The 128,518-nt window shown below is 33.2% G+C and overlaps 6 protein-coding genes and 1 long non-coding RNA gene across 50 annotated transcripts; 2 read left to right on the forward strand and 5 right to left on the reverse strand.

Annotated features, from left to right (window-relative positions):
• Positions 1-5,764: 5,764 nt before the first annotated feature.
• Positions 5,765-9,723, forward strand: LOC123885841 (transcription factor bHLH57-like). Its single transcript, XM_045935170.1, has 4 exons — positions 5,765-6,347; positions 6,973-7,578; positions 7,916-8,290; positions 9,284-9,723. Exons 1-4 carry the CDS (start codon positions 6,315-6,317, stop codon positions 9,365-9,367), a joined length of 1,098 nt encoding a protein of 365 aa, XP_045791126.1. The 5' UTR covers positions 5,765-6,314; the 3' UTR covers positions 9,368-9,723.
• Positions 9,724-35,966: 26,243 nt separating this feature from the next.
• On the forward strand, positions 35,967-37,960 carry LOC123883615 (protein CURVATURE THYLAKOID 1B, chloroplastic-like). The gene is made up of 6 exons (XM_045932510.1): positions 35,967-36,368; positions 36,553-36,647; positions 36,755-36,841; positions 36,963-37,025; positions 37,511-37,548; positions 37,676-37,960. Exons 1-6 carry the CDS (start codon positions 36,206-36,208, stop codon positions 37,731-37,733), a joined length of 504 nt encoding a protein of 167 aa, XP_045788466.1. The 5' UTR covers positions 35,967-36,205; the 3' UTR covers positions 37,734-37,960.
• A 527-nt stretch (positions 37,961-38,487) lies between these two features.
• LOC123883607 lies at positions 38,488-55,628 on the reverse strand. 22 transcript variants are annotated; one of them, XM_045932486.1, is made up of 20 exons: positions 55,046-55,537; positions 54,865-54,928; positions 44,261-46,951; positions 43,556-44,035; positions 42,499-43,051; positions 42,004-42,324; positions 41,700-41,864; positions 41,364-41,416; positions 41,147-41,230; positions 41,002-41,058; positions 40,759-40,860; positions 40,618-40,660; positions 40,401-40,529; positions 40,284-40,336; positions 40,089-40,172; positions 39,941-40,006; positions 39,746-39,847; positions 39,603-39,660; positions 39,388-39,513; positions 38,488-39,309 (listed from the first exon to the last, which is right to left on the reverse strand). In XM_045932486.1, exons 3-20 carry the CDS (start codon positions 46,949-46,951, stop codon positions 38,804-38,806), a joined length of 5,673 nt encoding a protein of 1,890 aa, XP_045788442.1. In that variant the 5' UTR covers positions 54,865-54,928; positions 55,046-55,537; the 3' UTR covers positions 38,488-38,803. The 22 variants fall into 22 exon arrangements, 21 of the variants coding, with proteins under 21 accessions (XP_045788442.1, XP_045788428.1, XP_045788430.1 ...); XM_045932472.1 differs by having other exon boundaries at positions 42,004-43,051; positions 55,046-55,628; XM_045932474.1 differs by having other exon boundaries at positions 39,950-40,006; positions 42,004-43,051; positions 55,046-55,624.
• A 1,955-nt stretch (positions 55,629-57,583) lies between these two features.
• LOC123883614 (phosphoenolpyruvate carboxylase 4-like) lies at positions 57,584-58,709 on the reverse strand. The gene is made up of 2 exons (XM_045932509.1): positions 58,686-58,709; positions 57,584-58,600 (listed from the first exon to the last, which is right to left on the reverse strand). The coding sequence occupies exon 2, from the start codon at positions 58,568-58,570 to the stop codon at positions 57,776-57,778; it is 795 nt and encodes a 264-aa protein (XP_045788465.1). The 5' UTR covers positions 58,571-58,600; positions 58,686-58,709; the 3' UTR covers positions 57,584-57,775.
• A 172-nt stretch (positions 58,710-58,881) lies between these two features.
• Positions 58,882-63,406, reverse strand: LOC123883618. 11 transcript variants are annotated; one of them, XR_006800328.1, is made up of 11 exons: positions 62,499-63,401; positions 62,357-62,409; positions 61,473-61,865; positions 61,174-61,218; positions 60,968-60,992; positions 60,780-60,844; positions 60,084-60,352; positions 59,911-59,974; positions 59,451-59,514; positions 59,247-59,308; positions 58,904-59,074 (listed from the first exon to the last, which is right to left on the reverse strand). XR_006800328.1 is itself a non-coding variant. In XM_045932516.1 (10 exons), exons 3-9 carry the CDS (start codon positions 61,487-61,489, stop codon positions 59,249-59,251), a joined length of 315 nt encoding a protein of 104 aa, XP_045788472.1. In that variant the 5' UTR covers positions 61,490-61,865; positions 62,357-62,409; positions 62,499-63,403; the 3' UTR covers positions 58,882-59,023; positions 59,247-59,248. The 11 variants fall into 11 exon arrangements, 3 of the variants coding, with proteins under 3 accessions (XP_045788472.1, XP_045788474.1, XP_045788471.1); XR_006800327.1 differs by having other exon boundaries at positions 60,084-60,123; positions 61,174-61,309; positions 61,407-61,865; XR_006800324.1 differs by having other exon boundaries at positions 60,084-60,348; positions 61,174-61,309; positions 61,407-61,865.
• A 6,809-nt stretch (positions 63,407-70,215) lies between these two features.
• LOC123883609 lies at positions 70,216-107,872 on the reverse strand. 13 transcript variants are annotated; one of them, XM_045932499.1, is made up of 17 exons: positions 107,300-107,871; positions 107,119-107,182; positions 87,442-87,504; positions 79,050-81,731; positions 74,504-74,983; positions 73,671-74,370; positions 73,251-73,427; positions 72,910-72,953; positions 72,709-72,780; positions 72,375-72,476; positions 72,234-72,276; positions 72,017-72,145; positions 71,906-71,952; positions 71,766-71,789; positions 71,558-71,623; positions 71,278-71,464; positions 70,216-71,199 (listed from the first exon to the last, which is right to left on the reverse strand). In XM_045932499.1, the coding sequence occupies exons 4-17, from the start codon at positions 81,729-81,731 to the stop codon at positions 70,679-70,681; spliced, it is 5,274 nt and encodes a 1,757-aa protein (XP_045788455.1). In that variant the 5' UTR covers positions 87,442-87,504; positions 107,119-107,182; positions 107,300-107,871; the 3' UTR covers positions 70,216-70,678. The 13 variants fall into 13 exon arrangements, with proteins under 13 accessions (XP_045788455.1, XP_045788451.1, XP_045788457.1 ...); XM_045932495.1 differs by having other exon boundaries at positions 71,706-71,789; XM_045932501.1 differs by lacking the exon at positions 87,442-87,504 and having other exon boundaries at positions 71,344-71,464; positions 71,706-71,789; positions 107,300-107,872.
• A 938-nt stretch (positions 107,873-108,810) lies between these two features.
• LOC123883622 lies at positions 108,811-110,884 on the reverse strand. Its single transcript, XR_006800334.1, has 4 exons — positions 110,742-110,884; positions 110,246-110,385; positions 109,972-110,128; positions 108,811-108,865 (listed from the first exon to the last, which is right to left on the reverse strand). It is a non-coding gene; the product is annotated as an uncharacterized LOC123883622 (long non-coding RNA).
• Between the last annotated feature and the right edge of the window lie 17,634 nt (positions 110,885-128,518).

Here is a 128,518-nt window from a genome sequence, read left to right on the forward strand (position 1 = left end):
CAGGATGACTATAAGGTTGGTTGATGGGTATTCCACGAATCATGCTGAGGGACATGAGTGACCTAGATGGAATTTACCCCTCCTACATAACGGGAGATATGTCTATGGGCCCAATATTGAACTTAACAAGGGTGACGTACTATGCCTTGTGTTCAATATAGACATAAGGGTAAAAGGGTAATTATACACACGAGTTTTATCACGGAAAGGTTTGTCAGATCACGTGACATTCTTGTGACTTGGGTAGCAGTGATGTGTTGCTAGATACCGCTCACTGTTTATAATATTGAGATTAATATTATTGCCAACGTCATAGGAACCTACAGGGTCACACACATAAGGACAGTTAATGACGGGAGAAATAAGTATGACTTATTAGTGGGGTGCGATTAGTTACAGTAGGTTATTGGGCTTATGAAGTCCAATAACCACTTTGGCCTGAAGACAACATAATAAGCTCTATAAATAGAGCCTTATGTAATTCAGTCAAGTGTTACACACATAATCTGAATTTTAGAGTAACCTTAAAATTCTCTAAAACCCTAACCGCACTAAATCTCCCTCTACCGTCGTCTTGAAGCTAGCACTAAGAGGTGAACGGAAACTGTTCGTGTGGACCGGCTAGAGGTACTGCGATCGTGCGGTTCTTGTGATCAATTCAGAATCGAGGAATTGTTCTTCAAAGGTAATAATCGAAACCCTGATCATGTCCATTCGCAAGGATCCACCGAAGGAAAATCTTAAATTTCCGCTGCGTTTTACTCTGTTTTAAATGCAATTTTCCTTCATCATGTTCATTAACTCTTAACTCAACAAACTTAATTAGTTGAGCTACCAACAAGTTAATATATTTGATTTTATACACATTTAATTATATTTTAATTTATTAATTAAAGTGAATCCAAATATTTTAACAGTTTCATATCCCTCAATCTGAAATTTTTTAGGTATAAATTTCTAATGAGAATACTAAAAGTCTAAAATACAATTTATTTCATAATCAACGACAATATTTTACATTTCAATATGGTTTGAAAATACATGACACTTTAAATTAGGGGTACAATAAAATAGCTTTATAAGTTTTCACGAGCTTATTATTTATTTTAATAAGCTACTTGAAGTAATTTAACGCTTAAAAATTATAGTTTATTATTTTTCTCTTAGTTTTTACCGTTATTATTTAAATTGAAAAATAAATAATATTAGTTATATATATATATATATATATATATATATATATATATATATATATTAATTTATTATAACTTATAAGCTACCTAGTTGATTATTCATTATTTTTTTTTCAAGTAATTTAATTGTCAGAAATTCCACTCATAAATAAAACGAATAAGTGGCACATTTAGAATTCAAACTTCAACTTATATAATATATAATATATATAATATTTCTACCAACTTAAAAGTTTACGTATCGGTCATTTTTTACTGAAGTGGAAATCTAAGTAAATTATCCAAATAAGGCCCATGAGACTAAAAAACGCCTTATACGACAGAAGATGTTTGCAGAACATGGACCGCGTGAATGGGGGGTTGACAAAAATCCAAGAAAAAAACATAACACAATTGGATTCATGGTATCTTGCACATGGTTGTCTTTGTTACTCCTCTACACAATTTGAAACTAAAATGAGTTAAAGATTTTGTGAAAGATCTTGATCGTGCCTTGACATTTAATGTTATTCAGAGAATTGGATAAATGTGTTTGGTTCTTGAGGCTAGTTTATATTAACGTGCCATTTTCAATATTTCATATAGATACGTGGTTATAATTAAATCCATTACCTAGTTATCCAAATATATCTAAATCATCTAGCGTCCACACTTTATCTTATCATGAGTGTCAACTCTAATTTTGAAGATGAACCTTCAAAAGGGTAACTCATTGTGATCATCGGTGTAAGATTCTTGACATAATGTTGATAAGGTAGTCCTACATGTTTTTGTGTATACGATATATTATCCAAAGTTTCTTAATGGCCGGTTTTATGTTAGGGCATTTTTCACGTTATCACAAAAATATTTCTGTTTTTTTTTAATTTCAAGTACATCACATTACATTTTGAGGCCGTGTATAAGTTCTTATTGTTTTTTTTTTTTTTTGTTAAAGGTGTCTCGATGCATTGAGTAGTTGTATATAAATTATTTGTAATCTCGATTTTTTTAAACGATATGCAAAACTTTTAGATGTATCGAAATAGTTACCCTTTTGTCATAGTTATATATATGCACCCTCTAGCTTCTTAATTAGCCTCAACTGGAAAAAATGATCTGTTCTACACTTCTACTTCAAGTATGTCACACTATGTTCTGCGGTATTGTTCGTTTTGGGCCATGTGTGAGACCTCCTAGTTATGTTCTTTATAAAAGGCACATATCGCGGTGGGTTGAATAATGTGGGATTTATATATAAACTATTTTTAACTTTGATTCTCAAACGATGTAAATTTTTTAGAATAAGTACATGGATTAAGTACAAGTAGTACTCAACCCAAAATAGGACAAATTTACTAAGCGAATACAAAATTCACTTAGTGAATTTAGACGACATTGAAAGACAATTCTTGAACCAGCAATTACTTTATAAAGAGAACGAAGAATAAATATGAACATATCATCATCATATCATAATTTATAAACATGTTGTAAGTTATCAACGAAATACACAAAATAAACATTTTTGTTAGATCATTAAAACTCAAAATTAATTCAAGTTGTCGTGCAATCTCCAAAATTGTTTTATGTCTACACCACCCAAACAAATTTATAAGAGCCATAACAAACATTTTAGTAGAAAACTCATGTCGAAGCCATTTCAATGTACATTCAAATCAGTGTTTTAAAAATCGGACCGATTGGTCGGACCGGTCGAACCACGAATTGAAGGAGTCGTCGGTCTAGTCCAAATGTTGGACCGTACCTGTAGTTAGACCGGAATGAACCGCTAAAAATTGACAAATTGTGCGTGTTTTTTTTCCTTTCCCAATAAAAAAAACTAAAACAAACGGTGTCTAATAAACCATAGAATTATTATTTTCTTCAACTCTGTGAGTTTATGTTTGTTATTATGTTTCATCCTTTCATGTTATTTATGCTTTGTGTATTTATGCTCCGTTGATCATAATATGTTTCTTCTAATTTCTATTTATATGATTTGTTACTTACTTTCTTATTATTTCATTGTGCATGATGACAATGCTAATGTATTGAATTTAAGAACTTGTGAGTTGTGACACTATGACATTTTCAACTTTTCGAATTTTTTAGGTGTCATGAACTTTTTAAGAGGCCGAGTCATCCGATTCGACCAGTTTAATAACTATATAACTTTATTATAGAGATCGGTTCAATTCCACCGGTTTATCCAGTTTGATTCGGTTTAGTCATGCGGTTCGATCAGTGACCCGATGGTTCGACCAATGAACCAGTGACCCAGTACTCTAACCGATTCAATGACCGGTCCGGTTTTTTAAAAATTGATTCAAACAAAGGCTTAGAATCATATTCTAGAAGTAAGATCAATTATACTAAAAGTAACCAAATATGTCAAATAAATTCTACATCTCTAAAAGTGAAACAAAATGTTGTAATCTATTAAATGTGACTTAAAGTCCTAAATTATATGAAAGAATTGATGTTGAACAACATATAATTGAGATGACTCATTAACTCGATGTCTTATAAAGTTTTGAGTGAAGATGTGTGTCTACCATCACATGTGTGGTTACTCTTATCCTAATGTGTTGATTCAACCCAACGAGGCTCCCCTTTATCATCAAACAATGGTGTTAGAGTCCTATTTGACTTGATAGAGGAGCGGAATATATTATAGTTGTTGGATCATAAATTCGGAGAGCCTCCCACATAATAGATGATGTGATGTGATATGTCAAGTGTGAGTTAAAATCAAACACTGAATGAAAGATTGAGTATAAGTGAGAAGACTCATAAATTCGATGGTTTAAGGTTTAGGGTGAAGATGTGGTGTCTAACCTCACATTTGTGTAGTCCCTCTTGATCCAATGTGTTAATCCTACTCAAGTGAGGCTCCCCCTCATGGTCAACAATTATGGGTTCTCTCATTAATAGGTTGTTCACCCTTAACTCTTTCTCTAATACGAGACTTTAACTCATAATTGACATATCACACCATCTCTCCCTCAAGTGTGAGACTCTTTGTTCATGATCCAACACCAGGAATCTTTCCAACTCCACTATCAAGTCGAACCTAACTATTTTACCATAGTTGAACAATGAAGGGAGGGGAGTCTCACTTGTTGGACCGACACATTAGACTATAGGAGTAATCCACACCAGGAAGATTGAACATCACATCTTCATTTATCACCATAAGACATTGAGTTTATCAGTCTGTTCACTTGTGTGATTGCTCTCAGTTCAATATAACGATATATCCAACTTAGTAAGACTCCCGCGCACTCATAGCCAAATAGTGATAACACATTCTAGTTTGACTTAATAGGGGCACAAAATGCTCTTTATTTTGGTATGTAAAATGTGAATTAAAGTCCACATTAAAAGAAAAACTAAAGTTGAACAACATAAAAATGAGAAATCTTTAAATTTCAATGTCTTGTGATATTTGATAAAAATGTGATAACCAAACAAAAATGTGAGAAATCTATAAATTCAAGGCTAATGCTACGGTGGACCACCTTCACATAAATTCAATATTTTGTTCTTCATATATGATTGTTGATTCAACCAAACAAAACTCCTCCTCATAACCAAGCAAAAAAAAATATTTGACCGTGGAATACAAGAGATACACTTGCAATAAGAGATTTTACCTTTACCTTTGTACTTGCAAGGCTGCCCCCCATGTGCAGTATAAATCGACTAGTAGAACTAGAGGATAAACAAGTGATGCATATGCACAAATCTTAGCTCTGAACTTTTAGCAGAGCTTTTTTTACAGCTCTTAATTTCATATCCTAATTAATTAATTAATGCTCTGTTTATTATTAGTATAATTTATAGGTTTTGATTCATTGTTGTGACATACTACTATTAAATAATGAGTATGCTAATTTGTGCTCTAAAAATACATATTTAAAAATTTAAATATAAAAAAAATATATTAAATAATATAAAAATTTAATATATAAATAGTTAAATGTACAAATTCTAGCTTGAATAGATGTTTTTAGGTTACATAGTAATTAGTAATATTTTTCTTATATTTAGGCCAACAAAATTATTATAATATTAGTCTGGTCTATATCAACTCTATACATATCCATCATAATGTGTAACTAAATATAACTAAAAAAATGTTACAACAACAGAACAACTTACAAGTTCTATAATTTGGACTTATGTAGAACTTTAATAAAAAGTCTTCATAGAAAAAATTGAAGTGACTGATCCATCATCATCCCAACAAACTACACAATCCACATAAAACCTTTCCATTGAAATTATTATAACTTAATAAAAGTTCTCTCTCTCTTTTTTATTTACATATAAGAAAAAAAATATTAAACACAAACACTTCTTAGATTAAGCATATTTCGAAGTACTATATATATGTTAGTGTTCGAAATCAACACAACAATAATACTACTTACATTAAATTATGTTAATTTTTTAAATTATTATCAATATTTATATTATAATATCTGTGTCGTGTTCGGTATCTGGTGTCAAATGTTCTACTTCATAGATAGAGAGATGGTGAAGAGTCCCACAACTATCTGTCCCTGCTGATAGACAACAAAACTGCCACACACATCGCCAATAATGTTTGGGACCTTACACAAGTCAGACAACCTTTCTCTCTCTCTCTCTCTCTCTCTCTCTCTCTCTCTCTCACCAACTCTCTTATCTTTCACACCTTCAAATGTATCTCCTAGGCACATTATAGCATATCTCTTGCAACCCCATTAAAAAAGTTTCCACCTTTCATTTCTTACCACAATCCCTCTACTGTTTTCAGATCAACACTGTTCTTATTGCAACACATTCTCTCTCTCTTTCTCTCTCAAAACTACTATTCCCTTTCTTGTTGGTTCCTAAACAAAGCATTTATTGTTATATTCCTCTATAAAAGAGAGAGTATACCAAATACATTACAAAAACAAAAGAGTATATTATTTTTAGGTATTACTTATATTCATATGGGGTCTTATTCTGCTTCTTCTTATGGTTTAACATTTATTACATTTCTTTTGTTAGTATAAATCATTACTATAAAGAATGTTGGTCACCCTCATTGATATCAATACCATTAATTAAATTTTAAGTGTCACATATAATATTCACACTTTGATCATGGAGAGGCTTCAAGGACCCATCAATTCTTATGTATGTTTTTCTTTCTCTTAATTTTTCATTTCTTCATATTATTATTTTTCTTTATGATCCTATTTGTAGAATCAAGAAAAGTACTGCATTTACTCTTCAACAAAATTGCATTAAATACATTATGTTACCTTTTTCCTAAAAATTACATTTTTTTTTCTTTCTCTGCTCCATTTTCTTGACACTCTACTTTAGTTCTTATTTTTATTATTCATTTTTCTGCATATACTTTACTTATAGTTATATCCTTTTCTCAATTCTTACCAAACTCCAAAACCATCCTCATTAATAGAAGCATATATTCCTTGCTTCTTTTGAATAATTAAGTTGGGTTTGATAGTGAAATATAACCAAATATTTTTTCATTGTTTTTTTCTTTTTTTCATTATTATTTATTATAATATATAAGAAGATACTTCATTCGGTCACTATTATAAGCAAAAAATCAATTTTTAAGTTCATTGAAAAATTAATGTATCTGGAAAAAAAAATAATTTTTTACTTATAATAATGATATACCTAAAAGATAAGGGTGAAGCCTGTTTTATTCCTTGATCTCTTTGCTTAATTTTTTATTATTTATTAAAAAAGTTAACTTTTTTCTCTTTGCTTAATTAATTTCTTGCAGCTTTTTGGTGAAGTAAATTGTTTAGACCAAACATTACTAGATGAAGAAAATCTGAGATTTGAAGAGGAAGAACAATTTCTCATGTCAAGTTTAGAAGATAACATACCATTTCTTCAAATGCTTCAAAATGTTGAAACCCCACAATTTTTTCCTTTGAAAGAACCAAACTTTCAAACACTTTTAAGGTTACAACATATGAAAAAACCATGGGAAGATTTATCTTTTGTTCCTAGAATAGATTCACAACAAGTTCAAACAACATTGGAATTTGAAAGTTGTGTAACACAAGACATATTAGAGATGCAATCACCAGTGAAATCAGAAAGCAATGAACTTCTTCAACACAAAGTTTCTACTTCATGCATTGAAAAATTCAGCTTTGAATGTAACCAAGAACAAAGAAAAATAGTACAATCTTGTTCTAAATCTCAAGTTGGAACAACTAAGGAAAAGAGAAAGAGAAAAAGAACAAGACCAGTTAAGAATAAGGAAGATGTTGAGAGTCAAAGAATGACACACATTGCTGTTGAAAGAAATAGAAGACGCCAAATGAATGACCATCTCAGTGTTCTTAGGTCACTTATGCCTTCTTCATATATTCAAAGGGTATGACACTTTTCAATTATTTTTCTTATACCCTTTTCTTCAAATTTCTTTCTTTTGCTTTATTCATGTTAAAAATCCAATCTTTTTTTGTCTAGAATAAAAGGGCATGTTTGAATCGACAGTGAGTTTGCAAAAATTACGATGATTGTGTAATTTTGTGAATCGGCGTGAGTTTGTCGGAATCAATTTATGTTACTTTGATTTTAGTTTTTTACATTTTGGAGTCTCTTGCAATATGATTTTGTTGCAAATTAGAACATACACTAAAAATTTAGTTTTTTTTTTATTTGTTTTATAATTTCACTAATTTAATGAAAAAAAATTATTTATGTGATAGGGTGACCAAGCATCAATAATTGGAGGAGCAATAGATTTTGTGAAAGAGTTAGAACAATTGCTTGAATCTCTTGAAGCACAAAAAAGGATAAAAAAGAATGAAGAATTTGGTTCATCATCATCATCATCACCAACTAGTTATGGAATGAAATTATCATCTTGTGAAGAAAATGAGGTAAAGGCAGAAAATAAATCAGAAGCAGCAGATATAAAAGTAACATTGATTCAAACTCATGTGAACTTGAAAATTGAGTGCAAAAAAAGACATGGCCAATTGATAAAGGTTATTGTTGCTTTAGAGAATCTTAGGCTATCTATTCTTCACCTTAACATCACATCCTTTGATTCTTCTGTACTCTACTCCCTCAATCTCAAGGTATTACTCTGTCTTTTCACACATCTTCTTAGTATTTTTTTTAATTTTTAATTTTAATTGAAATTTAAATTTGGTCAACTACTATACATGAATGTGGAATCAAGTCAGAGTACTGTTCTTTTCTGACTTGTTATCTAAGCAAAACCTGGCTTCCCTGTTTCCAACATTGTACATCATAAAATAATAAGGGTCTTGTTAACATGTGCCCTTAGGGCACATGTTAAGATATACCAAAATAGAAATTCAACATTTAATGATATAAGAAATTTAATGCTTCAAAAGTCAAAATGCACAAATTAGCATTTAATAATTTCTATTTTTGTTTCCTTAACATGTGCCTTAAGGGCACAAGTTAACATTCTCCAAATAATAATAATAATAAATATTATTTTCTTGAATTACCATAATTAAAATTAGTATATTATATAGACTCTCAAAATAGTGTTATGTTCTACTGATATCAACTCAGTGGTAAGAGTTTAACGTTCAGAGTCTGACTAATTTTTTTAAGCAATATGGTTTAAATTTCGTTAAAGACAGTTGTAAAATATTTGCTAATTTTATTTCAATTAATAATAATTTATTTATTCCCCAATTTTGTTAATGAGTATTTTGTGAAATTATTATTACTATCACTATGTTTTACATACTCTAATTACATTGATTTTACTTTTAAAATTATCAAGTAACTTTTATGTATTTCTTAGTGCTAATTTGTTACTCGCCTTGTTTTATAAGAGAAAATAAATAATGTATCTGACTTATAATATATAAGTTAGATATATTAGCCAACTATATTTAAAAAAGTAATATTTTTTTTATATTAAGTATTGATGGTTGTACCATTATTTTATATTTTACAAACTCTAATTGCACTGTTTTTACTTTTAAAAGTGTAACTTTTATTCCATAAATTTTTTTATTTTATTTTATTATTATTTGATAAATAAATAAATAAGGGAGTGTATAAATATATGGTGGGGTGTGATGCAGATTGAAGAAGATTGTAAGCTAGGCACAGCAAATGACATAGCTGAAGCAGTTCATCAAATATTCAGCTACATTAATGGAAGCTAAAGGCAAGTAGCTTTAAACTTAGGGGCAAAAGAATAAAGGACAAGGAATCATTGAAGGGAAGATGGTAAAGTGGCTAGGGTAAGGGTAACGGGGAACATAGGGCACTAATCTCTTGTCTACATATCAATGTGAGATGTATCATGTTAATTAGCTAGGTAGCTTACAAAATAGAGATAGGGCATATGATGTTAATGTTTTGATGTTGAAATAGTTTCACTATGTTTATTTAATTGGCAGAATGTTAGTTAGTAGTATTGTATACTATAGTGTGTGTTGCTTTTAATTTTTTTTTTAGTATTATGAGAGTTTTTTGATAATATATCATTTGGGCGAAATATCACCGACTTTGTCGATTATTGATGTTTTTTTCGAAAAACTTGACTTGTAGCGAAGTCAATTTCTCTGATGAGTATTTTTTTATTTACAAAGCCTAAACTCGAGATTTTACTTAAAGGATCTGAGTTCAATTTCTATTCGGAACAATATAATAATATTTGTAGTAATTTTATAAATTGATAATTTGGGTTGTTTATATAGTATTTATAATATACTTCATTCGATCTTAATTATAAGCAAATTTTCACGTTTAATATTTATTGGAAATCTAATATATCTAGTTTATAATTAAGATCAAATACATTAATTATCAATGAATCAAAAAAGTTAAAATTTACTTATAATTATTGTCGGAATAGATATAATATATGCGGCACAAGGTGGTGGTGGACTTGTGGGGAACATAAGGTCAATATGTGTACAAGAGAAGGAGGGACCATTTTGAAAATTTTGGAGAAGTCATCATTATAATCTATAGTATGGAGCATATTTTTTTTTTGATAAGCAATATATATTATAAAGGAGTACAAGGGGTACTCGAACCCTTACAATTCAAAGTCAGAAATTAAAAGCTTTGAATACAACCCAAAGGGTCGTGACACCATTCTTGAAAAGATAAACTAGAGTTTCGGCCATACCGACTACTAAACCAAACCCAAGAACTGAATTTAATGTCATCCAAAAGAAGAAGAGCATTTGGTAGAGCTCCCTTGAAAATAACACTATTTCTAAGCTTCCATATGTTCCAAGAAGTTGCCAGCCAAATCAAATGTCTAACCCGTTCACCCTTCTTTGATTTTACCATATCACCAAATAGCACAAAATGGTTCCAGCCTTTATTATTCGGTGGAAATCTCTTTCCTATCCACTTAAAAATCGCTTCCCAGATTCGTTTACTAAACGGGCAAAGGAAAAAGAGATGGTTGCAATCCTCATTATCAAGAAAACAAAATACACAAGATAACTCATGCACGTTATTAAGAATACCTATGTGATGTAGTGCCATATTATTATAGGTATGGAGCATATGATATGATGCATCTCTTTTTACATTGACTTTATGTGATGGGCCTACCAGTATTAAAGAATGAAGTTTCGCAATTATTATAGGTAGATAATGCTTCACTAATATGTGCAATAAGAGTACATATTAAAAGATTCACGATGATTTATTACAATTACAACCAATGCATTTTATCGCAATTTTTGTAAAGGCTGAGTGCTTCTTGCACTCCTTTTAATTTATTCTTTTTGCTTATAAAAAAATAAACATTTTATTTTGGTTATGGTTGAACTTTGAGGTATCGTTCATGGTTTAAGAATGACATAGATTGAGTTTCTCTTCCATATTCTCCTCTTCTTTCAAGAAGTTTTATATCTGATGGTAGAGAATTTGATAGAATTGTATCGAACATACAGAGGTGTCTCCAAGTTTTAGGAGACTCTGTGCAAAATATAAAAATGGCCCCTTAATTAAAAAAAATTTTAAAAAAATTGTTGATTTAAATTGCATATAATATAAAAAAAATCAATCTTATAAACATATAAATTATCAATATTAAATCAATTGCATTAAATTAAATGGAACAAGAAATACAAAATAATTATTTTTGTATATAACATCAAAAAAGAACCTCCTAATCTAAGATCAAATTGTATGCAAAGATTAAAATGGACTAGAACTATATTTACGATTATACATAACTAATCTATTGATACATATGATATTTTATGAACATTAACAATATATAACTATTATTTTAGGGCCTAAAAATTAATCTATTAATAGACATTTGATATTGTATAGGTATAAATAATATATAAGTAATATTATAGGACCTCAAAATTTTGAGTTGAGGCCCTCAAAATTTTGAGGCCCGATACCATCGCACACATCGCACATGTGTGCGAGACGCCTCTGCGAACATATAATATAGTTAATATTTTCTGACAAATACCAATATTGTCTATCTTAAAACATATATTAAGAAATTTAATATAAAAAAATTTGTCTACCCAAAAGTCATATTTTATTTTTCTTAATAAATACTCTAAAAAACTTATTCTCTCGGTCCATTTTATAAGAGTTATTTTGACTAAATGATATTATTCATTTATCTTGCTTTGAGTATTTTTTTTTTAATAATATATAAATATTAACATATAAGATCTTGTTTGATTTGTTTAGATTAGTATTTTAAAAATATCAAGTTTTTATAATTTTTACTAGTTCTTATATTTTAAGACGGAAAAAGTATAATTTTTTTAGTTCTTTAACTATGTCATAAGTTATAACCCTTATCCTATTTTATTTTCATAGAACCAAACCGACTCAGGAATACGACTTAACAAGACCCACAAATTTAATATTTTATTATATTTGTACTAAAATGATAATAAAAAAGGTAAAAGAAATTAAAAGGTGACTAGGTGGAAATTTTCTTTGAGAAAGGAGTTTGACAAGCAACTATAGTAAAAGGTTTAGGGGAAAGTCAAAATAATGATGAATGGGCAACCCTAATCCCATAGCCCCGCAAATATCCCCTATAGCCTTTAAAAATAATACATTTGTCTCTCCCCATATATTCTCACTATAAAGATAAATTATTACTACAATATATTTGTCTCTCTCACAAATAGAGAAAAAAAAATATAAATTTATTTATTATTATTGAGAGAAAGGAACAAAAGCAAACAACACCCATCCCCATGCATGTGCAAATGTGTCAGAAGGACAAAACCACCCTCTCCTTTTTCAGGTCCAACCCTCAGCCTTAAGTCCTATTCAGTTTTGGTCCTCGAGTTTTTGTTACTAGTGCTATTTCCTAGTGGTGTGATGTGCCCTCTTTTACAATTGTTGATAGATCCTTCCTTAGCTTTTTTCTTCTATATCTCCCTTTTTCCTTTGTGTTTCCAAGAGCTGTACAAACTACAAACTACAAGGTTTGTATTAGGTTAGATTTTTTTAATTGTAAATTGTTAGTATATTAATTTTTAATTGTTATGTTAGTTTTTTTTTTTTTTTTATATGTTATTAGAATTGAATATCAATTTTTTATAACTCATCATGTGTCGTAAAGGTCATTAACTTATCTTTACATTTTTTTTTATAGTTTTTACATTTTCTATTCGGTCTCATATATATAAGTAAAAATTTATTTTTAAGTGCATATAATAACTATCATGAAACGTTTCGTGTGTTCGGAGAAAACAAGATCGACGCCTATGTGAAATGGAATTTGATTATCATAGTAAAGAATATATGACTTCCTATGCAAGTAACATATAAATTATGCAATAAGCATAATAGTCATTGAACTTCACAAGTTGCAATTGTAAGAGTTCGGTACTCAAAATCACTTAAAGATCTAGAGACTATAGTTTGTTTTTTTTTGTGCACCAAGGCACAAGTGATGAGACTAAGAAAAAACAAATGTATAAAACTGATCTTCTATACTGTAATATCTAGATAGTATGCCCAATCAACAAGAAGCCTAGAATTTGAATGGAAGTGGAAGAAAAGAATAATCTATGAGCTGATGAACTCCTCAAGGTATCTATGCACATAATCGGTAGCTTGGAAGTGAATTTTTGAGTAGAATCTCGAATGAAATAAAAAGTCAATGTTTCATAAGGATAAAAAAGAGAGGCGTTAGATCTCCGCCAAAATTTTAAAATAATAGTTATACCGATCCTTTTTCTTATATTCCTTCCGATTCTTATTATAAGAAAAAATTTACTTTTTAGATTCATAAAATATTTGATGTATTTAGTTCATAAAATGATCTAAATACATCAAACATTTCATGAATTTAAAAAACAAATTTTTTCTTATAATACGGATAGGAGAGAGTATATTTAACATTTTTTTCATTCTTAATAAAGTAGAACATAATTACTTATACTTAAAATCCAACAATATTCCGCAATTATAAATTCCTATGCATCCTATACTATCATATGATTCATATCCATACTCTTGGCAATGGCAAGATGATGGAATCAATCTCCGTGGGCATGCAAGAAACATCGATGAACCCCCAAAAGGAACTTTGGTCAGAAGTGTTCTTGGATTAAGCGATGTTTTATTGGAAAAGAAGAAACATCCTTCGAATTTACCGCTTAGTCCACTTGCACTCTTTCATCAGCTCAATGACTTGTATTTAGCTGGCCTACTCTATGAAGTACCGATACACGACAAGATATCGATACGATACGACACAGATACAGCGATATAGAAAATTTTTCAAAATTCTCGATATGTTACGATCGAGATATGTTATTTAAAAATTAAATTTAAAATTAAATATATATAAATGCACAATATATAAATATAACTAAAATTGATAATTATAAAAAATTAACATTCAAATTACTCAAATTGAGCAAACAAGTGACAATTACATATATTAAATTAAGTACTACCCAAAAAGAGGAGTGAAATGAGTAACTCAACTGGTTAAGCTAGTTGAGCTACGGGTCAAGAAGTTGGAGATTCAGGGTTCAAGTCGAAGAAAAACTAACATCATACTCTAAAAAGACATAGTTGGTAACATCATACTCTAACATTTAATAGTTAAAAGGAAACACGAATTGTATCGGTTTCCTTTCCTACGTTTCCATCATCAAAGAGCATTAATTGCCCGATACATTTCCGATACGCGTATCGGAGAAGTATCTGACACGTATCGATTATATTTTTTTTTAAAAAAATAATATTAGTTTCCGACACTTCTCTGATACGTGTATCGGAGAGTATCAAACATGTATCAGTATTGAGTACATATCGAACACGATATTTCGCCATTTTTGGAGTATCAGGGCTTCACAGGCCTACTCTAATGCGTTTCGTCCATTTTTCATTTTTTTTTCTTGTCATTTAGTAATAATATAATAATTTTTCTTGTCTTTTAGTAATATATCATAATTTCTGAAATTTCATATCTATTAGTAATAATTTATTTATTTACTAAAATTAATGTTTTGTTCGATTAATAAGTGAAACAATTTTTTAGACATACTTTACTTATCTCGCGGTTTAACTCCAAATTACTATGGATCTCTTCCTCTACGAATCAAAGGGTTAACACACACAAAATATTTGTATTGTCCCCATGAACATATCTTAGTTGGTATGTAGAGACTAGTGTTCAAACTTGATACTCCCACTTATTCATCTTAAATTGTGAAATATTAGTCACGTAATAATATTTAGTATTAAGAAACGTAAACATATTTTCTGTCTATGTTACTTTACTCCCTTCGTCTCACAATGAGTTTATCTTCTAATTTTTTTACATTTTTCAAAGAAATAATTAATTATGTTGATTTCAATAAAATGTGTTTGTTTAATAAAATGTCCTTATTATATAATTGTAGATAATTGAAAAATTCAAAGTTCAAACTTTGATCCCTTCAATAATTATATAATTGAATATGTAAAAATGACAAATATTTAATTAAGATAAATTTATTACTTCAAACTTTTTTAAATAACTGTTATTTTTATTAGTGGTTTATATAAAAAGAGACATTAAGACTACTTCATTTGCACCCAAATATTCCATGTTCCAAATTATAAGAGAGTTTGTTTTTCTCAAATTATAAGAGAAAAAAATTCATAAAACGTGTTTATTTATATTCATGAAATTGAATCCAAAATTCATTTTATTATAGTTATCTCTCATCTTTTCTTCATAACCAATTAAAATTATTTCTACATGGAGGAGATGGGTATCTCAGTGAATGGTGAGTGAGTGTGGAATCTCAAGTGGAGAAAGGGAGCTCTTTGTTTGGGAGATTGTGTGTTTGGATACTCTCTTGGGGCTTCTGAGTCATTACTATAAAATAGGTCTACGTAGGTACATACATTATCTTGCATATGAATAAAATTATGTAAGAAGAGGAGAACCCATTATAATAGAAAATGAGTCTTATATAAAGTATACTTCATCCGTTCCAAATTATAAGAAGAAAAAATTTACATTGTGTGTTTTTGATAATTTACTTGAAATAAGTTTAATGGAAAGATGTAACCTACTTTCACGCTGCTCAAAGACTTGAAAAGTCGCTGATACCGTATCCTCAAGGGCATTGCTCCAAGCCACAGATCATACCAAAAAAAGGTCAAACGACCATTATCGACTTTCATCTCAATCCCCTCAAAGAACCAACTGAACATTGCTATTATCAAGGTTATGAGTTGAAGAGAAGAGAGAAAATAGAAAATCCATATATGTATTTATCTTTGCTAAATTTTCTTTCAAACGCAACTCAACATTGCTAATATCAAGATTATTAGCTTATTAGTCTCTTCAATTTTTGTTAATACATCACATTGTCTTCTATTTTTACGTTGTTAATGCAACTTATTGATTATAATATTATGAATCCGTTTGGATTGATTGATTTTTGAACTTATGTAAAATAGTTTATGCAAATAAATAAGTTTTATGTATTATCATAAACTTTTTAAAGTAGTTTATGATAAAAACAACTTATAATAATACAATTTTTGTCATTAAAACTGATGATCGGGTTAATAAGAAAGTATACTTATTCGCCTAAGCTATTTTCATAAGCTTAAAAATTAGTTAAATCCAAAGCAATCTTATATGTGATCACTTAGATGAATTTTGACTAAATGCTATTTCTATTTTTCTTCCCAAGACTAACATGATAATTTTACTTAATTTGCATAAGCATAATATTGCTCGATCGAATTTATATTGTCGGCCAACACAAAATGTGGTGAAGTTGGACAAAAATCAGAAGCAAAAAGCAAAGAGATTTGCTTTTGTGATGAGGGGCCGCACGACTATCATTTTATGATAACAAGAATCTCAACATTATTGTTGGCCTACGCCACGCTTGGCTTAATTAGCCAAAGGTTAGGTCACTATGCACAAGCAAGAACAATTGATGGGTATGGGACAATTGCATAAACATATCCTCCCTCCGTCCCAAAATATAAGAATTAGTTGACCACTGCATGTACACCAATGCATAATTTTGATTACGAATATCTTTAATTGTGTATTAGTAAAAATTATAGAAATTTGATAAATTAAAAGAGCTGCTATCATAATCCCAAAAAAAAAATGCTATCCGAATATTTTTTTCCAAATACGATATAGATATCGTACATCTCATCAGTCTGTGCATTCAATTCAGGGTGTTAGGTTGGGTCTCGATGAATCAAGGGGATCAAAGTCTTCTTGTTGTTTTGTCCTACATGTGGTTGATCATTGTCTCTCTTATCTCGTGGTGGTGCCTTTGAGGGGTCATAGTTTGCGAAGGGTGTGCATTCTTGTTTCCTTGTTGTTTCCTTGTTGGGTTCTAGTGGAGATGAAATGACTGGCTATCCAATATATCAGCCAATAGTTCTGTTACAATCTCATAAAGTATTCTGATGCAGTTTGACCATACTGGTGACTTATTTTGCTATCTTGGCGGGTACCTCTTTGTTTTTTTAATCTCCTCTTGTATTTTTTTAAAAAAATTTATATTAAGATATAATATATTTGCCACTCAATATTCATAATTTTTTATTTAGTTATTATACCGATATTTAGTAATTATAATTTAATTTTACACATTTTATTTGTCTCATGCAATATTTATTACAAGATTTACTTCGTCTTAGTGGACAATTTTTTTTTAGCTAGGTTTCAACAATATTTTACAGTCACAAATTTATTTTCACGTCAAGTTCACAATATTTTGGAATTAAAAATCCCTTTTTATTTGAGGAATTGTTTGCATTTGCACCTTTGAGGAATTGTTTACACCACATCCGATAAAAAAGCCTTGTTATGATCTTGGATCATAGAGGGAGCATAGTTGAACCTTGAACGTGAAAGAAAGCAATTTTGGTGAAGAAAGCGCCATAGAATTCAATGTGAATATGCCGGAAATTTCATGTTTACCGATTGGTGGATTTATGTTTGTTAATCCAATTTGTGGTTGTCATTTTAGATTTTTGTTACTCTGATTGTTTTCAACTCTACAAGTTTCAAAGTTTGAGGATTGCTTCCATTGTGCTAATGTTGTTTTAATATATGTATTAGTTCTTGTGATTGGTTTCAGACGACTCAAAAGAGTAGTTTTTTTTATAAGCAAAATAATGAATTATAAGGAGTATAAGGGGTACTCAATCCCTTACAATTCAAGAAAAGTATCCCTTAGCTATGATGCAAACAGACTAAGGGATTACTACACCAGTTTGAATATACATAAGAAAAATTACAACCGGCTCTCCCTATAAACCAAAGTCATGAAATAAATTTAATTTGTTCTACTAAAATTGATACATTTGCTATCTCGCCCTTGAATAAAATGTTGTTACTGAGACGCCAAATGCACCAAGTAGTGGCCAACCAAATTAAATGCTTAACTCTCATGCTTTTATTTGATTTTATCAAGTTACCAAAGTACATGAAATGCCTCCATAACAAGCTGCCAGAAGTGAAATCAAGGTCGCAGTCAAGTCTCAGCCAAGTAAAAATGCTATGCCAAACCTGTTGAGCAAAACTGCAGCTAAGAAAAATATGAGAAGCATCCTCCATTGATCTGAAACATAGATCATGAGGGTTTGAAATAATCCTTTTGCGTTGGAGTGCCGCACGAGTTGGTAATTTATCAAGCAATAATCTTCACCCGAAAATAGACACCTTCGATGGTAAGTCATTCTTCCACAATTTTTTTAATGCCGCTATAGTATTAGGGCAAAAGTCCTCCATCACTGTTCCTTGTTGCAAGAACTGATAAGTGGATCTAACCGAAAATTGTCCTGAGACTTCCGGAATCCATCTCCAATTATCTTTCCTATCAAATGGATGATAATCATTCAACAAAGATAGCAATTCAGCAGCATCATACGCATCATTGCCTGTCAAATACCCTTCTTGAAACAAAATCCAAGACCACCCCTCTGCCTCCCAAAACCCCTTGTCGGCGACAACAACATTTTTAACAGACTCCTTTTCATATAAATTCGGAAATAACTCTTTTAGAGAAACATTACCAATCCACTTTTCCTTCCAAAATCCGATTGATTTTCCATCTCCTAAAATACTGCTAACATTTGACGAGAACCAAAGGTCTCCATCCAACCCTCCTACTTTGAGAATATCCAGCCACCACAATGAATCGGTTCTTTTTACGTTAACTTTGGAACGACAAAAAATTATCGGAAAAAGACTCGTATCTAATCCTTAAAAGCTCCGACCAAATAGAATCTGGTTCTGATAAACATCTCCACTTCCACTTACTCAACAATGCTAAATTGAAAATTTCTAAGTTCTTTACCCCCAGCCCTCCTCTGTCTTTTGGCAAATAGATTGTGTCCCATTTAACCCAACATATTTTTTTACCTTCTAGACCACCACCCCAAAAAAAATTCCGCTGTATACTAATCGTGTCTTTTAAAACATAGATTGGGATTTTAAAGAAAGAAAAGTAATACAGAGGCCAACTGGACAAGATAGAGTTAATGAGAGTGACTCTACCTCCAATAGATAAATGGCGACCTCCCCAGCTTGAAAGTCTTTTCTTCATATTATCAACTATTGGTTTCCATTTAATTTGTCTACGAGGATATTAGCTCCTACTGGCAATCCCAAGAAACGGAATGGTATACGATCAATACTACAAGAAAGAAAAGCTGAAGTTGCCTCAAGGTATCTGTCCTCCAAATTAATGTCATACAGTTTGCTTTTAAAAAAATTTATCTTTAGTCCCGACACCATTTCAAAACTTCTCATGACTATTTTGATAGTCCATAAATTGTTCCAGTCACCTTCAAGTATAGTATCGTCTGCAAACTGAAGAATATGAAAATTTAAATTATCATTAACTTTGAAACCTTTAAATTTTCCCAACTCTACCGCTTTATGCATCAGCCCCGTTAACCCTTCTGCAGCGATAAAAAATAAAAAGGGTGACAACGGGTCTCCTTGTCGCAGTCCTTTACCGACTTGAAAATCTTCCGTTGGACTCCCGTTCAACAAAACTGACATTGAGCTATTAAAAATGCAAGCTTCCATCCACTTTGAATTATTTTAAGTACTTCCAATTGACAGTATCATACGCACGTTCAAAATCTACTTTCAATAACAAGCACTTGTTTTTACGACGTTTTGCCAGATCAATAATCTCATCAATAACCACAAAACGATCTAGAATTTGTCTATTGGGTAAAAATGTCGTTTGACATTCTGATATAATTTTCCCCATTACATTCTTTAATCGAGAAGCCAACACTTTAGCTAGAATTTTATACAGACACCCAATTAAACATATAGGCCTATAATCGGAGAGTACCTGTGGATGGTCCTTCTTGGGAATAAGAGCCAAAAAAGATGCTATGATTGCTTTGGTAGAATAGCATTCCTATGAAACTCAAAAGAGTAGTTGATATTTTATGGTACGTGGACTTATTTCTGTGTTGAGAGTCAGTTTTTCAGAAACTTTTAATACGCATTAATAAACGTGACACGTCGTGTGTTTTAAAACACATTACACAATATATTAATATATTATTGAATGCATGTATAAAATTTAAATTAAATTCTTAAAGAATAGTTTTTTATTACCTAATTTGGGGTAACTTTTGGGATTCTTTCCTGGTCGACTTCACCATTTCTCTTCCTAATTTTTGAGGTTTTATTTTTCTTTTGTTTTGTTGAGTACTTCTGGTACAATTGGTTTGTACTCTCACTTGTAATTTCCTTTTTTATTATATTATATTTATCATTCGAAAAAAAAAAATTAGATTACCTAATTTTAAATTCCTCGGGGTTTTTCTTTTTCTTCTTTTTGTTTGCTTTTCTTTCTTGAACGTTAGGTTTGATCCTCCCCTTGGATATATATTTTTTAATATATATTTATCAGTGTCTAAATTTTCCCTTAACATTTAACACACTCTTAATTCATTAAAAAACGATCACAAAAAATACGACCACAAAATATATATTTCATTATATGAATATACTCTTTCTATCTTATTTGGATACTACGTAACTAATTAAGTATATGAATACTTCTTCTATTTTGTTTTTATCAAGCCGACATTATCAAATCATTGTTTCAGCATAGTTATAAGAGATTTTTTATTTCTGAAAACAACATCCATTGTCATTGAAACAATTTGTATGCATTGGAGTAGTCTCTAGACAACACTACGAATTTGTCAAAAATTTTATGTATCGTCACATTCAAAATGTTGTCATTGACTTGTGTCTGAAATAATTTAGAATTGTACTATCATGTTTTCGGTGAATTTGGTATTATGTGCTTTTATTTTGGTAGCATGGAAATATATGCTCCGGTCTTATATATAAGAAAACTTCTACTTTTTAGATTTATTGGAGATATCTATACTACTATAATATAGTCTAGATACATGCATTTTACAATGAATCTAAAAAGTAGAAAGTTTTCTTATATACGACCCGAGGGAGCACTAATAATGATAAGATCTCTGCATCTGCACAATCTTTTCTTGATATGTTTTTTGACAGTGTTACAAAATCTTACTAATAAGTTCCAAAGCTGAACTTGGATGGAATTGGAAATCAGGTAAATAATTACCATTGCCAACAAATTCCAGAACTAGTTTGTGCCTCAAATTCCAAAGAGAACTTTTCTAGCCCTTCAACTTTTTGACTGCTTAACTTTCCTGCATCATGGTTGAAATGTTGAATGGGTTAAATAATAGAAAAATGTTATTTGAACACTTTTTTTTTTTTTTTGAGCAGCATGTTATTTGAACACTAATTTTCAAACATAAATACGACAACCTACGCTCTGTATAACTTTTTAATTTTTTTAATATTTTTTGCATGTTTCAGGAACCGTGCATAAAGAGAAGTAGAATAAGGCTTTCGTATTTTTTTCCTAGAAAGATGTTCATATAACATAGATCTAAAAAAATACTTCGATCTATTTATCTAATACGCAAAAGGGAGCCACACACTTTTGCATTTATCATCGACTAATTTGTTTTAGAATCGTCTAACAATAAATTGATTTAAATAGTAAGAGATTTGAAATCTTTAAGTAAGTGATTACAAGTTTGATCTCTAAATTATGCGTATAAAGAAAATGCAGTTGAAAAGGGATCTACTTTGTATGCTATGTTATGATTTGAGAGAAAAGGAGTAATTGAAAGATAGATTCATAATTATTGAACTGAATGAATGAAAAGTTACACGATTTGATCCTTTTATATACAAAGGAAGGATCAAAGAGTGAAAATAGCAAAGTAAAACTAACTAGCAATTACTTAAACTAAAGTTACTTATTTACTCTACGCTTTCTATCTCCTTTATCATTATTACTTGAATCATTGATACTTAACATGCTACACATGTGTATTAATAGTCACTGTTATAATAAAAGCATTTAAATTTCTTCTAATTAAGCAAGATTGTAGCACTCGTGATTCTATTTAGACTCGTGTCTATGAAAAATAAAAAATAACTTCAATTAAACACAGTGACTTCTAAGGTAAATGACACGTATATATAATAAAACAATAATTAATATAAAAACTTCGTATAAATAGCAAGCAAAGTACAACATTTAATAAAAATTAGCTATATAATTAAATTTCTGTTAGACAGTCTTACTGGGCTGAATCGTTAAATTGAGATAAAATCAAGGCTTAATTAGTTTTTTGGTCCCTTAAAGATATTTTAGGTTTCACAATGGTCCCTTAAAAGAAAAAAAGGTCAGGATTGGTCTCTTAAAGACACATGTGTTTCTCAATTGGTCCTTTCCGTCAATTTTTTACAAAAAAACGTTAGCTTTAGTAGACTGAATTGTGGATGTCATTAAGTGTAAGTGGTCCACCAAAAACCTTATTAATTTTTAAAAACCATTGGAATTTTTTGTTATATTTGAAGTTAAAATTTAATGGAAAGGACCAATATAACAAAAATATATGTCTTTAAGGGACCAATCCGGACCTTTTTTTCTTTAAGAGACCAATCTAGACCTTTTTTCTTTAAGGGACCATTGTAAAACCTAAAATGTCTTTGTTGGCGTTGTATGGTTGGCCTCATTTTGCTAAAACATGTGATTCTTCTTGATGTGGAACTACATGCTTCCACCATCCAGTATAAGCAAGATGTTGGGTACAATGCTTCAACATTGGATACCACATCCAGTAGGCCGGACTTGTGTATGTTGAGATCTCACGCCTAAAATCTAAATATGGAATCCACAATAAATGTTCGTTTGTGATAAGGAGCGTTGTCACGTATAATTAATAATGGATCTCGTGATCAAGTTTTGTTTGCTAATCAGATCTTCAAGTTAAGGAAACAAAACATTTTAATTGAAGATTATTCCTTGAAGGAACCTTTAATCAAGTTGTGCTATTGAAGCCTAATTGAAGACCTAGCCTGAGCTAGTGAAGGTTATTTAAAGAATGTTGACACCATTGTTCAAGTGACCAAAAAAACCAGATTTGAGTCTTACAAAGCGTGAGTTTAGGTTTTAGTATTGTGTCTATTGTGTTCTAAGTCTTGTGTTGATTTTCCACTAGACTAGGAACTGTGTGTTTGTGCATTGTAATATCTCTGGAGCTTCTAAGCAAGGAGATAGTGTGTGTATACCATTCCAAAGCTTTTAAGCACGGAAGTGGTGTGAGTGTTTTATAAAGTGTGTCTTCACCTATTAAATCTAGAATTGTACGATCACAGTGGCTGTGGTCAAGAGGAGGTGAGCGGAGGTTCTCATACCTAGGTGTGTCTTAGGTAGAATATAGCACGGGTGGTGATTAGGTGAGAAGTCATAAACGGGAAGTTTATTGAGGGCTTCAAACTAATACTATCATAGTGGATTCACTCCTGGATTGGTATCCCCCAGAGTAGGCTTATGCTGAACTGGGTTAACAAATTACTGTGTTAATTTACTTTCAGTTTGTTTAGTTTATTATTCCTTGTGTATGCGCGGTTGGATGTTGGATCATTGATTCACGCATTAAAAGTGTATTATAGTGGTGAAGCGTTGAGTACAACATCTTAATACTAGTGTGCCAGAATTACAGTCTTTAAGGGACCAATAGACTAATTAAGCCTAAAATCAATCATACAAGATTGTTTGCTCAACCTCAAGTTGTCAACTCTATCCAACGTAAATTTTAACTCATATCTCAACATAGATCAAGCGTGAGATTCTCCACGTCTGCGACCCATCCCAATATTAGAAATCTCTCTCGCCCAATCAAGTGAACTATACTCTTGATACCACAAGTGATCGATTTACCACATCTTCATCAAAAATCTTAAAACATTGAGTTTATAAATTGTGTTACTTATATGTTATTCAATCCCAACTCTTTTATCCATTGTACATGAGACTTCAACTCACACTTAATTTGTCTCAACAATTTACAAGTGAAGTGAAAATTAGTTCTTAAATATAGTACAAATTTTCTCATGTAGCTAATTTTTATAGCTGTTCAATAAATTATCCATAATTCTTTAAATGCAATTTAGACATTTCATTCTTTAAGATCAAGTATGAAGTTCTCTAACCTTTTGAATTTGATGTATAAATGCTATAAATGATTTATTTTATTGAAGTTAGTAAGTTCTATCTGATTTTGCATGTACATCATAAGAAATGTCTCTTAACACATATTGTGTGACTTTATGTACCATGCATAATCAATTGATTACAAATGCATGTTACAACGTGGCCCAAACCAAAAAAGACATGTATATACGGTCGTTGTAAGAGGAAGCTCTCAATTAGTAGTACCGACATAGGTTTGGGCCTAGCATAGCATAGCATAGCATAGCATAGCAATAATGAGAGTAATGCATATGCTTGAGACTGGTGCAAAGGAGTGCACAAAGAAATGAAGGAGATCATATAGAGCAATCTAACATTGTAAGAAAACATGACATGGAAGGAGAAGAGAGAAAAGTAGTAGTAGGCCAGATCATCAGTTGGTTTCGGTTGATTTCATCATCAAATTGATAAAAATCGTAATCACTTAATTTGAACCCAATTTCGACCGTCTACATCTTCGGTTTATACGGATGTCGGGTTGCACGGGTGGCGGGTAGAACGAATCAATTGTTACGGATTATGTTGAAACTTTGTTGCTACATCTAAAACTCCATTGATCCGAAAATTCATATTTTTCTAATAGCTTAATACACCGTACACAAGTCAACAAATGATAGAACAACTAAATAAACAACAAAGAGAGTGAGGTGCAATTATTTTGTTTCAAATATATAGATCTAAAGAGAATAACAGATAAAATAGAAGAGAATAGTAGAAATTTAAATATATCTAAAATATTAAAATATTTTTCACTTGTTTTTCATCAACATATTACAAGCTTGTAAAAATATAACATTTTTCTTGTATATCAAAAAGGTGAACACTCTCGTACACATCTTATCTAGATATGTATCAAAAGCTGATTTGGACAATTATAGGTCACAAATAGTGTTGAATTAATATAGAAAAATTAATAAACACTATTTGTGAACCTATCAAAATTGTACACATCATGATGTACCGATACATATTTAAATAAGACGTGTATTGAAGAATTCACCTATAAAAATAGATAAAAACAACGAAGCAAGTAGTTTAAGCGAATTCACCTATAGGTTGATTTTGGTTACTAAAAGATAGTTTTTATGAGACACACAACTACCCGTATGCAATCGTTCATGACCAATTTTTTATAAAAATTACGGAGATTAAGCAAATTCACCTATAGGTCGGTTGTGGTTACTAAAATTACGGAGATTAGAAAGTTGATTGTGGCATTAAATTTAATGGCAAATTGGCAACATTTAGGTGCAATTATAGGGTTTAGATCAGAGCATCAGAAGTATTCAAAAACAAGAAGAAAAATAGTAAATGCTTTTTAACTTTCGTTCAAACTCAGAATCCATTAGTATATAAGTTTTAGCAGTATTTATTACTTTATCTTCAAATGAAGAAAAAAATAATAGAGGCTAACGTACAAGACAGCCAAAAAATCAAAGGCAAACCCCGAGTTAAGATCCTCTCCATTTCTCATTCTTTCCATTTCCTTCATTATTATATAATTTTGGTAATGGAAGAAATTGAAATGATAGAAAATGGAGAAGATCTCAACTCGCAAACCACGTAGAAACTCAAACAAAAAATTGAGCAAAAAGAATAGAAGATAACCAAATGCTACAAACCAAAAGGGGAACCATGAATGAATCAGACAACCCTGAGGTTATTTTAAATAAAAAACATTTAGGCACACACATAAATATAAAAATAATTTTACCAAAAAAATAAAATAATAAAAATAATTAAGGAAAATTCTAAATAGTGCCCGGGACACTAGTTAAGATTATTAATATAAAAATTTTATATTGTAATCCGTGTATTTAAAGCTTTAAAGATGTAAAAAGTTATGCTTCCCATTATTATTTGTCTTTTTTTTTGTATATTTAACTAATACCTCAAGGCACTATTTAGCACACCCAATAATTAATAGAAAATATTTTACATTTGAGTTTATGCCTATTTAAGAATTACTCAATAATAACCGTAATACTTTAGAGTTTCTGTGAATATAATACTAAAATCTAATTAATAATTTAATTTTTGTTTTGTCTAATTAATAATTTAATTAAGCTACATATTCTATAAAAAAAATTAATTAAACTACATAATAGTTTGACATCAAATGTTACACCTCTCAATAATATTTTAGCCGATATAAATTTTATAAAATCCACCGTTGGATTGAAAGTTTATATCATATAGATCATTTGTGTAAAATTTCAAACAAATTCAAAATCATTTAATATGCTATTGAGATACATCAAAATTAACGGTTTGAGAATGTCTTTTTTATATGAGAATGGTGAGAATACTTGTCAACCATTTGATCAAAATTTATTGGCTGAGATTGAAATAACTATGGTGAGTCATGTCACATTCGACCAAGCATTCTCTTTTCAGTTCCTGTTGCTCGTTCCTGTCTGTTCTTCTCATCATCGTTCCACCATTAGTTCCGGTTTGTGCATAGGGTCTTCGTTGAAATATAATCTAATGGTTGATAGTTTTTGCTATTAAATGATAGAAGAAACATGATTCTTCTATCAATTTATTCTAACCTAAACTTCTATGATACCAATTGATGGGAAAAACAGGCATAGAGAAAATAAAGGAACACAATCAACAACACAATGTGGAAACTCCAAAATCGGAGAAAAAATCACGGTCGTTGTGAAAACCGACAACCAGAGAATAAATACTATGTGAAAATTGTTACAACACATAGACTCGCGAATATAAACTTAAAGTGTTTACAAGTGCTACTGTTTGGTATGTTGAAACAAGAAACTTGAGGTCTCTTTATATAACATTGAGCTCCTTCACTCTTTACTATTCTAAGCAATGTGAGACTTCTCAAATATAATTTCCTTGATATTTTTTTTTGTCCTTCATTATCAATGTGAGACTTACATTACAATCAACCCCAACACGTTCTATGAGCATATCTCGGTTGGCAATGAAATTGCATTATATATATGCACGGGGTTGAAGTTCGAACCTGATCATCCCACTAATTCATCTTAAATAGTGGAATTTTTAGACTACTTAAAAAAAGGCTTAACTATACATTTGGTCCCTTACGTTTATTTTAGGTTTCAATTTGGTCTCTTACGTTTAAAAAGTATCAATTTGATCCCTTACGTTTATTTTAGGTTTCAAGTTAGTCATTTCCGTCAATTTTGTCACATGTGACTGTCAATTTGCATATGTGGACTGACACGTGACACTTGGACACGCTGACACGTGTATTGTTCAAACGGTGTTAGTGACAAAACTATCAGAAATGACTAACTTGAAACCTAAAATAAACGTAAGGGACCAAATTGATACTTTTTAAACGTAAGGAACCAAATTGAAACCTAAAATAAACGTAAGGGATCAAATGTATAGTTAAGCCTTAAAAAAAACAAATACAGATACTCATCATATTTTTAGTGATGTAATTTAAATCCCACTGGGTGTAGGACCTCAATTCTGTCTTTTGTTTTATATTGTGCCTGTGTCTGTGTGTATTTGGTGTTTTTTAACAATGTATTTGGTGGGTTAGGAGGGATCAGTGGGGGGAAATAATGGGAAGGTGGTCAGAGATGGGAATCGTGAGGTATGCAGATCAATGACAGATCATAGATTACTCATGGTCATACTATGTGGAAATATGGTTTTCAGAAAACTATGGTCACAAAATACCTTAGCATAAAAAACCTCACCATTGTACTTTTCCTAATTTTCTAATTTTGATTTAGGTCCTCTCTAATTCAAGCTAAAACCAGTCCCAACTTTCTGCCTAAATCTTGAATTTTACTCGATTAAGTTTTCATATGCAAAGAATAATATATAGTCTAGTAGCATCTTGGGTCAGGTAAGGTTAATAGGTGGTCTAGAAGCTGAGAAGTGTCTTTCTAAGAATGAGATTAAAAGTAGACATGGCAGTGTATGTTTTGGTATGTTCATTGGTGTTCCGCTTATATACGGCGTCTTTGTCTTGTAGCTCATTCTTTTAGTGGTCTCTGTTCGTCTTGTGTAGAGACCTAACTATTAATAATAATATATTTGCCGTCCAAAAAAAATTAAAAATGGAGAGCGCTGTCGATATAAGTTGATTCCGTAAACAGTTTGTTCAAACTTTACAAGAATGTGAATTTAACCCATGTTGTCAATGTATGTAAGCCTTCGATTTGCTCCTGCCTTAGTTGGAAATAGATCCCTTCATCATGTGCAAATTACACATGAAAAAATAAAATGTAATCTCTCACCGTTACAAGAAGAGAGCACACGTAAAACATTTAGATTAAAGATGAAAATGTTGGCCGATCCGTTTCATTTAGGCCCGCTCCACTTTTAAACCTTTAAAATTAGGACGGGACGAACCAACTTAAGTGCCGATTCAAAAATGTCATTCTGCCTCACCCCTTAGAGAGTTGGCGGATCGGCTCAACACCAAACAATTTTATTTTATTCTTTTCATTCACTGAATTATAAAATTCTCTAAATTTTGTTTTGTTATTACCAATAAATATTTTTTTGAGTTATTCACATTTGTTGATTTTATTACAAAAAAACTCTCCAACAATAGAATTAACAACAACAAACTAATGATTTAGTGTTGTAATTCTTATGATTAATTCTTCGTAAAAATAAGGAAATGATTTTTTAAAAAAACTAACTCATCGATACACCCCTACCTCATCCGCCTTTTTCAGCGAGTTAAACAAAGTGGGGAAACTAAGGGCTGAGTTCAAAACATCAACCCGTTTAAAATAACGAGTTAAACGGACCAGCCTAGCGGATTCAACTCGTTTTGTCATCCCTAATTTAAATAACATGATTTTTTTTAACTAATTAAATGAAGTGAAATTTAATGGTAGATTATCACACTTTACTCTCTCATATGTAATTTAAAGCTCAGAAGATTCATTCATATACCCTGAAACTTATTTCACTTAAGTCTTTTTTACGAGAAAGAAATAAATATGGAGAGTTGAGTGTACTATTATTTTTATATCACTACTAGTGCAAGTGATGAATGTAAGGATGGTCTGTATATCTTAGGATAATATATAGAGGGTGGTTATAACTAGTACTGAACATATATTGTAAGTCGTGACTCGTGAGAAAATGGGTAAGTGTAACGGATGCTTGAGACCAATGAGCTCATAAACATTATGTGGAGGATTATAAGTTTTATTTATTATTTTTGCAAGCAAGAATATGATGCCATTTGGATAGTTGTGCTTATGTTTTGTACAACAAGAATCATGGACAAATTCACTGCAGGATGAAGCAATAAACCAAAAGAGAAGACAAAACATATTTGTACATACAATGGTACTCATGAAAGGGTAGTGGGAAAGTGGCCAAAAAACAGTAGGGAGGAGGATGGGTGGGGGGAGAGGGGTCCTTCTTATGTAATCTAAGTTAGGGATGGCAACGGGCGCCCATGAGTGCGGGTTTGACACTTACTAAACCCACACTTGAAATCATCATCCTAACCCAAACCCAAAGGCTGTTCGGGTGGCAAAACAACACCCACGCCCACACCCATTGGGTTCGGGTTTTTTCCACCCAAACCCGCAGCACATTTGAAAATAATTTGCAAATTTAAGAAATTAAAATTTGCAACATAGACTTTGAATTAAATTACAACTAAAGTTAAGGTCTTTCAAGGAAATTCAAACATAGACTTTCAAGAAATTACAACATAGATTTTCAAAAAATTAAATTACAACTAAAATTAAGGTCTTCCAAGGAAATTGAGGGAGACTAAGGGGATAATTAGGTAATTATAAAATATTTCGGGTGGGTGTATGAGTTTCGGGTGTGGGTTTGACTGATACCAAACCCACACCCATATTATCGGGTGTCACCAAAACCCAAACCCAATCCCAGTTAAATCGAGTTTCGTCCGTTGACTTGCATTTGGGTTCGGGTGGGTCTCTCGAGTTTGGGTTTTTTTGTCAACCCTAATCTAAGTAAAATGACAATATATATGGTTCTTCCTTAAAGCTTTTTCTAATTATTTCTCAATCATAATTCTCCACGTATCAAACAGTGTTGATGTCAATTTAACTATCATTAACTACCTTGTTGCTCTCTCCATCTTTAAACTATTATTATTCGAGACAATTAATCAAGTTCGATCCCCGAATGAAACTTGATTTATGCACCAACCCCTACTTACATCCAACCATCTTTGGCATTCACGCAAGCATCACCATCACCTCTTCAACCCTTGAAATTTCTTCCCTTCTCTCGAAGATTGATCTATCGGGAGCAACCTGTTTTCCGTGTAAGAATAAAAAAATTGTAATATCTTGAAAATATTTTTTGAACAGTTGCTTGTTAAGGGCATATGAAATCAGGAATCTTAAAGAAACTTTCTTGTTTTTATTTTGATCAAATCAAACAAGGTATTTGAAGAGAGAATTACTTCTGCCCTTGTTATCTCGAATTTTTGACCATATGCATTTAATGCTAAATTGGTGCGTCCTCTTAAATGCGTGACTAAATAAAAGGGATGAAAATAATAAATGGAATGTATCCATGAAGATTCAAAATGAACGCATTAATTAAGTTAATAAGAGATATGAAAAGGTGATTAAATTGCCTAATTAAGCATATTTAAGGACTTGATTTCATAAAATGTTTTATTAACAAAAAGGCAATTGCCTTCGAATCGAATGGGTTTTCGAATCATAGCATTCGAATGTGTGAATTTATGGACTTAGAATTTTTTTCATTTCTAGCAGAAAACAACAAGGGATTTGATGACTGGATTCGAGCGACAGTTTGAGCCAAAGAAGCGGTTACTCTTTTCAAGCTTGACCAAGAGATTGTGGGTTCATGGGCTTGGAGAGCCGGCGAAGCACGTTTTCATAGGCAGTTGTTCATTCTCATGTCTATAAATAGTAGTTCCTTTATTTGGAATAAAGGTCACAATTCAGATACATAAAATTCACAAAACCTAAAGTATCGATGCGTTCGAGAGAAAAGGGAGTAGTGAAGAAAATGTATGAATTCGTGAATCATTTCTTTTATTTGTAAAACTTTTACATTTTAATGCAATTTTTATCATTCCATTGCGATTTATCTTTTGAAGTTCTGAAATAGTTCTTTCATTCGAGTGAATCTTTTGTTTAATTTACATTTTCTTTTGTAAGTTATTCGTTCAAATCCTTTTAAAACTGGTTTACTAAATGTTTATTTCAATGATGAACATTCAAATCAATGGACAAAACATGTCCTAGGATTTAATAGTTGGTCCTGCAAGTAATTAATCCCCCCCCCCCCCCACCCGACATATATGAGCACCCCCTGAAAATGCCATTTTACCTCTCTCGCTACTTAGGATGCGAGTGTGTAAATAGCAAAAATGGGGGGGGGGGGGGGGTTGCTTTCTAGAATGCAAACTGCAGTTGAGTTCGCTTTCTAGATAGAAAACTGTAGTCGGTTTGCTTTCTAGAATGCAAACTGCAGCCGAATTCGCTTTCTAGATAGCAAACTGCAGCTAAGTTCGCTTTCTAGAATGCGAACTCCTTTTTTCATGATTTTATTTTCATTCTAGGGGGTGAATTTGACCTAATATATTGACACTCGCTAATTAGAGTGCGAAAAAATGCTCGCATCCTAGAAATCGAGAGGGTTAGTTTGGTAATTTCAGGAGATGACCGAGGATATTCATGGGGTGCGAAAAGTTGCCTTCATTTGAAGAAGGATTCCCTGGATGGGTCTGTTAGATGTTGAGAGGAAGGCCCATTATGCGTGCAATAATATATATTTTTTAAAATGCTGCATACACTCTTTGATTTTACTATACAAACCCTTCATTAATAAAAGAAGAATTTAACATATGGGACAGAGTTAGAAGGACGACGGCTGTGACCACCCCTAAACTTCTTTAAATTGTTTTTATATTATTATATTACTAATTTAATTTCACTTTCGGTCTTTCTATTTTATTAAACTCAGAAAATGATCTCCATTTTTTAATTTAACTTTTTGGGCTCTATTATTACATTTGTTGTAAATTTTATACTTTTTTCCCTCTAAAATGGTATTTTTTTTTTTACAAAAAAAAGATGACAAAGTATCTCTTTTGAAATTAGAATTCACATTTTTTTGACACAAAAATTGTAATTTTTATGGCAAAAATATGGATTGAGACCAAAATTATAATAAATGTAAAAATAGAGAGGGTCACAAAGTTTGAATTTAAAAAGGTAGTATTCTTTTTTAAATAAGTTAAGAGAATAACGGATATCAAAGGAACTTTAGAGGTACCAATTAAGGCACATTCAAAGACCCTTATCGTCTACCATAGTCATAAAATTAAAAAAATAGTACATAAAAATCCATTCATAATATTAACTTTGAATTTAATAATTTCTTATATTTATTATACTTTCCAAATTTAATTTTTTATTTACTAAATTATTCAGTTAAACCCGGTCTTCCCTAAGAGTTAAACCTAAAATCGACTAAAAGCCCTAAAATCGACTATAAACTCTAAAATCGGCTGAAAACCCAAAAAATTAATCGAAAACCCAAAAATCGACCGTAAACCCAAAAAATCGGCCGAAAAACCTAAAATCAGCAAAAAACGCAAAAATCGACTATAAACCCTAAAATCGACTGAAAAAACCCAAAAAGCGACTATAAACCCTAATATCGGCCGAAAAATGGGTTTATAATCGATTTTAGGTTTTTCGGCCGATTTTGGGGTTTATAGCCGATTTCAGGATTTTGGGTCGATTTTAGGTTTTCGGCCGAGTATTTTGGGTTTAGGGACGATTTTAGATTCTTGGGCCGATTTTGGGTTTTCGGCCGATTTTAGGGTTTATAGTCGATTTTTGGAATTTTGGCCGATTTTTGGTTTTTCAACCGATTTTTTCGATTTTCAGTCGATTTTTTGGGTTTTCAGCCGATTTTTTAGTTTATAGTCGATTTTTGGAGTTTTGGCCGATTTAAGGTTTTTCTGCCGATTTTAGGATTTATAGTCGATTTTTCGGCTTTTGACCGATTTTAGGTTTTTTCTGCCGATTTTTTGGATTTTCTGCCGATTTAGCGTTTATCGTCGATTTTAGGTTTTTCGGCTAATTTTAGGTTTTACGATCAATTAGTACTTTTTAAAAGTCTATAGAGAAGAAGTAATTTCAAATTCTTTGGTTTTAGGTGTCATTTTGAAATTCTGTAAATTTAACTTGAACAAAATACTTCATAAATTTCCATTATTTTGAAAATTCTTCAAATTTTCATCCAAACAATGAAATTCACCTCAAATCATTTGAATTCCCTCAAAACATTATTTTACCTCAAAAAATTCCCCCATCCAAACACACTCTAAGCTTAATTTCGGCCTCTTCCCTGATCTAAAATATATATTTTATTTTGGTTTGCATGAAGATAATCCTATTTAATGTTATGTTGGAAATAAATGTGCAGGATATCTTCTCCATTCAAGGATATTTTCGTAAATATTTTATTCCATAAATTTATTGATAGATTTTATTATAAAATAGTAGATCTTTACGTTAGCTCAAAATTTTGTTAAATCTAAGCACATGTATGATTAATGCACGTTGTAGAGAGGACTGCTTAGAGAGGAAACAATGGAGAGTGGATTTGTGGCTTTCATTTTATAGATATTCTTTTGTCGGTCCTATCTATATTTTCTGCTGGTTTTCATTTTTATCCTATCGCTATTTAGGAAATTTTTGTAAATGTCGTTCGCTATTTAAATAGTGGATGTTATAATGGTAGTGTGTTTCTAGAGTATTTGCTACCTAAATAACGGAGGAAATATTTTAGTAAATTCATACGGCGCCCAAGAAATATGGGGTTCTGCATTAAAATTTTTGTTCAGATCATACATATTTCCTTTTTGGTGATTCTACTAAATGTCTTGATAATATTCTTAATTCAACTTTTAGTTTCGGACATCAAGCATTTAGCTTCAGTTTTTTTAGGTTATTATGATATTGATATGAAGTTTTCACCGCCATTAACGATGGCTAATTCTATTCGAGAACATATGGGATAAACAATGTGGGTTTTCCCCCTCCAACTGAATTTTCAGCATACGTATGAGCCATAAATCGAACATCTGACCACATGCTTAAGGGGGCCAAGATTGTTACCACTTGGACTAATTCATTGTTGGTTCATATCAATATATTTATAAATAAGTAAAAATAAATAAATATATTTAAATCAAATTTAAGTCTCTAAAGAGGTCTTTTGGACCAAATTTTTGTTGTTTTTCTTTTTGTTTTTATTTAAGAAGATGGGAAGTAATTATTTTTTTTGGTTAATCCTCTAATTTTTAGGAGAAGCGAACTCGTGTTCATCCGAATGATTCGTACTAGAGAAAATTCATTAACCACCTGAGTTCAATGTCTTAGAAATAATTTTTTTTTGTTACACAAATAGAAAAAAAGATAAATTAATCAATGTTAAAAGTAGTAAATGTAAAGAGACAAATTCTAAAATTTACAAAGAAAAATAAAATTAATTTATTTAATGAAAATTCATTTTAATAACTTAAAATTAGATCTGAATACAAATATTGGGTCAAAAATATAATTTAACCTTGAAGAATTTTTGTCACCCATGTGCTGATATTTAATTTAAGGGTTATGATACTACTTGTATCCTTGTACCGACAATGAGTTTAATATATCACTGTAATTTTTTTAATAAAAACTACTCTTTTGAGTTCAACAAAATCACCTAATAAATTTGGTAAAAAAAACCCTAATAAATCGTCTTGTTTATCTAAAAATGTATTACATATCACATATTTGAGTTCTTCTTTTTCCGTTCCACGAGTCTTTCACGCATCTTCGGTCTTCAAATTATATCCCCCTCGTAACGTATGATGTGAGTGTGCAGCAGCGGACCTAGGGGTGGGCTGAGGTGGGCCACGGCCCATCCCACCCACAAAAAATAATTTTTTTTATTTGTAGTATATTAATTTAAATGTATTATTAATGATTTTAAGTCACTCAGTAATATTAATGTAAATATTAATTTAAAGTTTATTATTGATGATTATAAGTAACTCGGTTAGCAGTTGAACTAATATATTTGTATCCCTCACCCTTCTTTCGCCCTTATTTTATAAGTTTTGCAACTTAATAACGACCTCAGTTCGCATTCTAGGATTCAAATTGTGTTTTTTTATAAATATTCATTAATTCAAATTGAATATATAAAAAAAAGTGGGTCCCATGAAAAGAATATTTTAATGAAAAATAAGATGGGTCCAAGAGGAAAGAGAGAGTTCTTATTTTAGAAGTGGTACCTAATAGGTACTCAAATTGGTGGTACTCCAATGGTAGTACCTAATAAGTACCATAAGTACCTAATAGGTACTACACCATTGGAGATGATCTAAATTCGCTACTTAAATAAAGAGAGAAATATTTTTAAAATTTTCTAGGGCACGCAAAAACAACCGAGGTATGAAAAGAGCTTCACATATTTTGTGCGGTTGTTTATTTATCATTGAAAGTTCTTTCCTTGGTCAATTAAATAATCCACTATAAAAAAAAGTTTCTTTTGTCTTATTCGACCTTGCAAAAAATGCCAACATTTTGTATTAGTTTTGATTTAAAAAATCCGACTAGGATCCTCCTATCCCATGAAATACCATAAAAGCCCTATCCTTGAGCAAAATTAATATCATTACATTATCATCACATTATCTAGATGCAAAAGAAATGAGTGGTTATTATGCTTCACTTCAATTTGTGGGATTAGGATCTCCACATTCATAACCAAATTATCAAAAACAAATTGGAACTAATACACAAAGAAAAATTAGAAACATATCAATAACTTTAGATATATTCTCTCCTTAGTGGACACAATCTTTCATAGGGAAAAAAATATTATATCTTGAAAAGTGTTTATTAATTAATAAAAATGGCCTTAATCACTTCTTCTTCACTCACTATATCCTCTTCATCTTTTGAATGCAAGACTCCTTTTCAATCATTAGCTTCTTCTCCACAATGTGTGAGCCTTTCCACTCTTCCATCACTCCCTTTGTTGTCTCAAAATCATGCATTGAAGACCAATTCTCATTGTAAGTTGGTCATAATTTCACACGTTCACGTAGTCAGTTAATCAGAACTATTGAATGAATATTAGACGGTTCATATTTTAAGCCGCCTTTAAATTTAGTTAATCGAGCTTAGAATATGAACCGTCTAATCTTTATTCAATTTACTTAGGAAGAAAGTAAATATTTATGGTTGATGTTTTTCTAGATCGAAAGATTGGTCGCGAAGTTATGGTAATGGCAACAGGTGATGCACCAGCAGAAACTGATGTGCCTGAGTTTGTTAAGTCTCTTCAAGATGCTGTAAGAATCTCCAATTCTTTTGTTATTTTTTTAGTTATTAAAATGTAGTTTTTTTTTTTTTGTCAATTAGTTACTGACTTCAAATTATTATATGATTTTATATATAGTGGGACAAAGTTGATGATAAATATGCAGTGGGCTCATTGGTTGTAGCTAGTGTGATTGCACTATGGGGTTCAACTGGTTTGATCTCAGTAAGTTATTAAATGCTAATTTTATTATCAATTTATTAGATACATCTAATCTAATAATCCCTTATGATAATGTGTATTTGCTGATAAATGTCCTAAAAAAGTTTACTTTCACTTGTAACAGGCAATTGACAGGCTTCCCTTAATTCCTGGGGTTCTTGAGTTAATAGGAATTGGTTACACTGGGGTAAGTCAAATCAATACACTTAACTGGTTGCATATGTCACACAATTGTATACTTCATGAGAATCATAATAATTGGATGAGAACTAAGTGTTTTTCTCGTGTCTGGATGAATAAATCCGGACAAAACTGTATTTTTCTCTGTCCGGATGACTAAATCTGGACATGGGAAGTTTTTAAGAATCATGGGTTGGAAAAAAGAAACTCGCAATCCGAATTTTAAGTGACGGGTGTATCTCTTTATAATCTTGTTGCACGCCCAATACACTCGTTGATGCCTCAACGACTCAATGTGGGAATTAAATTTTCTCAATATAGCACCTCATGACAAATACTATCGGGTTTGATGCGTGATGCGTTGATATAAATAGTGGATGGTTTTTGGACTCTATTCAATATGATACAATTTTGGAGACATAGCATAGCCTTGCAATGTATACCATCTCTAAGTAAGGCTATTATTCATATCTTGTATGTTTCTCATTGCAGTGGTTTGCATACAAGAACCTAGTTTTCAAACCAGAAAGGTATGAGCCATTTGTTTTGAACAACTTACTACAAATTATCACAATGCAGTATCTTGTTTTTGTTGTTTTACAAAAAGTTTCGTATGAATAATACTTATGTCTCTAAACATGTTCAATTAAATTACAGGGAAGAACTTGTACAAAAAGTAAAGGAAACAGTTACTGAAATAATTGGGAACAAATAAAAGAGTTGGGAAGTGCTAAGATGTTGTTGACATGAACATGATAGAGTTGTATCTTGCAGTTGAAGATTTCATCATGATTCATTTTGTAGCCATAAGTTTTTTGACAAAACCTTATCCCCTGTAATTTAATATTTTCTGAAGAAAAAAAAATTGTATCTTATTATAAATATCAATCCGCTTTATGATTATCTTATATATGTATGTAGTGCATGAGTTATATTTTTCACAATATATGTTGAGCGTGCTCGGTTAATGCAAGTTGCGAATTTCGTGTTGATTTATTGAGATGCATTTGAACCAAGTGAGGATCAAAGACAAGAGTATTGAAAAACTTGTTAACGCACCTGAGTCGCATAACATATTTCACCGGAAGCCAGGATACAATTTCTACCATAAGTTCGTCGAGGAAGATCGCTCCTGCCGATGCTTCTTCCGTTGAATTCTTTTTTTCCTTTGAATTCTTTTTTTCTTTGTTTACAATCAAACTGAAAATTGAGTAGAGTAGAATAGAGTAGTAGCCAAACTCTAATATTCTACCAAAACTCTTCATCATTAGGTCAAACCTAATAACTTCTTTTTCAATTGAATTTGAACCCTAGTAGGGTAGAACAGAGTAGCAGCCACCTATCTAATAAATTTGAATACTAAAGTAGTGCACAATCTTCTGAAAGTAAAAAAATAAAAAATAAAAAAACACGATAAACTTATACTCCCTCATATATCTTGTTTTTATCGTATTTTTTTACAAGTATATAAATGAAAATATTATCATATAAGATTCTCCACTATGAATAATAAGTACACAATAGTCATCCTAGTAAACACTAGGGAACAACAATACTCACCAACAAAGATTTTTTTTTTTTTTGAAGGAACTCACCAACAAAGATAGAAACCAATTAACAACACAAATTCCACACATGGCCTATTAAAACACAAACATAATAAGACGGTTCATAAGTTCATCTCATATGAGAAATGAGGAAACCATACACTCAAAGAATAAACAATACTGAAGGACAATAACACACACAATGAAAAGCATAGAAAATTAGCAATGAAAATATAGTCTAATAACCAATAGGGGCACTTAAAATTGCCTCTTGTTGAATGATACTCTCCAAATCAGCTTCAGAGGATGTCAATTGATGCTTAAGATCTTCCACATTCTTGGTAATCTTTTTCTTAGAATCCAATAACTTTTCCATGGCATCTGGAAATACTTGTATTTCAGGAAATAAAGCGCGCCTCTCAACACCATCCAACCATTCCTTATCAAAAGCAAAGCTGCGCGCATCTTGTAATAGCTCCACAAATTCAGAGTGGCTTGAGCCTGATACTTCTAGCAAACTATGGGTTTTGAGGAATTTCAATAGCTTAGCTAGTGATTTGTAGGCACATCCCTTGTATCTATTACTAAGTGAAGTGTCCTTTAAACAAACAGATGGATTGGCAACAAGAAAATCAGATAACAAAGACAAGTTCTTATACTTCAAATGATTCTTGGAGACCAGCTCATCAAGCTCCCTCTTAACAAGCAAAGAAGAACTTAATTCTACTTTTTGAGAAGGGTTGCCTGAAAGTATGCGAAAGAATTATTATGCAAATTTGAGCAGAATAAGTTAATTAAAAATAAAACAAAGCAGTAAGATACCTTTAGAAGGCATTGAAGGCATTGGAGATGAGGGTTTAGATTTGGAAACTATTAGTTCATCATCCTTAGAAAACTGTTCCTCAACATTTGAGTTTACTTTCATCAAAGCATCGCCATTTGGAGAAACTGAACAACATGTAGAGAAGAAGAGAGTTCAAAATTAAAACGGTGATGAGGTAGCATAAGAAAATAAAATTGATACAAAAATTATTTACCTTGATCATTATTAGTCTTAGAAACTCCTTCTATCTCAACCTCAATACCCTGCAGTCCCTGCTCATAAATTAAAAAGGATGTTTATGTTTATAGTATATAGTTAACTTTCCTACATTGGAAAGAGAGTTGAATGAATAATTGCCTTTTGTTTAGAAGCAACCACTTGTATAGGTGGCTCATTCTTTGTTCCTGAAATGGTGGACATAGTTGCAACTGCTGTTTTTTCTGATGTTGATCCATCCAACTAATTCCATAGCAAGAAAATGTAAATTAGTGGCAGCATATAATATTTAAATAAAATTATTTCTTCAAATATTTCTTGTTAGCTTTATATTACATTATTTACTTGAGAAGGTTTGATGATAGTATCAGTTTCCCCAAGTGATTTTTCATTCAGCAACTCCTGTAATGAGATCGAAATTATTAATTACAAGCATTACTATATAAGAGCTTAGACTATAAATTTGACATGGCATTCAAATTACTTCAGAATTTGTTGGTAGTATTGCTAAATCCATAACATTTTTAACAAACTCATGCTCTGCCTTTGGTGTTTGTTTCATTTGTATCTGCACAAAAAATAGAATGTTTGATTCAAAGACATTTCCATGGTGATTATGATCAAAATTATTAACTACATGCTTAGTCTATAAATTTGACATGGCCTGCAAATTACTTACTTTTGAATTTGTTGGTAGTATTGCTAAATCTTCTAATTTTTGAGAAGGATCCCCTGAAAGTATACGGAAGAATCATTATGCCAATTTGAATAAAAATAAAACAAAGCAATAGAATACCTTTAGATGCAACAGAAGATGTGATGCTCGGAGAGGGTTCAGATTTGGAAACTATTATTTCATCATCCTTAGAAAATTGTTCCTCAACATATGAGTTTACTTTCATCAAAGCATCGCCATTTAGAGAAGCTAAACAACATGTGGAAAAGAAGATAGTTCAAAATTAAAAGGCTGGTGAGATAATATAAGAAAATAAAATTGACCAAAAAATGTTTACCTTGATCATTATTAGTCTTAGAAGTTCCTTCTATCTCAATACCCTGCTTAAAATTTAAAAGGATGTTTATGTTTAAAGTATAATTCAATTCGTACATTCAAAATAGAGTCAAAAGAATACAAGGAAAATAAGAGGAATTGCCTTTTGTTTAGACGTAACTACTTGCATTGGTGGCTCATTCTTTGTTCTTGAAATGGAAGACACAGTTGCAACTGCTGTTTTTTCTGATGTTGATCCCTCCAACTAATTTTATAGCGCGTAAAATGTAAATTAGTTGCAGCATATAATATTTAAGTAGTATTTTAAATAAAATTGTTTTTTCAATAGTTATTCTTAGCTTTATATGCAAAATGAGGTGGTGTGGTACTATATTATATTATTTACTTGAGAAGATTGGACTGTAGTATCAGTTTCTCCAAGTGATTGTTCATTCTGCAACTTCTGTAATAAGATCAAAATTATTAAATACATGTATCACTAAGTAAGGGCTTAGACTATAAATTTGACATGGCGCCTGCAAATTACTTACTCCTGATTTTGTTGGTAGTATTGCTAAATCTGGAACATTTTCAACAAATTCATGCTCTGTCTTTGGTGTTTGTTTCATTTGAATCTGTACAATAAATAGCATGTTTGATTCAAAGACATAGTCATGGATGGTGATTATTATTAAAATTATTAATTTCATGTATTACTATAAGTATGGGTTTAGACTATAAATCTGTCATGGCCTGCAAATTACTTACTTTTGAGTTTGTTGGTAGTATTGCTAAATCTTCTACTTTTTGAGAAGGATCCCCTGAAAGTATATGAAAGAATTATTATGCCAATTTGAGCACAACAAATTAAATAAAAATAAAACATAGATGCAATAAGAGATGTGATGTTAGGACAAGGTTTAGATTTGGAAACAATTATTTCATCACCCTTAGAAAATTGTTCCACAGCATTTGAGTTTATTTTCATGAAAACATTATCATTTATTTAGAGAATCTGAACAACATTTGGAAAAGAAGGGAGTTCAAAATTCAAAGAATGATGAGGTAACATTTGAAAATAAAATCGATCCAAAAAATATATACCTTGATCAACTGGTAGTTCAAAATCTTCAGTGATTTTTGCACTTGGCAGTTGTTCAATCCCAGCATTTTCAACAATTTCAACACTTGCTAACTTCGACTCGGTATCAAAATCTTTGGTGGTTCCCTGTTTAAATAGATCTACCACTTTCTCCTGCAAATCATAATCTATAGAAAAATACATTATGAACATCATTAGATAGATAAGCATTAATATTATAAAATCAAAGATTCAAAATATCTACTTTTTTCAATCGTAAATTAAAATTTAAAGAAGTCCAGGTGTGACATTGGATATATTGTGTACCTATGATGTAACATAACTTTTCAATTTCTATGAAGGTGTTGGTTGTTGATGCTGAAGTCAGTTTGAGTTGATGACAATCCCGCACGAAGCGATTTTTTACAGCCTGGAATTGATTTCCCTGAGCACAACAGAGGCTTGGCAGCATATCAAATACTAAAACATTTAGATTTGGAATATCAACTTTCTGATCATCTTCACTTTTGAATATTTTCTCTAACTCATTTGCTTCTGTTATCATCAGAAAAGTTAGCTCGGGAACCTCTTTACATACAGAGAATGGAAAGACAAATTTCAACTTGTTGCACTTTATAATAAGAAGTGCTTGTAGCTTTGGGAAGCATGTAGTTGAATTGTTTTTATTCTCCAAATCATCTTCAATAATATGTTCCAACTCTTTGCAATCTTCTATTGTTAAATCACGCAACTGTGGTAGAACTCTTAACACGGAAGTGGAGAAAACAAATTTCAACTTGTTGCAATTTCTAACAGCAAGACTTTTTAGCTTTGGGAAGCATGTTGTTGAATTGTTTTTATTCTCCAAATCATCTTCAATAATATGTTCCAACTCTTTGCATTCTTCTATTGTTAAATAAAGCAACATTGGTAGAACTCTTAACATGGAAGAGGAGAAAACAAATTTCAACTTGTTGCACTTTCTAACAGTAAGAAGTTCTAGCTTTGGGAAGCATGTTGTTGAATTGTTTTTATTCTCCAAATCATCTTCAATAATATGTTCCAACTCGTTGCATTCTTCTATTCTTAAAATACGCAACTGTGGTAGAAATCTTAAAATGGAAGTGGAGAATGCAATTTTCAATTTGTCACATCGCATGATTGTTATGCGTGTAAGGTTTTTGAGGGAAAATGAATTTTTGGGACCCACAAAAAGACAAGTCATCATAGGCAGATCAATCAAGGTAATGTATCGCAAAGCTAAGTCCAGTTGCTGTTCATCAATTTCATTCAGGGAAAATATACTTTCTACATTGGAATTGAATACGTCGAGTGTTTCCAAAGTGAGAAAAAGATCAATGTTCCCACTCAATTCCTACATGTACGTACATCAAATAAATTACCAGTAAGATAATAGAATTTCTAGAATTCAATGGAAAAACATTTATAAAATTAAATGTGATCTCCTTTTAAAATTAGGTGTAAAAAGAAATTGCATTTTAGATTTCCTTCTTTGAATTAGTTTTATTCTCCAAATCATCATGATCTTCAATAATATGTTCCAACTCTTTGCATTCTTCTATCCATAAATAAATTAATTGGGGTAGAAATCTTAAAATGGAAGTGGAGAATGCAATTTTCAATTTTTCACATCGCATAATTATAGGCAGTTAAAAGATCATTGGAATTTATTCAGTATACTTTGGCCATGATTAACTTAGTTTCATATTTTCTTGGCTATTTCAAAAATTTCATCTCTAGGATTTATGGATATATCTATTTCATGATATTTTAAATGTTTTGTCTAGAAATTAAGTATTTTTATTTATAAATTTAAAGAGGGATACCAAATAACAAAGATATATGGAAAGAGGGATACCTTAATGATTGTATTATCCTGGGAACATTTCCAGATACAAAGATATTTCAAACAAGGATATGTTATTCGATATTGTTTGGGACACATGGCGATCAAACTTGGCAGACTGGCAAGATGGAGATATCTCAATTCCGGAAGATGAAGCTGAATCCCCATATCGTTTTGATGATCACTAGTGTCATGTCCAAATATGTATTCCAATTGAGCACAATCTTCAACATAGAGCTTTTTCAATTTTGGGAAGACATTGACACAGATGTTGCCACCAATGTTATGATATCCAGTATCTATTATTATGTGCTTCAGTTCATCACATTTCTCAATTCTCAAAGTTTCCAACTGCATTATTAGATCAATAGATAGGATAAATACTGATTTCATCTTCGGAAAATGAGTCAGCACAATCTCTTTAATATTGCAGAGGATCTTTGATTGTATTCCAAGACGTTCCCATATGTTAAGGCCATATGAATTTGATTCCTGCAATGTAGTTATGTAATCCCAATGAAAAAGGATCGAATTCAATCAAAGCAAACATTGTTGTAAAGTGCACAAAAATTAAGGAAAAGTTACTATTCAAATTTTAGCTATTATAATCGATGATTTTCTAATATATTAACAGTAGTCTTCAATTATGGGGTGTTTTATGCCAAACTCTATGTATAAATAAATATAAGATTCAACCTACTAGAAAGAAAGGCTTACCGATGCCACTGAGCAGTCATGCGGTTGATCCCTATCACGCATAGGATCCAATTGTATTTGTGCTTTGGAAGTGGAAGATGATCCCTTCACACATTCTTCAAAAATACCAATGAAGTTTGGTAATTCAGAGAGCTCCAATTCAGTTAGTGAAACCAGTTCAACATGTTGAGATTGACCAAACACATATTGCAATCCATCACATTTTCTTATTCTGATAGCTTCTAGTGCTGGAAGGTCTTTAGCAGAGAGGAAAGGTAGTATAGAAATTAACATAGGGCAATTCTTAAGTGTGATTCTCTTTAGATTGCAGAGGTTTAGCTTACCATTGAATAGTTGTTCCAAATTTTCCATGTTTTCCAGTTCTAGTACAACCAAGTTGGACAAGATCGGTACATGAGAACCAATGGTGTCAATGAGGCACCGTAGTTGTGAAATCCGATCCAAATGAAGTTCAACAAGATCATTCATACCGTGTTCTAAAGGAAAAATCTCAGGCATGAGATTTCTCCATTCCCCCTTAATTCCTTCTAGAAAAAGAGCCTCTGCTGTTTGCATGCAGTACTTGAGTGTTCCTTTTGAAAATTGACACTTTTCATCACCACGAAACACAACATATTTGGAAAACCTGGATTGTCCTTCCGAATAAAAGGAACTTCTACCATGGATATGATATCTTTTCAACTCAGGTAAGGCTATTTCCTTACAAAATTCATTGAAACTATATTTGAAATACAACTCTTCAAGTGATGAGCATCTTTCAATAACTTCAAATGGATTATTCATTCTTATTTCACAATCTTCCAATTTCAACAATTTAAACTTCTTCAGTTCTGTAATTTGGTTTGGCAATTCATTGACTTTGCATGTATCCAAATCAAGAGTCTCAAGTCTCTGTAGTTTTCCCAAAATAGAGATATCACCTAAATCAACATGATCAAACGACATAGATCGAATATTTGTCAATAACTGAATTGCAGGTGGTAATGATAAAGATTGGCTGAAATGAATGCCTGAAAAATTCAAAACACGGAGCCTGATAACATTTTCAAAGAAAGAATCTGGTACTTTTATACATTTATCCTCTTCTTCTCTATCCACCTTGACAATTAAAGTCTCAAGTTTCAATCTATCAAATTCCAAGGAAAATAAATCCTTGCACTTCCCTTCACATAATAAATATTTGATATTTGTCTGCTTTTCAACCAATGACTTTTGCTTTTCATCAAACAATTTTACACATTGAATCTCTTTGTTCGCTATCCATTGAGCTGCTTCTCGGACCAAATCATGCAGTTTTAGACATTTTTCACCGCCCTCCAACAACAAACAAGAATCTACGAGCTTGTCTTTGGCTAGAACTACTAGGTTTCGAGCATCATCGTAGCTACCATAATCTTCCCCCAAAAGGCCCACACCTATGCAAAGTCTTGTTATAACTTCAATAGAATTTTCTTCATCTTCTCGGAAAACCGAACATAAGAGAAACAACCCCTTGGCTTTTTCATCCTTCAAATTATCATAGCTAATCTTCAACAAGTTATAAATTCCAACCTTATCATCATCAACACCATGCATGGATACAGGCTTCTTCAAGGATTTCAATGTCACATCCCATTTGTGCTCTCGATGTTGGTGGCCCTTTAAGCTACTGGCGATAACTGAAATTGCAACAGGTAATCGTTTGCATTCCTTTGCAATTTTACGTCCCTTATCGATCAATTTTTGAGAGGTGCTATCACTTATCTTGGCATACATTTTGAACATGATCCACGCTTCTTCTTCTGATAAAAGACCCAATTCAATTATCTTATCACAGTCCATGTTGTTGAAAGTTTCTTGATTACGCGAGGTTACAAGAACTCTACAACCTTTGTGTGTGTCTTGTTTTGGAATTCCTATTGCATCAAAATCAAGAGGCAGGCCTCGATCCCACACATCATCCAGTATCACAAGAATTTTGTCACCATTTGTTAATCTACTCCATAGTTTTTTGGGTCGGTCTGGTTCATTACAACCCCCCCATTCCAGTCTTAAAGATCCAGCAATATCATCTTGAATTTTTTTTATATCAGGAGTAAATGACACGGTCGTATCAACGACATAAGCAAATATTTCAGATTGCTTTAACTCTTTACCCACTTCTTTGGCCATTGTTGTCTTTCCGGTGCCCCCCATCCCTTGCAATCCGGTTATATAGTTATTGTCATCTTTTAATGCATCCAACAGTTCTTTGTATTTTGACTCTCTACTTTCAAAAGAAATGTAATCTTTGGATGAATAGCGTTCAACACCTGGAACAGGGCGAGGAAGTTCAATATTTTCAAATTTCTCTCCCTTTAGTTGTTTGATCTTCTCCAAGTTATTTGATAACTCCTTTCCCTTTTTATATCGCCAGATACAATTAGGACAAAATCCAAAAAAACATGTTTGTTTTGTTTTTGTGTCCACTTGATTGAGCTCATCAATATCTTTTTCCCAAGAACCAACTATAGCTTTAATATCTTTATCTCTTTCTCTTGCATCTTTGACACGTTGCTCGATAGTTATCCTTTGTGGTTCCAACGTAGTTCTTTCTTCTTCAAATTTCTTAACAATGCATGTAAAGCAAAATACATAACGTGCTTCTGCTATTGCGCCATCAATCAATTTGTCCACATATTTCTTCACCAAATCACAGAGGATACTTGCCATCTAAATCAATTTCAAGAAAACAAAGTCAGGCATATATAGAATGAAAGGTATTAGGATCAATATAAATAATGATTCACTACAACAGTACTAGTATTAGTCTTGATTTGAAATTGAAACGGTTCAAATTGCATATATAACACATGGGAGGAGTTATATCGAACACTTAGGTGAAATATACTCAATGTGGAACTTATTCGTTCATACATGAAATCGAACACTAAAAAAATAGTAAGTTTTATGAACAGACTTCTTCTTTCAATGCATAAGTTTTATGAACAGACTTCTTCTTTCACCAATCTACACAAAGAATCATGTAATGTTCAATGCAATTGAAGTTATGCAGTAAAAAAAAGCAGTAGATACCATAATATGTGTATCAGTGTATGTTCAAAAAATAGCAAAAAATCTAAATATATATTGGGACGAGTCTCGGAGAGGGAGTAGAACATAGTCCATTCTTATGATGCACGAGACCGACTATGGAGAAAGATATCAAATTTGCTCCTATTATAATTTTACTTGCTCTGTTTTAAATTAATAAAATATAAATAAAAATCACATCTATTACTAATATATTAAAATCAATTACCACCAATGTTACTAATTTATCCCTATTAGTTTTAACCACGTTGCAAGTTTTATACGCTTCATTGTAATTTCACTAAAATAAAAATAAATAAAAAATATAGAAAGATAATATGCTTAAAAATAGGAATAAAATAGATTATAGATAGAAACAAAACATAACAATCTATACATAAAAATAGGAAGGAAAAAAAACAATTATTAATAATAATAATATAATAAAGTTAATTAGTATCAAACTTAAATTATCCGAAATATTCCTTATAAAATTTCTAATTTTTGATTAAAAATATACACGGGACAATTATTTGTCACTAAATCATAAAAAATTGGATAAATAAGTTTAAGAGAAATAATTAACACAATAATTTCAGTTATATTTTAACAATATTATATTATATAACATCTATAAAAAAATATTATATAACAAATTTTTAAATATTTAATTTAATATTTTTTTACATTAATATAGTGACACACTCAAATATTGTATAAAAATCAGTGGACCCGTGCCCGATCGAATGCACTTGTCTTTAAACTAGTTTATTAAGAAAATAAAAACCTAATAATTTGGAGTATATTTTTATGTGTTTTTTTTTAAATAGGTTTTATAGAAAGATAAAAAAAGATAAGAAAGAGAGTAAATTAAATCAGTGGACCCGTGCCCGAGCGAATGCACGGGTCTTTAAACTAGTTTATTAAGAAAATAAAAACCTAATAATTTGGAGTATATTTTTATGTGTTTTTTTTTAAAATAGGTTTTATAAAAAGATAAGAAAGAGAGTAAATTAAATGCCCGAGCGAATGCACGGGTCTTTAAACTAGTTTATTAAGAAAATAAAAACCTAATAATTTGGAGTATATAGTTAGAAGTATAAATAAATAAATAAACAAAAAATTTCTTAAAAAAGATTAATATTTTTTTCCTCTTATAATTTGGAACAAAAAAGTTGATTTTTTTTCTCTTATATTTTAGGACGGAGTGGGTGCTATTTTAAACCAACATTGTCTTCAAAATAAAAAAAAAAAAAAATCAACATTAACTAACAGGGCTTTTGTTTCACGGTTGAAAATTTCACTATCGGGAATAACTTTCCCAAGAAATAATAATAGCCATTTTATTCTCAGGTATTTTAAAGAAAATGTGTTTGGTTAGTAAAAATCATATTCCTTTGAGTTATGTAAGAGCGGGTATGTGGGTAGTTATTTTAATTTTATTCCCATTTTTATGGGAACCTTTTATTCCTATCCATTTTTTTGGGATTAAAGTGTAAATTACTTTATTCCTGAGAATGTTTTATTCGTTGGAGTTAATTTCCTAACTTTGTAACAAACTTAGTAGTTTATATTTAAAAGTTTTATATTCCTGAAAATAAAAGTTTTAACCATAAACAAACACTCCCTATAAAGGTTAATTTTGTAAATTTGATCCTAAACATACATAACTAATTTTGTTTTTTAACGGAAACACACTAATCTTATTTTTTTATTTTTGTTAACTCCGCTAAACTTTGATCTATCATGGGAGTTATTAGTTTATAAAAAAACCTGTTTGGAGTAGCTTATTTTTGAGTTTATGCAAACAGCTTATGTAATTTTTATGTATAATTATAAGTTTGTCAAAATAGTTTAAAATAAAATAGATTATAAAAATACAATTTTCACTAACGTGAACTTATAAAATATATAGCCTAAAACCTTGCATAAGGTAATCCAAACGGCAGAGACACAGTTAAAAATTAAATATAATTAATACATATTAAAATTTGTACATTTTACATAATAAAATATAAATGATATTTTATTAATAATGGCCATTAAAGTTGTTTCTCTTTTTTTGACAAATAATGGCCATTAAGCTTGTCGTCGTTTTCTAGTTTTTTTATTTTACGAAGTTTGATTTCTAATAATGGCCATTAAAGTTGTTTCCCTTTGTCTTCAAAAAGAACCAGATATGTTTATAAACTCTTTTTAAAAGGCAATTATCAAATAAGTGAGAAAATAAGCTATAAACTAATAAATAAATCTTTTTTTAGTCATAAGTTATAGGGTGCATTTGATTCGTTAAAAAATAAAGGATTGAACAGGATAACTTCAGTTGTACTGTGTTTGATATCAAAACTATTCCCGCAACAGGATAAACTGAGGGTCAAGTGACTGGACAAAATCCTAAATTCTTGTCCCCATTGAACCATGGGACAACTTTTTGTTTACATAAGGTAATCCATAATTACTATTGGGATTATTTTGGCATATTTTAGGAAATCTTGACAGACCCTAAATTAATAATTTGAAATTATTCTATAATAACTCTTATGGTTATGACATTTTAAAATACTTTATTCCTTTTATTTACGTGTCATATTAACAAATTGATGTTTATTTTGTTTGGAATAAAATTATGATTTAATTTGTGCCCAAAATTAATTTATAAATTCAATTAAAAAAATATTTGTTTGATTTCAATATCACATTCTTGATTTTTTTTGGGTTGAAAATTTATTCCTTAAATATGTAAATATTTGGTGTTTATCAAATTTGAGAATTGTGCACTATTTTACATAATAAATTCTCAATATATGAGTCTAAAATATTCGGTGTAAAATTTCTAAATTAGTAACATCGATGCAAATTTTATTTTAAGTGTTACAACTGTAAAATAATTTTAGACTCAATTTTATTAATTCAGACGTCTAATATGTTATATTCTTGAACTTAAAAATCAATATCAATTCTATGTTGCCTTATTGTTATGCCCACTTGTAAATTTTAAGGCAAATTAAATTGTAACATCCTTGTATTGATTTATTAAAATAGAGTTTTATAATCTGATATAACGGTTTTCTCTTTATTTGTTTTATGAACCGCTTGAGATGAGGTCGTGAAAAACTTCCTGGAATCTGGCTAAAATCATTAAAGCTTAGTGACTCTACATACAAGGATGAAAGTCACACTCTCCGAGATATTCTGAGATGATGTTATCAAATGGTATTCTCGCCAAATCATCAAAAGCCAATGACTCTAAAGACAAGGATGAATGTCACACTTTATGAGGTTAGTCACAGTTTTATCAAATTCTTTAACCTCTTGTGACCCATTACTTGTTATTGCATATATGAAGAAATTTATTTCTTCTTCTCTTGTTGTGCAATTATATAAATATAAAAGTGGAATCCTTTTCCAGAAAATTCTAAATAGAACTCTATAATGATTGTATATATATATATATTTTTTCTCACAATAAAACTTCATTTTCAATTTATATTTAAGTTATAGTGGGAGTATTTAAAACCTTACTCTAAGAGTTCTATTCTGGATAAAATACAAAACTATTTTACACACTTTTATTTTAAATAATAACTCTTGCTATCATACTCTTTCGTATATAAATTCTAAAGTCATATTTATGATGTGCTAATTTAAAATACTTTTAAGCATGTCTTTCTATTATTTTAATATGACTAATATTGAATAAAATTAAATAGATTGTTTATGCATGATATTATTTTATCATATTCTTTTAAGCATAAACATTAATGATTTGTATAATTGTAATCTCACCTATCGTGGATACAATTATGCAAAGTATACTGACAACAATCATACCCTATCGGTGTGTTGTTGTTAATATAATATTCGTTATTACTCAATGTACTTTAATTTTATATACTTATATTTCAAATACTCTGTCACTATTAAAATATTGTGACATAAAAACCGTACATTGAAATGTTATAGTTCTTACTTACTATCCTTAATACCCTTGAATGATATTACAATAAGTAAGAAATTTTACTAAATATATTATAGCGCATGTAGCTACTATCTTAATTTTGCAATCCAATATTATCCTAATTTTAATCAATGAATTATTTAAACTTTATTTAAAAAAAATAAATAAATAAAATTGGATTGCCATCTATCCCTAGATTTTGTTAAGTGGCGGACATAACCCTATCGGTGTGACGTTACTCAACACGATCTTCATGTGATAGAGAAATAGTTGAATATTCACTTAAAATATTTTCAAACTTTTAATTCAACTATCATTCTCTATCAAGTGGGAGAATCCTCACTATGTATTGTGTGACGTAATGGACATACCCTATCGGTATGACATTGCTTAACATGATCATCCTTTCCTTGGTGTAAGAAAAATATCTAACCATTTTAAATACCATTCTTTGCCAAGTGAGGAAAATTCTACATGCAAATTAACTATAACTAAGAAACAAGTATATTTATTTGTTTCATAATTCTAGACATAAAACTACTGTAGAGACTTATATTGAGGATATTAATTATAGTTTTTTCTCATAAATTATTATATACTTCCATATCATTCTATATTTTTGTAAACTCATTTTGTAAAAGCAATATGTCAAAATCTCAAATGCTTAACAACTCTATCAACAAAAATTCTATTTATTTTATGTCATTATTTTAAATGGTTTTAAATTGTACATTTGAGATATTCAATTTTTTCTATTTTCACTATATTTGACATATTTCAAACTATTGTTATTTTTCAACACTTATGGAAGTTAATGACTATTTTCTCATATACCCTCAATAATAATAAAATGTAAGTCTCATGTATTTCCGCTGCGTGTAACCAAACTATTTCTCAAATGTGTGTCTATAATTGTAGCATTTGAGTTTTATGAGTGAGTTATTAATTTTTTAATATATATAGTCTCATACCCTATTTTACAATACTAGAGACTTAATCTCACTCATATGATGATAAACCTTTTATATATGATCATTATACTCTTTATATGATAGCTACTTTATATATAAAAATTCTTTTGAGAATTTTATTTGTTATAAGGAGATTTATATTATAAATTGTTAAGTAAAATTTAGCAATCTCCTTAATTCTAAATGCAGAATATGTGGTTAACCATGAAATCCAACACTTATAAAAATCTGCCATTGAAAAGTTTTGTATATATTGGATTTTATATTATTATTGAGTTACCACTTGTGTTAGCAATTCTGCTATATTCATGTGCAAAAATGTGGTTGAGTTTGTGACACTCTAGTATTGAAATAAAATAAAATTATATAACCACATATATATAGAAAATTTTGCACTAGCAAATAAGTATCCCACTGTTAAATATTACTTATCATAATATTTGTATATTAGTGATCACTAATGAAAACACTAAAGAAAATTTCACTCATTCTTGTTTATATATGTGGGATCAGTGGGAGTGTGTACATAATATTATATACTATGAGCTCAAATAAAAATTTCACTCTTGTTCATATATGTGAGATCAATGAAAATATGTACACAATGATATAAACACAAAACTTAAAGTTATAATCTCACTCTTGCCATATACTTTTGAGCGCTTAATAAAATATGGCATATCTTAAGAGACTTTAAATTTCAGTCTCATTCTACTATACTGAGATATATATCAACTCTTTAATCTCGGTAAGCATCATAATTAGATGCTTAAGTCAATTTGTTGGAAAATGCACAATTACCTCTTAGCATTCAAATATATTGTGCTTCTCCTTTACCAACACTACACATTCTATAAGGTCATAAATAGTAAGTACTACGTATAATATCAATACTCCTATCGAGTATGATATTGTGTTCTTAAAGTACTTATGAATTGCATAATCATAATTTGTTCACTATTGACATTCTTTGTGGCCACATTAATCCATATCTTATTTTTCTTTGAACTAAGTGTTTGTGTTAATCCAAATTGGAGATTCTCCGGTCTCCTATTTCTTTATGGATTTTCATAGTCACAATTTTTTGCTTAAATTTGGATTAATTGAATGTCAGACATTGTAGAACATTTATTGATTTTGACTAAAAGTAATTATTCTCTTAATAGGCTATCCCTATAAGCTAGTAATTACTTGACCTATGTGGATATTTTATAACTTTTATAAAATCAAAAACTCATTGGCAGAACCACTAACGACAGACTTATATATATTTGATTAAGTCTTCTATATTTTGGGTTAGTGGGAGTTTGTTGTAGCATTTTAGATGAATGGACCTTTATTGGATTACAAATTCTTAATTTTATAATGTTAATCCATACTATTCTATGTGAAATTTGAGGTTTAGCATGTATGATTTTGTTTGCCCTATCGGATTCAATTTCTGCACTGTTTAAATCTTATGTTTCTTATACTTTAGATTATTATATGTGAAATTCAAGGTGTATGGTGTATGATTTTGTTTGCTCTATCGGATTCAATTTCTGCACTGTTTATATCTTGTGTTTCTTATACTTTAGATGACATGTTTTATTATATTTGATAAATTTCTACCACTATTCTTATGTTATATTTTAAAGATTAATTAAAGTAATCCAAGTGGGAGATTGTTGAATATTTTGGATTTACTTTAATTATTTATTTAAAATATAATTAAAAGTGTATAATATCAAATACAATTACTTGTCATATTATATTTAATTATTTAAATATATATCATTGGGCTTTATGTTGAACGGGTCGTGATGGGTTGGGTCGTTCTTTATTCTGCCTATTGAGAAGGTCCCTACCTCCACTGATGAGTATATATTCTAGCCATCCCATTAAGCTAGAGAACACTGTACAAACATAACACGCATTAGGACTCATCAGTGAGAGGTAGAAGCATCGTCTCAACCCTCTCTTAGTTTCAGTCAAAGAAGGATTCATCCGCTGCCATTCAAGGTACACAATTCCTTTCTTTGATCTATTTAATTAAAGTAGATATGCTATAATCATGTATCTGTGATCTAAAGCTAATTTCAAATCCTTCATTACCCCCCAACACTGCTTGTTCAAATGGTTTCCCCTTTGTGACTTCTACCCCTTCCTTCCTCCTATCTTGAGACTCCATCAATAGCATATGACCTTTTGTATGATTCGCACCCTTAACCCTTTCGAACCTAGCAATTTTGCCCTTGACTTGTAAGTTCCAAACCATATTTCTTCAATCTTCCTTAGCAATTTCTATGAATCCACAACTTCAACAAAATGAACACTTCCCCTACTCTCTAGTATTTGGCAAACGTTTTCCACAAAATTAATATTTTGATATGTTATGGAAAATTTGAGAAGTATAGCATGTCGGTTTTACAGTTTTGGTAGTTTTGTGGTTAGTTAAGTGGTTAGCTACTTTACTATGTAATCTAAATTAAAATGGTTGATAACAAATCTTATCATCACATTGCATAAGTTATTTCTCATAAGCTCAAAAATAAGTCAATCCAAACGGCTCCTAAAACTATTATTTTTTACTTATAAAAAAAAATCTGCAGAAAGAAAAGCTAAAAGAGTGAATATTTGTATACCTTGTTTTGCGTAGTTTCAGTGGATATGATCAAGTTTTATGAACAATCTTCTTCTTTCTCCAATCTACACAAAGAATCATGTAATGTTTAATGAAATTGAAGTTATGCAATAGACACTATTTGATCATATCATTTGTATTCTTCTTGTTCTTTCTTTTTCACACACACAAAGAAAACTCACATTGCATGAAGCCTTCAACTCACTTCTCCTCTTCTAACTCCTGCTGCTGCTGCTGCTGCTGCTGCTGCGAGCGAAGAAGTTGGGGGCTATTTCAGCATTTGATTTGGATTTGAACCAATACGATTGCGAGAGAATGAGAGTTAGTGAGAGTACTGTGAATGTTTAAGTGACACCAATCGCTACATCAACCTTTGGTGTTCTGATTTTAACCTCCATGAAAGCGTCGTTTTGATTTTGGCTCAACCACCAGTCGATTACCTTCTTCCGAAGCGTTGAGGTTTCAACGGTGGCTATGGATTTGTGAGCTAGGCTGCGATGGACACGTGTGAAGAAGAAATTGGTTGCGGCAATGGGTTTCAACTATGGGGTTTGGTAGTTGCAGTGGCGGGAGGGAGGGAGGGAGGGAGGGAGAGTGATAGGAAGTTGGCAACGATGGACGGTGATGATTGATGGAGAGGTGATTGTTGAGGAATGATTGAACGATATGGAAAGGAACGTCGGTGGTCCACAAATAAGAAGAAATGGATAACTTTCGGATATTAAATGGATGGACAGCTATTAACTGATTTTCTTAGTTGTGGATAAATGAATAATTTTGACACTCCTATCTACAATAGTTTAAAGACCTATCTATTCGCACGAGTCTATGAACTTTTAATCGATATTTGAGTTTTTTATTGTATAAAATTTATATAAAATTAAATATTTAAAAATTCTTTATATAATATTGTTAAAATATAATTGGAATTATTCTGTTAATTATTATTTATTTTTTTGACTTAGTTTTAATTATTTCTTGTTAACTTATTTATTTAATTTTTTCTGCTTCAGTGACAAATATAATTTTTTCTGTTTCGGTGACAAAATTGTGACTTTTAAGTTTAGTTTTTACTTAACTAGATGGCCGCCCGTGCGTTGCACGGGTTCGGCGGAGCATGATTTATATACCAACCATGGTTGTTATGAGTCAAGAAAGCTAGTCATAAGCATATGGAAATTTCTTAGGGGGAGTATCATTTATATATCAATCATGGATGCTATGAGCCGAGGAAGCTAGTCATAAGCATATGGAAATCAATTAGGGGGAGCATCATTTATATATCAATCATGGATGTTATGAGCCAAGGAAGCTAGTCATAAGCATATGGAAATCAATTAGGGGGAGCATCATTTACATATCAATCATCGATACTATGAGCAAAGGAACGTAGTCATAAGCATATGGAAATTAAGCAATTTAATTACAATATCATTACCAAAACCGTATAGTGGAAAGAAAACATAAGTGATCTCACCTTGCCATTGAAATTAAAACAAATTAAAACTGGATCACCAGAATTAGAACTAACCCGGATATTCTTTTTGTTGTTGACTATTTTGTCTTTCATGAGTTTATCAAATTTGGCCTGCCGAACAACAAAAGATGACTCCCAAACAACAGCTTCCGCAGAACAATGGTTCTTCCACTGAATGTACGTCAGATGTATCGGACAACCATCTTTCAACTTGACATAGACATAATGACCGGGAATAGCTCCAAGACAAATAATCAGTGAAGAAAGGTCGAATGATGGGATGCCACGCAATGGGAAAGACCAGACATATATATTAGAAAGATACAAAACCTCTATATTACAATGAAAAAAAATTACAAATATATATTGATAATCGGAGAACAATAAAAAAAAATTGTGAATCTCCATCAATACCCAAATGTTTATAAATCGTGCAATAAAGTAAGACATCAAATTGTGAGACCTCCATCCATGATTAGAATTAGGAACCTGGATAAGAAACTATCTATTAAAAGTTGGCCTTAAGCGGAGATAATTTTTTTAACTCTATATGCAGCGCGCATAAATTATAGAAAGCGCCCATAAATTACATGCATATATGTTAGAAAGATACAAAATCTCTATATTAGAATGAAAAAAAAAAATTACAAATATATATTGATAATCGGAGAATAATAAAAAAAAATTTCAAATCTCGATCGACATCCGAAAGTTTATAAATCGGGTAATAAAGTAAGACATCAAATTGTGAGACCAAAGTGATACATATAGAGGTTAATATACGGTGTGTAGACTAAGAAACTCTATTAAATTTTGGTCTTAAGCGGAGTGAAATTTAAAAACTCTATACGCAAGGCGCATAAATCATAGACATCTATATTAGTAAGACACAAAAATTACGAATATATGCAGCGCACAAAAGTTGTATATCGATAATCAGAATTACAATCATTTGTTGATACTCAGAGATGGAATTACGAAGAATCTATAAATCTTTATATTAGGAACGAATAGAAAGCAAGAGTAAAAGTTTACCGAGTAAAAGTTATTCTCTCAAGTCTCAAGAGTTGAAATAGCTATTTAATTACTTAAGAGTTGAAATAGCTACTTAATTACTAACTGTAGTAACTGATGCTGGCACAATTTCCATTTGAATTTTATTGTCCACACAATATATCATATGTCCACCCAAATGAAGAAAAAGTTCATGAGATATTAATTAAGAACTTAGTAGGTTCCATAATGCAGGAAAAGCTTAATCATACATCACATTCTAACATTATAATGCATCTTCTGTTTACATAACAAACCATTCACCATTATGGTTATACACTTATACCAATCTTTACTAAACAAACCTAACATAAAAACAAACTATTCATCATTCATTAGTGCTGAAAGTTGTGTACATTGTTATAGTTATTGAGAAGCAAGGTTAACCGGTATTCCTCATACCAGCAGCGATCCCATTTACAGTGATAAGCAAAGCATCTCTGAGTTTAAGGTTGTCATCATCGCGCCTTAACCTCTTGAGAATCTCCACTTGTAACAGGTTCATTGGATTGAGAAATGGAAGTCTGTTCTCAACCAACCTCCTCAAGCTCCTATTATTCTGCTGAAGTTTCTCATGGCCACTAATCACCAGCACAAACTTTTCAGCTGTCAAGAGCTCGTTTCTTAGCTCGCGGCCGAGTTCTTGCCTCTCCTCTGACACAAGGGCTTCATCATAGTACTTTGCTATAGTAGTGTCTGCTTTCCCTAAAACCATCTCAATAAGGTCTATTGTGCTTTGAAAGAAAGGCCATTCTTTGTACATTGCTTTTAGTTCTTCACTGTGACCTTTCTCACAGGCACCTTTCAAACCTGCTCCGACTCCGAGCCAAGCTGGAAGAACAAATCTAGTTTGAGTCCATGCAAACACCCAGGGAATAGCACGTAGGTGTCCAATTCCTCTCGTGTTCTTCCTCCTTGCAGGACGGCTACCTATGTTGAGGAAGCCGAGTTCTGCTTCAGGCGTGGCTTCGGCGAAGTAGGTAAGGAATTCTGGATTTTCGTAGACTACGTTGCGGTAACACTGGCAACTGATCTCTGAGATTTCTTCCATGAGATTACGCCAATTTTCATCTCGAGGTGGGAGTGGTGGACGAAGAGTTGCAAGTAGTACTGCGGTTGTGTATATTTCAAGTTGTCGAACAGCTATTTGTGGTAACCCAAACTTGGCCTCTACCATTTCTCCCTGCTCAGTAGACCGAAGTGTTCCCTGCGATGCACCATCGGAAAAATAAATTTGTATTTTCAAATGTTTATATTTAGATACTTGAGGACTACATAAATCACTACACTACCGGTCCAATAGTCCAAATGTTACTTCCTTACGATCCAAGGAATCAAGTCCTTGAAGTTGAAACCATACAACCACCATCACCTCATGCAATTAGTTTTAAGAAGAAAAAATATATTGAGAAAAATAATAACAAAGTTAAATGTATAACCTACCATCACAGACCCTGGTGGTTGAGACTGAATAGCCAGATATGTAGGGCCACCACCTCGGCCAATTCTGCCTCCACGGCCATGAAACAGTGTAACTTTAATACCGTAATCATTGCAAGCAGCTACAACATCCTCCTGAGCTTTGTAAAGTTCCCAAGCAGCAGTGAAGCGGCCAGCATCTTTACCATGGCTGCCATGACATATTCTTAAAGATTAGTTTCAACTTTCAACTTAGTACTACCTGCAAGCAACAACGACAACATTACAAACCTGTTGCAACTCATAATCAGCACAAATGACACTAAAATCATTTAAGACAAAGCTTGTTATGTTTTTTCCCTTTCAAATAAATTAATCATAAATAATTCTAAACCGTCATCGTAAAAAATAGCAGTCCGACAAAGAACACTTACAGCTACCCGTTGTTGGTTGATCCCACCATTTGCACTAACCAAATGGTATCCATTACTTCCCTCTAATGAAGTAGTACAATAGAAGAGAGCAAACTGTGAGTACTCATAATGGACCAATAAGCCTTTCTTTATTTGTAATTGTAGTTATGCAAAGACATGAATCATGATAATAATCGTCAAATTTCAAAGTTCAGACACACATACCATTAGGTTCCCAAATTCGCTGATCAGAACATGGTGTCCAAGAAGAAGCAGGGACCAAAGGTTCCTGCCAAAAATCTTTTGGTTCACATTTGTTCTCCACCATTACACAAAACACAGTTACTGAAAATCGAAAATTGTGCAATGGCAAACAATTGAAAATGGTTTGGATTTCGCGAACTTGGTGAGTTGGAATTGAACAATAGAATACAAATTTTCAATTTCTAAAGCCCCCAAATAAGATACATTGTATCATTAAAGAACCAATCATAGTGCTGCATATAGTATAACATGTTAAAATTGAAAACAATTTAAAGTGAAATAGAAAGGAGTAATCACTATCCCATCTAACAGTTCCTTTCCAATTTTCATGAGTGGCAAATCTAACAATCTATCAAACTCCACAATAAAAAAAAAGAAAAATCTAAATATCGATCTATATCTACAGGCCATTTATTCATACCATTCGACCCGCCAACAAATAAGTCCCCGAGTCAGCAATGGTCGCACATCCATCAACACAATATCTTGAATGACAATAAGAAAACGTCAAACCAATAAAATTAAAGCTAAGATCAATTTATGAAATATTAGGAAAATGAAGTGGAATCTATGCTTATAGCAATCTACACATACCAGTGGATTTACCATCAATAATTACATCTCCAATATCAAACTGAAAAGAAAAACAAAAAAAAAAGGTTACGAAAAAGAATACTATACATGAAAAAAAATTATATGTAGTAATTAACATGCCAATATCCTTTTCTTGTCACAGGCACATAAAAGTGATTTCCCTTATAATGAGCAAATTCCGGCGCCAAGTGAAGATACAGTCTCAGATCCTTAGAACTAAGTATCATTGTTGGACCACCAATCCAGTTCCTCTCCATATCACTTTCTTTCTTATGTGGAATAACAAATAAAACAAATTAAAATTGAAACAAATCAAATAAAAAAAAAAAAAAAGATACAAAATCTAAAAAAAGAAAATCTAAAATTTAACAAAAACAAATCAATTATATTGTATTTGAGAAAACCATCTAAATCCCACTAACAACTCCTAAAAGGTAGTGATTATTATTAACTAAAACATAGAAACAAATCCTAATAAATATGACAACTAAGCATCTAAATCCCACTAACAACTCCTAAAAGGTAGTGATTATTATTAAGTATTAACTAAAACATAGAAACAAATCCTAATAAATATGACAACTAAGCAACAATAATTTCAAAACAAAAAAAATAAAAATAGAGAGAGGATTATAAAATCAGATATAAGAAACACAATTGAAGAAAAATAGGGAATTCAAATAAAAAAAGACATACTTTTTTTTCAAATTCATGAACAACAATCTCTGATAATTGATTTCTGAAACTCTATATTCCATTTTCTGGTAATCAAAACAAACCCAAGTTTTCTGATAAAATTGAATTCTGAAACGAAAACTTACTCAAATCCCAAACATCAGCTAAATATTACTCAAATACAATCAAATAAAGTTTAGAAAACTTACACAATCAAACCATAATTTTGTGAACCTGAACAAACAATAAAATTCGCAAAAAAAGAAATCAGAATATGAAATGAAATATATGAAATAAGTAGGTCCAAAAACATAATAACCTTGAATCATCAAAAATAAATAATTAGGTCCAAAATAACCAATTTTCTTGTTAAATCTAATCTAAATCAACAAAAATAGAATAGCAAAACATTCACCTCTTCCCATTAGAAAGGTTGTGGTCGTGAGTTTTCATCATTTTCCTAGCCGCAAAACAGAGACAAATCTGAATATGAAAGAAAACTAAAAAAGCGAAAGATTAAGCAAGTTTATGAGCACATTGACATGAGGAACCTGTTGTAACAACAAACAAACACACATTAGTTAATCAATTAATTAAAAATATAATCCAAACCCAAAAGATAATCTCATATTAAAATGAAAATCATACATCACAGTTATGAGAAGAAGGAACAATATTTTCAAGTTTTTGGCCAGTGAAGATGTCAATACCTACAAAGCAACACTTAACATGATGTTTTTCCAGTTTTGGAAGTTGAAACTTCAACTACCTGTGTCCAACACAAACAAACAGACCCCACAAAACGTAAATCATTAAAAATCAAAACTTAACTTTGTTTTGAACAAAATAACACAAAATTCATATCTTAGAAGAATCAGCAGTGACTCGGCTAAGGGCAATGGCGGTCTTTGAGCCAGAGGGTCGCCCCAAATGCTTGCCGATGAAGTCGCCGGCTGACATGAGCTTTTCAATATCGACGTTGGTTTTCACACCAAGACCATTAAGCATGTACACAACATCTTCGGTAGCTACATTTCCCGAAGCCCCCTTAGCATATGGACAGCCACCAAGACCAGCAACTGAAGAATCAACTGCGCTTATTCCCATCTGTTTATATGAATACAAACCAATGATGTCAATTAATAACTGTGACTACCAAATCATAAAAAGCAGACCCAGTTTAAACCTATATTCTTGAAAAAATATGCTTCTGATTTGTTACAGCTGGAAAATCCTGAATTTGCCAGTCATGTATCTCAGGCTGTCCGATCTAAAGATAGGATTGCTCATGTTTCAACTCAGTCAAACACATTCAAAGTATGCAGTTGCAACATGATCTGTTTGATCTTAATAAGGCAGCCCTGAGAAAAATGGCTGCGGCAAATTCAAAATTTTCCAACTGCCAAAAATCCAAGTGAATTTCCATTAATTATAGTCGTTTGAAGGTTGATAACCTAGTTTTGAGAGGTGAAAGGTGAAACAACAATCTATCAAAGCCAAATACTTATACCAAATTAAAAATCCAGAATATTCACAATTCACAATCACAAAGTCAATTATGAGTATTTAATTTATGCAATTGAAACCTATATTCTTACCGGCGGTGCGATCATAAATTCCGACTTGATTGCAACCTTAATGCCCAACCCTACTGCAAAAATCAACAAACAAAGTTAAAAAAAAAAAAAAGTAATTGAAATAGAGGAAGTAAAATCGAAGAATGATAAGAGAGAAAGAGACCACAAACCGCCACAAGAACTCTCTCGGCCGGAACTCCTCCTCCTCGCCGGAACTTCTCTCCCGCCGGCAAATATTTTCTCACTCGGCCATATTTCCCTTTCCTCCCTTTCTTTTCTTCCCAAACTCTTTCTTCCCAATTTCCCTCAGATATTCATCTTCTTCGTGAATGGTAGAAACCCTTTTCCTCTTCGATTTCATGCGCTCCCTTTCACCTTCAACAACGGCGAGCGCTCTTCTTTTCTCCTTCGCTTCTTGCATGCAAGGTTGGCACTATCGCTGCCTTGGTCTTGATCCCTAAATCAACCAAACCCTAATCCATCAATTTTCAACATTTTTTCATAAAAATTCAAAATTGTTTCCCGATTTCATCATTTCATTGCCTCAATTTCATAGATGGTGGTGGAGGTTGTTGTGTGGATGTTATGGTGAAGGATGAGATGGAGAGTGCAGAGAGAAAGAGAGATGAAAGTGTGAGAGGAAGGTGAGAAAGAACAGAGCGTACGAGAGAGAGAGGGGGAAGAGAGAGAAAAAAAACTTCACAAATGAGAAAAATTGGGAAATCATAAAACCACAATTGTTTCCATAAACCATTTGTGCCAGTTGTTTGCATAAACCAGCAATACCTGTTGTTTGCATAAACCAGCAATTATAGGAGAGGTCCATATGAGACATCTGGCAAAAAATTATTTGAATGAATGCAAACCTAGAGGATGGAGATAGATGTCAAAGGCTAATTGGGTAAGGATTAGGGTTTCAAATAAGCAAAGATTTAGGGCTTCCAAGACAGCCTTGTAACCTAGGTGTGTCAAAATCTTATTGGATGATAGAGAAATATGGCAAAGCACAATTGGGTGAAGATTAGGGCTTCAGATTTCCATTGATTTAGGGCTGGCAACACTGCCTTGCCTTTAGTATAATAAGATTTTTATTATACTTTTAATCCTTTAAAAATTATCGTACACTTAATTTTGGTCTTTACTAATAATAAGTCAACGTTTATTTTTAAATTTTTTTTTCCAGTTATATTTAGAATATCATAAAAAGTTCCCCACCAAAAACAAGTTCAAAATTCAATTTCTAGGTCATGAACTTTATATGATATTTTAATTATGTCTACAAAAAATCATTCAAAATTTAAAATTTTAATGATAATTAAACAAATTTAATTTTAATAGAGACTAAAATTATGTCCAAGAAAAATTTATAAGAACTAAAAATATAATAAAAATTAAGTAAAAGTCCTGATTTTATAATAACTAAAAATATATTTAACTCTTATTTAAAAAAACAAAATCGTCCAAGTTATGGATTAATGCAAGGAATCTCTACTCAAAAACAAATAAAAAATATAAGAATATCAATACAAAAAAATATGATAATATACCCATGAAAAAATGCATTTTAAAAAATGGAGGTAACAACAACAGAATAAAAAAAAATGATCTGAATGAAATGCTTGATTACCTCTCATGAGTCATTTCCGTTCGGTGCACAAAGTATCTTCCTTCCCCCTTTCTCAAATTGCAAGCAGAAACATGAAAGAAGCAATAAATCTTCTATCTAAAAAAAATGAAAGAAGCAATAACAGCTAAGAGAGACTATAACAATTGTAACCACAATAATGTAGGGCTTCACAACAACCTATACCTTTTAGTGCTTATGCAAGTGCATGACATCGATTCATGCAAAGGCATGACTCGAGACATGACATTTCAAATTCAGTTTTATGCATTTGTCTTTATTAAAACATGCCTAAAACATACCCATTCAATCCTAGTTAATCACACTTTATAAAAAGACAACTTCTAATCATGATTTTAACACAATAGTTAGCTTTGGGTAAGGGGAAGCTCATCATACACCATCCTTACATAAATTGAATTATTGTTGAAAACTTACATGATAGATTGGGGAAAAACTAAGAACTATCATGCATGTTTCATGTTCATCAAAATCATCATTATAACGAACATTAGGAGTATACCGGGTACTTAATACTCCAATTTACCATTTGTTTCTAACCTAAGGTTTACAATTAGTTCTTAATTTGGCCAAACTTAAAAGGTAGGCTAACCTAAAGGAACCCACCTGTGAATTTCCAGCAGCTCCGAGCTATTCTTTACACCTTTATGCATCCGTTTGAGCGGCTCAAGCATGCCAAACCCGCTGCCAAAAATTCTGTAATTCTACAGCATCAGGACCCTATCTTAAAACACATCTCCATGCCTCATTACTAACCCAAAACCTATGAAGGAGGTACTCAAACTTTAGGGAGTTTCGTCTGAATTCTGAAACTTTAACCATTGTTCAAATTTGGGTCACAGAGTGAATGTTATGACAGAAATACTAGTGATAGGTCCATACGAATTTATGCAGAATTTCTTTACCATGTACCTTGGTTATCAATCCCTTCACTTTGGTTGTTTCTTGCTCTTAAGCTTCCATTTTTGTATCCAACAATCCTTCATTTGATAATTACACATACAAGCCCCAAAATTGAAGGAACCAAAACCTAGCCAAAGTAAAAAGGGTTGGTTCGGCAGAGGGAAAAGAAAAGAGGAACAAAGACTGAAATTAATTCTTTGTGGGTTCACTATAGGTGATTTAGAACAAGCAAAACACACATGCAAGGCTCCAAGGTACATAAATGATAAAAACCTTATTTTAAATGTCCTAATTGATTACCAACAAGTTTAGAAAATGTTTGTAATTACTAATCATGATTCTAACATTATGTACACCTAAAATCCTTAATATAAGTATCTAGAACTTAGAGTTTTGTGATTAGGCATGGCAATGGGGCGGGGCGGAGACGGGTTTTGCCCTCCCCAAACCCAAACCCATAAAGTTCGGGTTTTCCCAAACCCATCCCAAATTTGAGCGGGGATAAAAATGATAACCTCAAACTCATACCCAACGGGGATCGGGTATCCCCATCGGGTTTCGGGTATTCCCCATTACGCCTCTTTCCACATGAATTTAGATTATATTTTAGTATTTTTTTATTAAAAAAAAGTTAAATGTCCAAAATTATTTTTTTTCAACAATATTTTTTTAAATAAAGAAAAAAAAATAGAGAAAATTGTTTGTTTAATACTCAAATTAAAATAAAAAATAAATATATGAACCTAATTTAAGAGATTGTTTAAGCGTTTCTAATTTAAAAGAGGCAAAATCTAATTTTTAGTATAAGCGGGGCGGGTTCGGGGATGGGTTCGGGGTGAGTATCAATGTACCCATTACCCGCCCCAAACCCATCTTTTGAAATCGGGAAAAATCCAAACCTGAACCCAAACCTAGTCAACTCGGGTATTCCCCGTCAAAACGGATATGGTTTGGGTGGGTACCCACGGGTATGGGTTTTATTGCCATGCCTATTTGTGATCTTCAACCCTTTAGCTATGTGTATCAATAGATATGGTACTCACATGGGAATTGTAGATAGTTTTCCTAGCGATCAACGGATAAGTATAGAATTAGAAACCCACTTAGGGTTAGTCGAGTGGTGTTGGCTTGGGCCCTTGGAGTATGCTCCTCTCAAGGTCTCAGGTTCGATTCCCACTGGTGCCAATTTCGGTGGGCTAAGTCCATACAGAGCAAAAAAAACTCTGGCTTTAAATGGGCCCCCCGCAAGTGGGCGGTGGGATTGGTCCCCTTGAATTAGTCGGCCCTAAGGCCGGATACCAAGTTTTAAAAAAAAAAGTATAGAATTAGAAGGGACTTATAAGTATAATTAGTTTCATGATTGCTATGAAACTAAGAAAAGTTAAATAACAATAGACAGTTGATCATATGAAATAAGTTATGGGCCTTGTGCCATATATCATGTATGAAATTATTAGTGGGCTTTGGACCACATATATGAATAAAATGCTTAAGTTACGATCCTAGTGATATCAGAGACTACCTGATATAGGAGTTGGATAATCTGGTTGGGTTCTCAGAGGGAATTCCACATCACGACAAGATGAGTCGAGGAGTCGTGTCCTAGCCCTCAATAGGGAATTTGATCGACTAGCTAGGTAGACCTCTTGAGCCTAACTCACCTCATGTTGTCTATATAAAATGAACTTAAATAATTATTGTGTGATACACTTTATTATATGTTATGGAATGATATATGAATGTGATAATGCTTACAAGATGATCAACCAACAGACAAGATTCCCCTATGACTACTGACACCCTAGGTGTAGTAGGAACTCACTGAGGCTTAGAGTCTCAACCCACTCCCTTTATTTTTTCAATTAATAATTTTTCTTACAATTCCAGAAAAATCAAATAGGGAAAACTAGAAAAATCCCTCCCGTCATCAACTTCCGGTCACTCAACCTCCACCTTGAATCCTCCTGAGGGACAATAATTTTGATGAATTTTTCTTGAAAAAACAAGAGAGACAATAACCATTGTTGGTGTAAACGTCGGCTTAAAATTTATAATAAATATAAAGTTTGCAACAGATATAGGAATGTTGAATATATTCAGATCTCAAAGAATCCAAATCTAAATGCGGATCTCAAAAACAAAAATGTCGATTAGGTGTTAGATCTGAAATTTGTTAATTTTATTTAGTTTTTGTTGTTGTCCTTTTTCATGATTTGGGTGGTGTTAATCATAGTGATGGACCATTGACATGGAGTATTGAATTGGGTAATTTTCTTATCAAGTGTTCACTTCACTGGTTATGCAATCTACTGTAGGAGGATCATGATAAGCTTGACTGAAACTGCAAAATCCAACCGTTGATCTAGTTTTGTGTTGGTGCACAACTTTAATATTTGTGCATGCTAAATGCCACCATTAAGTAGTAGTAATAACTTGTGGGGACTACAATGAATCAAGCAAATTCAATAAACTAAATAGTAGAATTTGAGTTGAAAATTAAGTTTATTAATTAAATGAGTTGAATTTGAATTATACATAGTTCGATTCGTTTGATTCACAAGCTAACTTGATTATATATATACGAGTTATAATCAATTGGCATCAAGGTGTTAAATTAAATTTGACACCAAATCATATCCCTTATTTCATTTAATCTAATGGCCATAATTATTCAATTATATGTAACACTTCAAAAATAAATTTTATACATTTATATTATCGATTATTTATACTAAATAATTAAGCCAACCATTTAACGATAATACGATACAAATGAGCCCTAATAAAATTTATCAACAATGCCATAGACAACGTAATGCACATTGTTGTAGTTTTTAAGGGTTTCAAAAATAAATAATCTTACATTAATCTATATATATATATATATATATATATATATATATATATATATATAAAATTTTGACACCAAATTTTAACTCTCTACTTATTTTGATCTAAAGACTTAGAGTGTGTTTGGATGAGAGAATTTTTTGAGGTAAAGTAATGTTTTGAGGGAATTCAAATGATTTGAGATGAATTCCATTGTTTGGATGAAAATTTGAAGAATTTTCAAAATGATGGAAATTTATGAAGTATTTTGTTCAAGTTTAATTTAGAGAATTTCAAAATGACACCTAAAACCAAAGAATTTGAAATTTCTTCTTCGCTATAAACTTTTAAAAATTACTAATCGATCGTAAAACCTAAAATTAGCCGAAAAACCTAAAATCGACGATAAACGCTAAATCGGGCGAAAATCCAAAAAATCGGCAGAAAAAACCTAAAATCGGTCAAAAGCCCAAAAATCGACAGAAAAACCTAAAATCGGCAAAAATTCCAAAAATCGACTATAAACCCTAAAATCGGCTGAAAACCCAAAAAATCGGCCGAAAAACAAAAAATCGACCAAAAACCCAAAAAATGGCCGAAAATCTAAAATCGGCCAAAATCCAAAAAATCGATTATAAACCCTAAAATCGGCCGGCAACTCGAAAAATCGGCCAAAATTCCAAAAATCGACTATAAACCCAAAAATCGGCTGAAAACCCAAAAAATCGGCCGAAAACCTAAAATCGGTCAAAATCCAAAAAATCGACTATAAACCCTAAAATCGGCCGGCAACTCGAAAAATTGGCAGAAAAACCTAAAATCGGCCAAAATTCCAAAAATCGACTATAAACCCTAAAATCGGCCGAAAACCCAAAAAATTGGCCGAAAAACCAAAAATCGACCGAAAACCCAAAATCGGACAACATCCAAAAAATCGTCCGAAGAATCTAGAATCATCCCTAAACCCAAAAAACTCGTCCGAAAACCTAAAATCAACCCAAAATCCTGAAATCGGCTATAAACCCCAAAATCGGCCGAAAAACCTAAAATCGACTATAAACCCATTTTTCAGCCGATATTAGGGCTTATAGTCGATTTTTGGGTTTTTCGGTCGATTTTTCGTTTTTCGGTCGATTTTAGGGTTTATAGTCGATTTTTGGGTTTTTTGCCGATTTTAGGTTTTTCTGCCGATTTTTTGGGTTTTCGGCCGATTTTAGGGTTTATAGTCGATTTTTGAGTTTTTGGCCGATTTTAGGTTTTTGCTGTCGATTTTTTGGATTTTCGGCCACTGCGTGAATGTCTCCACAAACTAAGAGCCAATACTGCCAGCCCGGCAATCCCAGCTAAAATCTGCCATAGGGGAAAAAAGCAGCAAGCGATTAAGGTTACTCTATATAAACTCGTTTCGAGGCTTATCTATTTTAATGTGAGATTTGAGTTTTTCCCAATAGTATGCCTCTTTTTTTTTTTTTTGATAAGCCAATAGTATGCCTCTTAATGTATACCATCTCTAAGAAAGGCTATTATTAACTTTTTGTTGTTTTTCAACAAGTTTCACATTAATAGTACTTATGTCTCTAAATATGTTGAATTCAATTACAGGGAGGAACTTGTGCAGAAACTAAAGGAAACAGTTACTGTTATAAAAAAAAAAAATAAAAAAATAAAGGAAACAGTTACTGAAATAATTGGGAACAAACAAAAGAGTTTGGAAATGCTAAGATGTTGTTGACATGAACATGATAGAGTTGTATCTTGCAGCTGAAGATTTCATCATGATTCATTTTGTAGCCATAAGCTTTTTGACAAAACTTTATCCCCTGTAATTTAATATTTTCTGAAGAAAAAAAAATTGTATCTTATAATTATCAATCCACTTTATGATTATCTTATATATGTAAGTAAGTGCATGAATTATATTTTTCTTAAAAAGGACAATAATAAAGATCCACTCACCTACAATGTTGCAAAGGAGAGAGTTACACCAACCACCATTGTTAGAACTGCTGTGTTGGTTCCATATCCATGGCTATACAAATTCCCATGCCCACATGCTCCACCTGCCCATAATTAAAAATACTAGTACTAGTAGTGTTGACTTTGTTCAACTTGAATTCTTTAAGTGATGTTTCTTAGTCAGAGACATAGAGGGAACAAGATATTTTAAGACATACTTTGTTTTAGTCTCTTTTAAGTGAACAAATGCAAAATTTATAATTACCAATTATTCAAGATAAAACATGATTGATCGTTTCTAAAGGCTCTGATTTCACCTATTTGAATATTGAAGAATGAATACAATGCTTGAGTTTGACTCAATTCTACATTTTATACAAACTCAGTTAACTCTAACAGAATTCCACAACAAAACATCAAAACAGACCATATTCCACAAATCAGATTGCAGAGTCTCTTAAACACAGAATTATTCTTGTCGAAGCTTGTGCAATTAAATAGACAACCAGAATAATAATGACAGTATAATAAATATCAAACAACAGAATTTTACGTGGAAAATCCTCTCAATGTGAGAGAATAAAAAACCACGGGACCAAAGCCAGATAAATCTTCCACTATGAATAATAATGAGTACACAATAGTCTTCATGGTAAACACTAGGAACAACAATACTCAAGAAAAGTAGAAACCAATTAACAACACAAATGGCCTATTAAAACACAAATACACCTTTTTTCTTTTCTTTTTTTCTTTCTCTTTTTCTCCTTTTTTTTTCCCTCTTTTTTTCTCTTTCTCTTTCACTTTTTTTTGTCTTTTCATTTAATATAATTTATGTGGATTCCACTTGAGGAGTGAATCCACCCAACACAAACTTAATAAGACGGTTCATATAAGTTCATTTCATATGAGAAATGACGAAACCTTACACTCAAGGAATAAACAATATTGAAGGACAATAAATAACACACACAATAAAAAGCATAGCAAATTAGCAATGAAAATATAGTCTAATAACCAATAGGGGCACTTAAAACTGCCTCTTGTTGAATGATACTCTCCAAAACAGCTTCAGAGGATGTCAATTGATGCTTAAGATCTTCCGCAACTTGACTTAAAATATCTATCTTCAAACGCAAGTCTTCAACATCCTTGGTAACCCGTTTCTTGAAATCCAATAATTTTTCCAAAGCATCTGGAGATACTTGTATTTCAGGAAATAAAGCACGCCTCTCGACACCAGCCAACCATTCCTTATCAAAAGCAAAGTTGCGCGCATCTTGTAATAGCTCCACAAATTCAGAGTGGCATGAGCCCGATACTTCCAGCAAACTATGGGTTTCAAGGAACTTCAATAGCTCGGCTAGTAAGTTGTAAGCGCAACCCTTGTATCTATAACGAAGTGAAGTGTCCTTTAAACGAACAGAAGGATTCAAAACAAGAAAATCAGTTAACAAAGACAAGTTCTCGTAATCCAAATGATTCTTGGAGACCAATTCCTCAAGCTCCCTCTTGACAAGAAAAGGGTCACCTGAAAGTATAGGAAAGAATTATTATTCCAATTTGAGCAGAGCAAGTTAATTAAATATAAAGCAAAGCAATAAGATACCTTTAGAAGGCATTGAAGGGAACTGAGATGCAATAGCAGATGTGATGCTAGGAGAGGAGGGTTTACATTTGGAAACTATTATTTTATCATCCTTAGAAGCAACCACTTGTATAGGTGGCTCATTCTTTGTTCCTGAAATGGTGGACATAGTTGCAACTGCTGTTTTTTCTGATGTTGATCCATCCAACTAATTCCATAGCATGAAAATGTAAATTAGTGGCAGCATATAATATTTAAATAAAATTATTTCTTCAAATATTTCTTGTTTGCTTTATATTACATTATTTACTTGAGAAGGTTTGATGATAGTATCAGTTTCTCCGAGTGATTGTTCATTCAGAAACTCCTGTAATGAGATCGAAATTATTAATTACAAGCATTACTATATATGAGCTTAGACTATAAATTTGACATGGCATTCAAATTACTTCAGAATTTGTTGGTAGTATTGCTAAATCCATAACATTTTTAACAAACTCATGCTCTACCTTTGGTGTTTGTTTCATTTGTATCTGCACAAAAAATAGAATGTTTGATTCAAAGACATTTCCATGGTTATTATGATCAAAATTTATAGACTATGTAAGCGCTTAGTCTATAAATTTGACATGGCATGCAAATTACTTACTTTTGAATTTGTTGGTAGTAAATCTTCTAATTTTTGAGAAGGATCCCCTGAAAGTATACGGAAGAATCATCATGCCAATTTGATTAAAAATAAAACAAAGCAATAGAATACCTTTAGATGCAACAGGAGATGTGATCCTCGGAGATGGTTCAGATTTGGAAACTATTATTTCATCATCCTTAGAAAATTGTTCCTCAACATATGAGTTTACTTTCATCAAAGCATCGCCATTTAGAGAAACTAAACAACATGTGGAAAAGAAGATAGTTCAAAATTAAAAGGCTGGTGAGATAATATAAGAAAATAAAATTGACCAAAAAATGTTTACCTTGATCATTATTAGTCTTAGAAGTTCCTTCTATCTCAATACCCTGCTTTAAATTTAAAAGGATGTTTATGTTTAAAGTATAATTCAATTCGTACATTCAAAATAGAGTCAAAAGAATACAAGGAAAATAAGAGGAATTGCCTTTTGTTTAGATGTAACTACTTGCATTGGTGGCTCATTCTTTGTTCTTGAAATGGAAGACACAGTTGCAACTGCTGTTTTTTCTGATGTTGATCCCTCCAACTAATTTTATAGCGCGTAAAATGTAAATTAGTTGCAGCATATAATATTTTAAATAAAATTGTTTTTTCAATAGTTATTCTTAGCTTTATATGCAAAATGAGGTGGTGGTACTATATTATATTATTTACTTGAGAAGATTGGAATGTAGTATCAGTTTCTCCTTATTAAATACATGTATCACTAAGTAAGGGCTTAGACTATAAATTTGACATGGCGCCTGCAAATTACTTACTCCTGATTTTGTTGGTAGTATTGCTAAATCTGGAACGTTTGAATCTGTCTCTGGTGTTTGTTTCATTTGAATCTGTACAATAAATAGCATGTTTGATTCAAAGACATAGTCATGGTGATTATTATTAAAATTATTAATTTCATGTATTACTATAAGTATGGGTTTAGACTATAAATCTGACATGGCCTGCAAATTACTTACTTTTGAGAGAATTGCTAAATCTTCTACTTTTTGAGAAGGATCCCCTGAAAGTATATGAGAGAATTATTATGCCAATTTGAGCACAACAAATTAATTATTATACTAAAAATTAATTAGTATGGGTTTAGATTTGTAAGGCATTGAAGGGAACATAGATTTAGATTTGGAAACAATTATTTCATCACCCTTAGAAAATTGTTCCACAGCATTTGAGTTTATTTTCATGATAACATTATCATTTATTTAGAGAATCTGAACAACATTTGAAAAAGAAGGGAGTTCAAAATTCAAAGAATGATGAGGTAACATTTGAAAATAAAATCGATCCAAAAAATATATACCTTGATCAACTGGTAGCTCAAAATCTTCAGTGATTTTTGCACTTGGCAGTTGTTCAATCCCAGCATTTTCAACAATTTCAACACTTGCTAACTTCGACTCGTTATCAAAATCTTTGGTGGATTCTGCACTTCGTGGTTGTTTAAATAGATCTTTCACTTTCAGATACAAATCAAAACCTATAGAAAAATACATTATGAACATCATTAGATAGATAAGCATTAATATTATAAAATCAAAATATCTACTTTTTTCAATCGTAAATTCAAATTTAAAGAAGTCCAGGTGTGCCTAATCATTATGAATTTTAATCAGCCAAGAATGTAGTTAAGGACTAATTAAAAGCAATTGAAATCACATAAAGGTAAAACAAAAATCACATATTGGTAAAATCAAACTGAGACATTGGATATATTGTGTACCTATGATGCAACCTATCTTTTCAATTTCTATGAAGGTGTTGGTTGTTGATGCTGAAGTCAGTTTGATTTGTTGACAATCCCGCACGAAGCGATTTTTTACAGTCTGGAATTGATTTCCCTGAGCACAACAGAGGCTTGGCAGCATATCAAATACTAAAACATTTAGATTTGGAATATCAACTTTCTGATCATCTTGACTTTTGAATATTTTCTCTAACTCATTTGCTTCTGTTATCATCAGAAAAGTTAGCTCGGGAACCTCTTTACATACAGAGAATGGAAAGACAAATTTCAACTTGTTGCACTTTATAATACAAAGTGTTTCTAGCTCTGGGAAGCATGTAGTTGAATTGTTTTTATTCTCCAAATCATCTTCAATAATATGTTCCAACTCTTTGCATTCTTTTATTAATAAAAAACGCAACTGTGGTAGAAATCTTAAAATGGAAGTGGAGAATGCAATTTTCAATTTGTCACATCGCATGATTGTTATGCCTGTAAGGTTTTTGAGGGAAAATGAATATTTGGGACCCACAAAAAGACAAGTCATCATAGGCAGATCAAACAACCAAATGGATCGCAAAGCTAAGTCCAGTTGCTGTTCATCAATTTCATTCAGGGAAAATATATGTTCTACATTGGAATTGCATAACTCAAGGATTTCCAAAGTGAGAAAATGATCAACGTTCCCACTCAATTCCTACATGTATGTACATCAAATAAATTACCAGTAAGATAATAGAATTTCTAGAATTCAATGGAAAAATATTTATAAAATTAAATGTGATCTCCTTTTAAAATTAGGTGTAAAAAGAAATTGCATTTTAGATTACCTTAATGATTGTAGTATCCTGGGAACATTTCTCAAGTTCAAGACATTTCAAAGAAGGAAATGTTATTCGATATTGTTTGGGACACATGGCGATCAAACTTGGTAGACCGACAAGATGGAGATCTGTCAATTCCGGAAGATGAAGCTGAATCCCCCTATCGTTTTGATGATCACTAGTGTCATGTCCAAATATGTATTCCAATTGAGCACAATATTTAACAGAGAGCTCTTTCAATTTTGGGAAGACATTGACACAGATGTTGCCACTAGTGTTATGATCTCCAGTGTCTATTATTATGTGCTTCAGTTCATCACAGTTCATAATTTTCAAAGTTTCCAACTGCATTATTAGATCAATAGATAGGATAAATACTGATTTCATCTTCGGAAAATGAGTCAGCACAATCTCTTTAATATTGCAGAGGATATTTGATTGTATTCCAAGACGTTCCCATATGTTAAGGCCATATGAATTTGATTCCTGCAATGTAGTTATGTAATCCCAATGAAAAAGGATCGAATTCAATCAAAGCAAACATTGTTGTACTGTGCACATAAATTGTTAGAATATGATGCACATTTCTAGAATTTACTTGAATTCATTAGTAAGTTGTAGAATAACTAGTAATCAAGTAATGAAACTTTCTAGATTACTTGAGTAGTTAGTAGAATAAGATAGTACTAGATTTGTACTAGGACATATCATGAAGGATCTTGAAGCAAGGATCTGAACATGCCATCCAGGCATATAATCTATTCTTGCTCTAAGTGATCCTCACACTATTTGCTACTATTATCTTTCAACAATCAAATAAGCATAAATTAAGGAAAAGTTATTATTGTTGGATATTTTATATATTTCAAAAGTTACTTATTTTATAATTTATTATTAAATATTTGGAAAGTGTCATGCTTTACGTTTTGTTACTTTCAAATTAATTAATTTATATTTATATTTATACTTAATGCATTAATTTCATGTAAATTAATATGAATGAACGTTTGCAATTTGGTAGTTAATAGATAGTGGTGAATGCTACATAATAGGGATTATAGTAGCTAAAAAGGAGGATTATCAGTTAACATAGGAATCCTATGTGTATGATATATATAACCGAGTATGAGCAAGAACAAAAAAAACAAGAGTTTTGGGCAACTTATAATATATACTTACCTCATTGTTTCTTTTATCTAACCTTCGAACACATAAGTTCTAATAAGCAAATAAAGTGTCTGAGTTACCTACCTTGTGACATTCTCATGTCTTGATAGCCTCGACATGTTTATCGTCGAGAAGAACCGGTTGTATTCTGGGGGAGTTGCGCAATATTTGCGGATAATTCCTTAGTTCAGTGATTACACGCCTCCGGTTATTTGTATTCCAGCCATCCGCGACAACAATCTAAGGAATTATGGCTGGATATGGTCACGACAATGGTAACAAGATTGAGGTTGATGGCCTCCGGGTCTGCATTTAACGAAACTCCGACGGCGTTGATTTTATTTTCACTCTATTTTGGTTAACGTCAAAATGTGGGGGTTTGCCCTTCTTTGTCCGCGAAAGGAACTGGAGCATGTACAATTGTAAGCATAATATTATTACTCCCCTTAAAATCATCCACAAGGTGTCAGGTACATACTCTAAGTTCTAATTAACCTCACAACTTCTTAATTTTATGTTGAATTTGTGATTGATTGACGGTGTTGAATTTACCTAAAAATTTAGTGATTATATTTTATAGTTTAATGAAAATGATAATCTTAATTTTTTGTTATGATGAGAATACTGTGTACATCCTTGCGATTAATTTTTTTATTAAGATGAGTTATCATGTATTCATTGTTTTGAGAAATATTTGTTTTGGATGAAAATATGAGCTACCGTATTACATGCTCCTGCATCTCTAAAGTCTACTTGCTTCAATTTAATTAATGGATTATGAAAAATTATTATTGTTAATTTTAAAATTAAAAAGGTGTTTATCAAATGAGTTGACATATATATATTGAAGGATTGTAACATAATATAAAAATCCTGGTGTTTGAATTGAACAAATAAGAATTTTCTCATAAAAGTGGACGGCTTAATTTGATAAATAATGGAATGTTTTTGCAATATGTTGGTCTTTATATTAAAGAGAATACTTATGACTATTAGGAGAATTGTCATTTGCCAAACTTGAGTGTTTTTGTTTGAAAAGCTTAATCCTTCCTCCGTAGACTTTCATGTGGATTTCTAGTCATGTGATAGTGTCATTGGTGCTTGCATATATGTATTAATAGTTTGTGATATAATATAGTCATTTTCTAATAGTTTTTATGGTGTGCTATGTTAACTTGTCCTACCATATTTTTAAGTAATATGAGTAATTTGATAACGACGTAAATTTTGTGGAGTTTATGACCTTGCATGATTTGACTTCATAAGGATGTGTGATTAATTATTAAGTATCCCTTATGAGTCTAATATGTACTACCTGATCGAAAGAATAAATAAATTGAAGTGACGAGTATAAATCCTAATTTATTGGAGGATTAATGTATTATTCGTTTAATAATTGTATTGTAGAAATATTTTTGTGATGATCTTAATCTCGTAAAATATTTAAAGAGCTATTGCTCATAAATTGATGAAAATTATTGGTGACAGAATCATCAAATAGTAAGATGATATGATATATTGTGAAGTACCCATTGTATCAAAGTTATACAATGATGTTTGCTAATAAATCTATAATTGGATCTAATTTTCTTCTTTGTGAAGATGTTGTCGTTTATAATTTATCTAAGCAGATTTTATGAGGTATAGTGTGGATTAGCCATTGTATTAGAACAATACAATGATGTATCATGAGATTTGTTTATGTAAAATATATATTTGAGGTTTATTTCTCTATTGTGAGAGTGTTATCACTTGAAAACTATTCAAGTAAGCTTGTGTGATAAATTCACAAATGAAGTCACATTTATCTAATGTGGGGGTGTCGCTTAGAAAGTATTCTAAGTAGACTTGTATAATAAATTTATGATGGTTGGATATGTGCCAATGAGATAAATCTATAAGTAGATTTATTTTATTGATGAATAAGTTGTCGCTTAGTAGCCATCTAAGTAGACTTGTTTAAACTTATTGTGAAAATCGAGTTTACTTTATAGACTCAAGAAATTGTGAGATAAATTGACTTTGAGACGTCTTAGTCAATATTAGTGAATTGACCGGATCCGTTGACTTAACCCCTGGGAAGAAAATTGATAGGAATGGACTATGCCACTGAAAAACGACAAGTAATGGGAACCCAACCTTTGTGATTGGAGATCCCATGAAGAAGGTTCATATGGGTAAAAACAAGTTACTTGTTAGTTATGTTAGCACTAAAATTTTATCCATTTCCTATGTGTTATGATAATGGCTATGAGAAGTGCTAAATTAAAATTAAATTTGAGGGGTAAGCTTTAAAGGCTTTTAATGATTACCATAAGCCCTTCTGGGTGGTGTATGGATGTAGCATACACTAGATGGAATCACCTATAAGAGTGTCAAGTGGGGCCGCTTGCATGAGACCGTGGCGAGTCTCTAGAGCACTCATGAAAACCAGACACGCGCACGGCCTAAATGCGCAACACCGCGTAACACGAGAATTGTGGGGGTGTGATGTGGGTGTTATACCGCTAACATACGCCAAGTGTTTTTGGTTCATATAGCTTGCTACACCAAATTCACTGTGTGTTAAGTATATCATTCTAGCACTGGTTCATATAGCTTGCTACACCAGTTTGATGCATCACACTCAAAAGTAACTCAGACAATGTTTTAAAACAATTCTAATTTATTTTTTTAATTTAAAACTTTTGAAATATGTGGGGGATTGTTGGATATTTTATATATTTCAAAAGTTACTTATTTTATAATTTATTATTAAATATTTGGAAAGTGTCATGCTTTACGTTTTGTTACTTTCAAATTAATTAATTTATATTTATATTTATACTTAATGCATTAATTTCATGTAAATTAATATGAATGAACGTTTGCAATTTGGTAGTTAATAGATAGTGGTGAATGCTACATAATAGGGATTATAGTAGCTAAAAAGGAGGATTATCAGTTAACATAGGAATCCTATGTGTATGATATATATAACCGAGTATGAGCAAGAACAAAAAAAAACAAGAGTTTTGGGCAACTTATAATATATACTTACCTCATTGTTTCTTTTATCTAACCTTCGAACACATAAGTTCTAATAAGCAAATAAAGTGTCTGAGTTACCTACCTTGTGACATTCTCATGTCTTGATAGCCTCGACATGTTTATCGTCGAGAAGAACCGGTTGTATTCTGGGGGAGTTGCGCAATATTTGCGGATAATTCCTTAGTTCAGTGATTACACGCCTCCGGTTATTTGTATTCCAGCCATCCGCGACAACAATTATTACATTGTAATAATAGTATTATAATTGATTATTTACTAACAGTATAATATTCAATTTTGGGGTGTTTTATGCACAAACTCTATAAGATACAACCTACTAGAAAGAAAGGCTTACCGATGCCACTGAGCAGTCATGTGGTTGATCCCTATCACGCATAGGATCCAATTGTATTTGTGCTTTGGAAGTGGAAGATGATCCCTTCACACATTCTTCAAAAATACCAATGAAGTTTGGTAATTTAGAGAGCTCCAATTCAGTTAGTGAAACCAATTCAACATGTTGAGATTGGCCAAACACATATTTCAATCCATCACATTTTCTTATTCTGATAGCTTCTAGTACTGGAAGGTCTTTAGCAGAGAGGAAAGATAGTATAGAAACTAACATAGGGCAATTCTCAATTGTAATTCTCTTTAGATTGCAGAGGTTTGCCTTACCATTGAATAGTTGTTCCAAATTTTTCATGTTTTTCAGTTCTAGTACAACCAAGTTGGACAAGATCGGTACATGAGAACCAATGGTGTCAATGAGGCACCGTAGTTGTGAAATCCCATCCAAATGAAGTTCAACAAGATCATTCATACCGTGTTCTAAAGGAACAATCTCAGGCATGAGATTTCTCCATTCCCCCTTAATTCGTTCTAGAAAAAGAGCCTCTGCTGTTTGCATGCAGTACTTGAGTGTTCCTTTTGAAAATTGACACTTTTCATCACCACGAAACACAACATATTTGGAAAATCTGGTACCCAAATCTAAGTCTCTCGTATGATTCTTGATTTGATACCTTTGCAACTCAGGTAAGGTTATTTCCTGACAAAAATCATTGAAACTATATTCGAAATACAACTCTTCAAGTGATGAGCATCTTTCAATAACTTCAAATGGATTATTCATTCTTATTTGACAATCTTCCAACTTCAACAATTTAAACTTCCTCAGTTTTGTAATTTGATCTGGCAATTCATTGACTTTGCATCTATCCAAATCAAGAGTCTCCAGACTTTGTAGGTTTCCCAAAATAGAGATGTCACCTAAATCCACTTTATCAACCGACATAGATCGAATATTGGTCAATGACCGAATTGAATCTGGTAATGATAAAGACGAGTCAAAATAATTGCCAGAAAAATTCAAAACACGAAGCTTGATAACATTTTCAAAAAAAGACTTTGGAACTTCTGTACATCCGCGATCTTTATCCGCCTTGATAATTAATGCCTCAAGTTTGGAACCATCAAACTTTAAGTTAAAAATATCCAAGCGCTTCCCTTCACATAATAAATATTTGATATTTGTTTGCTTTTCAACCGATGACATCTCATTTTTATCAAACAATTTTACACATTGAATCTCTTTGTTCGCTATCCATTGAGCTGCTTCACGGACCAAATCATGCAGTTTTAGACGTTTTTCACCGTCCTCCAACAACAAACAAGAATCTACGAGCTTGTCTTTGGCTAGAACTACTAGGTTTCGAGCATCATCGTAGCTACCATAATCTTCCCCCAAAATGCCCACACCTATGCAAAGTCTTGTTATAACTTCAATAGAATTTTCTTCATCTTCTCGGAAAACCGAACATAAGAGAAACAACCCCTTGGCTTTTTCATCCTTCAAATTATCATAGCTAATCTTCAACAAGTTATAAATTCCAACCTTATCATCATCAACACCATGCATGGATACAGGCTTCTTCAAGGATTTCAATGTCACATCCCATTTGTGCTCTCGATGTTGGTGGCCCTTTAAGCTACTGGCTATAACTGAAATTGCAACAGGTAATCGTTTGCATTCCTTTGCAATTTTACGTCCCTTATCGATCAATATTTGAGAGGTGCTATCACTTATCTTGGCATACATTTTGAACATGATCCATGCTTCTTCTTCTGATAAAAGACCCAATTCAATTATCTTATCACAATCCATGTTGTTGAAAGTTTCTTGATTACGCGAGGTTACAAGAACTCTACAACCTTTGTGTGTGTCTTGTTTTGGAATTCCTATTGCATCAAAATCAAGAGGTGAGCCTCGATCCCACACATCATCCAGTATCACAAGAATTTTGTCACCATTTGTTAATCTACTCCATAGTTTTTTGGGTCGGTCTGGTTCATTACAACCCCCCCATTCCAGTCTTAAAGATCCAGCAATATCATCTTGAATTTTTTTTATATCAGGAGTAAATGACACGGTCGTATCAACGACATAAGCAAATATTTCAGATTGCTTTAGCTCTTTACCCACTTCTTTGGCCATTGTTGTCTTTCCGGTGCCCCCCATCCCTTGCAATCCGGTTATATAGTTATTGTCATCTTTTAATGCTTCCAACAGTTCTTTGTATTTTGACTCTCTACTTTCAAAAGAAATGTAATCTTTGGATGAATAGCGTTCAACACCTGGAACAGGGCGAGGAAGTTCAATATTTTCAAATTTCTCTCCCTTTAGTTGTTTGATCTTCTCCAAGTTATTTGATAACTCCTTTCCCTTTTTATATCGCCAGATACAATTAGGACAAAATCCAAAAAAACATGTTTGTTTTGTTTTTGTGTCCACTTGATTGAGCTCATCAATATCTTTTTCCCAAGAACCAACTATAGCTTTAATATCTTTATCTCTTTCTCTTGCATCTTTGACACGTTGCTCGATAGTTATCCTTTGTGGTTCCAACGTAGTTCTTTCTTCTTCAAATTTCTTAACAATGCATGTGAAGCAAAATACATAACGTGCTTCTGCTATTGCGCCATCAATCAATTTGTCCACATATTTCTTCACCAAATCACAGAGGATACTTGCCATCTAAATCAATTTCAAGAAAACAAAGTCAGGCATATATAGAATGAAAGGTATTAGGATCAATATAAATAATGATTCACTACAACAGTACTAGTATTAGTCTTGATTTGAAATTGAAACGGTTCAAATTGCATATATAACACATGGGAGGAGTTATATCAACCTCTTCCAAAAAGTTCACCATTAAGGAAAGTTTTATTGACATTTAGGTGAAATATACTCAATGTGGAACTTATTCGTTCATACATGAAATCGAACACTAAAAAAATAGTAAGTTTTATGAACAGACTTCTTCTTTCAATGCATAAGTTTTATGAACAGACTTCTTCTTTCACCAATCTACACAGAGAATAATGTAATGTTCAATGCAATTGAAGTTATGCAGTAAAAAATAGATACCATAATATGTGTATCAGTGTATGTTCAAAAAATAGCAAAAAATCTAAATATATATTGGGACGAGTCTCGGAGAGGGAGTAGAACATAGTCCATTCTTATGATGCACGAGACCGACTATGGAGAAAGATATCAAATTTGCTCCTATTATAATTTTACTTGCTCTGTTTTAAATTAATAAAATATAAATAAAAATCACATCTATTACTAATATATTAAAATCAATTACCACCAATGTTACTAATTTATCCCTATTAGTTTTAACCACGTTGCAAGTTTTATACGCTTCATTGTAATTTCACTAAAATAAAAATAAATAAAAAATATAGAAAGATAATATGCTTAAAAATAGGAATAAAATAGATTATAGATAGAAACAAAACATAACAATCTATACATAAAAATAGGAAGGAAAAAAAACAATTATTAATAATAATAATATAATAAAGTTAATTAGTATCAAACTTAAATTATCCGAAATATTCCTTATAAAATTTCTAATTTTTGATTAAAAATATACACGGGACAATTATTTGTCACTAAATCATAAAAAATTGGATAAATAAGTTTAAGAGAAATAATTAACACAATAATTTCAGTTATATTTTAACAATAATATATTATATAACATCTATAAAAAAAATATTATATAACAAATTTTTAAATATTTAATTTAATATTTTTTTACATTAATATAGTGACACACTCAAATATTGTATAAAAATCAGTGGACCCGTGCCCGATCGAATGCACGTGTCTTTAAACTAGTTTATTAAGAAAATAAAAACCTAATAATTTGGAGTATATTTTTATGTGTTTTTTTTTTAAATAGGTTTTATAGAAAGATAAAAAAGATAAGAAAGAGAGTAAATTAAATCAGTGGACCCGTGCCCGAGCGAATGCACGGGTCTTTAAACTAGTTTATTAAGAAAATAAAAACCTAATAATTTGGAGTATATTTTTATGTGTTTTTTTTTAAAATAGGTTTTATAAAAAGATAAGAAAGAGAGTAAATTAAATGCAATTTATATTTACTCTTATGAGAACTAGCGGGCCAGGCAGGCGCGTTCCGCGTCTGCCTGTGTCTAACTTATGTCAAAAACAATATGCCGTATGTTATGGTCAGTTTGTTAATAAGAGATTTTTGCTGCTAAAAAAAAGATGTGTCTTATGTTATGGTAAGTTTGTTAATAACATATTTTTGTTGGTACTAAAAAAATCAAATGTATTGTTGGTATTATGAAAAGTTCACACCAAATTTATGTATTCTCTTTATATATAGTTAGAAGTATAAATAAATAAATAAACAAAAAATTTCTTAAAAAAGATTAATATTTTTTTCCTCTTATAATTTGGAACAAAAAAGTTGATTTTTTTTCTCTTATATTTTAGGACGGAGTGGGTGCTATTTTAAACCAACATTGTCTTCAAAATAAAAATAAAAAAAAAATCAACATTAACTAACAGGGCTTTTGTTTCACGGTTGAAAATTTCACTATCGGGAATAACTTTCCCAAGAAATAATAATAGCCATTTTATTCTCAGGTATTTTAAAGAAAATGTGTTTGGTTAGTAAAAATCATATTCCTTTGAGTTATGTAAGAGCGGGTATGTGGGTAGTTATTTTAATTTTATTCCCATTTTTATGGGAACCTTTTATTCCTATCCATTTTTTTGGGATTAAAGTGTAAATTACTTTATTCCTGAGAATGTTTTATTCGTGGGAGTTAATTTCCTAACTTTGTAACAAACTTAGTAGTTTATATTTAAAAGTTTTATATTCCTGAAAATAAAAGTTTTAGGAGGGTGTATTGGATTGAGATTTTATGAGACAATTTTGGCAAAAAAAGTCTTGATGATTTTATGAGATTTTGTTGGACTATATTGATTTTGTGAGATTTTAAAGACTTTTTTACAATCAAGATTTTTAACACATGATTTGAATGGATTTTGAGAGATTTTTTCAAAAGACTTTTTTACAATCAAGATTTCATAACACTTTGTATATTAGGAAACTTTTGTATATTAGGAAAATTTTAAAAGAATCAATAAATTTTAATAAAAGAAATTATATTTTTTTGGGAATCCAAAGATTTTAAAAAAAACCTTACATTTTTGTTACGTATATGTTTCTTTTTTTTTTGGGTACATTTTTACGTATATGTTTCTAATCACCAATAAAAAGGTTATCACTACCACTACCATTGATGGAAAATAGAAGCAGATGAATGGGTGACGAAAAAACTTTGTTTGCCGTTGTAATTAATCAAAACTTTGTAAAAAAGATGTAGAATTTGTTAAAATATTTTTTTGCAAAAAAACATATTTGATAGGTAAAGAAGAAGAAGAAGAAGAAAACCGGTATAATGATGATGAAAGTAAAAAGTGTTGAGGAGTTTGAAAAATTCTCAAGGCTTTTGGGGAGATTGTTGAAAAAGTGAACAAAGAAAAGAAGAAAAAACCGGGTGCAGTGATGATGAACTGTGAAAGTAATAAAGAAGAAGAAGAAATTTTATACATATGAAAGTAAAAAGTCTTGGAGAGTTCAAAAAAGTCTCAAGGTTTTTGGTGAGATTGTTGAAAAAGTCTATCAAGTGTATTTTCAACTAAAAAGTCTCTCAAAATCCATTCCAAACAAGAATCCATCAAAATCGGTAGACTTTTGAATACCAATGGACATTTTAAAAGTAGGAACAAATCTCAATTGAATACCAACGGATTGTGTTGCCCTGAAAAAAAAATCTTATTTGTCTTGATTGAATACCACAAGATTTATTTAACTTTTTTAAAAGTCTTGATTGAATACCTCAAGATTTTTTTGTCATAAAAAAGTCTTTTAAAATCCCATGAAATCCCAATCCAATACACATAAACAAACACTCCCTATAAAGGTTAATTTTGTAAATTTGATCCTAAACATACATAACTAATTTTGTTTTTTAACGGAAACACACTAATCTTATTTTTTTATTTTTGTTAACTCCGCTAAACTTTGATCTATCATGGGAGTTATTAGTTTATAAAAAAACCTGTTTGGAGTAGCTTATTTTTGAGTTTATGCAAACAGCTTATGTAATTTTTATGTATAATTATAAGTTTGTCAAAATAGTTTAAAATAAAATAGATTATAAAAATACAATTTTCACTAACGTGAACTTATAAAATATATAGCCTAAAACCTTGCATAAGGTAATCCAAACGGCAGAGACACAGTTAAAAATTAAATATAATTAATACATATTAAAATTTGTACATTTTACATAATAAAATATAAATGATATTTTATTAATAATGGCCATTAAAGTTGTTTCTCTTTTTTTGACAAATAATGGCCATTAAGCTTGTCGTCGTTTTCTAGTTTTTTTATTTTACGAAGTTTGATTTCTAATAATGGCCATTAAAGTTGTTTCCCTTTGTCTTCAAAAAGAACCAGATATGTTTACAACTATTATGTTTTCAAATGAAATCTAGTGTAAGAAATTATAAACTCTTTTTAAAAGGCAATTATCAAATAAGTTAGAAAATAAGCTATAAACTAATAAACTTGCTATAGTTGAAGGTGAAGCCATGGCTATCTTGGAGGCTATGCGTCAGGCCACTTCAAGAGGTTGGTCCAACATTGTGTTCGAAAGCGACTACAAAGTTGTGGTTGATGCAATACAAGCTAGGGATGGCAGAAAAACCCAAACCCGTGAGACCCACCCGAACCCAAATCCAAGTCAACGGGCGAAACCCGAATTGACTGGGTTTGGGTTTGGGTTTGGGTGACACCCGAAAATATGGGTGTGGGTTTGGTATCACTCAAACCCACACCCGAAACCCATACACCTACCCGAAACATGTTAAAATTACCTAAATACCCCCACATATATGTATAAGTGTAAAAGTAAAATTAGGTTTTTCACAAACCACAAACCAAAATTGTGTTTGAATTTTGCTTGAAAGTTGGAAGAACTTAATTTTGGTTTAGTTGTAATTTAATTTTTTGAAAGACTATTTTGTAATTTTAAATTCCCTTGTAATTTTAAACCTATGTTTTTGCTAAGTGATTGACAATATGTTTAAATTCCATTGTTTTTGCTTAAATTTACCTTGTTTTGCTTAAATTTGCAAAGTAGTACAAAATGCGTTGTGGGTTTGGGTTTGGGTGTAAAAAACCCGAACCCAATGGGTGTGGGCGTGGGTGTGGTTTTGCCACCCGAACAGATTTGGGTTTGGGTTTGGGTTTGGGTGTTGATTTCGGGTGTGGGTTTGGTATCACTCAAACCCGCACCCGTGGGCGCCCGTTGCCATCCCTAATACAAGCCAATCATCATGGTATTGCAGAGTTGAGTTCTATTATTTTATCTATTAAGCTATTGTTACAATGTAATTCGAACTTTAAGATCAAGTTCACTAAGCGACAAGCGAACATGGCGGCTCACACTTTAGCTAGGGCGGCCATTTCATGGTCTAGTCGCATGTTCTTTCACTATGTTCCTCGTTGTATTGAACCTTTTATTATTAATGAAATGAGTTGATTGTGTTTGCTTCAAAAAAAAAAAAAAGCTATAAACTAATAAATAAATCTTTTTTTAGTCATAAGTTATAGGGTGCATTTGATTCGTTAAAAAATAAAGGATTGAACAGGATAACTTCAGTTGTACTGTGTTTGATATCAAAACTATTCCCGCAACAGGATAAACTGAGGGTCAAGTGACTGGACAAAATCCTAAATTCTTGTCCCCATTGAACCATGGGACAACTTTTTGTCCTCTGCACAAGTGGTACCAAAATAACCTTTTGTCCACCAAACATCGTACAAATATAAAATTTGTTCAACACCTTAAATTTTGTCATGTGATGTTCTGTCTTGTACTGTCATATACTGTTCTGTCAAATACTTATATTTTGCAGATCAAACGGACTTATAAACTAGCTTATTTACCTTCTCAAATAAACTCAAATACTATTAACATTATTATTAAAAAAAAAAAATCGACTTGAGTCATGCATTAATGAAAGGAATATGTACTCAAAGTCTCAAACACATAAAAATACTGAAAAATGTTAAACAGGATCGCGACACTAGTTAAGTATACTAATATAGAAATTTTATTTTGAAAGATATACATTTAATAGCTTAAAAACATAAAAAATAATATCTTTTTAACATTAATTTTATTCTTAACTTTATTTTTTTAATATCTTTAACAAGTGTCCGAAAACACCATTTAGATAATCCAAATTATAAATATACACATGGTAAAATGCATTTATAAAAATGGAGGTATGAACAGCATGAAAAAAATATGATCCGAATGAAATTCTTCATTACCTCTTATGACTCATTTATGTTCAGTGCACAAATTATCTATCTTCTCAAATTGCAAGCAGAAACCTCAAAGAAACAGTTAGCAGGAGAAAGAACCTATAACATCACTCTTACTCCAATAATCTAAGGCTTTAAATAAAAATATTACAACAACCAACCCTTTAAATAAAAATAAAAATATGTGTACAGTATAATTGTTAAGTATATACTTTACTCCGCCAACGGTTCTTTCTTTTATTCATTATTTATGTACATACTTTATACTTTACTTCGACAAGTGTTTTAGTATATATATATACTTTACTCATTTTCAATTTTTTTTCAAAAAAAAAGTATATACTTTACTCCACAATACTGTCATCATTAACTAAAAAAGTAAAAGGAGAAATAAAAAGAAAAAATTTGAAGTGAAAATGTTGACGCCGTCATTTTTAAGAAAAACTTTTAATTTTGAATTCTCGAGAAAATTTTCAGATTAACCATACAATACTTTCTTCCATTTGAATAAATAAATTTTTTTATTTTTTATTATGCATCAGAGTTAAAAAAATTTAGGCTTAATTAATAAAATGGTCCCTTAAAGACATTTTTGGTTTCATATTGGTCCCTTAAAGAAAAATAGGTCTAAATAGGTCCCTTAAAGAAAAAAAAGTCCGAATAGGTCCCTTAAAGACATATCCGTTAATCAGTTTGGTCCTATTTAGACCTCTTTTTAGGGACCAAACTGATTAACGGAGATTTTAAGGGACCTATTCGGACTTTTTTTTCTTTAAGGGACCTATTTGGACTTTTTTTTCTTTAAGGGACCAATCTGAAACCAAAAATGTCTTTAAGGGACCATTTTATTAATTAAGCCAAAAATTTATCATTCAATTTGACTAACTGAAGTATAATTAAGAGACCTAAATGTAACAACAAATAGTTAGAGAATGAAAATTAAACCAATAAATAAATTAAGAAACCTATTTTTTTTATTACTTTATACTCGTTATCTTTCCTTTCTTGCATATTTTTCAATATGAAACAACTAAAAAATCATCTAATTATTTACTCGCACTCCTTTTAAACATATATCTGCATAATTTGTTTTATGGTTAATCTTACACACTTAGTTTGTAAGTCTAGTTTTATTTGCCAATCCCACATCTTAGATACAGCTTGCAAGCAACAACCCTTCATCATGTTGAAAGATGTAAGAATTACTTTGTTATGCGCAACTTGATTTTGTGCATTTGATTAGAATACAGTACTTGTTTGTTTGTTGTCAACCTTAAAAAAATCTGTTAGTTTACATTATTGATTGTTCTCTAGTTATATTAGTCTGCTGATAATTGAGTAAACTGTCAAATACCCCCGAAATTTCAAAATTCGTCAAAGAAACCCTTCGTTGTCTTCCTATCTTTTACCTGTTGAATATTTTGGATTTACTTTAATTATTTATTTAAAATATAATTAAAAGTGTATAATATCAAATACAATTACTTGTCATATTATATTTAATTATTTAAATATATATCATTGGGCTTTATGTTGAACGGGCCGTGATGGGTTGGGTCGTTCTTTATTCTGCCTATTGAGAAGGTCCCTGCCTCCACTGATGAGTATATATTCTAGCCATCCCATTAAGCTAGAGAACACTGTACAAACATAACACGCATTAGGACTCATCAGTGAGAGGTAGAAGCATCGTCTCAACCCTCTCTTAGTTTCAGTCAAAGAAGGATTCATCCGCTGCCATTCAAGGTACACAATTCATTTCTTTGATCTATTTAATTAAAGTAGATATGCTATAATCATGTATCTGTGATCTAAGGCTAATTTCAAATCCTTCAATTGGTATCAGAGCCGCTTAGATACATATTATGGTTATTGTGTAATTTTTGTATGAACCCTAATATTTGGTTCCTCTTGTCATCAATACAAGGCAAATAAGATGAATTGGGTTATGTTCATACATGTATTGATTTTGCATTCTGTTACCGACAATACTAGTTATTACCCATGATCCTTTGATTATTTGTTTCCTTTCCCCAAATTTTAATGGAACGGTACAGTGCAATTTAAATTTATTGGTAACAAATTCCTAAAAGGCAATAAGAAAGAATCAATATGCAGAAAACCCTTTTATTTAGGATTTAGAATCGTTCTATTTGAACTAAACCCAGAACCGATGGAAGAATCCTGTTTTTTCAATCTGCGTTTTGCTATACGATTCTTATTTTGGTTTTATAAATCCAGCGTCGTGACAATATTTTTAATCCATGATTAAGTGTTAATAAACAATGTTTTGTAGTGGCAACGTTCAGATTCATACTTTGTTTTGAAAAGCAAATTTTTGGTTGATATATGATCTAACCTGTTGATCAGAAAGGTTGAGGCCGGTCCGTTGAGCAAGCTTTCACACCGAAGGGGGGGTTTGTACCTGCAGGTGCTCCGATGCCTAAGTCAGCAAGAGAACAAGAGATACAAAGAAGAGAGAGAAAGTAAGGTATAAAATGATTCAGAATACCTGGCTCTCCTGTCTAGGAGAGCTTATATAGTGCCCCCAGCGCTGGGCCAAAGGTTGGTCTATTGGGCCGGGATAACCGACCCAATAGACTCAACTGCCAAGATAGTCCCTGTATCGTAGGGGGAGGCCGTTATTTTGCCTCTATCTTGGTTGGAGCCGTTCCGCTATTTGCGGGTAAGGGATAAGCTCCGTGACAGCTGTGGTTGGATAAAGGAGCACGTGTTAAACGTGCTGCTTAGCTGTTAAGCTACATAGGAGTGGATCAACATGCGCGGATGTATGAGCACGTGGTTAACGTGGTGCTAATCCGTTAAGTCGAGCAGGACACGTCATTGGCTGACGTGTCGGGGAAGTCTCCCCTTATTGGGCCGTGCCCCCAAATGTCGGGCAGAAGCGATTGGGCCAGACCTTGGCCCAGTCCAGAACAGGAGCCCCCCAAGTCGTTGCTCCTAGGCATAGGAGTAATGACTTAAGGTCCAGGCCCGATGTCGAGGAGATGTTTTCCCCCATCAATCCTAGGAGGAGTTTATAATTTATTGATTATGATTGTTGCTCGCTTGTACGAGGAGAGTTTATTCGTTGTTCGTAAATTCCTCTGTGGCACGACGAGGAGGATTTTCCAAGGAGGAAGTTTCCCTTTGTATCGCGTGCCACGATGTCCGAGGAGGAACTTACGGGGAAGAGATTTTTCCTTTGAAATTTCTTTTTGCTTTCTAATTCCTCGACTAATTGTCGAGGAAGTATTGCGTATGTTGCATCTAGCTGATGCTGCCTGTTCTGGCGGGCACGTTTATTTACGTTTGTTCCGCTTGCCCGTAATTCGCGCTTGTTCGCAAAGTCGGGGAGATAATTACGTTGGTGATAACGATGAGTCCCTCGAGAGGCGCGTGGTTCTGCTCGATGGGATATGAAAAGACATGATGCTTCGTTTGATAGCGCCACGTGTGTGGGCTATGAAGGGGCGCCATTATTGCCTAGGGAATAGGTTATGATAACCTCGTTTTACGAGGAGAGTTTGGGGCCGTTAGATCGACGCGTCTTTTGATTTCCTGCGAGATTTAATTGGAGCCATCTGATGGGCTTTGATCCGGATCGTTAGATTTTGATCAACGGTTGTAACGCCATCAGATGCGTTGCTTTGCGAAGTAGGGTGCAAGGACTCGCAGTCTATAAATAGGGGGGAAGATGTCCATTTGGAACTTTTCACTTCCTCTCTTCCTCCGTTTGTGGCTGTTGCTCACCTACTCCCTTTTCAGAGTTTCATTTTTACCAAGTTCTACGTTATTCAAAGGCTCGAATCTTCGTCCAAACAGGTAATGTGTTTTACTCCGTTTCGATTTCTCATGCCTTTGACTTGCAGCCTTGCTTTGGGTGCTTTCATTTATGCTTGGATTTGTGTGTATTTTTCTCATACCCATTTTGTTTGTGTTTCCTTGTTGTGTTGATTTAAGGGTGTTTTGGTTTAATCACTATGCTTAGCGTGATTTAGTGTTTGAATATCTGTCTTAGATTTTGGGGTATGAATCTACTACGTGTTGGTAGTTTAGATCATTTTTTCAGTGTGATTTTGGTGTTTGATAGTGGTATACTCACTGTCAAACGCCATTTCTGTGCGTCTCAAGGTTTTGGTAACTATGATTTGAATCGTATTTTCATCATCTTTCTGGAAAAATGAAGAACACCTTTGAATACTGATGTTTTCTGGGTAAAGGTGATGAACATGCCTGGATATCCATGCGTTTCTGGGAAAAACATGAGGAACACTGATGAGTGTTCATAGCTTCTTGGGATTCTATGCGTTTTTCGTCGGAGAGGAGATGTTGTTCCCTCTCCCCGTTTATTGTAGCAAAAAGCTAGGTTAGTTGAACCTTATGTCGGGGAGCTTCTCCCCATTTTCGCCTTCGCGAATATTTTAAGTGTCTTTATGAATTGTATGAATGTCGGGGACCTTCTCCCCGCTTTTTCTTTGAGAAAATGAGTTTGTAGAAACTCTGTGTCGGGGAGCTTCTCCCCGTTTTTAACTTTAGATTTTGTGCAAACTGAAGTTTGCTTCTAAGTGTCGAGCCTTGTTGCTTGCTTGTGTCGGGGACCTTATCCCCGTTTTTAGGCTTTCTCCTCGTTTTCTCCGTTTTGTCTTTGTTTTGCCATTTTGATAAGGGCTTTTGGTCGGGGACAGCGTCCTCGCCCTATTTCACGCCCTTTCACTTGAATTGCGGTGAAAGGGTGGATTTGATATGACTTTCGAATTCACTTTATTTTCGCTGCTTTTCAGGTATTCAAAATGTCAGATATAGAGGAAGTGACGGGGAGCCAAGCAACGTCAAAACACAAGCTGGTCGACACCATAACAGATCCAGAGCTGGCCTGGGTTGCGCCCGAGCCGAGGGGCATTGCTTCGACAATAACCGCGCAGGATCCCCGGCTCTTTACTATTGTCGAGGGGGTTGGTCCGGTTAACTGGGAGGTCCATATGCCTGCTGAAGGGGAGCGGATTTGTTCGCCGTACACTGAAGGTGGATTTACCATGTACGAAATGGCGTTCAAGGAGATGGGATATCGTTTGCCCTTCAACAACCTCGAAGCCGAGATTTTTGGCCGGTTAAAGGTAGCTCCCTCCCAACTTCATCCAAACGCGTTGGCGTTCATCCGGGCGTACCAGATTCTTTGTCGATATCTGGAGGTGGAGGCCACCGTTTCTTTATTCTTCTATATCCTCAAAATCCAACGACAGAAAGTCGGGGACCAGCAAGGTTGGATTTCCTTGAAGCATCAATCGAGCAAGATATTTAAGATGTTCGTGGAGTCTGCTCGGGGTTTCAAGGAGAGATACTACGTGGTGAGGCCGGTGACGGAGTTTGCTTTGAACTCTCTATATATGGACAGGCCTGTGTTCCTCGAGGATGGGTCTCCTCAGTTGGACGAGGAGGGAGAGCAGGTAACGGAGTGGAGCCTGCGTTTCCCGCTGTCATGGTCGTCGGAGCATTTCTTATTGCGGACCGACGAGTATTTAACGGCTGGCGAGGACCTGTCCCCGGCAGAAATGGCGGGCTTTGAGAAGCTGAAAGTGTATGTGGATGGCTTTAAGCCTTGTAAAGTTATAACCAGCTTAGGGGATGTTGCTTTGGATAAGCATGGTAAACCGAGGATCGAACCTCGTTTCGTTAATACCAGATTATTACTGTCGTGCAAAACTGTTTCTACCGAGGACACTTTGTTGGGTATCTATTTTAATTCCTGCCCGTTTTTTACTTGTTTTATATTCAGCATTGGATGTTTTGAGTTTCTCCCCATGTTTCTGACCATGTTTCTGACTTTGCAGGTAGAATGGCTGTTCTTGCTTCCGAGCTGATGAGGATAGCTGCTGAGCAGAAAGGGGAGAAGTCAAAGAAGAAAGCGAGGAGATCCAAGCCTAATATTCTGATTGCCGAGCAGACTGCTTCGGGGAGCATCACCCAATCTTCACCGGTGGGAAGCTCAGCTGGGACCCCGGGAGGTCGTGCAAAGAGGCATCGGGAGGAACAGATGACGCCTATCGTCGACCTGTCGGAGGGGGACGGTGGCTTTGTCCTCCCCGCGTGTTTGAGCAACCGGAGCTTTTTTGACAAAAATCCCCTCCAGGTGCCTGCATCGGAGAAGAATTATGTTCTGGGTGTTTCTTCAACTGCCCGACAGAACCAGCTGAATGAGGATATTGCTGCTATCATCCGGCTGGCGGAGACAGCCTTGGTATTAAATGAAGGGGGGCCAACTCATGAGGTGGAAAAGTTGGCTGCCCGGAATGCCAGGCTGGAGGGGCATATCGCGAAGCTGGAGGTGGAGCTCATTGATCTTAAGGGTAAGCAAGAGAATTATGGTCAGCTGTTGGAAGATGTTAGGGTAACTAGAGAGGAGTTGGAGAAAACTAAGGAAGAGCTCGAGGAGGTAAAGACCCAGGGTGCCGAGGAGAAGAAGAAACTGGAGGAGGTTATAGGTGACCTGCAGTCCAAGTTTGCTCCTGCTGTCGACGAGGCAATTGAAACTTCCAGGCTGGTAAGTCGAGCAGACCTGGTCAAGGAAATCAAGAGGCTCGGGGGCCTGATGTTGGCGAGCATGGTGCATGGGTGGAAGAATGCGATCGCCCAACTCGAGATTGTGAATGCCGAGCGTGGTTTGATCACTGATGGTATTCACAGGCTCAAAAGGGTCGAGAACGGGCAGATAGTCATTCCGGAGGACTATAAGAGGATGGCCCTGGAAGATGAAGAGGAGGAAGAGGATGGTGATGATGATGATGGGGAGGAGGATGTTGAGGAGGAAGCCGTCGGGGAGGAGAAGGCACCAGATGATAACCCAGAGGGTCACGATGAGAGCACCTGATCCTCCTCGACTCTTTTATTTGGGCCTGCGTGCCATTAACTTGTAATTTTCTTTGTTTTATTTTGAACGATATTTGGGGGCCTGCGTGCCCGGTTTTGTAATATTTGAACAAGTGGGTTTTTATGCCCGGTATTTTTATGACAGTGCCCGTTTTATTAATCCTGCTCGTCTATCTCATTCTCCTCGTGTGTATGTTTAAATTATTGCTTTTTGCTTTTTGCTAAGTTATGCCTGTTCGAAATCTGTTATGCATGTCTTTATGCTTGCTCGTTTTTAACTTAACAAATTTTTGGTTTTAGTGTTTGTGTATTTGCTCGACATTGTTGTATGCCTGCTCGACAAAACCTTTTTCTTTATTTGCAAGTTTTTTCTTTCGAGCGCGATTCGTCGAGGAGGTCGTCCTCGGATTTAACTTGGACAGTTTAGGGAACTGCCTAAGCGCCTAGAGTTGTTTCTGAGGCTAATACGGACGCCGACACGTTGTTGTGCCCGCCCCCGCGGCTTGAACTTCCCATCGCGAGCTGGGCGTTAAGCCTTGGCACGAAGACGAGGAGCTTGTCTCAAAGGTCATCCTCGTCGGGGAGACGCTCTGCCCTTCCTGAGCCAGAGTATCTCCTTTTCAATTATTGGATCGAGCACGTGTGCCCGCGTGCTTTCCGTTGTCGAGGTGTCGGGCTCGTTGCTAGAGGATCCGAGCAGCCTTTTAGAAGTGTTTTTCCTCGAAGATCCTCGAGATAATACGCGCCATTTTCTGTTTTGTCAATGACGCGATATGGTCCTTCTCAGTTGGCCGCCAGTTTACCATCCTGGGAGTCCTTAGCATTTCGTCTTAAGACGAGGCTGCCCACTTCAAATTCTCTTTTGATGACTTTGACGTCATGTCGGGCGGCTATTTTTTGTTTAAGGGTGGCTTCCCGAAGGGATGCCCCCGTGCGGATCTCTTCGACGAGATCAAGCTCTTCACGGAGAGCTTCGTCGTTCATTTCTTCTTCGAGCGGTTGCTCGGTTCGGCGAGATGGCTCGCCCACCTCCACGGGGATGACTGCTTCTGTTCCATATACCATTCTAAATGGAGTCTCCCCGGTTGTGGAGTGTGGTGTTGTGCGATAGGCCCAAAGGACGCTTTCGAGCTCCTCGACCCATTTCTTTTTATTTTGGTCCAATCTTCGTCGTAGGCCGCGCAGGATTACTCTATTGGCGGCCTCGGCTTGCCCGTTAGTTTGGGGATGTTCCACGGAAGTGAAATGTTGCTTGGTCCCCAAGGCAGCGAGGAAGTCTTGGAATCCTTTGTCCGTGAATTGTGTCCCGTTGTCCGTGACGACGGCTTGTGGTATCCCAAATCGGCAGAGTACGTCGCGTTTGAAGAAACGGAGTATCCGGAACGACGTTATGTCGGAGAGGGGTTCTGCCTCTACCCACTTGGTGAAGTAGTCCACGGCGACTATTAAAAATTTATTTTGGTGGAGTCCCTTTGTGAAGGGGCCAAGTATGTCCATGCCCCACCAAGCGAAGGGCCATGGTGACGACAAAGATTTGAGTTCATGGGGAGGAGCCAGGTGCATGTCCCCATGTCGTTTACATTTGTCGCATTTTTTCACATGGTCCTTAGTGTCTTGCTGCATGGTGGGCCAGTAGTATCCTGCTCGAAGAGCTTTCCTGGCCAGCGATCTTCCTCCCAGGTGCTGGGCGTTGATCCCCTCGTGTACCTCGCGCAGGATGTAGTCGACTGTTTCCTCGTCGACGCATTTTAGGAGTGGGATTGAGAACCCTCGTCTGTATAACTTTCCGTCGAGGATGACATACGCGCATGCGCGACGTCTTATTATTGCAGCTTCTTTCTGATCGTCGGGGAAGGTTCCATTTGCGAGGAAGTTGTAAACGGGGGTCATCCAGCAATTTTTGTCGCCAATGACATTTATGTCGAGGACGTTGGACGTCTTCTCGATGCTTGGTCGAGGAAGTATTTCCTGAATGACGGATTTATTTCCGCCTTTCTTTTTTGTGCTCGCCAGTTTGGACAGGATATCTGCCCGTTTGTTATGCTCGGGTGGAACGTGTTGCACCTCCACGGACTCGAACTTAGTGATTTTTTCCTTCACTAATGCTAGATACTCGGAGAGGTTATCATTCTTGGCTTGATATTCCCCTAATACCTGTGAGGCAACAAGTTGTGAATCTATGAAGATTTTAATTTCTTTTGCCTCCATGTCCTCGGCCAAACGTAGTCCTGCTAGGAAGGCCTCGTACTCTGCCTGGTTGTTCGATGTCGGGAAGGATAGTGCTAGGGATACTTCGATTATGATCCCGTTCTCGTTCTCCAGGATAATTCCTGCTCCTGCTCCCGTGGCACTTGATGCTCCGTCGACGAATATTGTCCATTTGTCTGCCTCGCTTGTCGTGGAGGATGGACTCGTCATTTCGGCCACGAAGTCTGCTAAGACTTGTGATTTTAGTGCTTTCCTGCTTTCGTAACGAATGTCGAATTCGGAAAGCTCGAGGGACCATTTAAGCATCCTGCCGACCAAGTAATGACTTGATGGGTTGGTCGGTTCGGACTACGATTGTATGTGCTAGGAAGTAGTGACGTAGTCTTCTTGCTGCGTTGATCAAGGCAAGGGCCACCTTCTCGATTTGTGTATATCTGAGTTCGGGCCCCTGGAGAGCCTTGCTCGTAAAGTACACTGGTTTTTGTCCTTCCGTTGTTTCACGGACAAGAGCTGCGCTGACGGCCTCAGATGCGATGGAGAGGTAAATGTATAACACTTCCTCGACATCCGGGCGTGAGAGGACTAGGGGTTCGGACAGGGCCTTCTTAAGATGTTGGAGGGCCTGCTCGCACTCGTCCGTCCATTCGAACACAGCTTCCTTCCTAAGTAGTTTGAAGAGGGGTAATGCGTGTTGAGCAGATTTTGCTACAAAGCGGGATAATGAGGTCAGCATTCCGTTCAGGGTTTGTATGGATTTCTTGTTGCTCGGAGTTGGGAGCTCCGCAAAGGCACGACATTTGTCGGGGTTGGCTTCGATTCCTCGTTCTGTTAGGTAGAATCCGAGGAACTTTCCTGCCCGTACCCCGAAGGTGCACTTTTCTGGGTTGAATCGCATGTTGTGTCTTCTGGCCTGCTCGAAGACCTTACGTAAGTGGGCGGTATGGTCGATTTCCTCATGGGATTTTACGATCATGTCGTCCATGTAGACTTCGAGCATGTCGCCTATTTCTCCCCGAAATACTCTGTTCATCATCCGCTGGTATGTAGCACCAGCGTTTTTTAGACCGAAGGGCATTACGTTGTAGTAATAGTTGCCCGACTCGGTCATGAAAGCTGTTTTTTCCCTGTCGGCCACAGCCATTGGGATTTGATTGTATCCTGAATATGCATCCATAAAAGACAATAATTTAAAGCCAGAAGAATTATCGACTAATTTATCAATGCAAGGTAAAGGATAAGAATCTTTAGGGCAAGCCCTATTGAGATCGGTATAGTCAACGCACATTCTCCATTTTCCATTAGATTTTTTCACAAGTACAACGTTAGACAACCAGGTAGTGTATCTGGCTTCAGAAATAAAATTTGCCTCTAGGAGGTCTTTTACAGCTTTTTCAGCAGCCTCCGCTTTTTCGGGAGACTGCCTACGCCTACGTTGCACTACGGCACTAGCAAGTGGGTCGACAGTAAGTTGATGACAAGCGATGTTTGGATCCAGCCCGGGCATGTCGGCAGCGTGCCATGCGAACAAGTCAGCGTTTTCTCTAAGGCAGGCTTTCAGCTGCTTCCTCGCCAACTCGGGGAGCCCCGTACCAATCTTGACTCCTTTTTCTGGATCCTCGCCAAACTGGACTATCTCGAAGTCTCCATCTGGAATGGGGCGGTAATGCTCTTTGCTCGCCTCGTCGTCTCCCTTCTCCTCCTTCCTCAGCTTTTTCTCCTCCTTGTGTTCTTTCTTGGAGGTGCGGCTGTCAAGATCAATTGAGCTCACACTTGGTCCGGGCAGACTTGGTGGTGCTTCCGGGGAGGGCTTTGGTGGTGTTTCCGAGGAAGGCTTTGGCTTCTTCGGTTCAGGAGCTTTGCCAATGAAATTGTTGCCTTTGGATGCTGCGTCAAAGCACCTCCTCGCGGCTTCAATGTCCCCGTGTAAAGTAGCAACCTGCCCCTTATGAGTGTAATACTTCATCTTTAAGTGGGCAGTGGAGGGGACAGCGATCAGGTCTGCTATGGCCGTCCTGCCGATGATGCACTGGTAGAGGCAGGGGCAGTCTACGACCAAGAATCTGACCCTGATTGACTTGGCAGTTTCCTCGGAGCCAAAAGTGACTATGAGGTCGACATAGCCCCAAGGCTTAGTGGTTGCCCCGTTGAATCCTGTGAGGTCTGAGCCCAAGTACGGGGTGAGGTGTGTCTCGTCCAGCTGTAAGGTCCTGAACAAACTGGCGTACATAATGTCGCAGGAGCTCCCCGGATCGATGAGGACCCGACGAACGTCCATGTTGGCCATGTCTGCCCGGACGAGGAGAGGAATTTGGAAATTGGCTGACCCACCGGGCAGCTCTTCGAGATAAAAAGCTAAAGGCATTGATCGCCCCTTCGCCTTGTCCAGTGTTGCGTTCATGTTCGAGGACGTGTTGATGAGCTCCTCGAATTTTCTTTTTATTGATCCGACGGTGTGCTTGTCCATACGACCACCGGATATGACGAATGAGTCTGTAAAATATTCCCACGTGCTAAGCGTAGGACCAGTATAGATGTCCCCGAAACCGCTGGGGATAACAAAATCTTCTGGCCGGGATACGCTCATAGCTATCTGCTTGGCGTTGTTCTGCCCGGCTGGTTGTGGAGGTACCTCCTCGACCGCGCGTGTCTCCGCGGCCTCTGGTCGAGTGTCATTGTTTCTTTTGACGAACTCTCTCAGGTGTCCGCTCCTTATCATTATTTCAATGGCATCCTTCAGCTGGATGCAGTCGTCGGTTCTATGACCATAACTCTTGTGGTATCTGCAATACCTATTCTTGTCTTGGCCAGGCTTCAGAGGGGTTGGCTTTGGTTGCTTCACACCTGCTCTGTTGAACTCGGAGATGTGAACTTCAGCGAATATTTCTCCCCGAGTTTTGACGAGGGGGGTGTAGGTGTTGAATGCGCTTGGAGGGCCACGGGGCTCTCGTCTTTCGCCCCTCCTTCTATCTCTGCCCCTCTCGCCACCCCTATCGCCGCCTCTGTCGCTTCCCCTGTCGCCACCCCTGTCATCGTTCCTATGGGAGGACTCGCGGGCAGGGTGGCTGCTTCCAGGTCGGGCAAGGCGGGCGACATCGGCTGTCTGGACTTCCTCGTACTCAATGTACTTTTGAGCTTTTAGGAGAAGGTCGTCCCAAGTGGGTGGTTTTTCTATGCCAACAGCCTTGGCAAAATCGCTGCCCGGGCGAAGGCCCCTCTGCAGCAAATACTTCTTCATATCGTCGGTTGTCTCGACCTGCACAGCCTCTTTATTGAACCTCTCGACGAAATTGCGGAGAATTTCATCCTCGGCTTGGTATATGGCTTCCAAGGCGTGCACAGTTTTTGGATGCTTGCGGGAAGCGGTGAAGTGTCTGCAGAACTGCTCCGTAAGGTCCCTCCACGAGTGGATAGATTGAGGGGGCAGGCTTTGGTACCATGCCATCGCTCCCTTCCTCAGTGTGGTCGGGAAAAGTCTGCACCTAATGGCACCGCTAATATTCCTGAAATCCAGGTTAGCGTTGACATTAGCTATGTGATCGTCAGGGTCGGTCAAACCATCGTACGCGGGGAGCGTAGGAGGTCTCTCGAAGCCCTTTGGAATATGCTTCCTCAAGATGTTCTTGGAAAGGGGGCATCGGGGATCGCCCTCGTCACTCCCGTTGGGAGAATAGTCCTCGGAAGACCGTGGAGAATAGTCGCCGGGCATGGGCGTTGGACTGCGAGATTTGCGAGGACGGTAGCTGCCCGACGCGCCCTGCTTGGACATCAGCGCCAACCCTTGAGGTGAATGGCGGCGCGGAGCTTCGTGTTTCCCTTTCTTGCCCGGGGAGAGCCTACCCTCGCGATGTGGAGGGGTACGATCCCTCTTCCGAGGAGTAACTTCGACCCTCTCTAGGTCGGGGCGTCGATGTTTGACGACCGCCGGACGGGGAGGGGAAGGAGTAGCCTGGTGTCTCTGCGGGGGAGAGTTGGTCTTTTGGCGGCGCCGGCTCCTTTCCAGCGCGGCGATTCTTTCACTTTGCTCGTCTAATCGACGACCTTGAGCCTGCATGGCTTCCGTTGTTTGTTTCAGAGCAGCGATCAAGGCCGTGATCTCGGAATTGGCCAAGGTGGCGGGCTGTCCAGCGTTGTTTGCCGGAGTTTCTTGCTTGAACTGTGGGCGTTTGCCCATTAGACGATCGGTTAGAACCTCGACGTCTTCTTCATCGGACGAGAGTGAGGTTTCCCGTCCGTCGCGGGGGTCGGTTTCTGGACCACGTGCTACGGTGGTATCGTCGCGCACCGGTGATAGGACGGTGTTATGCTGCGGCGGCGGAGAGGGTGGAACGTTGAGCGCCTTCTCGTCGCCGGTATCGGTGTTGAGTTGCTGTGATGAACTAGCCATGATGAAAATTGTTTGTTGAAAAACGGAATCGGTTTTAATCTTTGTTTCTTTGAGAAAGAGTAAAGATGGGGAAGAACTCAGGTCCCCACAGACGGCGCCACTGATCTAACCTGTTGATCAGAAAGGTTGAGGCCGATCCGTTGAGCAAGCTTTCACACCGAAGGGGGGGTTTGTACCTGCAGGTGCTCTGATGCCTAAGTCAGCAAGAGAACAAGAGATACAAAGAAGAGAGAGAAAGTAAGGTATAGAATGATTCAGAATACCTGGCTCTCCTGTCTAGGAGAGCTTATATAGTGCCCCCAGCGCTGGGCCAAAGGTTGGTCTATTGGGCCGGGATAACCGGCCCAATAGACTCAACTGCCAAGATAGTCCCTGTATCGTAGGGGGAGGCCGTTATTTTGCCTCTATCTTGGTTGGAGCCGTTCCGCTATTTGCGGGTAAGGGATAAGCTCCGTGACAGCTGTGGTTGGATAAAGGAGCACGTGTTAAACGTGCTGCTTAGCTGTTAAGCTACATAGGAGTGGATCAACATGCGCGGATGTATGAGCACGTGGTTAACGTGGTGCTAATCCGTTAAGTCGAGCAGGACACGTCATTGGCTGACGTGTCGGGGAAGTCTCCCCTTATTGGGCCGTGCCCCCAAATGTCGGGCAGAAGCGATTGGGCCAGACCTTGGCCCAGTCCAGAACAATATATATTTGACTAATTATGAATGAATAGTTATGTGTCAAATAGATGCAGACTTAATTTTATCATGGTGTGTATATATGGCTTATGGCTCTAGGTCGCCGTTAATCAGAAATAAGGTTCGGTGTTGCAATTTCTTTATGGTTATTGCAGTTTTGGTTATTTGAGATATATATTGTCTCTTTTGGTTCTTCCTGTATGTATGTGCCTTTGCTACGATCGTAAGTCCATCACCGTCATGCTTAATTTGAGTTGCTTCAAAATTCAGAATTCAAATTAATTTGTTGTTGCCATTAAAGGTCATATGTATGTGTGATTACTATTATCTGGTTTTGTCAATTGATCACACATGTAAACAGGACAATTTTTTTTTCCTTTACTTTGATGGTCTCATAAATTCTTTTCCTTTTATTCCTCTTGCCAATTGATTGATAATTACTATTGGGATTATTTTGGCATATTTTAGGAAATCTTGACAGACCCTAAATTAATAATTTGAAATTATTCTATAATAACTCTTATGGTTATGACATTTTAAAATACTTTATTCCTTTTATTTACGTGTCATATTAACAAATTGATGTTTATTTTGTTTGGAATAAAATTATGATTTAATTTGTGCCCAAAATTAATTTATAAATTCAATTAAAAAAATATTTGTTTGATTTCAATATCACATTCTTGATTTTTTTTGGGTTGAAAATTTATTCCTTAAATATGTAAATATTTGGTGTTTATCAAATTTGAGAATTGTGCACTATTTTACATAATAAATTCTCAATATATGAGTCTAAAATATTCGGTGTAAAATTTCTAAATTAGTAACATCGATGCAAATTTTATTTTAAGTGTTACAACTGTAAAATAATTTTAGACTCAATTTTATTAATTCAGACGTCTAATATGTTATATTCTTGAACTTAAAAATCAATATCAATTCTATGTTGCCTTATTGTTATGCCCACTTGTAAATTTTAAGGCAAATTAAATTGTAACATCCTTGTATTGATTTATTAAAATAGAGTTTTATAATCTGATATAACGGTTTTCTCTTTATTTGTTTTATGAACCGCTTGAGATGAGGTCGTGAAAAACTTCCTGGAATCTGGCTAAAATCATTAAAGCTTAGTGACTCTACATACAAGGATGAAAGTCACACTCTCCGAGATATTCTGAGATGATGTTATCAAATGGTATTCTCGCCAAATCATCAAAAGCCAATGACTCTAAAGACAAGGATGAATGTCACACTTTATGAGGTTAGTCACAGTTTTATCAAATTCTTTAACCTCTTGTGACCCATTACTTGTTATTGCATATATGAAGAAATTTATTTCTTCTTCTCTTGTTGTGCAATTATATAAATATAAAAGTGGAATCCTTTTCCAGAAAATTCTAAATAGAACTCTATAATGATTGTATATATATATATATATTTTTTTTTCTCACAATAAAACTTCATTTTCAATTTATATTTAAGTTATAGTGGGAGTATTTAAAACCTTACTCTAAGAGTTCTATTCTGGATAAAATACAAAACTATTTTACACACTTTTATTTTAAATAATAACTCTTGCTATCATACTCTTTCGTATATAAATTCTAAAGTCATATTTATGATATGCTAATTTAAAATACTTTTAAGCATGTCTTTCTATTATTTTAATATGACTAATATTGAATAAAATTAAATAGATTGTTTATGCATGATATTATTTTATCATATTCTTTTAAGCATAAACATTAATGATTTGTATAATTGTAATCTCACCTATCGTGGATACAATTATGCAAAGTATACTGACAACAATCATACCCTATCGGTGTGTTGTTAATATAATATTCGTTATTACTCAATGTACTTTAATTTTATATACTTATATTTCAAATACTCTGTCACTATTAAAATGTTGTGACATAAAAACCGTACATTGAAATGTTATAGTTCTTACTTACTATCCTTAATACCCTTGAATGATATTACAATAAGTAAGAAATTTTACTAAATATATTATAGCGCATGTAGCTACTATCTTAATTTTGCAATCCAATATTATCCTAATTTTAATCAATGAATTATTTAAACTTTATTTTAAAAAAAAAAATAAATAAATAAAATTGGATTGCCATCTATCCCTAGATTTTGTTAAGTGGCGGACATAACCTTATCGGTGTGACGTTACTCAACACGATCTTCATGTGATAGAGAAATAGTTGAATATTCACTTAAAATATTTTCAAACTTTTAATTCAACTATCATTCTCTATCAAGTGGGAGAATCCTCACTATGTATTGTGTGACGTAATGGACATACCCTATCGGTATGACATTGCTTAACATGATCATCCTTTCCTTGGTGTAAGAAAAATATCTAACCATTTTAAATATCATTCTTTGTCAAGTGAGGAAAATTCTACATGCAAATTAACTATAACTAAGAAACAAGTATATTTATTTGTTTCATAATTCTAGACATAAAACTACTGTAGAGACTTATATTGAGGATATTAATTATAGTCTTTTCTCATAAATTATTATATACTTCCATATCATTCTATATTTTTGTAAACTCATTTTGTAAAAGCAATATGTCAAAATCTCAAATGCTTAACAACTCTATCAACAAAAATTCTATTTATTTTATGTCATTATTTTAAATGGTTTTAAATTGTACATTTGAGATATTCAATTTTTTCTATTTTCACTATATTTGACATATTTCAAACTATTGTTATTTTTCAACACTTATGGAAGTTAATGACTATTTTCTCATATACCCTCAATAATAATAAAATGTAAGTCTCATGTATTTCCGCTGCGTGTAACCAAACTATTTCTCAAATGTGTGTCTATAATTGTAGCATTTGAGTTTTATGAGTGAGTTATTAATTTTTTAATATATATAGTCTCATACCCTATTTTACAATACTAGAGACTTAATCTCACTCATATGATGATAAACCTTTTATATATGATCATCATACTCTTTATATGATAGCTACTTTATATATAAAAATTCTTTTGAGAATTTTATTTGTTATAAGGAGATTTATATTATAAATTGTTAAGTAAAATTTAGCAATCTCCTTAATTCTAAATGCAGAATATGTGGTTAACCATGAAATCCAACACTTATAAAAATCTGCCATTGAAAAGTTTTGTATATATTGGATTTTATATTATTATTGAGTTACCACTTGTGTTAGCAATTCTGCTATATTCATGTGCAAAAATGTGGTTGAATTTGTGACACTCTAGTATTGAAATAAAATAAAATTATATAACCACATATATATAGAAAATTTTGCACTAGCAAATAAGTATCCCACTGTTAAATATTACTTATCATAATATTTGTATATTAGTGATCACTAATGAAAACACTAAAGAAAATTTCACTCATTCTTGTTTATATATGTGGGATCAGTGGGAGTGTGTACATAATATTATATACTATGAGCTCAAATAAAAATTTCACTCTTGTTCATATATGTGAGATCAATGAAAATATGTACACAATGATATAAACACAAAACTTAAAGTTATAATCTCACTCTTGCCATATACTTTTGAGCGCTTAATAAAATATGGCATATCTTAAGAGACTTTAAATTTCAGTCTCATTCTACTATACTGAGATATATATCAACTCTTTAATCTCGGTAAGCATCATAATTAGATGCTTAAGTCAATTTGTTGGAAAATGCACAATTACCTCTTAGCATTCAAATATATTGTGCTTCTCCTTTACCAACACTACACATTCTATAAGGTCATAAATAGTAAGTACTACGTATAATATCAATACTCCTATCGAGTATGATATTGTGTTCTTAAAGTACTTATGAATTGCATAATCATAATTTGTTCATTATTGACATTCTTTGTGGCCACATTAATCCATATCTTATTTTTCTTTGAACTAAGTGTTTGTGTTAATCCAAATTGGAGATTCTCCGGTCTCCTATTTCTTTATGGATTTTCATAGTCACAATTTTTTGCTTAAATTTGGATTAATTGAATGTCAGACATTGTAGAACATTTATTGATTTTGACTAAAAGTAATTATTCTCTTAATAGGCTATCCCTATAAGCTAGTAATTACTTGACCTATGTGGATATTCTATGACTTTTATAAAATCAAAAACTCATTGGCAGAACCACTAACGACAGACTTATATATATTTGATTAAGTCTTCTATATTTTGGGTTAGTGGGAGTTTGTTGTAGCATTTTAGATGCATGGGCCTTTATTGGATTACAAATTCTTAATTTTATAATGTTAATCCATATTATTCTATGTGAAATTTGAGGTTTAGCATGTATGATTTTGTTTGCCCTATCGGATTCAATTTCTGCACTGTTTAAATCTTATGTTTCTTATACTTTAGATTATTATATGTGAAATTCAAGGTGTATGGTGTATGATTTTGTTTGCCCTATCGGATTCAATTTCTGCACTGTTTATATCTTGTGTTTCTTATACTTTAGATGACATGTTTAATTATATTTGATAAATTTCTACCACTATTCTTATGTTATATTTTAAAGACTAATTAAAGTAATCCAAGTGGGAGATTGTTGAATATTTTGGATTTACTTTAATTATTTATTTAAAATATAATTAAAAGTGTATAATATCAAATACAATTACTTGTCATATTATATTTAATTATTTAAATATATATCATTAGGCTTTATGTTGAACGGGTCGTGATGGGTTGGGTCGTTCTTTATTCTGCCTATTGAGAAGGTCCTGCCTCCACTGATGAGTATATATTCTAGCCATCCTATTAAGCTAGAGAACACTGTACAAACATAACACGCATTAGGACTCATCAGTGAGAGGTAGAAGCATCGTCTCAACCCTCTCTTAGTTTCAGTCAAAGAAGGATTCATCCGCTGCCATTCAAGGTACACAATTCCTTTCTTTGATCTATTTAATTAAAGTAGATATGCTATAATCATGTATCTGTGATCTAAGGCTAATTTCAAATCCTTCATTACCCCCCAACACTGCTTGTTCAAATGGTTTCCCCTTTGTGACTTCTACCCCGTCCTTCCTCCTATCTTGAGACTCCATCAATAGCATATGACCTTTTGTATGATTCGCACCCTTAACCCTTTCGAACCTAGCAATTTTGCCCTTGACTTGTAAGTTCCAAACCATATTTCTTCAATCTTCCTTAGCAATTTCTATGAATCCACAACTTCAACAAAATGAACACTTCCCCTACTCTCTAGTATTTGGCAAACGTTTTCCACAAAATTAATATTTTGTTAAGTTATGGAAAATTTGAGAAGTATAGCATGTCGGTTTCACAGTTTTGGTAGTTTTGTGGTTAGTTAAGTGGTTAGCTACTTTACTATGTAATCTAAATTAAAATGGTTGATAACAAATCTTATCATCACATTGCATAAGTTGTTTCTCATAAGCTCAAAAATAAGTCAATCCAAACGGCTCCTAAAACTATTATTTTTTACTTATAAAAAAAATCTGCAGAAAGAAAAGCTAAAAGAGTGAATATTTGTATACCTTGTTTTGCGTAGTTTCAGTGGATATGATCAAGTTTTATGAACAATCTTCTTCTTTCTCCAATCTACACAAAGAATCATGTAATGTTTAATGAAATTGAAGTTATGCAATAGACACTATTTGATCATATCATTTGTATTCTTCTTGTTCTTTCTTTTTCACACACACAAAGAAAACTCACATTGCATGAAGCCTTCAACTCACTTCTCCTCTTCTAACTCCTCCTGCTGCTGCTGCTGCTGCTGCGAGCGAAGAAGTTGGGGGCTATTTCAGCATTTGATTTGGATTTGAACCCATACGATTGCGAGAGAATGAGAGTTAGTGAGAGTACTGTGAATGTTTTTGATTTGGATTCTAACTCACTTTGGTGTTCTGATTTTAACCTCCATGAAAGCGTCGTTTTGATTTTGGCTCAACCACCAGTCGATTACCTTCTTCCGAAGCGTTGAGGTTTCAACGGTGGCTATGGATTTGTGAGCTAGGCTGCGATGGACACGTGTGAAGAAGAAATTGGTTGCGGCAATGGGTTTCAACTATGGGGTTTGGTAGTTGCAGTGGCGGGAGGGAGGGAGGGAGGGAGGGAGGGAGAGTGATAGGAAGTTGGCAACGATGGACGGTGATGATTGATGGAGAGGTGTTTGTTGAGGAATGATTGAACGATATGGAAAGGAACATCGGTGGTCCACAAATAAGAAGAAATGGATAACTTTCGGATATTAAATGGATGGACAGCTATTAACTGATTTTCTTAGTTGTGGATAAATGAATAATTTTGACACTCCTATCTACCATAGTTTAAAGACCTATCTATTCGCACGAGTCTATGAACTTTTAATCGATATTTGAATTTTTTATTGTATAAAATTTATATAAAATTAAATATTTAAAAATTTGTTATATAATATTGTTAAAATATAATTGGAATTATTCTGTTAATTATTATTTATTTTTTTGACTTAGTGTTAATTATTTCTTGTTAACTTATTTATTCAATTTTTTCTGCTTCAGTGACAAATATAATTTTTTCTGTTTCAGTGACAAAATTGTGACTTTTAAGTTTAGTTTTTACTTAATTTTTATTATACTTTTACTCCTTTAAAAATTATCGTACACTTAATTTTGGTCTTTACTAATAATAAGTCAATGTTTATTTTTAAATGATTTTTTTTTTTTGCAGTTATATTTAGAATATCATAAAAAGTTCCCCACAAAAAACAAGTTCAAAATTTAATTTCTAGGTCATGATTTATGTTAAAAAAATTATATTTTAGTAAATGAACTTTATATGATATTTTAATTATGTCTACAAAAAATCATTCAAAATTTAAAATTTTAATGATAATTAAACAAATTTAATTTTAATAGAGACTAAAATTATGTCCAAGAAAAATTTATAAGAGCTAAAAATATAATAAAAATTAAGTAAAAGTCCTGATTTTATAATAACTAAAAATATATTTAACTCTTATTTAAAAAAACAAAATCGTCCAAGTTTTGGATTAATGCAAGGAATCTCTACTCAAAAACAAATAAAAAATATAAGAATATCAATAAAAAAAATGATAATATATACATGAAAAAATGCATTTTAAAAAATGGAGGTAACAACGGCAGAATAAAAAAAATGATCTGAATGAAATGCTTGATTACCTCTCATGAGTCATTTCCGTTCGGTGCACAAAGTATCTTCCTTCCCCCTTTCTCAAATTGCAAGCAGAAACATGAAAGAAGCAATAAAATCTTCTATCTAAAAAAAAATGAAAGAAGCAATAACAGCTGAGAGTAGGCATGACAATAAAACTCATACCTACGGGTATCCGCCCAAACCATATTCGTTTTGACGGGGAAAACCCGATTTGACTAGGTTTGGGTTCGGGTTTGGATTTTTCCCGATTTCAAAAGATAGGTTTGGGGCGGGTAATGGGTACATTGATACCCACCCCGAACCCGCCCCGCTTATATTAATAATTAGATTTCACCTCTTTTAAATTAGAAACGCTTAAACAATCTCTTAAATTACATTCATATATTTATTTTTTATTTTAAATTTGAGTATTAAACATACCATTTTCTCTATTTTTTTTCTTTATTTTAAAAAATATTGTTGAGAGAAAATAATTTTGGACATTTAACTTTTTTTTAATAAAAAAAATACTAAAATACAATCTAAATTCATGTGGAAAGAGGTGTAATGGGGATACCCGAAACCCGATGGGGATACCCGATCCCCGTTGGGTATGAGTTTGGGGTTATCATTTTTATCCCCGCTCGAATTTGGGATGGGTTTGGGGAAACCCAAACTTTATGAATTTGGGTTTGGGGAGGGCAAAATTCGTCCCCGCCCCGCTCCATTGCCATGCCTAGCTAAGAGAGACTATAACAATTGTAACGACAATAATGTAGGGCTTCACAACAACCTACCTTTTAGTGCTTATGCAAGTGCATGACATCGATTCATGCAAAGGCATGACTCGAGACATGACACAGTTTTATGCATTTGTCTTTATTAAAACATGCCTAAAACATACTCATTCAATCCTAGTTCATCACACTTTATAAAAAAACAACTTCTAATCATGATTTTAACACAATAGTGAGCTTTGGGTAAGGGGAAGCTCATCATACATCATCCTTACATAAATTGAATTATTGTTGAAAACTTACATGATAGATTGGGGAAAAACTAAGAACTATCATGCATGTTTCATGTTCATCAAAATCATCATTATAACGAACATTAGGAGTATACCGGGTACTTAATACTCCAATTTACCATTTGTTTCTAACCTAAGGTTTACAATTAGTTCTTAATTTGGCCAAACTTAAAAGGTAGGCTAACCTAAAGGAACCCACCTGTGAATTTCCAGCAGCTCCAAGCTATTCTTTACACCTTTATGCATCTGTTTGAGCGGCTCAAGCATGCCAAACCCGCTGCCAAAAATTCTGTAATTCTACAGCATCAGGACCCTATCTTAAAACACATCTCCATTCCTCATTACTAACCCAAAACCTATGAAAGAGGTACTCAAACTTTAGGGAATTTCGTCTGGGTCACAGAGTGAATGTTATGACAGAAATACTAGTGATAGGTCCATACGAATTTATGCAGAATTTCTTTACCATGTACCTTGGTTATCAATCCCTTCACTTTGGTTGTTTCTTCCAAACCCACACCTTGAATCTTGCTCTTAGGCTTCCATTTTTGTATCCAACAATCCTTGATTTGATAATTACACATACAAGCCCCAAAATTGAAGGAACCAAAACCTAGCCAAAGTAAAAAGGGTTGGTTCGGCAGAGGGAAAAGAAAAGAGGAACAAAGACTGAAATTAATTCTTTGTGGGTTCACCATAGGTGATTTAGAACAAGCAAAACACACATGCAAGGCTCCAACGTACATAAATGATAAAAACCTTTTTTTTTTTTTTTTTTTTTTTTTTGGTACAATAAAAACCTTATTTTAAATGTCTAATTGATTACCAACAAGTTTAGAAAATGTTTGTAATTACTAATCATGATTCTAACATTATGTACACCTAAAATCCTTAATATGAGTATCTAGAACTTAGAATTTAGTGATCTTCAACCCTTTAGCTATGTGTATCAATAGATATGGTACTCACATGGGAATTGTAGATAGTTTTCCTGGCGATCAACAGATAAGTATAGAATTAGAAGGGACTTATAAGTATAATTAGTTTCATGATTGCTATGAAACTAAGAAAAGTTAGATAACAATATACAGTTGATCATATGAAATCAGTTATGGGCCTTCTGCCATATATCATGTATGGAATTATTAGTGGGCTTTGGACCACATATATGAATAAAATGTTTAAGTTATGTTCCTAGTGATACCAGAAACTACCTGATATAGGAGTTGGATAATCTGGTTGGGTTCCCAAAGGGAATTCCACATGAAGACAAGATGAGTCGAGGAGTCGTGTCCTAGCCCTCGATAGGGAATTTGACCGACTAGGTAGACCTCCTGAGCCTAACTCACCTCAGGTTGTCTATATAAAATGAACTTAGATAATTATTGTGTGATACACTTTATTATATGTTATGTAATGATATATGAATGTGATAATGCTTACAAGATGATCAACTAACAGCCAAGATTCCCCTATGACTACTGACACCCTAGGTGTAGTAGGAACTCACTGAAGCTTAGAGTCTCAACCCGCGCCCTTTATTTTTTTCAGATAAACAGGTTAAACAAGACAGGGGTAAGAAGGAAGCTGATGATCAAGGCTGAGCTTGGATTATCTAAAAATATTAAAATTAGTTTCCTTCCTTATGTTTAGTATTAATTGGTTTAGATCCCCTTAGATGCATTTCCGCCGTGATGTATTCGTTTACTACGTTGTACTCATTGTACCTTGTAAATGGAAAAATCACCAATATATGAAAAGAAGATACCTATGAAATTCCAAATTTGCCACTTTTTCATTTTTTGACACATAATCAATTCTGGGTTATTTTGTGTCTTTATAAAAAATAGTTAGTAGAAAAATGCTAAAAAAATTCTCAGTCAGCGGGATTTGAACCCTTAACCTTTTAATTACACTTCTTATTGCATTTACCACAAAACTCCACTTTATTTGTTACTTCTCCCACGATTTTTTTCTTTTTATCTGAAAATCCAATATTTTTGTATGTAACACAAATTCAAATTACCCCACTTTATAAAAATTCAATTTTTTTATTAAATAAAAATCAATTATTAACTGAGCATCGATATATCCTACACACCATCATTTTCAAGGGTATTCTGTGTAATAACTAATTTCAATATTTTAATATTTTTCTTTAGGTGGTTACTTCCATTTTAATATTTTAATATTTTGTGTCATATATTTATACTCATATATTAATACGACAACCTAATTTTTGTGTTATTTATGCATGACCTATGTGTTTTACTCAAATTAATAAGTTGGTCCGTTCTTTTATAATATCTGCGGGACCTATATTTATACTCATATGTGAAAGAAAAAAATTTACGGGACTATATTCATACTCATATATATATATATATATATTTAATACAGGGACCTAAGAAAATATATTTTTCATGTATATTTCTCATGTTACCCCTACTTAATAATTTGACACATCATCACTTTCATGTGTATTTTGTGTCATATTTGAAAGTAGTAAATAATTTCAATATTTTGAAATTTTTCTTGAGGTGATTAGTTCCATTTTAATATTTTACTCCTTCCGTTTTTTATAAGTGTTCAGTTAGAATGATAAAACTAAATTAAGAAAGTGGATTTTTGCACATTATCTTCCTATTATACCCTCATCTTAATTCACCAATAAATTCTATTTTTTGCACTCTTTCAAATAAATTTATTTTTATACAAAAATAAACTGGTAACAAATTCTGTTTAAATATGAATATAACAAGGAAGAAACAAACTTTCCTATCGTAAAAAAAAGGAACAAAATTTCTTTTTTTAAAAAAATCTTTAGTTTTTCAAATATATATATAAAAAAAATTATTGAAAAAGATAATAATAATAATAATAATAATAATAATAATAATAATAATAATAATAATAATAATAATAATAATAATAATAATAATAGACAAAGGGTATAATTGACAAATCGTATCCTTAAAACACAAACTAGGCAGTTAATTAGAAACGTTAAATTTGATGAAACTGGACACTTATAAAAAAACAGGGGGAGTAATATTTTGTGTAATCAATACATTGACCGTTTTTTTGGAATAGATTGACCATCAATACCATCAACAAAATCTATATTTATACTTATATATTAATACGAAAATCTACTATTTTTTGCGACTCTCACGGAACTTGTGTTTTTACTAATATATTATGTTATCTATTTTTTTTTAATAATTTTACGGGTTATATTCATATTAATACGGGAACCTTTTTTTGTTATTTCTACGGCCATTATATTTTTAATCATATATTAATAAAGTTGTTTATTTTTTTTATTTATAATTTTACGTATTATACTCATATATTTATACGGGGACATAATCTTTTGTGTGAATTTTACGGGACCTATGATTTTCCTCTTATTAATAAGGTTTCATGATCTTTAATAATTTATGTAGGACCTAAATTTATACTCAGATATTAATGCGAGAACTTATATTTTTTTTTTTTTGATTTTTACGAGACTTATATTTTTAATCATATATTAATAAAATTGTCATTCTTTCATAATTTCTGCATTACATATATTTATGATCATATATTAATACAAATATCTAATTTTTTGTGTAATTTCTACGGGGCCTATGTTTTTACTCTTATTACTGAAGTTTTCAATTTTTTACTATTTTTTTAGACCTATATTTATAATTATATATTAATACGAGATCCTAATCTTTTGTGTGATTTCTGGGGACCTATATGTTTTTTTTTTGGTACATGGGGACCTATGTGTTTTACTCATAGTAATAAGTTTATCCGTTCTTTTATAACATCCACAGGACCTATATTTAAACTCATATATTAATATGGAAACTTTTTTGTTTGTGTGATTTCTACGGGACTTATACTTTTAATTATATATTAATTAAGTTGTTTGTAACAAAAATAAAATAAAAATTAAGTTGTCTATTTTTTTTACAATTTTACTGGTTATACTCATATTTAATACGATGACCTAATTATTTTGATGATTGTTGCGAGAGCTATATTTTCACTAACATATTAATACGATTGCCTATTTTTTAATAATTTTTACGGGACTATATTTATACTCATATATTAATACATGGACATAAGTTTTTTTGTGATTTTTCAACACCTATATTTTTACTAATATATTAATAAGGTAGCCTTTTTTTTTCTTCATAATTTCTTCATTATCTATATTAATACGGAGACCTAAGGTTTTTTGGTGATGGTCTTACCATTGTTCTTTTTCTATTTTTTTTTACCAAATATTATATCATTTCTATTTTTTTATATTTTAATCTATTTTCCCATAAATTTCATCTTACCAAGTGCGGAGCGGCAGCGCCGCGACTCCCGTGCGGACTCACGGGTGTCATGCTAGTTTATTATGTAATTTTAATGTATCCGGCTTCAATTATGTATGTTTCGACCAAATATTCTAGATAAATTTTGTTGGGATGTTACAATCCATGCACAAATTTGTGCACCACAAAGGTCAATTTGTTTTTAACCATTAGATCAACTAAAGAGCAATTTTTTATCATGGTCTGTCAGTATCAAATCTAACACCCACCATCTACAAACATATCTTCTTCCTTGCGCCACCACATTGATGCCGATCCACAACCTCCAGTAGCATTTTTCAAATTTGAATTAATAATTTTTCTTACAATTCCAGAAAAATCAAATAGGGAAAACTAGAAAAATCCCTCCCGTCATCAACTTCCAGTCACTCAACCTCCACCTTGAATCCTCCTGAGGGACAATAATTTTGATGAATTTTTCTTGAAAAATCAAGAGAGACAATAACCATTGTTGGTGTAAACGTCGACTTAAAATTTATAACAAATATAAAGTTTGCAACAGATATAGGAATGTTGAATATATTCAGATCTCGAAGAATCCGAATCTAAATGCGGATCTCAAATACAAAAATGTCGATTAGGTGTTAGATCTGAAATTTGTTAATTTTATTTAGTTTTTGTTGTTGTCCTTTTTCATGATTTAGGTGGTGTTAATCATAGTGATGAACCATTGACATGGAGTATTGAATTGGGTAATTTTCTTATCAAGTGTTCATTTCACTGGTTATGCAATCTACTGTAGGAGGAGCATGATAAGCTTGACTGAAACTGCAAAATCCAACCGTTGATCTAGTTTTGTGTTGGTGCGTGATGATAATTTTCGCAAGTGAACGAATTACCACGTAGTAATAAAAATATCGATCCACAGGGATTGTGTGATTAAACTAGTCGAATCATGTTCATAGACATTATACAGAAAATACACATAAATTGGGGGTATGTTGAGTGATGAATTGTGAGAAAACGTGCTTTGATATAATGGAAAGGTGAGGTAGAATCATCGGAATCGCCTAGTCTATAGCTAAACCATATGCAATCTACTATATCATAGGAATCTACTCAAGTGTTAACAACTAGATCGACAAATTAGTGAATCGCAATCTCTTGTCCAAATCCACTCTATTCGTTGTCGATACTTCCCCGATCTCTCGGGCGGAAGCTACCTACAACGAATGATATTAACGCGCGTCAATCGTTCGCTACACTCTATGCCTCAATCTCTCGACCGGAGACACTCGAGCGCTCAATGCAATTCAGTTCAGAAATTAAATCAATACTCTCGCACGTGACTTAACTCGAAATCATTACAACACTAATGAAGGATTATAAAGCATTAAACATCGAATTGCATTAAATCAACACTATGAAAAGAGTAGATTCTTACACATATAGCAGATTACAACTGATCTATCTACATTATAGACTATCCTAGATCCTACCTCCAAAGAAGCTTAGCTCCTCATCTTCCTTTGTTCGCGTCCGAGCTTCAATGTCATGGCTTGTGAATCCATGCTATCGATGTGCTTGGAGCTATCCTCTGGAGTCTTGAATCCCAATCTTGAAGTTCCAAACCAGAATGTAGATCAAATTTGCAGAATTTTCCAACCCAGATCCAGAAAACTGACTTTTCCATATATACTGACTGCCACCACGCTGTGCGTGAGATCTATCACGCCGCGCGTGGTTGCACTTTCTTCAACTACGCCGCGCGTGTAACGGTATCACGCGGCGCGTGATCCAATCTGAGGTCTCTGATCTTCAGCTCTGCCATCTTCACGCCGCGCGTGGTCAGTGCTACGCCGCGCGTGATCAAGTCAGAGAGCAATCTAATTCCTGAACAAAGCTTCACGCCGCGCGTGGTCAGGTATCACGCCGCGCGTGATGGGCTACGCCCCCAGCGTAGTGAAAATCAGCAATTTCCTGCAATTTTTCCTGTTTTCTTGCAAAACAAGTAATCAAGCTTATGGTTAGATTTCTCTTATATTTATTGCTAAAAACCTACTAAAATGTATCTAATGTTGCTAAAATAGGCATGGATTAGATAGTGTGACGATTTGTCATCACAACCCCAAACTTAAACCTTTCCTTGTCCTCAAGGAAACAACTTTTACCTCAAGCTTTTGTGTCAAGACCTTGGCATTTTCCTTAAATTCACTCGAATCATACATACGTGAGAATCACCTGATGATCAATGATCCACCTGCAAACAATGCTCAATTGCACAATCGTTCCCGCAAGACATTTTCAAGTAGTTCACACTTTTCGACCAAGGCTCTATGATTTCATCACACTACTCACATGCACTCTTCAGTTTTTTTGGTAATTCACTCAAATCAACACATCAATGCAAGTCAACAATAATTTTGCAAGTAGTCTAAGAATTCATTCGGTTCACTTTGTGCACACACATTAGAGGTCTTTAGGGTTATAACGTGGCTTGGCTAGGGTGGATGGTGACATTTTGGGATAAGTAGTAGAAAAACTTGGAGTTAGATCTCCCTATTAGTCAAAGAACATTTTCATAAACCAAACCCCTTTTGAAATATAGTGGACTAGAGAACTTTTTCAAATCATCAAACAAAGTTTTGCAATTCTTTTGAATTCAAGGCTATCACTTCTTTTAGTACTTCTTTTTTCTTTTTTTTTTACCTTCATCTCTTTTTTTCATTCTCCTTTTTTTTTACTTTTCTTTCTTCATAATGACTAAAGCCTTGCAACTTTTGAAATTTTTCAAATCAAAACTTTTTGTAAGTTCTCTAGTACCCTCACCCCAAACTTTATTTGTTGCTAATTCCAAAGAGCAACCCCAAACTTAGTAGTGAGCAATGCGCATCAACCACTAATTAGGTGCCTAACCTCCAAGAAAGTCATTCCTTTTTTTCTTTCATCAAAAATTTCTTAAGGTTTTGCAAAAATAACATATTCTTTTCCAGCTCAAATTGGTTAAGCAAAGGATAATTATATGTAAGGGTGGATAGAAAGGCTCAAAGGTACCAAGAAACATGCCTCGTGTGTGCTACAAAAGTACCAATCAAATACAAAGACGACAAGCAAAATCGAGAGACAATACATGAGTGGATATCACACATAGAAGAAAAAGGAGTGTTTGGCTCAATACCTCTCGGTTGGGTCGAATCAAAGAACCGGTCAAAAAGTGTGCGTTCCCTTCCTTTGCCTCTTGATCACATGAGTGCAACAAGCTATTGCACTGCAAGTTTCACAAATCACACACAGAGAAAATCAAGCAATTGATACTCAAGTAACTAGAAGGAACATGCCAACGTATTGAAACAAACTCTAAAAGTAAAAACCATTCCACAATCAAACAAGACAAAATTCAAATTCAAAGTTTAAAATAGTACAATCCAGCCAAATCCAAGCAACATCAAATTATTATTACAAAAAGTAGCATAAGAGTGAAAGGGAAGAAAGGACCGTAAACTCATGGGTTGCCTCCCATGAAGCGCTTCTTTCTCGTCATTAGCTTGACGCTTCATCCTCACAAGTTAGGGAGGATACTTCAACTTTGATTCAACCCGGCTCCTCTTGTTCTCTTCATTCAAAGGAGCAATATTAATATCAATAGGTAATGATTTCACACTTCCCGAATCACTCTTGAGATCTTCCCCTTTGGTCTTCAAATTGGTTCTTTCCTTCTTACTAGACCGTGATGGAGATTTCTTAGAACCTTTCTTCACCGAAGCTTTAAATGTTGAAGTGGAAGACTTTTGAGGATTGACAACCGGATCGGGCTCTTCTTCTTTGGGCATCTTGTGCAAACAATAGATAGTAACCACACCATCCAAGTCCCATCCTAGGTCGTCATTCACTTTCTCCGCTTCTTTTAACAAGTCATTCTCTTCTAGTGGAGTGAGCAAATCACTTATGATCACGGGTTTCCTAGAGTCGCCACCCAAAAACACATACTTCCATTTAGGAGGAAGTTCTTTCAATTCCGGTGGTTTTTTTTATTGCCTTTGGCTCTTTCTCCTCTTCTAGGGGGTTATCCAAGTTTTGAAGAAAAATTTCAATCTCATGATCCCACTCTTCTTCTTTCTCGTCTTTTACCACTTCCTCTAGCACTTCCACTTTGAAACATTCGGATACCACTCCACAAAATTCAAGGTCTTGGTTATTGACCTTCTTCATCCTAGGATAAGGCATTCTAGCATATGGTGAAGGAACTTGAAACTTGGGGCCCTTCACAAGAGGTTTCTTGCCTTTCTTGGCACTAGACTCACTCTCCACTCTCTTTTCAACTTCACCCTCATAAGCTTTTTCTTCCTTATTTTTTTCTTCTTCCTTATTTTCTTTTCTATCTTCAACTACACCATCCCTCATCTTTTCAACTACACCATTTTTACTCTCATTCTTCTTAAGATTCTCCACTACTTCTTGTGATGAAACTTCTCTACTCCTCAAATTAATGGAATTACAACTTTCATTACGAAGATCCGTGGTGTTTCCATAAAAACCACTTTGAGTTTGTAGAGAAGAGACTTGCCTTGCTAGTTGACCAATTTGATTTTCGAGATTTTTGATGGAGGCTTCATGACGTTCGCTTGACACTTCTTGGTTTGCCTTCATCACCTCAAAATTGCCTTGAGTCATCTTCATGGCTAAGATAAGAGTATCTTCAAAAGATTCAAGGTGATCTTCATAATGTTGATCTTGAGGAAATGCTTGATTCAGATTAGCTCCATAAGAACAATTCATGTGATTCTTCACTCCAAGATTGAAGGTGTTGAAATGGGGATTATTTTGAGAGGTTGCTTGCACCATACATTGAGCTTCTAGTTGTTTGGTAATGATTTGTAGAAAGACATTATTGAACTTGCAACTTGTTAAAAGTGCCTCTTGATTGTATGATTCAAACATGTCTTCCTTCCGCTTTAAGATTTGCTCGTGCTGCTGTCTCAATTTTAGAATCGAAATCCAGCTTAATTGGACCTGTTCTCCGCATGCACAATGAAACACACAAGTAGAACGCTCCGGGAGAAAAATATAAAGCAGAAAAATAAAGAAAACACAGAAAATATGAACACTATCGCCTTGTCGACTCAATCACAATCCCCGGCAACGGCGCCAAAAACTTGATGATAATTTTCGCAAGTGAACGAATTACCACGTAGTAATAAAAATATCGATCCACAGGGATTGTGTGATTAAACTAGTCGAATCATGTTCATAGACATTATACAGAAAATACACATAAATTGGGGGTATGTTGAGTGATGAATTGTGAGAAAACGTGCTTTGATATAATGGAAAGGTGAGGTAGAATCATCGGAATCGCCTAGTCTATAGCTAAACCATATGCAATCTACTATATCATAGGAATCTACTCAAGTGTTAACAACTAGATCGACAAATTAGTGAATCGCAATCTCTTGTCCAAATCCACTCTATTCGTTGTCGATACTTCCCCGATCTCTCGGGCGGAAGCTACCTACAACGAATGATATTAACGCGCGTCAATCGTTCGCTACACTCTATGCCTCAATCTCTCGACCGGAGACACTCGAGCGCTCAATGCAATTCAGTTCAGAAATTAAATCAATACTCTCGCACGTGACTTAACTCGAAATCATTACAACACTAATGAAGGATTATAAAGCATTAAACATCGAATTGCATTAAATCAACACTATGAAAAGAGTAGATTCTTACACATATAGCAGATTACAACTGATCTATCTACATTATAGACTATCCTAGATCCTACCTCCAAAGAAGCTTAGCTCCTCATCTTCCTTTGTTCGCGTCCGAGCTTCAATGTCATGGCTTGTGAATCCATGCTATCGATGTGCTTGGAGCTATCCTCTGGAGTCTTGAATCCCAATCTTGAAGTTCCAAACCAGAATGTAGATCAAATTTGCAGAATTTTCCAACCCAGATCCAGAAAACTGACTTTTCCATATATACTGACTGCCACCACGCTGCGCGTGAGATCTATCACGCCGCGCGTGGTTGCACTTTCTTCAACTACGCCGCGCGTATAACGGTATCACGCGGCGCGTGATCCAATCTGAGGTCTCTGATCTTCAGCTCTGCCATCTTCACACCGCGCGTGGTCAGTGCTACGCCGCGCGTGATCAAGTCAGAGAGCAATCTAATTCCTGAACAAAGCTTCACGCCGCGCGTGGTCAGGTATCACGCCGCGCGTGATGGGCTACGCCCCCAGCGTAGTGAAAATCAGCAATTTCCTGCAATTTTTCCTGTTTTCTTGCAAAACAAGTAATCAAGCTTATGGTTAGATTTCTCTTATATTTATTGCTAAAAACCTACTAAAATGTATCTAATGTTGCTAAAATAGGCATGGATTAGAGAGTGTGACGATTTGTCATCAGTGCGCAACTTTAATATTTGTGCATGCTAAATGCCACCATTAAGTAGTAGTAATAACTTGTGGGGACTACAATGAATCAAGCAAATTCAATAAACTAAATAGGAGAATTTGACTAACTTGATTATATATATACAGTACAGGTTATAGGCTTTGGCTAACATGGAAGACTTCAAAAGTCTTCCATGGTGCACAAGTTGCTCATATTATTATATCGAATATGAATTTTATAAAATCGATTGTTGGATTGAAAGTTTATATCATTTAGATCATCCATATTTTTTTAAAAAAAAGAAACAGAAATAATTTGATATGTTATTGAGACCAATTAAGATTAATGGTATACAATAAAAACCCATAAACCGTTAATTTTGATGGGTCTAAATAACATATCAAATTATTTTCAATTTTTTTTAAAAAAATTATGAATGATCTATACGATATAAACTTTCAATCTAACAGTCGATTTTTTAAAATTTGTATTCGTTATAATAATATGGGCAACTTGTGTACCATGGAAGACTTAGGGATGGCAATATGACCCATACCTAGTGGGCACCCACAAAAATTACCCATAACGGGTAGGGTAAAAACTCGCATTTTGGGTACAGGCACGGGTATGGGTAATTACCCGCAAAAATGAACGGGTATGGGTGCGGGTACCTTAGTACCCACCCCGCCTCATACCAACATAATGTATATACATTTATTTTATATATATATTTTTATATAGTAAGATATGTATATCAATTTTAAAAAATACAATAACTATTAAACTATTACACATTTTTAATAAAAATATTTATTTATAATATAATACAAACACAATGTGAATATGTTAACAAAGAAATGAACTTTAACATGAGATTTGTAAAGTTTTTGTTTATAATTTTCATGACTCGACATTAAATTTTTTTTTAAAAAAATAATTATATTAAAACAATATGATATTTTATAATCGATCAATTTATTTTTAGCAAAAATGCGGGTAACGGGTACGGGTACTTAGGTACCCATAGGGTATGAGGACGGGGACAAAGGTTGTTACCCACGCAGGTATGCGGTTGGGTACGAGTATTTTTTCAAACTACGGGTATGGAGATGAGTACTATAGTACCCTACCCATACCCTACCCATTGTCATCCCTAGAAAGACTTGATGAAGTCTTCCATGTTAGAATTTGCCCAAGTTATAATCAATTGACATGGTGTTAAATTAAATTTGACACCAAATCATATCCCTTATTTCATTTAATCTAATGGCCATAATTATTCAATTATATGTAACACTTCAAAAATAAATTTTATACATTTATATTATCGATTATTTATACTAAATAATTAAGCCAACCATTTAACGATAATATGATACAAATGAGCCCCAATAAAATTTATCAACAATGCCATAGACAACGTAATGCACATTGTTGTAGTTTTTAAGGGTTTCAAAAATAAATAATCTTACATTAATCTATATATATATATATATATATATATATATATATATATATATATATATATATATATATATATATATATGGTGTCAAAATTAATTTTGACACCAATGTTAGAATATTTTCCAATATTATGTGGGCTGCAATCAATTGTGGGTTTTGGTTTTAATAAAAACGGGTTGATGTTGTTGTGATCCATTTGATGATGCTTAAGCCCGATAATTGTGATCAGTAATAATGGGCTTGAACACTAATTCTGATTTGTGTAGAAACAAAGTGTAGGCCAAACTCTAGAGTCCATGATGGGTGGTATAGGGTTGTGATCTTATATAAGATTGGCTAGGTCCCCTTTGCCGTCACGAAAAAACACATGAAAGCTCATTTGTTGTCTTCCCCATCAAAGACCTCAAAGACGGGAGCATGTGATAGGCAAAGGAAGACCTTGTCTAATATATCGGTGATTCCGATATCGGCTATTCCGGTAAACATGATTATCGATTCAAGTAAGTGTGTTCTAAATTCATATAATATATCGATCTTTAAATTGTTAATTATTACATGTGGTATCAGAGCTTGTTATTATATGATTTAGAACCCTATTTTCAATAGCTTTTGGCAATTGGTTTATTACATCAATATATGTTTTCGGTTTATTATTATCTTTGCCGACTACGTTGATTGGGTCTTCTGATCGTATGCTTCAATTCTTTGCCAATAGCTTTTCGGTTCATATATGAATTATTATTTGATGTTATTCGGAACCGGAATTGGTTGAATTTGGTCTTTGCCAACCTATTTATTTATTTATTTATTTATTTATTTTTTTTGTGCTTCGGTGTCAAATATAATTTGGAGATGAATTGATATAATGGTTTTCGATTCTGAAAACAAATTGAATAGGCAGCAGACTAAAGTTCAGGTTTTGGCATATTATTGTATCAATAAGTAGTGCATCAAAATTCTTTATTGCTTTCTGTTACTTTTTCATGGCTATTCCTTGGTTTGATCGATAAATATTTTGTGGACATGGGTCTACGTTTTTGAGTAAGAGAGTATTTGGTCAATACACATTGTTGGCTGATTGATCAAAATATTGAATTGTACAGCGCATATATCCAATCATCCATCTGGTGTTTCGCCAACACTTATTTAGCCTATTCTCATGATATCTAACAATGATTTCAGGCACTATAAATTACTGCACCTTGGCCTTTGGTTATTTGATTAAATTTGTTTATTCAGATTAAGTGTTGATAGAATTGTGTATCTATTGACTTTGTTATTTAATTGCGCCGTTACATAAGAAAAGGTTGTGCAGCGTTTCCTCAACCTTTGCTTACATGATTTCTTCCAAAAAAAAAAAAATTAATTAATTAATAAAGTCCAGGACCTTTGTTTTCTACGGAAATCATGTATTCAGATTTGTATTTAATTTGCATCAGGATTATAATAAGGAAATATATTGCTTTCTTTGATTAATATTCATATATCAAAGGCAACTGCAGTTTGGTTTCATATTTAAGAGTTTGATTGGTTTTCTTTTGTTCCATTAGCCGATTGGTGTTTATGGTAAAACCAATTGAAAGTTTATATTGAAAGATTAATTAATTTATTACTTTGTTTGTTGTTGATCTTGGATAAAATCAACTCTTATGCACCATGTATGCCATCATGATAAGTATGATAATTATTTTGTAAAATATTTTTTATTTTGGTGGCTTTTGGTTCATGATTTTCTTGCTAAATATTGGTGTTGGAGTATAGAAAAAGTGACGTTTATGCGATGATATTTGTATTCAAATTCTGATTTTTCCGTCATACTGTGTGATTGTATTTGCATTATGTGTTTAACTATTCACATTGCATAAGTTCATCCTAATAAATGATCTGTGGATGGACTTGGCCTTCTTTAATATACTCCCACATTGCATAGCTTCGTCCTAATATATGTGTTTGGTTAATTTTATAAATTATAAGTTGCCTTGTTACTTAACATGCTCAATCGTAAAATATCATTAGAGATAATAATCTGAGCAACTCTTAAGGCAATTGGAAATTGAATTATCTTTGCATTGTTTATTATTAGAGTCGTTTTATTATGATATAACGGTTTATTGTTGATTTGTGAACTGTTTGAAATGACACCGTAAAAGACTTCATGGTACTCTCGAATCATCAAAGTTCATTGACTCTATTTGCAAGGATGTAAGTCACACTCTTGAAGGTTAGTTGTGCAATTATTTTTCATGTTGTGACTTATTATACAATTGCATATAAGCAGAAATTTGTTTTCAATATCGTCTACTCCTTTTGAAATAATAAATGTGCAATTATATACTAAAATTTTGTTGTTTTTCCAAAATATTCTAAATTAAGAAACTCTCTATATAATAATTAATTGATTTCATGTTATATACTCCAATTTTTTAAATTTTACTCTATTGAGTGTGAGTATTTCAAGTTTAATATTTTGAGAGTTTTATTCTGGAAAAATATAAATTTGTGTGACATTGTTTGACATGTCCATTGTGTGATAGAGAAAATAGTTGAATATTTATTTAAATATTTTAACACTTTTTGATTGGTAATTCAACTATAATTCTCTATCAAGTGGGAGAGTTTTACATGTCAATTATTTATAAATATTTGTAGAGACTTACATTGAGGATTTTAATGTCCTATGGTGTTTATTAAAGTTCGGGACTATTTGTTTTATATCCTCAATTGATTTAAAATTGAAGTCTCTTATTTTTCCACTGCATAAATTATGTATTTATTATATTGAGTTGACTGTTTCACAGTAATTATCTCTTATGAGTTGACTGTTTAATAGTAATGATCTCTCCCCTAAAATACTAATTTTCCGCATTAAAAGAAGTATGTTGGGAATGCGAATTAAAATAATGAATGATCAGTCTAGATGCATTTATATAGTGCATATTTTCACTGTTTCTATTTTGACAAGCGCAAATGATTCCTATGCAAGAAAATTTTGTGCGTTGGTATAAACCGTTACCACCAAAGTGGGACCGCTTATATCAATTGATGGAATTTTCTTTGTAGTTTGAGGAATGTTTTTAATTGTGACATGTGATTTTCTGCCTAAAGGTGATAATTATATGTTATAGTTAAAAATTAATTTGAGATGAAGTTATTGGAGGATGTATTGATCGGAGGAATTTGCCTGCCTAAAGGTGACAAATTTCAAAGTTCAATGTATACTCATTAATTAACTCATCTGAGGTTTTGACTAAGGTTTTGACCTTAGTTGGTGCATTCTGCCCAAATGTGATTGTACTATTATATTGGCCTCTTTTGATAATACTAATCCAATTTGGTTTTGATTCAAATGAATTTCTCCAATCATGTTTCCATTCAAATGATTGTACTATCATAGATCACTTGATTAGTGAGAGATAACTTATATTCTTTTGATATGCTTGATTAGTGGGAGTTTGAATTTTATATTAACTCCTTTTATCAATTTGAAATTATTTGAAATATAAAAATATTTGAGCTCAGTGTTGTTGGGATCACTATGCCGGTGATCAACACTATTTTGGAGCTGAGACATTATATAAATAAATATTATAGCTCAGTGTTGTTGGGATCACTATGCCGGTGATCAACACTATTTTTGGAGCTGAGGCATTATGTGAAAACATAAATAAATAAGCTCAGTGTTGTCGGGATCACTTAGCCGGTGATCAACACTATTTTGGAACTGAGGCATTATGGTATCTTAAGAACCATGTAATTTCTCTGGCTTTGAGGCATTTGAGAGAAATTATGTCTAAAATATTGGAGCTCGATGTTGATTAGATCATTATACTGCAGTAGTCAACATTGTTTTGGAGCTTGGACTTGTGGTATCTTATGGACCATATAATTTCTCTGGCTTTAATGCATTTGAGAGAAATTGAGGACTGACGAAGAAAATGATAGTATGGTTGAGATCACAAACATATCATTTTCTCGCTACACTCTACACGAATGACTAATCGACGAAGTTTGGTGGTATTTGTAACTATGGAAGGTATTGTATCAATAACGATGTAATTGCCGCCATGATTCGATATCATTTAACTTTTGTTGGATGGAGTCTTAATTAGATGTTGCATCTTGGGATCATTGTGGCCACATTAAAATATGTTATCAACCCGAGAGTCGTTTTCAAAATGTTTTCTCAAATTAAAAATATACAATTGATTTTGCCCAAGTGGGAGAATGTTAGAATATTTTCCAATATTATGTGGGCTGCAATCAATTGTGGGTTTTGGTTTTAATAAAAACGGGTTGATGTTGTTGTGATCCATTTGATGATGCTTAAGCCCGATAATTGTGATCAGTAATAATGGGCTTGAACACTAATTCTGATTTGTGTAGAAACAAAGTGTAGGCCAAACTCTAGAGTCCATGATGGGTTGTGATCTTATATAAGATTGGCTAGGTCCCCTTTGCCGTCACGAAAAAACACATGAAAGCTCATTTGTTGTCTTCCCCATCAAAGACCTCAAAGACGGGAGCATGTGATAGGCAAAGGAAGACCTTGTCTAATATATCGGTGATTCCGATATCGGCTATTCCGGTAAACATGATTATCGATTCAAGTAAGTGTGTTCTAAATTCATATAATATATCGATCTTTAAATTGTTAATTATTACAACCAAATCTTAACTGACTACTTATTTATTTATTTTTTTTATTTTTTTATTTTTGAAAATTTGGTATCCGAACGGACCGACTACTTATTTTGATCTAAAGACTTAGATTTTTTAACTGTTTCCATTATTTCTCTCTTACTCGCTCATGTGTCCCTTCATTATTTTATTATTTTATTTTATTTACGAGAGAAAGATCAGTGGTATAATTTCAATTGAGGAAAGGATTTTTGTAAGGTTTAATTAGTAAAATGATCCCTTAAAGATATTTTTGGTTTCATATTGATCCCTTAAAGAAAAAAATGTCTGAATTGGTCCCTTAAAGACTTCTTCGTTAAACATTTTGGTCCTTTCCGTCCATTTTTACCATAAACCGTTAAATTGTGTACAGGTGGCACTATTGCTGTGTATGGTGAGTCAATATACTTAGTGGTACACCATAAACCTTAATAATATTTTAGTTTTATCCGTTTGATATTTTTGACAAAACTAAAACTATTGGATCTTATTGGTCTATTATATCTAATAGTGAACCACCAACATATGATATTTTTTCTTTTTATTCATCTTCTTCCTCAAACCCAGATCTTGCATTTTTTTTTTCCATTGATCTGAAGAGAAAAAATATTCTGGATCTGAAAAAGAAAATAAAAATGAAGATTTCAATAAGAATAAAAAGCAAATAATATGTCTACAAACATAAAAATATTGTTCCTCAGAAATGTCATAAAAAATGAAGATTTATTGAGTCCGTAACAAAAAATATGTCTCTTAAGTATGAACATATTCTTGAGTTCAAAATATTGTTTTTTCCATCGATCTGTGGTGGTGGTGGTGTTGAAGAATATGAAATTGAGTGTTGATTTTGAGATTGGGTGTTGAAGAATATGAAATTGGGTGTTGATTTTGAGATTGAGTGTCGAAGAATATGAAATTGGGTGTTGATTTTGAGATTTATTTTTTCTGGGTTTGTTTTGAAATTTTAGGGTTGAATTAATGATAAAGTTATGAAGAACATGAAGAAGGAATGGAGGAAGAAGATGAAGGAATGATGAAGGATGAAGAACACGATGGTGCACTGTTATATCCGGTGGACATTCAAAATCTAATGGTTTATTTTTCTTCAAAAATATCTGATGGTTAAGATTAAAAAATGTATTGAGGTATATGGTGGACCACCTACAATGTTGGTACACCTAATATATTTGGTGTTAATAAATTAACGGTAGGGACCAATGTGACAAGTGGTAATATTAATAAGGGACCAATCTGGACCATATTTTCTTTAAGGGATCATTATGAAACTTAAAATGTACCGAAAGAATAATTAAGCCATTTTTGTAATTGATTTTCAATACCATCTCGATTGATCACCAAAGATGGAGGATAAGTATCTATCCTTTGAGCAATATATGGAAGCCAAAGTTGGATTATGAGGTTTCGTCTTAGTGTTAATTCTTTACGTAATATCCTTATCGAATTTCTCATTAAAAATTTATATAAATTTTAATTTATTTATTTTACCAAATTGATTTTATTTTTTTATCCAGTTTCTCATTAAAATTTAATTTTTTATTTTTACTTTTAAGTTATGTGGTTTGAGTTAACGAGCCGAACCAAATTGGGTTCAGTGCAGCACAAATCAATATATAGATGTTTCAATTCAAGCTCAAAGTGGGACCACGTATAAGTAACACCTAACTTGCCTTCTAAGTTCTAAGTCATAACTGACCTGTGTTTTACATAATCTACTCTTACAGTGTTGATATGTACTTTCAGTTCTGTTTTTAGTAAAACAAAGAATCACAAACTTCTACTTCGTCACTCTGCTATTACTATGGCCATTGCGTGAATGTCTCCAGAAACTAAGAGCCAATACTGCCAGCCCGGCAATCCCAGC

This window comes from Trifolium pratense, linkage group LG5 (genome assembly GCF_020283565.1).
Source record: "Trifolium pratense cultivar HEN17-A07 linkage group LG5, ARS_RC_1.1, whole genome shotgun sequence".
Taxonomy (NCBI): domain Eukaryota; kingdom Viridiplantae; phylum Streptophyta; class Magnoliopsida; order Fabales; family Fabaceae; genus Trifolium; species Trifolium pratense.

Bases quoted from the DNA above. Each gene is read 5' to 3' on its own strand.
- LOC123883609 (XM_045932494.1), bottom strand. From the start codon at position 81,731: ATGGCAAGTATCCTCTGTGATTTGGTGAAGAAATATGTGGACAAATTG. The intron at 74,371-74,503 runs GTAATCTAAAAT...ACATACATGTAG, and splicing joins AGGATACTACAATCATTAAG to GAATTGAGTGGGAACGTTGA. The intron at 72,477-72,708 runs GTAAGTAATTTG...CTATAAAATTAG, and splicing joins TACTACCAACAAAATCAGGA to TTGGAGGGATCAACATCAGA.
- LOC123883607 (XM_045932472.1), bottom strand. From the start codon at position 46,951: ATGGCAAGTATCCTCTGTGATTTGGTGAAGAAATATGTGGACAAATTG. The intron at 41,865-42,003 runs GTACACAATATA...ATTTTTCTATAG, and splicing joins AAAGTTATGTTACATCATAG to ATTATGATTTGCAGGAGAAA. The intron at 39,310-39,387 runs GTATCTTACTGC...GCATACTTTCAG, and splicing joins GCCTTCAATGCCTTCTAAAG to GCAACCCTTCTCAAAAAGTA.
- LOC123883618 (XM_045932516.1), bottom strand. The intron at 60,124-60,967 runs GTAAGTTTTCTA...TTTTCTTTTCAG, and splicing joins CAAAATTATGGTTTGATTGT to TTTGATATTGGAGATGTAAT. The intron at 59,515-59,910 runs GTATGAATAAAT...GATTTTTGGCAG, and splicing joins ATTTGTTGGCGGGTCGAATG to GAACCTTTGGTCCCTGCTTC.
- LOC123885841 (XM_045935170.1), top strand. From the start codon at position 6,315: ATGGAGAGGCTTCAAGGACCCATCAATTCTTAT. The intron at 7,579-7,915 runs GTATGACACTTT...TTTATGTGATAG, and splicing joins CTTCTTCATATATTCAAAGG to GGTGACCAAGCATCAATAAT. The intron at 8,291-9,283 runs GTATTACTCTGT...GGTGTGATGCAG, and splicing joins TCTACTCCCTCAATCTCAAG to ATTGAAGAAGATTGTAAGCT.
- LOC123883615 (XM_045932510.1), top strand. From the start codon at position 36,206: ATGGCCTTAATCACTTCTTCTTCACTCACTATATCCTCTTCATCTTTT. The intron at 36,369-36,552 runs GTAAGTTGGTCA...ATGTTTTTCTAG, and splicing joins ATTGAAGACCAATTCTCATT to ATCGAAAGATTGGTCGCGAA. The intron at 37,549-37,675 runs GTATGAGCCATT...ATTAAATTACAG, and splicing joins CTAGTTTTCAAACCAGAAAG to GGAAGAACTTGTACAAAAAG.
- LOC123883614 (XM_045932509.1), bottom strand. From the start codon at position 58,570: ATGGTAGAGGCCAAGTTTGGGTTACCACAAATAGCTGTTCGACAACTT.